A 129,026-nucleotide genomic window follows, 5' to 3' on the forward strand; every position below is an offset into this window, starting at 1 on the left:
GCTTTCTCAGAGAACACTGACGTTCACAACAGAATTAAACAGGAAGTCTCGGCTACAGTTTCAGCTGCCAATGGAATGGACACGCAAGTCTTTTGATGAGAATTTTTGTTTTGTTTTCTTTAACCTTGGCTGAAAGACTAAGGGAGTGGCGCTAAAGCAACTTATTAGAAAAAGTCCGCAGATAAATATTAGACATCTGTGACAGATTACCAGGTTGTGTCTTTAGGCTGATATATCATCTCGTAAAAAAAAAAAAAAAAAAAGTGCAATAAACGTATGCTACTGTAGAAAACGTCACGCGTTATAGTTGGACTTTGTCCGACTTGTGAACTTTTTTTTTTAAAGGATGAAGTGCGATCTGCACATATAACTTTTGACTCCATAAAGAAGAAACATGACTTACGCTTTATCTGCCGGGGTTTGCTCTGCTTCCTCCGGGACATGGTGACTCTTCCTGGGACCAGAAGCCCCGTCGGGTGGACCAGGGTCTTAAAGTCTTCTCGGGTTCTGCTTGATTCGGTTCTATTGCTGGTGGCTGGGTTCCGAGACTAAAAAAACAATCTTCATGACCCGCCTGCACTTCGAGGTCTCCAGCCGACAGCGTCCTACCTGTGGCTCAGTCCCTTCCTCGGCTGTCCTGCTTCCACCTCGCCTCCGCTTGGCCGCTAACGTTAAGTCCTCGTGATTCCGCGTGTATATCAACACTTCTAAATCATTTAATGTTGATTTCCCGTTCGAGTGTCGTCCACCTTTGGCCGCCTGCACCGTCTCTCGGGCTGGCAGCCGCTGTGTCCAACATCCGCACAAAACAGTCCAGGCTGGGTACTACCAAGCAGACGTCTTCGGACCCGCCCCTTTTGTGACGTCACACGTCGCACTTTACTCCTATTGGTTGCAATTTCTCAACCATAATACATTTAAAAAAGAACACATTTATTTAGAATGGCTTATAATATAAGACAGGGGTGTCAAACTCAAATACAGAGTGCGCCAAAATGTAAAACTGAACAAAGCCGCGGGCCAAAGTTGAACAAATTAACCTTTTAATAGGGACCCAAACAAGTTTTGCATTGAATATTGAACAAGCAAGGCTTATACAACTTTAGTGACATGCGAAATTGAGTTTCAAATAATAATTAAAAAATATCAATGGCATATCAAATTAAATAAAAATTGGATGCCTCTTTTCTATTTGCAGCCTTCTGAGGTAAATATCAACATTAACTTTTTCCACAGGCTAATAATAAATTTGGAAAATAAAATAACAATAATGAATGAATCAAACATTCAAGCCTTGAAGTAGCGAGAGAAAGTGCATGAATAAAACGTTAAGTATTGCTCAGTTTGCTACACTGATTTGCTTTAACACTGAATATGGAACAAGCAACGCTTATATACCGTAACTTAATAGTGCAAAATCAACTTTCAAAAAACACACGAAAAAAAATCTATGGTATTTTAAATAAAATGTAGATACAAAATTGAATGCCTCTTTTCTATTTGCAGCCTTCTGAGGTAAATATCAACATTTGGTGGTTGGGGGAGGGGGGGGGGGGGGGGGGGTATATTGTAGCGTCCCGGTTCTGGGTATTTGTTCTGTTGTGTTTATGTTGTGTTATGGTGCGGATGTTCTCCCGGAATGTGTTTGTCATTCTTGTTTGGTGTGGGTTCACAGTGTGGCACATATTTGTAACAGTGTTAAAGTGGTTTATACGGCCACCCTCAGTGTGACCTGTATGGCTGTTGACTAAGTATGTATTGCATTCACTTGTGTGTGTGTAAAGGCCACATATATTATGTGACTGGGCCAGCACAGTGTTCGAATGGAGAAAAAGCAGACGTGACGATAGGTTGTAGAGGACGCTGAAGGCAATGCCTTTAAGGCACACCCCCAATATTGTTGTCCGGGTGGAAATCGAGAGGGTTGGCAAATATGAGTATTAGCGGTGAATGTGGTGTTACAGCGGCACATAATACCGACGGGCCAGCTCTAATGTTAATTTGATATTGCCTCAAGGGCCAAATTAAATTACACAGCGGTTTGGCCCGCGGGCCAGAGTTTGACACCCATGATATAAGCCATAATAATAATCACGATTATCTTGATTGATGTCGTAATCGCGGTTATTACACAATTATGCATTAATTTGAAAACATGAGTATTTATTGTACCACCAAAACTTTAAATATAATTGAAAAAAAAACGGATATAAATTAGTAATGAATAAACCACATCAAGTAAAATAATAATAGTAATAATAACAATACATTTAAATAACAATATCCATCCATCCAATCATTCATTTGTGTCGCTTTGCAATAGCAAAGTCCATCCATCCATCCATTTCCTACCGCTTGTCCCTTTCAGGGTCGCGGAAGGTGCTGGAGCCTATCTCAGCTGCATTCGGGCAGAAGGCGGGGTACACCCTGGACAAGTCGCCACCTCATTGCAGGGCCAACACAGTTAGACAGTAAACATTCACACTCACATTCACACACTACAATAATATTCAGTTTTTCCGTTTTTTTCACCGTCTTTACCTTTTACACTTACTTTACCACCAGAGAATGTGTGCTTTTTCTGTCAAACAAAATGTGATGAAATGTTTGATAATTAAATGCAAAAATCCTCGCATTTATTAGTGCAATACATTTTTGGTGAATTTTGACCAGTATTTTAGATAAAAGCATATTACATTTGTAAATGTATCAATCAGTGCTTTAAGTCAGTGTTTTCCAACCACTGTGCCGCAGCACACTAGTGTGCCGTGAGATATTGTCTAGTGTGCCGTGGGAAATTATGCAACTTCACCTAATTGGTCCAAAAAATATTTTTTGCAAATCAATAATTATAATAATGTGCCGTTGTCTAGTGCCTGTGCTGTGTAGAGCTCGGCAGGGTAACCATGTAATATTTCATATCAGTAGGTGGCAGCAGGTAGTTCATTGCTTTGTGGAAGTCGGAACGCGTCGAGGATGGTTTGTCGTGATCCCAATATACAGAGCAAAGTTAACAAAAACAGAATGCTGGACGACAGCAAAAACTTACAGGGTGTGGAGCGGAGACGGCGTCCACAAAGTACATCCGTACATAACATGACAATCAACAATGTCCCCACAAAGAAGGATAGAGTACGCACAACTGAAATAGTCTTGATTGCGAAAACAAAGCAGGTGCGGGCAATAGCACTAAAAGAGGAAAGCGTGAAGCTGCTACAGGGGAACACCAACAAAACAGGAAAAGTCACCAAAATAACAACGCAAGACAGAAACTAAAGCACTGCACACAGGAAACAACAAAAAACTCAAAATAAGGCACAACAATCTGGTAGAGTTTCTTTTTTTTAACCTTTTCTGCTGGTGGTGTGCCTCCGTATTTTTTGAATGAAAAAAATGTGCTTTGGCTCAAAAAAGGTTGAAAAACACTGGCTTATATTAACGTTTCATTGAATGCACATTCAAGTGTATATTTTATTGGACATGTTTGGCTCATATGATTTAGTTCAGTTCAGTTCAGTTTCAGTTTATTTCGAACATGCATTCGATACAATGTAGTGTGAAGTGAAGTGCATTATATTTATATAGCGCTTTTTCTCTGGTTACTCAAAGCGCTTTACATAGTGAAACCCAATATCTAAGTTACATTTAAACCAGTGTGGGTGGCACTGGGAGCAGGTGGGTAAAGTGTCTTGCCCAAGGACACAACGGCAGTGACTAGGATGGCGGAAGCGGGGATCGAACCTGCAACCCTCAAGTTGCTGGCATGGCCACTCTACCAACCGAGCTATACCGCCCGTAATGCATCACACAATTCCAGTTGTTTCATTACACTAGTGTGCCGTCTGAGATGTAATTTCACCTAATTGGGTTAAAAATATTTTTTGCAAACCAGTAATCATAATCCGCAAATATTGTGCCGTTGTTGAGTGTTGGTGCTGTCTAGAGCAGTGTTTTTCAACCACTGTGTGCCGTGAAATACAGTCTGGTGTGCCGTGGGAGAATATGTTATTTCACCTATTTTGGTTAAAAATATTCTTTGCAAACCAGTAATTATAGTTTGCAAATTATGTGTTGTTGTTGAGTGCAACTTGAGGGTTGCAGGTTCGATCCCCGCTTCCGCCATCCTAGTCACTGCCGTTGTGTCCTTGGGCAGGACACTTTACCCACCTGCTCCCAGTGCCACCCACACTGGTTTAAATGTAACTTAGATATTGAGTTTCACTATGTAAAGCGCTTTGAGTCACTAGAGAAAAAGCGCTATATAAATATAATTCATTTCACTTCATTTCACTTCTGTGCTGTCTAGAGCTCGGCAGAGTAACCGTGTAATACTCTTCCATATCAGTAGGTGGCAGCCGGTAGCTAATTGCTTTGTGGATGTCGGGAACAGCCGGGAACAAAAGGAGAGTGCCCCTAAAAAAGCCATTGAAGCTTAGGGATGTATATGCAGAAAGAAACTAAAACTGAACTGGCTACAAAGTAAACAAAAACAGAATGCTGGACGACAGCAAAGACTTACTGTGGAGCAAAGACGGCGTCCACAAAGTACATCCGCACATGACATGACAATCAACAATGTCCAAACAGAAGGATAAAAACAACTGAAATAGTCTTGATTGCTAAAACAAAGCAGGGAATAGCGCTCAAAGAAAAACATGAAACTGCTACAGGGAAATACCAACAAAAGAGGAAAAGCCACCAAAATAGGAGCGTAAGACAAGAACTAAAACACTACACACAGGAAAACACCAAAAAACTACCAATAAGTCACGGCGTGATGTGACACTTACTTTGAGACAAGCTATAGTGACACAAGCTTGGTTATGGTTTGAATTCATATCCAACAATTGCAACAATTACTTTTTATTGTCTAATGAGTTTCATTTTTTAATGATTTCTGCTGGTGGTGTGCCTCCGGATTTTTTCAATTAAAAAAATGCACCTTGGCTAAAAAACAACAACACTGCATTACAGCACGTCCGAAAAGAAGTAGGAAGAAGCAGAGCTTATTTAATCCCTTTTCATACCATAACAATTTTATCCCATTTCCTTGTTCTCTGTAACAGAACAGTGAACAAATACATAATAAATAAATAATATACCACAGTAAGCATACAAATATTAAATACATAAATAATCTTTGTCTCAATAATTTAAAAAAAAGGTTCAAGATGTTAATCATAATTCTAGTTCTGTGTACTTTGTGAACACTTGTAGTTTGAACAATCTCTTAAACTGAATCATATTGAATGCTGTCTATCTGTGTTGGCCCTGCGATGAGGTGGCGACTTGTCTAGGGTGTACCCCGCCTTCCGCCCGATTGTAGCTGAGATAGGTTCCAGCGCCCCCCCGCGACCCGAAAGGGAATAAGCGGTAGAAAATGGATGGATGGATGGATGAATCATATTGGTGCTTTGTTTGATTTCTTTGCTTAATCCGTTCCATAATTTAATTCCACATACTGATATACTAAAGGTTTTAAGTGTTGTACGAGCATACAAATGTTTTAAATTAGATTTTCCTCTAAGATTATATTTCTCCTCTTTTGTTGTTTATGTTGAACTTTTATGTCAAACAGACACATTTTATTATTATCAGTATTTGCAAGAGGAACACTTTTTGTGCTGATTTGACGTTGATGTACAATAAACACCGATGCAGGATCACCACCACCGACAAAATGTTTCAAGAGCGTATTTGTTACTTTTTTTCAACATTCTTTGCTCCCATCTAGCGGCCAGTATGTTGAAGTCAAATATATAGTATATTTTCCCGCTCGCGGGCTCCCCCTGTATTTTTTAGAGGGAAACTGCACTTTTTGAGGGAATTTTGCTTATCAATCACAATCCTTATGTAAGACAAGCACTGAAGCACACATGTTTTTTTGTTTTTTGTTTTTTTAATGCATTCTAAATAGTAAATGCTGGCAAAAGTTAGCTGATTGGAGTTGCTCTATTCTGCCTTAAAAACACTCAAACACCTCCATCAAAGTTTTATATACAAACTGTCAGTATAAATGTATTGGAGTAACAGGTACATTTATAATAACATTTATTATTTACACATATTGCTCCTTTTTAAGCATAAGGTGGTGCATTAAATTCGCAAACACATCACAACGTTCGCTTTTTTCTTTGACAACATCATGTTGGGAACCCGAGGTATTTAAGACCCCAAGATGCAGGAACCAGGAGAACGACAAGCAGGTAAGAGGATTTTAATATACAAACCCCGTTTCCATATGAGTTGGGAAATTGTGTTAGATGTAAATATAAACGGAATACAATGATTTGCAAATCCTTTTCACCCCATATTCAATTGAATGCACTACAAAGACAAGATATTTGATGTTCAAACTCATAAACTTTTTTTTTTTTTTGCAAATAATAATTAACTTAGAATTTCATGGCTGCAACACGTGCCAAAGTAGTTGGGAAAGGCCATGTTCACCACTGTGTTACATGGCCTTTCCTTTTAACAACACTCAGTAAACGTTTGGGAACTGAGGAGACACATTTTTTAAGCTTCTCAGGTGGAATTCTTTCCCATTCTTGCTTGATGTACAGCATAAGTTGTTCAACAGTCCGGGGTCTCCGTTGTGGTATTTTAGGCTTCATAATGCGCCACACATTTTCAATGGGAGACAGGTCTGGACTACAGGCAGGCCAGTCTAGTACCCGCACTCTTTTACTATGAAGCCCCGTTGATGTAACACGTGGCTTGGCATTGTCTTGCTGAAATAAGCAGGGGCATCCATGGTAAAGTTGCTTGGATGGCAACATATGTTGCTCCAAAACCTGTATGTACCTTTCAGCATTAATGGGGCCTTCACAGATGTGCATGTTACCCATGTCTTGGGCACTAACACACCCCCATACCATCACAGATGCTGGCTTTTCAACTTTGCGCCTATAACAATCCGGATGGTTCTTTTCCTCTTTGGTCCGGAGGACACGACGTCCACAGTTTCCAAAAACAATTTCAAATGTGGACTCGTCAGACCACAGAACACTTTTCCACTTTGTATCAGTCCATTTTAGATGGGCTCAGGCCCAGCGAAGCCGACGGCGTTTCTGGGTGTTGTTGATAAACGGTTTTCGCCTTGCATAGGACAGTTTTAACTTGCACTTACAGATGTAGCGACCAACTGTAGTTACTGACAGTGGGTTTCTGAAGTGTTCCTGAGCCCATGTGGTGATATCCTTTACACACTGATGTCACTTGTTGATGCAGTACAGTCTGAGGGATCGAAGGTCACGGGCTTAGCCGCTTACGTGCAGTGATTTCTCCAGATTCTCTGAACCCTTTGATGATATTACGGACCGTAGATGGTGAAATCCCTAAATTCCTTGCAATAGCTGGCTGAGAAAGGTTTTTCTTAAACTGTTCAACAATTTGCTCTCGCATTTGTTGACAAAGTGGTGACCCTCGCCCCATCCTTGTTTGTGAATGACTGAGCATTTCATGGAATCTACTTTTATACCCAAACATGGCACCCACCTGTTCCCAATTAGCCTGCACACCTGTGGGATGTTCCAAATAAGTGTTTGATGAGCATTCCTCAACTTTATCAGTATTTATTGCCACCTTTCCCAACTTCTTTGTCACGTGTTGCTGGCATTAAATTCTAAAGTTAATGATTATTTGCAAAAAAAAAAAAAAAGTTTATCAGTTTGAACATCAAATGTGTTGTCTTTGTAGCATATTCAACTGAATATGGGTTGAAAAGGATTTTCAAATTATTGTATTCCGTTTATATTTACATCTAACACAATTTCCCAACTCATATGGAAACGGGGTTTGTATTATATAGAGGAGAAGCAGTCATGTATACAACAGAGGTTCTCAAACGATAATCAACCCTCGAGCGCTGAGGAGCATGAGGCGAGGCAGGCATAAATAGCAGCCTGCTGATTAACACCAGGTGTGGCCAGGCTGCCAATCAGCAGCAGGTGAGGGGAAGACAGCGCTCAGGGAGAAAAGTAAGAAGGGGAACAAAAATAAGAGCGCCGACAGGAAACAAACCCCAAAAAAGGAACCACCACCAGAAGTGAGGTGACAGCTCGTCACACATCACTTATTACTCACTGCAGACTTCACGACAGCCAAAAAAAACATAATAAAACATCACTTACTGTACAATATCTGCTCTTACTTGGATGCATAATGTTAGGATGTTTATATATTCCCGTTTAGGTGAAGAATGACTCATAATCCTTGCAAAGAAAAAAGGGGGGTTGAGCAAAGCCTTTTTTCGGGTCTTTTTGCCATTTGCTGGTCTAAGATGCCTGTTAAAGTTGGCCAACTTCTCAGTTTATGTGCACATCATTTTATTATCAAAATGAGAGGCAAAATGTGTAATCTAAAATAAACTTTCTCGAGCTTTAAGGCGAGAAAGCAGCTCGCCAGCTAATGATGTCAATACAAAAACGTTACCCCTCTCTGATCAATGTCCTTATCGTTAGTACTTCTAACATCGCTAATACTTGGTTAATAGACGCAATAGACGCATTGACGTCACGGCTCCCATTGGCTTCATCGTAAGCTGACTTTTATCTATGTTTATTTACAAGTTGGAATGCTTATAAAAAGACATGTGTTCTTGTCTCTCATAAGGATTGTGAATTATAGGAAAAATGCTGTTCCCCTTAAAGTGTGACTTAATTTTATAAGTAAAACAGTTACATAAAGTTTTAAGTCCATTAAGTGTTAACAGTCCTCAAGAAAAGCATTATTTGTGAGGTTTATTTTCTGGTTTGTGTAAACACGGGAGCCTAAGTGAACACTTAAGTATGGATGTCAGACTCAAGGCCAATGGGGCCCGTGAACAGAATTGTGTACTATATGATATTGCAAATATTTTTAAAAATTGGATACTGTAACTTATTGTGTTACTGTTATCCACCAATTGTACATTAAAAATGTAATTATCAAATGCAGAGGCAATTGTGAAATAATACAATTAGTGTTACGAAATAAGACCTGAAAGCACAGAAATAAGCAAAAATAAGAATCGAAAAGCGTGCTCAAAAAGGAGAGGAGAACAAAAGACGCACTCAGTGATTTATATATAAAACACAACCATCGAGAAAATCTGCGTACTGTTAAAGATGGACAGTTTGCCTCGGCATACAAAGTGCAATGGTAGACAAGTTTACCACAACCAGTAATAAAACGCAGGGCAGAGTGATATACAGCGTTCAGTTTTTTCAAAAAAAGAGTCAGGTGCATTCATAAAAAGCAAGTCTCAATAATCTAGCAAAAACAAACAAGTGGTCCGAATCAAGCGTTTCCTAACTCGTAGGGAAAAACAGGATTTTTTGTTTTAAAAAAACATCCCAATTTAATTTTAAGTTTAGCCACAAGTTTTTCAATGTGAGATTTAAAAGACAAGTTCTCATTATTGACAAAGTACTTAAATGTTGTAACCATTTAAACTTCAACCTTATGAGCAGTTAATATTTTTGGAGGGGCTCAATGGCAGTAGTTTACCATTTGAAAATAACACACCTGTTAGGGTTTGAACAAGGAGGTGATCCCAGGATGCAGAGACGGGAGGCGAGGCTGATTTACAAAATGTTAAACAATTTAATGAGTCCAAAAAGTGAAACAAAAAGCGATGGGGCAAAAGTGCACACCATGAATAAACAAACAAAAGCAGGTCCCTCAGTGGTCGGCAGGGGGAAAAGGCCTGGGCGCACTGAGCTCAACAAAAGGTCCAACAAAATCCTCTTCACCTCAGGAAGGCTAGAAAGCAAATACAAAGAGGTGAGGAATTTCAATAATAAGAAGAGACAACATACCAGGCAGGACGAAGTGAATCAGGCACATGCACGTGGAAGGTGCAGGAGACAATAATCGGCAGGGACCAGCTGTCGGTGACGAGCTTATATACTACTGGGTAGAGATTAGTTGCAGGTGTGCCTCGCTGGGGACTAATTGACTGAAGAAAAAACAGACAACAAAAAAGAGAAGGCAGGGAAATGACAAAACGCAACAACCCCCTTAGATTGTTGTGCATTAGGCACTTGTCTCAGCTGAGTCAGCTGGGATTGAACAATATCAAAAGCTAACTGCAGGAGCTCAAAGGTCCGCACAACAGCGAGGGATGAACAATATATGACCGTGTCGTCTGCATAAAAATAGAACGCAGCATCCGACACAATATCACAGGGATTATTTACATAAATGGAAAAGTACAACGGACCCAATATGGAACCCTGCGGTACACCCTTTAATAAAGGAGGAAAGCATTGGGTTCTATCGGACAGGTAGTTAGAAAACCACTTTACAGCATTCTGTGCAGTCTGTCTGCCAGAATGATATGGTCGAACGTATCAAATGCTTTTGACAGGTCAATAAATAGAACTGCACAATATTTTTTGCAATCCAATGCTGTAATAATATAATTCACAACTTTGATAGCAGGGGTTATGGTGCTATGTCTCTTTCTAAAGCCTGATTGATGTTCAGTAAGCAGACCATTGGTGTCTAAGAATTATTTAAAGGCCTACTGAAACTCACTACTACCGACCACGCAGTCTGATAGTTTATACATCAATGATGAAATCTTAACATTGTAACACATGCCAATACGGCCGGGTTAGCTTACTAAAGTGCAATTTTAAATTTCGCGCAAAATATCCTGCTGAAAACGTCTCGGTATGATGACGTCAGCGCGTGACGTCACGGATTGTAGAGGACATTTTGGGACAGCATGGTGGCCAGCTATTAAGTCGTCTGTTTTCATCGCAAAATTCCACAGTATTCTGGACATCTGTGTTGGTGAATCTTTTGCAATTTGTTCAAAGAACAATGGAGACAGCAAAGAAGAAAGCTGTAGGTGGGAAGCGGTGTATTGCGGCCGACTGCAGCAACACAAACACAGCCGGTGTTTCATTGTTTACATTCCTGGAAGATGACAGTCAATCTTTACCATTGGCCTGTAGAGAACTGGGACAACAGAGACTCTTACCAGGAGGACTTTGAGTTGGACGCGCGGACGCAGTACTGTGAGTACGCATGCATCTGCGGCTTCCAAACATTTGATCGCTTGCCCGTACGTGCGTGCCGCTATGTGCATGTCACGTACGTAACTTTGGGTACTTTGGGGAAATATATGTGCTGTATGAACTTTGGGGAGGTGAACGGTACTTTGGGCTGTGGGATTGAGTGTGTTGTGCAGGTGTTTGAGTTGTATTGGCGGGTTATATGGACGGGAGGGGGGAGGTGTTTGTTATGCGGGATTAATTTGTGGCATATTAAATATAAGCCTGGTTGTGTTGTGGCTAATAGAGTATATATATGTCTTGTGTTTATTTACTGTTTTAGTCATTCCCAGCTGAATATCAGGTCCCACCCGCCTCTCACAGCATCTTCCCTATTTGAATCGCTCCCACTGCCCTCTAGTCCTTCACTCTCACTTTCCTCATCCACAAATCTTTCATCCTCGCTCAAATTAATGGGGAAATCGTCGCTTTCTCGGTCCGTGATTGTAAACAATGTGCAGATGTGAGGAGCTCCACAACCTGTGACGTCACGCTACTCGTCTGCTACTTCCGGTACAGGCAAGACTTTTTTATCAGCGACCAAAAGTTGCGAACTTTATCGTCGATGTTCTCTACTAAATCCTTTCAGCAAAAATATGGCAATATCGCGAAATGATCAAGTATGACACATAGAATGGACCTGCTATCCCCGTTTAAATAAGAAAATCGCATTTCAGTAGGCCTTTAAGTTGTTCACTAACAAACTTTTCAAAAGCTTAAGCTACGACACATAACTTAGAAATGGGACTATAGGTATTAACAACTGTGGGATCTCCTCCCTTCAATAACGGTAAAACATAGGCTGATTTCCAAATGTTAGGAATCTCGTTACTGGACAAAGAAAGATAAAAAATTTAGGTAAGAGGTTCTGCAATAAAAACAACGGCTGACTTTGAAAAGAAGGGCTCAAGTTTGTCAGGACCTGCAGATTTACCAGGATCCACTTGTTTTAAGGTTCTCTTGACCTCAAACCCATCCAGAAGAGTAAAACTAAATGTATTAGTTATGAAAGTGTGAAGGGATGGTGACATACAACCCTTCTGAACATTCGGCTGATTTGGACAGAGGTGGGTAGTAACGCGCTACATTTACTCCGTTACATCTACTTGAGTAACTTTTGGGATAAATTGTACTTCTAAGAGTAGTTTTAATGCAACATACTTTTACTTTTACTTAAGTATATTTATAGAGAAGGAACGCTACTTTTACTCCGCTACTTTTATCTACATTCAGCTCGCTACTCGCTACTAATTTTTATCGATCTGTTAATGCACGCTTTAACGTGCCTGCCTTACTGGTGACGTTTCACTTCGTTCCACCAATCAGATGCAGTCACTGGTGACGTTGGACCAATCAAACAGAGCCAGGCGGTCACATGACCTGACTTAAACAAGTTGAAAAACTTATTGGGGTGTTACCATTTAGTGGTCAATTGTACGGAATATGTACTGTACTGTGCAATCTAATAATAAAAGTTCCAATCAATCAATCAAAAGTGTGAAGGAAAAAAGATACTTTTTTTATTTCAACCGTATATCCCGTCAAAAGCCTAAAGACTGACCGCACATGAGGACGTTCCTGTCTTCACAATAAAAGTGCCGCTCCGTCGCGCCTGCGCTTTCAAAATAAGAGTCTCCGAAAGCCAGCGCAAACAAGCTAGCAAGCTACGGAGTTTGCCGCCAATATATTTCTTGTAAAGTGTATAAAAACGAATATGGAAGCTGGACAAATAAGATGCCAAAAACCCACCACTTTCATGTGGTATTAGACAGAAAGGAGGAACTTTTCTTCTCCTCCATTTGAAAACTTGGACGTTATCATCACTACTGTCTGATTACAATCAACGCAAGTCATCAGAATCAGGTAATACACCAACTTATATTCTAGTCTTCATGAAAGAAAGGAATCTATATGTTAAACATGCATGTATATTCATTAAAACACCTTTAACATGTAAACAAAAACAACTAAATAAATAAATATAAATTATATACTGTATATATCAATGTATATATATATATATATATGATATGAGTGTGTATGTTACTCATCAGTTACTCAGTACTTGAGTAGTTTTTTCACAACATACTTTTTACTTTTACTCAAGTAAATATTTGGGTGACTACTCCTTACTTTTACTTGAGTAATAAATCTCTAAAGTAACAGTACTCTTACTTGAGTACAATTTCTGGCTACTCTACCCACCTCTGGATTTGGATGTGGAGATAAGGAGTCAAATAAATAACCAGGTTAAATAAATGTTCAGGGCAGCATGGTGGAAGAGGGGTTAGTGCGTCTGCCTCACAATACGAAGGTCCTGAGTAGTCGTGAGTTCAATCCCGGCCTCGGGATCTTTCTGTGTGGAGTTTGCATGTTCTCCCCGTGACTGTGTGGGTTCCCTCCGGGTACTCCGGCATCCTCCCACCTCCAAAGACATGCACCTGGGGATAGGTTGATTGACAACACTAAATTGGCCCTAGTGTGTGAATGTGAGTGTGAATGTTGTCTGTCTATCTGTGTTGGCCCTGCGATGAGGTGGCGACTTGTCCAGGGTCTACCCCGCCTTCCGCCTGATTGTAGCTGAGATAGGCTCCAGTGCCCCCCGCGCCTCGAAGGGAATAAGCGGTAGAAAATGGATGGATGGAAATAAATGTTCATTAAAACAATTAAGTATGGCTAATTTGTCAGTTAGACTTCATGTGTCTTTCACGATGCAAGTTGTTTGTGGCTTTCTACTGGTGGTTTGCGAAATATAAAACTCAGACTTTGAGAGAAGTAAAGCAATTTCTGCGCTGCCTATTAACATCTAGTGAGCCTAGGATTTGGTATTTCTAGCCTTGGCCCAGGCAGCATCCCTTTCTTTTACTAAACTGGACAGTTCAGGAGAGAACGAAATATTATTTCTACATTTCTCTCTGCATTTACGTAGAGGAGCATGTTTGTTTATAATATTGATAAATCCATCCATCCATCCATCCATCTTCTTCCGCTTATCCGAGGTCGGGTCGCGGGGGCAGCAGCCTAAGCAGGGAAGCCCAGACTTCCCTCTCCCCAGCCACTTCGTCCAGCTCCTCCCGGGGGATCCCGAGGCGTTCCCAGGCCAGCCGGGAGACATAGTCTTCCCAACGTGTCCTGGGTCTTCCTCGTGGCCTCCTACCGGTTGGACGTGCCCTAAACACCTCCCTAGGGAGGCGCTCGGGTGGCATCCTGACCAGATGCCCGAACCACCTCATCTGGCTCCTCTCGATGTGGAGGAGCAGCGGCTTTACTTTGAACTCCCCCGGGATGGCAGAGCTTCTCACCCTATCTCTAAGGGAGAGCCCCGCCACCCGGCGGAGGCAACTCATTTCGGCCGCTTGTACCCGTGATCTTGTCCTTTCGGTCATAACCCAAAGCTCATGACCATAGGTGAGGATGGGAACGTAGATCGACCGGTAAATTGAGAGCTTTGCCTTCCGGCTCAGCTCCTTCTTCACCACAACGGATCGATACAGCGTCCGCATTACTGAAGACGCCGCACCGATCCGCCTGTCGATCTCACGATCCACTCTTCCCTCACTCGTGAACAAGACTCCGAGGTACTTGAACTCCTCCACTTGGGGCAAGATCTCCTCCCCAACCCGGAGATGGCACTCCACCCTTTTGGGGGCGAGAACCATGGACTCGGACTTGGAGGTGCTGATTCTCATCCCATTCGCTTCACACTCGGCTGCGAACCGATCCAGTGAGAGCTGAAGATCCTGGCCAGATGAAGCCATCAGGACCACATCATCTGCAAAAAGCAGAGACCGAATCCTGCAGCCACCAAACCAGATCCCCTCAACGCCTTGACTGCGCCTAGATTGATAAATGCATTTCGAAAATATTTCCAAGCCAACTCAACATCACTAAAAATAGTGATCCTGGACCAATCAGAGAGCCATAAATCTTTTAAAAAAGCTTGCTCACAAAAATGCTTAAAATCATGTTTAAAATAATTTGTGGCCTCAGTTTTGGTAGCTTAGCTTGTCTAACAGTGGTGATAACACAGTGGTCACTCAAATCATTGGCAAAAATACCAATATCAGAATAGAAAGAAGAAGTTTTCTCTGGGCATTTAAGATTTCGGCAGGTTGATTTAAAACCATCAGAGACAGACGGCAGCCAGTCCCAGTTCAGATCCCCAATAAGAAGAATGTCATCAAAATTCAGTGTTGAAAGCTGTCTGTTCAGTGATTGTAGGGCCTCACTGCTTGCTGAGGTGGTCTGTAACAACCAACAATAGTGATAAAATTGTCCTTAAGGAGTTCCACTTAAAGTGCAAGTAATTCAAATTGTTTGCTGCGGTATATAGGCAATAAATGAGCAGCATTAAATATATGTTTTATATATATTACAATTCCGCCAGCTTTTCTAGGATGGTCACAACGAAAGACTTAGACTTAGACTTCCTTTTTATTGTCATTCAAATTTGAACTTTACAGCACAGATAAGAACGAAATTTCGTTACATAAGCTCATGGTAGTGCAGGATAAAAAAGCAATAAGGTGCATATACAAATAAATAAATATATATAAATAATATATAAATACATGTATAAAATAAATAAATATATATAAATATATATAAATAAATAAATAGATTACTGTACAGATGAATATATTGAACTATTTCACATGCGTCCACGTTTATGGATGTATGTTATATTGTCTTTTTTATTCCAGCTAGTTAATCCATTTTGGGGGGAGTTGAGGGGATAATTTAATTATGATGCGTTCAAGAGTCTTACGGCCTGAGGGAAGAAGCTGTTACAGAACCTGGAGGTTCTGCTTCGGAGGCTGCGGAACCTCTTTCTAGAGTCCAGCAGTGAAAACAGTCCTTGGTGGGGGTGGAAGGAGTCTTTGCAGATTTTCTGAGCCCTGGTCAGGCAGCGGCTTTTTGCGATCTCCTGGATAGGAGGATGAGGAGTCCTGATGATCTTTTCTGCCGTCCTCACCACTCTCTGGAGAGACTTCCAGTCTGAGGCATTGCAGGCTCCAGTCCAGACAGAGATGCTGTTGGTCAGCAGGCTCTCTATAGTGCCTCTGTAGAATGTGGTGGGAATGGGGGGAGGGAGCTGTGCTCTTTTTATCCGACGCAAAAAGTGCATGCGCTGCTGAGCTCTTTTTACAAGAGCTCCGGTGTGTAGGGACCAGGTCATATTGTCAGTTATCTGCACCCCCAGGAACTTGGTGCTGCTTAATATCTCCACCGCTGTGCCGTTGATGAAGAGTGGAGCGTGGCTGGACTGGCGCTTCCTGAAGTCAACGATGATCTCCTTGGTCTTGTTGACATTCAGGATCAGGTTGTTGGTTCTGCACCTTATAAAATAAGGTTATAGCCCCTAATTGCGATATCTTTGTCCGTGATAGATTTCTTAAGCCAGGTTTCAGACAAGACAAGTATGTCAGTTTCAGTAGATTTAGCCCAGATCTTCACTAGATCCATTTAGGAAGTTGTCTTCTAACATTTAAATAAATAATGCCAAGCCCAGATCTAGCTTTAAAATCACAAGGGATACTCAAGCACTTAAGAGTTGGACCTGGGTTTGGTTGAACATTACCTGACAATAGGAGCAAAAGAACAATAAAACACATATTTTTCACCAGCATTGATGAAGCTGCTGATTGAATATGCCTAACCCAAGGTCGACTTGCTGGATAAAAACAGAAAGATAACAACCAGTTAAAAAAGATGCGTAAAATAAGGTAAAATCAGTTCTGCAGTAGATAAAATCCAATTAGAACAGTATCTGGAAAAGCCATGTTCGCAGTTAGTGCCTTTTTGATGCACTAAAAGATCGTCATGCTCATTAGAGTCTCCATGGCTCCGTGACGGATGAAGCAAAGCCAAAAGGAGTAAAAAAGTTATGGAGGAAAACAGAACAGGAATATCAGAGTCTATATTTCACCCTGAAGTAGACGATGATGTTGTGTGACATCACGTCTGATCAGGAACTGAATTGGAGCTCGTCCATGTAGCGTAGTGAAAAAACACATCAAAAACAGAACCAGTCGCGGTGCAAGACTGCAGGAGAAACATTTCCCAGCACCAGAACTAGAAGAAAGAAGCGCCTTTCTTTCGGTCAATGCGGTGGCCCCCAGCAGACTCAACGAGAGCAGGAACGCAGGAACAGCTGGTCAAAAGACCAATGAGGATATAGGACACCACAACGGCAGTCGGCTGCAGGTGGATCCACGCGGTGGTCTTCAACAGGTAGGCAAGAGAAGCAGTCCACAACGCCGGACCAAACCAGGGCTCAGGACGCTCGACAGCACTGTAGTAGCCCTTGGCGCCGGATCGACGGACCTGCAAATGGATGGAAAGAACCCAGGACGTAGCAGGTTCTGACCTGGATAGACAGGCCCCTGCTGGCCGCCAGATGCAGCAGCAGCAGCACGTCTTGGTGAGCCAAACACCGTACCCAAAAAGCGTCCTCAATACTCCAGGCAAAATGTTTGTAAAAAACACTAGAAGGACTAAAAAAATTAAAAGACTAAACATAAATCCAATTAAAAGACTTAAAAAACGAACTATATATTACAAACCGCGTTTCCATATGAGTTGGGAAATTGTGTTAGATGTAAATATAAACGGAATACAATGATTTGCAAATCATTTTCAACCCATATTCAGTTGAATATGCTACAAAGACAACATATTTGATGTTCAAACTGATAAACTTTTTTTTTTTGCAAATAATCATTAACTTTAGAATTTGATGCCAGCAACACGTGACAAAGAAGTTGGGAAAGGTGGCAATAAATACTGATAAAGTTGAGGAATGCTCATCAAACACTTATTTGGAACATCCCACAGGTGAACAGGCAAATTGGGAACAGGTGGGTGCCATGATTGGGTATAAAAGTAGATTCCATGAAATGCTCAGTCATTCACAAACAAGGATGGGGCGAGGGTCACCACTTTGTCAACAAATGTGTGAGCAAATTGTTGAACAGTTTAAGAAAAACCTTTCTTGACCAGTTATTGCAAGCAATTTAGGGATTTCACCATCTACAGTCCGTAATATCATCAAAGGTTTCAGAGAATCTGGAGAAATCACTGCACGTACGCAGCTAAGCCTGTGACCTTCGATCCCTTTAGGCTGTATTGCATCAATAAGCGACATCAGTGTGTAAAGGATATCACCACATGGGGTCAGGAACACTTTAGAAACCCACTGTCAGTAACTACAGTTGGTCGCTACATCTGTAAGTGCAAGTTAAAACTATCCTATGCAAGGCGAAAACCGTTTATCAACAACACCCAGAAACGCCTGAGCTTATCTAAGATGGACTGATACAAAGTGGAAAAGTTTTTCTGTGGTCTGACGAGTCCACATTTCAAATTGTTTTTGAAAACATGGACGTCGTGTCCTCCGGACCAAAGAGGAAAAGAACCCTCCTGCTTGTTATAGGCGCAAAGTTGAAAAGCCAGCATCTGTGATGGTATGGGGGTGTATTAGTGCCCAAGACATGGGTAACTTACACATCTGTGAAGGCACCATTAATGCTGAAAGGTACATACAGGTTTTGAAGCAACATATGTTGCCATCCAAGCAATATTACCATGGACGCCACTGCTTATGTCAGCAAGACAATGCCAGGCCACGTGTTACATCAACGTGGCTTCATAGTAAAAGAGTGCGGGTACTAGACTGGCCTGCCTGTAGTCCAGACCTGTCTCCCATTGAAAATGTGTGGCGCATTATGAAGCCTAAAATACCACAACGGAGACCCCCGGACTGTTGAACAACTTAAGCTGTACATCAAGCAAGAATGGGAAATAATTCCACCTGAGAAGCTTAAAAAATGTGTCTCCTCAGTTCCCAAACGTTTACTGAGTGTTGTTAAAAGAAAAGGTGATGTAACAAAGTGGTGGACATGCTCTTTCCCAACTACTTTGGCACGTGTTGCAGCCATGAAATTCTAAGTGAATTATTAATTGCAAAAAAAAAAAAAGTTTATGAGTTTGAACATCAAATATCTTGTCTTTGTAGTGCATTCAATTGAATATGGGTTGAAAAGGATTTGTAAATCATTGTATTCCGTTTATATTTACATCTAACACAATTTCCCAACTCATATGGAAACGGGGTTTGTAAATAAAAAGCTAATGAGACAAACACAACGCTCACGAGCCCATACTTACTGACTGTAAAAAAGTGACGTAATGTCAGACAAGGCAACACAAATCTTCAATGATTACTTACATATTAGGAAAAACAACATTTATATCATGTGCTGTCATTTGTGTCAGTGGAAATGTTCACATTTCAGCTACAAGAAATCCACTTCAACTCGAGAAGACACATTTAAATAAATTGCAGATGTTATTTTATGTTTTACAAATGTATGCCCATACACACGCACACACACGCCTACACACGAGCACACACACACACACACACACACACACACACACACACACACACACACACACACACACACACACACGGGCGCACACAAACCTACACACACACACACACACACACACACACACACACACACACACACACACACACACACTCACACACACACACACCAACTACAGTGGTGGACCTTAGAAACATTAAAAAATATCTACTAAATAAATCAGAAGTTTCTCACAAGTTACTCGATACTTGAGGAGTTTATTTCACGGAATATTAACTCAGTCTTACTCAAGTAATTATTTTGAAGACTACTTTTACTTTTACTCTAAAGTAGCAGTACTCTCACTGTGACGGTTCAAACACCTGCCGCCGTGTGGCGGCAGGTGTTCTGCTGTGCGCTCCTCTGAGCGCAACGCTGGACACGCCCACGGGCGTTCCTCTCCTGCTGATGCAGACTCCATTTCCTTCTTAAGCCAGCGTGTCCTGCGTTCCAGTGCCAGAACGTAGCTACTTGTACCAGTACAGTAAGCCTTACACGTCTCTAGCTTTCCTCGCCTATGTGCTTCTTCGCTCTCTGTGTTTCGCCTCCTCTGTGCTCATCGTGTCTTGTCCTGGGTCGTCATCCTGCAGCTCCGCACCCTTCCCTGGTTTCGAGCTGTGTGTCTCGTCTCCCCGGATTCCCTCTAGACTTCCTGCTGCCTTTCCGGATCTCGACCTCTCGCCTGCCCCCGGACTACGACGCCTCGTTCCAGCCCCTGCCCACTTGCCTGTCCCCGGACCTCCGAGCCTGCCTTGCCCTTTCTTGGACTTCCGCATCTTACTCAACACGCAACTTCAACACTTCCCGGTAACACTCAACATATAATCGCTTCACATAGTCACACCACACGTATTTGGATTAATTACACGCATCATTTTATTGTATTAATAAATACGCTGCAAGCTAAGCGACGTCCCTGTCTCCGTGCCGTCTCCTTCTGTACCGTTACACTCACTTGAGTAAAATTGTTTGCTACTCGATCCACTTCTACTGCATGTGCACCTTAAAGGAAAACTTAGCTATTCTACGCGACAGTGATAAGTTTGACCAGTATTTGTCACTGTCTTTTTATGAGAAAAAACAAAAAATATATTATATCAACTTAAACATAAATATCCTGTTACATATGCAACAGTCCAACCCTGGACAAGCCTACAAGGACTCACACCCGCAACCACACATCTCTGCTGACTCAGAGTCAAGCACGCTAACTCGTCAGCTCAAAGCCCAAAGTACCAATCCACCAACTAGTGGGGTATACTTCTGGTGCACAGCTAATCTATCTGGCATTTCATTGAACAAGTGACTCATGCTACAGGTCAATTACATGTTTTCAACATGCAACACACCTGTTTGTGAGTAAGCCTGGAACCCATCATTGCTTGCTTAAGGAAGTTAATGTTTAACTGAAACCTCCTTGTTTGTTCTCATACGTCTGTTGATCTGCTAATACAACCCCTGGGAAATATGGAATCACCAGACTTGGAGGATGCACATTCAGTTGTTTATATTTGTAGAAAAACAGAACACAAAACTAGTTTCATTTCAACGCCAGAAGTGGTGTACCAGTACTAGTGGTGTGTTGAAGTGTTTTTTGTTCGTTTGTTTTTCATGATTCCATATTATCCACTCAGAAATGAGGTATTCCATATGGTTTTCACTCTGCTTGATCTAAAAATGAAGCTGACTACCACAATTTATTTTCTTGATTTTAATTTTTGCGCTTCTTAAAGCCTGAAAGTGGACTTTTTAAACGACTATAGTTTTGTGTCATGTCTGTTAGCCACTTTTTTCTACGAATTTAAACTATCATGACCCGGTTGCCGGGTCATGTCCTGGTTAGTGTTTAGTTATAGTATTCCTATGTGTATAGTATGTTTTGGTTCCGAGTGCTCCTTTGTTTAGTTTTTGGTTGTGAGGCGCGCAGTGCCCTCTGTGTTGTAACTGGGCCACACCAGTTGCTCACTTCCAATCAGGCACTTTATATACCGGCTCTCGCAGTTCACTCGGTCTGGGAGTTTTGTTTGCTACACACTACAGTGGGGATTACATCTCCTCTCTGGCCTGGGAACGCTTCGGGATTCCCCAGGAGGAAGTCGCTAATATTGCTCTGGAGAGGGAAGTCTGGGGGTCTCTGCTGGAGCTGTTGTCCCCGCGACCCGATTCCGGATAAGCGGTTGAAGATGGATGGATGGACACGCTACAGTTGCGTTTTCTTGATTTTTGCCTCACTTAAAGACTGTCTTGCTGTCGCCAGCCCTCCCTGTGGTTCCGTTGCAGATGCCGCCATTGCCTGCTAGGCCTCCGCCACCTCCTGTAAGGCCGCCATCACCAGCTACTCCAGTGGGTCCGATGCTACCAGCCTCGTCTCCAATGGGTCCAACAGTGCTTCTAGCCTTGCCTCCAGTGGGTTCAACGCTACTTCCAGCTCTGCGGCCAACTTCGTCTCCAGTTCTGCAGCTAGCTTCATCTCCAGTTCATGGACGCCCTCCGCACCATCAGCAACAACGGCCAGGACCTGGGCGTGGATATCCGCAACTACTGAAGCTCCGTTTTGACACAAGCTTGCCTCCTTGTTGGCCACACAGTTCATGGATGCCAGCTGCAGCGGCATTTCACTCGCAGCCGCCACCTGACTCGTCCTCCTATGGCTTTGGGGACACTTGGCCTGTCGACCCGCAACTTCTCCTGCCACCCTCCCGTGACTTTAAACTTGTTTTTTGGTTTGGGACGTTAAGAATCTGCTCTTTATGGACTAGGTACTGTCATTTGCGGAATTGTGTTTAGTTATAGTTTTCTATTTATAGCTTTCTAGTCCTAGTGCTCTTTTATTTACTTTCTGGTTGCGAGGAATTCCACTTGTGCAGCGCTCTCAGTGTAGTAATTGGGCCACACTGGTTGGTTAAGGCCATGTTTACACTAAGTCGTTTAACCCCTTAAAGGAATAATTATTTAGCCTAAGCCTCGTTTCAACCACACGAAACCATTGTTTAAAGGCCTATTGAAACCCACTACTACCGTCCACGCAGTCTGATAGTTTATACATCAATGATGAAATCTTAACATTGCAACACATGCCAATACGGCCGGGTTAGCTTGCTAAAGTGCAATTTTAAATTTTGCGCGAAATATCCTGCTGAAAACGTCTCGGTATGATGATGTCAGCGCGTGACGTCACTGATTTTAGAGGACATTTTGGGACAGCATGGTGGCCAGCTATTAAGTCGCCTGTTTTCATCGCAAAATTCCACAGTATTCTGGACATCTGTGTTGGTGAATCTTTTGCAATTTGTTCAATGAACAATGGAGACAGAAAAGAAGAAAGCTGTAGGTGGGAAGCGGTGTATTGCGGCCGGCTCCAGCAACACAAACACAGCCGGTGTTTCTTTGTTTACATTCCCGGAAGATGACAGTCAAGCTTTACCATTGGCCTGTGGAGAACTGGGACAACAGAGACTCTTACCAGGAGGACTTTGAGTTGGATGCGCCGACGCGGTACCGTGAGTACGCATGCAGCTGCGGCTTCCAAACATTTGCTTGCCCGTACGTGCGTGCAGCTATGTGCATGTTACGTATGTAACTTTGGGGAAATATATGTGCTGTATGAACTTTGGGGAGGTGAACGGTACTTTGGGCTGTGGGATTGAGTGTGTTGTGCAGATGTTTGAGTTGTATTGGCGGGTTGTATGGACGGGAGGGGAGAGGTGTTTGTTATGCGGTATTAATTTGTGACATATTAAATATAAGCCTGGTTGTGTTGTGGCTAATAGAGTATATATATTTCTTGTGTTTATTTACTGTTTTAGTCATTCCCAGCTGAATATCAGGTCCCACCCGCCTCTCACAGCATCTTCCCTATCTGAATCGCTCCCACTGCCCTCTAGTCCTTCACTCTCACTTCACTCGTCCACAAATCTTTCATCCTCGCTCAAATTAATGGGGAAATCGTCGCTTTCTCGGTCCGAATTGCTCTCGCTGCTGGTGGCCATGATTGTAAACAATGTGCGGATGTGAGGAGCTCCACAACCTGTGACGTCACGCTACTCGTCTGCTACTTCCGGTACAGGCAAGGCTTTTTTATCAGTGACCAAAAGTTGCAAACTTTATCGTCGATGTTCTCTACTAAATCCTTTCAGCAAAAATATGGCAATATTGCGAAATGATCAAGTATGACACATAGAATGGACCTGCTATCCCCGTTTGAATAAGAAAATCGCACTTCAGTAGGCCTCTAAGGTCCCCTTCCTCAGACAAATTTTTACACGGGTAAGTGCGCCGTGTATTTCTTGAATCTCCGCCTCTTAGCTTTGTATGGACTCATTGATCGTTTACAAACTGAGTTCGGAGAGGAAGTGACGCCAGAAAGACCGCGCCCACACAGGAAGTGATGCCAGAAAAAACACGCCACAGCCAGCTACATAACAACCGGTGCTAAAAAGATGGAGGCGAGTCATCCAGACATGCCGTGTTTCTCCTTCTTCTACATGTACAGACGCTTGTGGAAATCACACATGAATACCTTAAGAGAATGCGATTGCAGCTATTTGGGATACAGCACCTCTCAGACGGCAAGAGAACTTTCCAATGTCTAGGCCAGCTGTGATTCTACTTACTGAAAAACTTTGTCCCTTCCTCCTGTGGATGTGATACAGGCAGTGTGGGACTACAAATATTGCTTTATGGATGTGACTGTGAAATGGCCAGGCAGCGTGCATGATGCCCGCATCTTCGCTAACTCCGCCATTAGCGCGCAGCTGAAAGATGGAACCATCCCCTCGTGTACCAAACAACTGCTGGAAGATAAAGATCCGGTCCCTGTTTTTCTCTTGGTTGACCCAGCTTGTCCCCTGACGCCATATCTCATGAAAGAATACCCCAACGGCGGAGTCAACCCACAGCAACAATACATTTTCAGCCTCCAAGCACAGGCTGTATTGCAAAAATGGAAAATGAAGGTGAAGGCAAAAGAGTGAGGAGTGTCCTGACCAGATATTTACATCCCTAGATTAGATGTTGTAATTGTTGTAAAATGTTCTTTATCTTTATATCGTGATAGTGCATGTTCTTTCTTTCTTACTTTCTTTCTTTCTTTAGTTTAATTCAAAAAAAAAATTATGGTGATCCCATAACTTTTTCCAAAGGTTGTATTAAATGAACACGTCACTTACATTAGAAGCTATTACATAAAATGACATGTTTTTATTGCTCTTATTTTGACTTGTTGTGTTAATTTATATTGTGCAATGTGGCAGCTATTCTTTATACTTAATGCAGGAGTAACCACATTAATTAAAGAGCACCATCCAGTGAGTGTCACATGACTTTTGGGAGAAGTGTGCCAAAATCAGCACAAAGGAATAAATAATAAACTAACAAACATATGTATACACAGATGTGTGAGAGTTGTTTTCCTCTAGTCTATTGTAATTTAGCAGAAAGTAACATTAGATACAGAGCATTTTTACTCGTGTTGCTTGGACTTGAATGGTCAAAGAACTGTTTTTGACTCTGCGGTCAGAGTACTGTTTGTTCGTCGCAGTTCAAATCGATGGAGAAGCGGTGGTTGTGTATATTTCAGTGAGTGAGTGTAAAAGGTTAAGGTTTGACGTGCATGTGTGTGTGTGTGTGTGTGTGTATGTGTGTGTGTGTGTGAGCATAAATGTAAGGAGCATCAGTCAGCATTCATTCTCTTTTTTGAACCTAATCAGGATGAGATTATTGTTCTCTGTTTATCTGCTTCATCTTGTGGCAGTGACAGCACAGGAAACACAAGGTAAGGTAATAATAATAACCTCAGTGATGCCTCTGTGTTGAATAAGGTTAAATGTAAATATGTTGTAATTATAATAAGTCAGTAAAATATAGAGTGGTAGAGGCCAAATGGTTTTCGATTGTAAGTACACTCAATATGTACCCAATGAGTTTGGAGACATTCTTCAGCAAGTGGGAGTAACTCGAGCTGCCAAACCTTGCGCTTTTAGCGTGAAAGTCACACAATTTTTAATCTTTCTAACACCAAACGCCAACCTTGACATTTCTCACACTTATATTTCCCCATTCACAACTCTATATAATCATAATATAGTGGTACACTTGGCTTATAGATAAACACATGCACCACCATCCAACTTGGATGCTAAGTTAAGTTAAAGTTTAAGTACCAATGATTGTCACGCACACACTAAGTGTGGCAAAATTATTCTCTGCATTTGACCCATCACCCTATGTTGTTTATTCATTGTGATTGTTCCTCCCACCAGTTCCTAATAAATAATACTACTCAAAATAACCCATACTTTCAGATTAGGTACAGGTGTGCATTGTAAAAGTTTGTGTAATAGCAATAAATTAGACTTAGACTTCCTTTTTATTGTCATTCAAATTTGAACTTTACAGCACAGATAAGAACGACATTTCGTTACATAAGCTCATGGTAGTGCAGGATAAAAAAGCAATAAGGTGCATATATAAATAAATAAATAGATAACTGTACAGATAAATATATTGCACTTTTTCACATGCATCCACGTTTATGGATGTATGTTGTATTGTCTCTTTTATTCCAGCGAGTTAATCCATTTTGGGGGGAGTTGAGGGGATAATTTAATTATGATGCAAATTAGTTGAAGTAAGAAAAAAAGTATTAGTAGTTGGAGGTGTAAGCATGGAGGGTTGGTATGATAGAACTGACCTCGTGTGTGTGCGTTCTTAGGGCATATACTAAGATCCAAATAACACACGCTAAACAATATGTGCAAACTGTAAAATTGTGGACATGTGGCGGGTGATCTACAAACCCCGTTTCTATATGAGTTGGGAAATTGTGTTAGATGTAAATATAAACGGAATACAATGATTTGCAAATCATTTTCAAAACATATTCAATTGAATATGCTACAAAGACAACATATTTGATGTTCAAACTGATAAACATTTTTTTTTTGCAAATAATCATTAACTTTAGAATTTGATGGCAGCAACCGGTGACAAAGACGTTGGGAAAGGTGGCAATAAATACTGATAAAGTTGAGGAATGCTCATCAAACACTTATTTGGAACATCCCACAGGTGAACAGGCAAATTGGGAACAGGTGGGTGCCATGATTGGGTATAAAAGTAGATTCCATGAAATGCTCAGTCATTCACAAACAAGGATGGGGCGAGGGTCACCACTTTGTCAACAAATGCGTGAGCAAATTGTTGAACAGTTTAAGAAAAACCTTTCTCAAGCAGCTATTGCAAGGAATTTAGGGATTTCACCATCTACGGTCCGTAATATCATCAAAGGGTTCAGAGAATCTGGAGAAATCACTGCACGTAAGCAGCTAAGCCTGTAACCTTCGATCCCTCAGGCTGTACTGCATCAAAAAGTGACATCAGTGTGTAAAAGATATCACCACATGGGCTCAGGAACACTTTAGAAACCCACTGTCAGTATCTACAGTTGGTCGCTACATCTGTAAGTGCAAGTTAAAACTCTCCTATGCAAGGCAAAAACCGTTTATCAACAACACCCACAAACGCCTTCGGCTTCGCTGGGCCTGAGCTCATCTAAGATGGACTGATACAAAGTGGAAAAGTGTTCTGTGGTCTGACGAGTCCACATTTCAAATTGTTTTTGGAAACTGTGGACGTCGTGTCCTCCGGACCAAAGAGGAAAAGAACCATCCGGATTGTTATAGGCGCAAAGTTGAAAAGCCAGCATCTGTGATGGTATGGGGGTGTATTAGTGCCCAAGACATGGGTAACTTACACATCTGTGAAAGCACCATTAATGCTGAAAGGTACATACAGGTTTTGGAGCACCATAAGTTGCCATCCAAGCAACGTTACCATGGACGCCCCTGCTTATTTCAGCAAGACAATGCCAAGCCACGTGTTACATCAACGTGGCTTCATAGTAAAAGAGTGCGGGTACTAGACTGGCCTGCCTGTAGTCCAGACCTGTCTCCCATTGAAAATGTGTGGCTCATTATGAAGCCTAAAATACCACAACGGAGACCCCCGGACTGTTGAACAACTTAAGCTGTACATCAAGCAAGAATGGGAAAGAATTCCACCTGAGAAGCTTCAAAAATGTGTTATCTCAGTTCCCAAACGTTTACTGAGTGTTGTTAAAAGGAAAGGCCATGTAACACAGTGGTGAACATGCCCTTTCCCAACTACTTTGGTACGTGTTGCAGACATGAAATTCTAAGTTAATTATTATTTGCAAAAAAAAACAAACGTTTATGAGTTTAAACATCAAATATCTTGTGTTTGTAGTGCATTCGATTGAATATGGGTTGAAAAGGATTTGCAAATCATTGTATTCCGTTTATATTTACATCTAACACAATTTCCCAACTCATATGGAAACGGGGTTTGTACTAAGACATGTGCAGTTGAAAAGTGGTGCAGACCGCTTGGTTTAAATGAAGTTTTTGTGTGTACTACTGGCATTATGTGCCCTCCACATTCATGTTATTGTGCTCTCCAACCTGTGAGCGATGTTGTTGAACTAGAGCAGGGGTCGGCAACCCAAAATGTTGAAAGAGCCATATTGGACCAAAAATACAACAAAAAAATCTGTCTGGAGCTGCAAAAAATTTAAAGTCTTATATAAGTGTTATGATGAAGACAGCGCACGATATACGTGTCTATTTTAGCTATATTAGTCTACTATCAAAATGACTATGTGTTGCAGGCTGACGCAAATCTTTGTTGACAAAAATGTTAAAATGTAATATTTATTCTACACATTTTTACAACATTCAAAATCATTAGTAAAATGGAGGCTTCTCAGAGGGTGAGACAACTGGAAATGACTGGTTTAGAAATGCCAAAGGTATAGATGTGTGTGTCCAAGTTAAAAGGAAACGGCAGACTGCCTTCTTCTAATGGATTTATTACAATCTTTGCAAGCTGGGTAATGTTTGCTGTGGTCTGGAACAACATGGTACACAAACAACTATGAGAAATGCAGCCAATATTACATATGTCATGTCTCTGTGATCATGTTTTGTTTTAGTCATGTCCTGTTTGGTTTTGGTCACTTAGTTCCTGCTTTTTCACTCCCTTGTTTTGTTTCCATGGTTACCCATTAGTTTCACCTGTTCCACGTCTGCACTCACACACCTGTCGTTAATCATGTCGGTATTATTTAAGCTTTCAGTTGCCAGGCAGTCTGTCTGGCGACATTACCTTTGCTCACTTCATGCCAAGATTACCCATGCTACCTTTTATTCCAAGCCATTGTTCCATGCACGTTTTTCATGCCACAGTAAGTGTTGTACTTTCATGTTCATAGTTTTTGCCTTTGGGCTAGTCTTTTGTTTTCATTAGCCAAGTTTGTACTTCCGCCCTTGTGCGCGCTTTTCGTTTGTTCCTTTTGTTAGTGTTTAAATAAATATGTCCTTACCTTCACGCCTTGCCCGCTCCAACTTACTTGCATTTCGGGAAAACAAACACCCCATAGTCCACGCCGCTATGACAACATACAGATAATGTGCCATGAAACATGCAAATATAAATTGAATTAAGAGGACTTAAAGGAAATTAAATTAGCTCAAATATACCTACAAACAAAGCATAGTGATGCAATATGTACATACAGCTAGCCTAAATAGCATGTTAGCATCGATTAGCTTGCAGTCATGCACTGACCAAATATGCCTGATTAGCACTTCACACAAGTCAATAACATCAACAAAGTTCACATTTGTGCATTCATGCAAAACATTAAAAGTTTGGTGGACAAAATGAGACAAAAAAGGAGTGGCATAAAACACGTGTTAGAAAAGTCAGAGATAGTTATACATGTTAACAAACTACGGTGAGTTCAAGGACCGCCAAAATGAGTAGGACAAAACGGTGATCGCCAAATACTCGAATCAGTGAAGCATGTTTAATACAAACAGTGTGATTTCTAACAATTAGGGAGGTTTGTGTCATGTTTGTCCTCCTACAGAAACCATGTTAAAACAAAAAAAATATTTTTTTCCCTCATCCTTTTCCATTTTTCATACATTTTTGAAAAAGCCACTAGGGCGGCGCAGCTCTCGAGCCGCAGGTTGCATACCCCCGAACTAGGAGCACACATTTTTAATATGTAATACCATTTGTGCAATACAGAATTGCAATCGATAGACAGCAGAAACTATTTCTAGCGCACTGACAGTGCACTGTGCAGAGTAGCGGTGAATCATCACAACAACAACGCATTCATGCATATGGAATGACCAAATACAAGAACGTGCTTATTGAAAAATGTTCCTTCATATAGAAGATATGTTATAATTACACATTTCCTAAGTGAAAACACAAACGATATTTAATTTATTTTTTAGATCAGACAATAAAACACATCAATTGAATTTGTTTTAATCAGCCCCTTAAGTCAGGGGTCAGCAACCCAAAATGTTGAAAGAGCCATATTAGACCAAAAAATAAATAAAAAATCTCAAAATGACTTTAAAAGTCTTATAATGAAGGCAACATATGATGTAAGTGTCTATATTAGCTATATTAGCCTACTATCAAAATGACTTTAAAAGTCTTATATAAGTCTTATAATGAAGGCAACACATTATGTAAGTGTCAAAATTAGCTATATTAGCCTACTATCAAAATTACTTTAAAAGTCTTATATAAGTGTTATAATGAAGGCAACACATGATGTAAGTGTCTATATTAGCTATATTAGCCTACTATTAAAATGACTTTAAAAGTCTTATATAAGTGTTATAATGAAGGCAACACATGATGTGTCTATATTAGCTATATTAGCCTACTATCAAAATTACTTTAAAAGTATTAAATAAGTGTTATAATGAAGGCAACACATGATGTAAGTGTCTATATTAGCTATATTAGCCTACTATCAAAATTACTTTAAAAGTCTTATATAAGTGTTATAATGAAGGCAACACATGATGTAAGTGTCAATTTTAGCTATATTAGCCTACTATCAAAATTACTTTAAACGTCTTAAATCAGTGTTATAATGAAGGCAACACATGATGTAAGTGTCTATATTAGCTATATTAGCCTACTATCAAAATTACTTTAAAAGTCTTATATAAGTGTTATAATGAAGGCAACACATGATGTAAGTGTCTATATTAGCTACATTAGCCTACTATAAAAATGACTTTAAAAGTCTTATATAAGTGTTATAATGAAGGCAACACATGATGTAAGTGTTTATATTAGCTATATTAGCCTACTATCAAAATGACTTTAAAAGTCTTATATGAGTGTTATAATGAAGGCAACACATGATGTAAGTGTCTATATTAGCTATATTGGCCTACTATCAAAATGACTTTAAACGTCTTAAATCAGTGTTATAATGAAGGCAACACATGATGTAAGTGTCTATATTAGCTATATTAGCCTACTATCAAAATTACTTTAAAAGTCTTGTATAAGTGTTATAATGAAGGCAACACATGATGTACCGGTAAGTGTCTATATTAGCTACATTAGCCTACTATAAAAATTACTTTAAAAGTCTTATATAAGTCTTATAATGAAGGCAACACATGATGTAAGTGTCTATATTAGCTATATTAGCCTACTATCAAAATTACTTTAAAAGTCTTATATAAGTGTTATAGTGAAGGCAACACATGATGTAAGTGTCTATATTAGCTACATTAGCCTACTATGAAAATGACTTTAAAAGTCTTATATAAGTCTTATAATGAAGGCAACACATAATAAATGATAAATGGGTTGTACTTGTATAGCGCTTTTCTACCTTCAAGGTACTCAAAGCGCTTTGACACTACTTCCACATTTACCCATTCACACACACATTCACACACTGATGGAGGGAGCTGCCATGCAAGGCGCTAACCAGCACCCATCAGGAGCAAGGGTGAAGTGTCTTGCTCAGGACACAACGGACATGACGACACATGATGTAAGTGTCTATATTAGCCTACTATCAAAATGACTTTAAAAGTCTTATATAAGTCTTATAATGAAGGCAACACATGATGTAAGTGTCAATATTAGCTATATTAGCCTACTATCAAAGGTTGACGCAAATCTTTGTTGACATAAATGTTGTATTTTAATTTTTATTCTACACATTGTTGCATCTTTGGAAACGGCAGGCTGTCTTCTTCTAATTGATTTATTACAATCTTTTCAAGCTGGGAAATGTTTGCTGTAGTCTGGAACAAAATGCCACACAAACAACTATGAGAAATGCAGCCATTATTACATAAAGATAATGTGTCATGAGACATGCAGATATAAATTAAATACACAGAGGACATAAGCAAAGGAAATTAAATGAGCACAAATATACCTACAAACGAGGCATAATGATGCAATATGTACATGCAGTTAGCACAAATAGCATGTTAGCATCGATTAGCTTGCAGTCATGGATTGACCAAATATGCCTGATAAGCACTCCAGAAAATCAATAAAATCAACAAAGCTCACTTTTGTGCATTCATGTACAGCATAAAACGTTTGGTGGACAAAATGAGACAAAGAAGGAGTGGCATAAAACACGTCTTTCTGTGGCAGCATCTGGGAGAAAGTTGTACATGTACACAAACTACGATGAGTTCAAGGATCGCTGAAATTAGTAGGACAAAACGGTGCTTGCCAAATACTCTCATCAGTGAAGCATGTATAACACAAACAGTGGGATTTCTAACAATTAGGAAGGTTTGTGTCATGTTTGTTCTCCTACAGAAAATATATTAAAACAAAAAATATATTTGCGTTCTGATAATCAGCATTTTTCTGAATAATCACGAAAAACATCACACAAAATAGATTGCGCTCCTTATTCTGCTCATTTAAGAGAAGCAATCCTCTTTAAGCGGATCAGCTTTGCTATCAAGTTTGCACGTGTTTTAGTACAAAAAATCCTTTCGTACATCGAGCCCTTAATGTTCAATCACATTCACATTCAAATACGATATGTGACATTTTATTATGAGCATTTCAGACCAGATTAACTGATTTTTGCATCTTTAGGTGGGAGCATTGACCCAGTGGTCTCACTGACAAATGGCCAAATAAGAGGAGAACTTGTGTCTGTAAAAGGCACAGAGACAAAAGTAAAGCAATTCCTGGGAATCCCCTTTGCCCGCCCTCCAGTCGGTCCCCTGCGCCTGGCGGCTCCCCAAGATCCAGAGCCTTGGGATGGGGAAAGAGATGGCACACGCCAGCCCCCCATGTAAGAGTGAATGACCATGAATTACCTTTTGTATGAAACTAACTACGTCTCGTTGTTTCTTAGGTGTATTCAGGATTCTGAACTGGTCGTAAATGCTTCCAAAGTCATGTCAGTACAGTTCACCCCACCAGAGCTGTCAGAGGACTGCCTGTATCTGAATGTGTACACCCAAGCAGGAGTAAAAAGAGGTGACAAACTACCGGTATGTTTAAAAGAACATACATTCAATATGAATTTACTGTTTATATATATATATCAGTGACGTGCGGTGAGGTTGATGGCTGGTGAGGCACTGACTTCATCACAGTCAGATTTACAAACATATGAACCCTAAAGAGAATCTTATTCACCATTTGATTGGCAGCAGTTAACGGGTTATGTTTAAAAGCTCATACCAGCATTCTTCCCTGCTTGGCACACAGCATCAAGGGTTGGAATTGGGGGTTAAATCACCAAAAATTATTCCCGGGCGCGGCGCCGCTGCTGCCCACTGCTCCCCTCACCTCCCAGGGGGTGATCAAGGGGATGGGTCAAATGCAGAGGACAAATTTCACCACACCTAGTGTGTGTGTGTGACAATCATTGGTACTTTAACTTAACTTTAACTTTACACATACAAACTGTAGCACACAAAAAAGCACATTTAATAAAAAAAAACGTTATTATGGTCTTACCTTTACTTATAAAAGAAGTCCATGCGCAGCTCCTTTTGAACAAAAGCATCGATAACTTGTTTATAGAAGTCTTCCTTATCTTTCTTCCGTTTTAAAAGTCCCTCTGTCTCGATGGAGATCTTCCTTTAATTATTACCTCCTGCTTCGATTGAAAGTCCAGTTTAGAAAACTGTTTTATTTTAGATATGTAATCCTCCATGTTAAAAGTCCAGGCGAGAGGAAAAAATAAACGATCGCTGCTAACTGTTGCTGCTTGTTGTCACTTCTGCAGCCGAGTAGTCGCAAGAATGATCTCTGGGATCACTAGCGCCCTCTACCACCAGGAGGCGGGATTACTGCGAGCCTCACACAATGCGTCTTCGCAGCCGTTTTATGATTGCTCAGCACAAGAAATACGTTACACACATACAGTTCTTGACAAAATACACTGTACATTATATACCTCAGCTAACTAAACTATGGAAATGTATAATATAATTCATATAGCAATACGGTCTCACTGCACAGCAGGCCAGCAGTTAGCCGAGTCATTGCGCAATCCATGGCGAGGCTCAACTGGCTGCTGATCACCGCAAGTCTCTTCTCAGTATTTGAACGGCAAATGTGAAAACTCAGCGATTTGGAATAAAAATAATCTAAAACTGATGAAGATAAATGGAAAATATCTTTATAGTATAATCACTGATACATACAACAATTTAATTATTTCTTTTTCTTTTTACATTTTTTTTCTTTCCATGATGGCACGTGAGGCCCCTCCTCACCTGCCTCCCCTGACTGCACGTCACTGACACACACACATATACGTTAGGTCAGAAAAAACACAGAGGCTATATCATCCCTACAAGCCTGTTTCGCAGGTTTCCCTGCTCCTCGGGGGGATTCCCCTAATCCCCTGACAAGCAGGGAAACCTGCGAAACAGGCTTGTCGGGATGATATAGCCTCTGTGTTTTTTCTGACCTAAAGTATACCAATACCCCGGTATTGAGCACTGTATAACGGATAAACCACAGAAACCTCGACTATATATATACATTTATATATATATATATATATATATATATATATATATATATATATATATATATATATATATATATATATATATAAATAAAGGTATTAAATAAAGGTTTTATTGCTTTTGAGCAATAAAGGGTTGGTATATTGTTACATGTTGCTGCTCTTCCGTCTACACAAGAAACAAACATTATTTTTGATGAGAAAGTTGATGTGCACGTTTGAACACAAGCTCAGAGACACATTTAATTGGCCAAAATGACGCTGGTTGGCCAAAATGTGGGGGGGATTGTGGGAAGGTTGCAAGATTACCCATCATTTGTAGGGATTGATTTAATTAGCGTGAATTAGCACAATTGGGACATCGCAAATTCCTGCAGAGACTGTTAGTCCGTACATCAGACCTGCCAACATGAACACATTCTTCCTGCCCGGCATGCATTTCAGCCTTAAAAACGCTTGTCGGCTTTACTGCTGCAGGTATGCATTTTGTTGCATTTCTACAATGTCTCGCTTCTCCACATGCAGACCTTCTAGCCTGAATAAATCAAACCTGCAAAAGGTAAAGGTGTGATTGATCAGCATGTAAAACATGTCCTGTGTACGACTCATTCAGAGAGCTGCCATCTCAGACTTTGGGTCAACATTTGAAAAAATAATTAGTGTCAATTAGTTCCAACTGCAATAACACTCCCATTCTCTCTTTAATGACCATGGTTTGCTCGCAAGAAAGGCAGCTAACGAGTTAAATAGTCGATTAGAGTTGTGGCTTCTCACTAATTTAACGTCACGTTGTGCACTTAACCCTTACAAACAGCTCTAAAAGCAGTTGTGTCTAAAGCAGAGGTCTTCAACAGGGGTCCACTACTCCCAGGGGTCCGCAAAGGTACTGCAGGGGGGCTGTAAATTAAAAAAATATATTGTGGAGGGGGGCGTGACCTGCGGGCCTACCGCGGAACGGGGGTGTTGCCAGGACCGGCCTCGAAGACAGCGACAGGTGCGTAGATGGCCCAGGTGGGCCTTGTTATCTAATCACCTGTCGCCTTTATTAGCAGCAGCCGTGATGAGACGAGTAGTTGGAGTTGGAGGTGCTGCTGGGCAGACGCAGAAAAGACTTGTTGCTGGGAAGCAAAAGGCTCGCACCTTGAGAACAAAATAAAACAGTGTTATACACTGAATTCCTGGCAGTGTCTGGTGGTTTGAAGAACCCAAAAAAGGGCAAACTCTACATATATGTTTTTATATTTGTCGCCACAATTTTCCCTCAAATGTAAATATCTTTAAATACACATGAACATTGAGCCAACACACTGTCATGAATGTGAATAAATAATTTATAACATGAATAATAATTATATTATCCATGTTAGCATTTAACATAACTAGCGATTAGCGCTCTAGTTGCAAGCTCGTAATTAACGCACTATTTGTCAGCTAGCGATTGGGCACCTTAGTTGTCAGCTAGTGATTACCATGCTAGTTGTCAGCTAGCGATTAGCATACTAGTTGACAGGTAGCGATTAGCATGTTAGTTGTCAGCTAGTGATTAGCATTCTTCTACTTGTCAGCCATTGATTCGCGCACTAGTTTTCAGCTAGCGATTAACGCCCTAGTTGTCACCTAACAATTGTCGCGTTAGTTACCAGCTAGCAGTCAACGCTCTAGTTGCCAGCTAGTAATTAGCACACTAGTTGCCAGTAATTGTTTAGCATGTTAGTAACTTACCAAATAGAAATTAGCACACTAGTTGCCAGCCAGCGACTAGCTTGCTAGTTGCCAGCTAGCGGTTATCCTACTAGTTGACAACTAGTGATTAGCATGTTAGTTGTCAGCTAGTGATTAGCGTTCTTCTAGTTGCCAGCCATTGATTAGCGCACTAGTTTTCAGCTAGCGATTAACACCCTAGTTGTCACCTAACAATTGTCGCATAAGTTGCCAGCTAGCAGTCAATGCTCTAGTTGCCAGCTAGTGATTAGCACACTAGTAGCCGGCTAGAGATTAATGTACCAGTTTCCAGTAATTGTTTAGCATGTTGGTAACTTACCAACTAGTAATTAGCGCACTAGTTGCCAGCCAGTGATTAGCCTGCTAGTTGCCAGCTAGCGGTTATCATACTAGTTGGCAGCTAGGGATTAGCTTGTTAGTTGTCAGCTAGCGATTAGCGTTCTCCTAGTTGCCAACCATTGATTAGTGCACTAGTTTTCAGCTAGCGATTAACGCCCTAGTTGTCGCCTAACAATTGTCGCGTTAGTTGCCAGCCAGCAGTCAATGCTCTAGTTGCCAGCTAGTGATTAGCACACTAGTTGCCAGCTAGCGATTAACGTACCAGTTGCCAGTTATTGTTTAGCATTTTAGTAACTTACCAATTAGTAATTAGCGCACTAGTTGCCAGCCAGCGATTAGCCTGCTAGTTGCCAGCTAGCGATGATCATACTAGTTGACAGCTAGCGATTAGCGTGTTAGTTGTCAGCTAGTGATTAGCGTTCTTCTTGTTGCCAGCCATTGATTTCCGCGCTAGTTTCAGCTAGCGATTAACGCCCTAGTTGTCACCTAACAATTGTCGCGTTAGTTATCAGCTAGGAGTCAACGCTCTAGTTGCCAGCTAGTAATTAGCACACTAGTTGCCAGTAATTGTTTAGCATGTTAGTAACTTACCAAATAGAAATTAGCGCACTAGTTGCCAGCCAGCGATTAGCTTGCTAGTTGCCAGCTAGCGGTTATCCTACTAGTTGACAACTAGCGATTAGCATGTTAGTTGTCAGCTAGTGATTAGCGTTATTCTAGTTGCTAGCCATTGATTAGCGCACTAGTTTTCAGCTAGCGATTAACACCCTAGTTGTCACCTAACAATTGTCGCGTAAGTTGCCAGCTAGCAGTCAATGCTCTAGTTGCCAGCTAGTGATTAGCACACTAGTAGCCGGCTAGAGATTAATGTACCAGTTTCCAGTAATTGTTTAGCATGTTGGTAACTTGCCAACTAGTAATTAGCGCACTAGTTGCCAGCCAGTGATTAGCCTGCTAGTTGCCAGCTAGCGGTCATCATACTAGTTGGCAGCTAGGGATTACCGTGTTAGTTGTCAGCTAGTGATTAGCGTTCTCCTAGTTGCCAACCATTGATTAGTGCACTAGTTTTCAGCTAGCGATTAACGCCCTAGTTGTCGCCTGACAATTGTCGCGTTAGTTGCCAGCCAGCAGTCAATGCTCTAGTTGCCAGCTAGTGATTAGCACACTAGTTGCCAGCTAGCGATTAACGTACCAGTTGCCAGTTATTGTTTAGCATTTTAGTAACTTACCAATTAGTAATTAGCGCACTAGTTGCCAGCCAGCGATTAGCCTGCTAGTTGCCAGCTAGCGATGATCATACTAGTTGACAGCTAGCGATTAGCGTGTTAGTTGTCAGCTAGTGATTAGCGTTCTTCTAGTTTCCAGCCATTGATTTCCGCACTAGTTTTCAGCTAGCGATTATCGCCCTAGTTGTCACCTAACAATTGTCGCGTTAATTGCCAGCTAGCAGTTAACGCTCTAGTTGCCAGCTAGCAATTAGCACACTAGTTGCCAGCTAGCAATTAACGTAACAGTTGCCAGTTATTGTTTAGCATGTTAGTAACTTGCCAACTAGTAATTAGCGCATTAGTTGCCAGCCAGCGATTAGCCTGCTAGTTGCCAGCTAGCGGTTATCATACTAGTTGACAGCTAGCAATTAGCATGTTAGTTGTCAGCTAGTGATTAGTGTTTTTCTAGTTGCCAGCCAGCGATTAGCCTGCTAGTTGCCAGCAAGCAGGTTATCAAACTAGTTGACAGCTAGGGATTAGCGTGTTAGTTGTCAGCTAGTGATTAGCGTTCTTCTAGTTGCCAGCCATTGATTAGCGCACTAGTTTTCAGCTAGCGATTAACACCCTAGTTGTCGGGTTAGTTGCCAGCTAGCAGTCAGTGCTCTAGTTGCCAGCGAGTGATTAGCACACTAGTTTCCAGTTATTGTTTAGCATGTTAGTAACTTGCCAACTAGTAATTAGTGCACTAGTTGCCAGCTAGCGATTAGCACGGTAGTTGCCAGCTAGCTATGAACAGCACAATACTGTTATTATTTGAATATTGTTTGTGTTGCACAATAACAAGGTACCTTCCAGACTGGTTTAATGTAAAATACGGTCATAATTTCATATATAAGTTTGTTTGGGGGTCCTTGGTCTAGAAAATGCTGAAGACCCCTGGTCTAAAGTAAGGCCCAGGGGCATACTGAGAGAGGCGGCTTATTTTTTATTGGCACAGTGTAGAAATGAAATGTAAAAATATATATATTTTTTAATCTAAAGGAAAAATATTGAAAACCACTACTTTAGAGGCTTATTTTATTCTTACTTTCCAACTGATGAGCTTTCACTGTAGTTTTGACACCTTGCCTTGTTAAAATGTCTCCTCTGTGCTCTGTGTTGGTCAGGTAATGGTGTGGCTCCATGGAGGAGGTTTGGCAATAGGTGCTGCATCTCAGTATGATGGAGCTCCATTGGCTGCATATGAAAATATAGTGGTCGTTATTGTTCAATATCGCCTTGGCATTCTAGGATTCCTGGGGTAAGTAACCGTATTGCTTGCCTTATTTGTTCTTAAATAATGGGACTTCTCACAACATCACCAACAAAATGTGCTGCATTCATTATTTATTTTTCTCCAACATTTTTATTTGACAATGTGTCATATTGCCAAATGATAAAGATGTGGTATGAAATACGTATACAATGTTGAATATTGTGCTCTCCTATCTTAGAACTACAAAACCCAAAACCAGTGAAGTTGGCAGGTTGTGTAAATCGTAAATAAAAACAAAATACAATGATTTGCAAATCCTTTTCAACCTATATTCAATCGAATAGACTGCAAAGACAAGACACTTGACGTTCGAACAGGAAAACGTTGTTATTTTTTGCAAATATTAGCTCATTTGGAATTTGTTTCAAAAAAGCTGGCACAAGTGGCAAAAAAAGACTGATAAAGTTGAGGAATGCTCATCAAACACTTATTTGGAACATCCCACAGGTGAACAGGCTAATTGGGAACAGGTGGGTGCCATGATTGGGTATAAAAGCAGCTTCCATGAAATTCTCAGTCATTCACGAACAAGGATGGGGCGAGGGTCACCACTTTGTGAACAAATGCGTGAGCAAATTGTCGGAATAGTTTAAGAACAACATTTCTCAATGAGCTACTGCAAGGAAGTTAAGGATTTCACCATCTACGGTCCATAATATCATCAAAAGGCACAGAGAATCTGGAGAAAGCACTGCACGTAAGCGATGATATTACGGACCTTCGATCCCTCAGGCGGTACTGCACCAAAAAGTACAAAAAACATCAGTGTGTAAAGGATATCCCCACATGGGCTCAGGAACACTTCAGAAAACCACTGTCAGTAACTACAGTTGGTCGCTACATCTGTAAGTGCAAGTTAAAACTCTACTATGCAAATCGAAAGCCATTTATCAACAACACCCAGAGACGCTGCCAGCTTCACTGAGCCCGAGCTCATCAAAGATTAACTGATGCAAAGTGGAAAAGTCCACATTTCAAATTGTTTTTGGAAACTGTGGACGTTGTGTCCTCCGGACCAAAGAGGTAAGGAACCATTGTTCGAGGTGCAAAGTTCTAAAGCCAGCATCTGTGATGGTATGGGGGTGTATTAGTGCCCAAGACATGGGTAACTTACACATCTGTGAAGGCACCATTAATGCTGAAAGGTACATACAGGTTTTGGAGCAACATATGTTGCCATCCAAGCAACGTTATCATGGACGCCCCTGCTTATTTCAGCAAGACAATGCCAAGCCACGTGTTACAACAGTGTGGCTTCATAGTAAAAGAGTGCGGGTACTAGACTGGCCTGCCTGTAGTCCAGACCTGTTTCCCATTGAAAATGTGTGGCGCATTATGAAGCCTAAAATACCACAACGAAGACCCCCGGACTGTTGAACAACTTAAGCTGTACATCAAGCAAAAATGGGAAATAATTCCACCCGAGAAGCTTCAAAAATGTGTTTCCTCAGTTCCCAAACGTTTACTGAGTGTTGTTAAAAGGAAAGGCCATGTAACACAGTGGTAAAAGTGCTTTGTGCCAACTTTTTTGCAATGTGTTGCTGCCATTAAATTCTAAGTTAAAGATTATTTGCAAAAAATATTTGTTTGTCAGTTTGAACATTTAATATCTTGTCTTTTCAGTCTATTCAAATTGAATATAAGTTGAAAAAATTAGCAAATCATTGTTTTTATTGACGAATTACACAACGTGCCAACTTCACTGGTTTTGAGTTTTGTATGTGCTATGAACAAAGTCGTCCTTATTATATGTTGGTGAACTATAGGGCGAGTGTTACCAGGCATGGTTGTTACAGAAATGTACAGTACCTTTCAAGAATCAAAAGCAAAATCAATAGTATCCAGAAATGTCCTATTCTAAAGCACTGGTGACGAACATCTTCGAGGAAACTGGGGTTTCTTGGATCAGCTGGCAGCTCTAAAGTGGGTGCAGGAAAACATAGAGGCCTTTGGCGGCAACCCTCAAGCTGTCACCATCGCCGGAGAATCTGCAGGAGGCATCAGTGCGTCTATCCTGGTAAACGAAAACAAACACTGCCACAGAAAAACATATACATCCTCTTTTCGTTTGATAATTAAAGCTGCTGTATGTCACCTGTTCCAAATTACATATTTTTTAAACCACAAATATAAAACCACCAATGACTAGCATACGTTGCCTATAGTGCTTGAAGAGAACATATTTACCAGTTCAATGTATGTATTTATCACAATTACCAGTTAAACTTTGGGAAAAGGTAGAATGACATAAATTGGCGTTCATGGCTGTCAATCACGACTGTCTCGCGATGACGTGCATGCATACACTTTTCCGAACACTGCTTTTAAAAATGTTGTAATTTTCTTGCATGTGTGTCGTAGGGTTGTACGGTATACCGGTACTAGTATAGTACCGCGATACTAATGAATCATATTCGGTACTATACCGCCTCCAAAAAGCACCGGTCCCCCACTCCCCCGCCGTCGTCACGTCGTGTCATTGCTGGTTCACGAGCAGACGAGCATGTTCGGCAGCGCACAATCACAGAGTACTTACAAGCAGACACAGTGTGTAAAGAGAAAAGGGAGAACGGACGCATTTGTGCTTAAACACTAAAGATAAAGGTGAAGTTATAACACTGAAACAGCCTCAGGAAGAGGTGCTTTAAGACATGATATTACGGACCTTCGATCCCTCAGGCGGTACTGCATCAAAAACCGACATCGGTGTGTAAAGGATATCACCACATGGGCTCAGGAACACTTCAGAAAAACACTATCAGTAACTACAGTTCGTCGCTACATCTGTAAGTGCAAGTTAAAACTCTACTATTGCAAAGCGAAATCCATTTATCAACAACACCCAGAAACGCTGCCGGCTTTGCTGGGCCCGAGCTCATCTAAGATGGACTGATGCAAAGTGTAAAAGTGTTCTGTGGTCTGAGGAGTACACATTTTAAATAGTTTTTGGAAACTGTGGACGTCGTGTCCTCTGGACCAAGGAGGACACGACGTTATAGGCGAAAAAGTTCAAAAGCCAGCATCTGTGATGGTATGGGGGTGTATCAGTGCTCAAGGCATGGGTAACTTACACATCTGTGAAGGCACCATCAGAGGTGGGTAGAGTAACCAGAAATTGTACTCAAGTAAGAGTACTGTTACTTTAGAGATTTATTACTCAAGTAAAAGTAAGGATAGTCACCCAAATATTTACTTGAGTAAAAGTAAAAAGTATGTTGTGAAAAAACTACTCAAGTACTGAGTAACTGATGAGTAACCTGTTCGTTTAATGATGACGGCAACAAATAATGCACAAAAACATAAAAATAGCAATGAGCAAATTCAGAGTCAGGAATATCTCCAAAGCAACTAAAACAATAATATATATTAAATAATAATACATTAACAAAAAAAAATTAAGGCAAATTGAGCCACAATAACTTAACAGCACCATAGGCTCAGTAGGCAGAGATTACAAAGGAAAATAACAAGTTAGCCTTTACGCAAACCATAAACTGATAGGTGTGGGCTGCACCTGAGAACACACTGTGCACTTGATTGATGTTTGTATGCATGTGTGTGTGTGTGTGTGTGTGTGTGTGCCTTTGTCTGTCCCTTTATGAGGCTGCAGTGCGTTAATAAATGTCCCCACACGATGTACATTTGACAGTGATTCATAGCAGGGAAGCTAACATCAGCCTACGGTGACAGCCAAAATATCTACTAACGTTACTTACCGCTATGTGCTTCCTCAAATTTGACGTTGAGTTCATGAGTCATGTGACCGCCTGGCTCTGTTTGATTGGTGAAACGGAGTCAAACGTCACCAGTGACTGTATTTGATTGGTGAAACGCAGGCATGCTATAGATCCTACTTTGAAGGTCTGTCTAACAAACCAAAACAAACAAAGCGTGCATTAACAGATCGATAAAAATCAGTAGCGAGTAGCGAGCTGAATGTAGATAAATGGAGTGGAGTAAAATTAGCGTTTCTTCTCTATAAATATACTCAAGTAAAAGTAAAAGTATGTTGCATTAAAACTACTCTTAGAAGTACAATTTATCCCAAAAGTTACTCAAGTAGAGTAAATGTAGCGCGTTACTACCCACCTCTGGGCACCATTAATGCTGAAATGTACATACAGGTTTTGGAGCAACATATGTTGCCATCCAAGCAACGTTATCATGGACGCCCCTGCTTATTTCAGCAAGACAATGCCAAGCCACATGTTACAACAGCGTGGCTTCATAGTAAAAGAGTGCAGGTACTAGACTGGCCTGCCTGTAGTCCAGACCTGTCTCCCATTGAAAATGTGTGGCGCAATATGAAGCCTAAAACACAACAAGAGAGACACCGGACTGTTGAACAACTTAAACTGTACATCAAGCAAGAATGGGAAATAATTCCACCTGAGAAGCTTCAAAAATGTGTCTCCTCGGTTCCCAAACGTTTACTGAGTGTTGTTAAAAGGAAAGGCCATGTAACACAGTGGTGAAAATGCCCCTGTGACAATTTTTTTGCAATGTGTTGCTGCCATTAAATTTGAAGTTAATGATAATTTGCAAAAAAAAAAATTAAGTTTCTCAGTTGGAACATTAAATATCTTTGCAGTCTATTCAATTGAATATAAGTTGAAAAGGATTTGCAAATCATTGTGTTCTATTTTTATTTACGAATCACACAACGTGCCAACTTTACTGGTTTTGTGTTTTGTATTTTAGGTTCATTTAACAGTGCAAACACATTCCAAATAACTTCTCGTCTTATGCCCTGCAGCGTCTTTTTATGCGGCTCTGTATCGATGCAGCAGGTTTACCTAATGTTGTGACCGGATAATTCTATATAATGTTTATGAAGTTTATTTTCGACTGTGTCCAGAAAAAAAACAGTGTGACATTTGTTTTCAAGATATACAGTATATTTAAACAGACAGTGTTAATTTTCAAAAGATGCATTATGAAACTTTTGGAGACGGTGGGGCGTGGTTTCATATACAATCTAAAACAGCGTTAGGGAACCTATGGCTCTAGAGCCAGATGTGGCTCTTTTGATGACTGCATCTGGCTCTCAGATAAATCCTAGCTGACATTGCTTAACACGATAAGTAATGAATAATTCCGCTGGTAATCACAGTGTTAAAAATAACCATGTATCAACCAGACTACAAAGCCATCAGCAAAACCATACAGCACCAGAAGTCGCATTAATGGTAAGAAGTATTTTATTTATTATTGGTTACCTTCAGAATAACTGTTATTAAAAAGAAAAAGAGACTTATTATACAGTATTTTTCAGAGTATAAGTCGCTCCGGAGTATAAGTCGCACCGGCCGAAAATGCATAATAAAAAGGAAAAAAACATATATAAGTCGCACTGGAGTATAAGTCGCATTTTTGGGGGAAATTTATTTGATAAAACCCAACACCAAGAATAGACATTTGAAAGGCAATTTAAAATAAATAAAGAATAGTGAACAACAGGCTGAATAAGTGTACGTTATATGAGGCATAAATAACCAACTGAGAACGTGCCTGGTATGTTAACGTAACATATTATGGTAAGAGTCATTCAAATAACTATAACATATAGAACATGCTATACGTTTACCAAACAATCTGTCACTCCATCCATCCATCCTTTTTCTACCGCTTATTCCCTTTTGGGGTCGCGGGGGGCGCTGGAGCCTATCTCAGCTACAATCGGGCGGAAGGCGGGGTACACCCTGGACAAGTCGCCACCTCATCGCAGGGCAATCTGTCACTCCTAATCACTAAATCCCATGAAATCTTATACGTCTAGTCTCTTACGTGAATGAGATAAATAATATTATTTGATATTTTACGGTAATGTGTTAATAATTTCACACATACTGTAAGTCGCTCCTGAGTATAAGTCGCACCCCCGTCCAAACTATGAAAAAAACTGCGACTTATAGTCCGAAAAATACGGTACTCTAAAAATGTTGGTCTTACTTAAAAATGCACGCATTTAGTTGTATTCAATGTTTAAGAATATTATATGGCTCTCACGGAAATACATTTTAAAATATTTGGCTTTCATGGCTCTCTCAGCCAAAAAGGTTCCCGACCACTGATCTACGAACCGGAAACTCAGAACGTGGGTTATATATATGACTGTGTAGCAAAATGTACGTAAAATTTACACCAAAGTATATCCCAATAAATATTATCTAGACCAGTGGTTCTCAAACTTTTTTTCACCAAGTACCACCTCAGAAAACACTTGGCTCTCCAAGTAACACCATAATGACCAACATTAAAATACAGTAGCGTAATAGGCCTGAGTATTCATTGTAAACAAGGCATTGGTTTTATTATATAGGTATATTTCATGTTTTTGGCCACTGTAACATTACACACAGTTTGAATATAGGACAATAAAACACTAATCACCTCATTGATTCTTTGGTGTACCGCTAGATGGAGCTTGAGTACCACAGTTTGAGAACCACTGACCGAAAGGAAGTGTTTTAAATGCAGATTAAAATCATCATAGTTCCTCTTCACTTAAAAAAAAGAGCAACAGTAATGTCATCCATAATGTAGCACTTTTAATAAATTATTGACCTTATTTCCCCAGACTCTGTCTCCACAAGCTCAAGGATTGTTTCATAGGGCAATTTTTCAAAGCGGCGTTGCAATGGTTGGAGCCTACACCAGCAGCGCTTCATTGGGACTTGTGAAGGTATTGTAACTTGTTCTTTGTAACGTCAGTTCATAAGGACTTAGTAAGTGTGCGGTGTAAGGTGTAAATCAGGGGTGTCAAACATACGGCCCGTGGTCCGGATCAGGCCAGCGGGATGAGTTTGCTATCTATAAAAATGACCCGAAATTTTTGAATGAAAAAAAACTGCTGTTCTAAATGTGTCCACTAGATGTCGCAATAACAATTATTTGTATCTGTGTAGATGATGCTACATATGTAAAAAAAAAATAAACCACATAAATAACATCCTGTAATTTGATTTTGATATTATTTTATCTTGATAGATTGAAAATTAACACCAATGAGTTGACTAATGAACATTATCACATAATTTATTCAGAAAGTATAAATAACGACAAATAAAGCAACATGTAAGTATATATATATATTTAAAAAAACATTATGATTTGTACATTTTTAGAATGCGCTTGTTCTATTTTTACACAAAGAAAACAATCTGAAGTTGTCTTTATTTTTAAGTTATCGTGCTGTTATTTTACCAGTCCGGCCCACTTGGGAGTAGATTTTTCTCCATGTGGCCCCCGATGTAAAATGAGTTTGACACCCTTGCTGTAAATCATGGTGCAAACCAAAAATCTTGTTGTTGGCGCTGATTCACAATATTTCTATGCAATGCATGAAACAGTCGTGTATGAAATTTACTGTAAATCATGAATCTGAATACAATAAATTAAAATTTAAAGTAATTTGTGGAATTGGAATTCTATTCCCTGTTTGCGACCTCAATTCAAATGTAATTCAAATTCATGGAATTTAATTGGAATTCGGAAGGCATTCTCAATCTAATCCAGAATGTTGCGCAAGCCTGCTCCTTATAAGTAAACATTTGTCATGATCCATGTCCCGGATCATGTATTATGTTCTTTTAGTTTTGGACTTCATAGTTCCCTTTTTTTGTGCACCCTTGTTTGTTTTAGTTACCATGGTTACTTATTATTTCCACCTGCCTCTGATTAGTGTTCGCCCGCTCACCTGCCGCCCGAGCACTTATCAGAGGCATTATTTAAACCTGCCTTGCCCTCCAGTCAGGGCTGGAGTATTCTGTCACGATGAAGAGGTGACGAACCCCAAGATGCAGAGATGACAGGCGGTGTACAAGAAAACATGGTTTTAATGTTCAAAAAAAGGTGAAAACAAAAAGGCGCACAGGGCGAAGGCACAACTTAACGCAGGAAACAAAAGCTAACACTTAGCCTGAACTATGGACATGAAACAAAAAGTCGCTAACTGTGGCATAAATAAACAAAACTTACTTGGCAAGGCACAAGCAGCATGAACTAAGCATGAAATCGTCAGCATGAACTATGGTATCTCCAGAAAACAAGCATGAACAGAGCATTGCATGAAACAGGGAGTCCACATCAGTGACGTGCGGTGAGGTTGATGGCTGGTGAGGTACTGACTTCATCACAGTCAGATTTACAAACATATGAACCCTAAAGAGTATCTTATTCACCATTTGATTGGCAGCAAATAACGGGTTTTGTTTAAAAGCTCATACCAGCATTCTTCCCTGCTTGGCACTCAGCATCAAGGGTTGGAATTGGGGGTTAAATCACCAAAAATTATTCCCGGGGGCGGCGCCGCTGCTGTCCACTGCTCCCCTCACCTCCCAGGGGGTGATCAAGGGGATGGGTCAAATGCAGAGGACAAATTTCTCCACACCTAGTGTGTGTGACAATCATTGGTACTTTAACTTAACTATAACTTTCAATCAATCAATCAATCAATCAATGTTTATTTATATAGCCCTAAATCACAAGTGCCTCAAAGGGCTGCAGAAGCCACAACGACATCCTCGGTACAAAGCCCACATAAGGGCAAGGAAAAACTCACCCCAGTGGGACGTCGATGTGAATGACTATGAGAAACCTTGGAGAGGACCGCATATGTGGGTAACCCCCCCCTCTAGGGGAGACCGAATGCAATGAATGTCGAATGGGTCTGACATAATATTGTGAGAGTCTAGTCCATAGTGGATCCAACATAATTGTAAGAGTCCAGTCCATAGTGGGGCCAGCAGGACACCATCCCGAGCGGAGACGGGTCAGCAGAGCAGAGATGTTCCCAGCCGATGCACAGGCGAGCGGTCCACCCCGGGTCCCGACTCTGGACAGCCAGCACTTCATCCATGGCCACCGGACCTGTGCCCCCCCCCCCCTCCACAAGGAAGAAGGGAGCAGAGGAGAAAAGAAAAGAAACGGCAGATCAACTGGTCTAAAGGGGGGTCTATTTAAAGGCTAGAGTATACAAATGAGTTTTAAGATGGGACTTAAATGCTTCTACTGAGGTAGCATCTCAATTGTTACCGGGAGGACATTCCATAGTACTGGAGCCCGAATAGAAAACGCTCTATAGCCCGCAGACTTTTTTGGGCTCTGGGAATCACTAATAAGCCGGAGTTCTTTGAACGCAGATTTCTTGCCGGGACATATGGTACAATGCAATCGACAAGATAGGACGGAGCTAGACCGTGTAGTATTTTATACGTAAGTAGTAAAACCTTAAAGTCACATCTTAAGTGCACAGGAAGCCAGTGCAGGTGAGCCAGTATAGGCGTAATATGATCAAACTTTCTTGTTCTTGTCAAAAGTCTAGCAGCCGCATTTTGTACCAATTGTAATCTTTTAATGCTAGACATAGGGAGACCCGAAAATAATACGTTACAGTAGTCGAGACGAGACGTAACGAACGCATGAATAATGATCTCAGCGTCGCTAGTGGATAAAATAGAACGAATTTTAGCGATATTACGGAGATGAAAGAAGGCCGTTTTAGTAACACTCTTAATGTGTGTCGAAGATAATACCCAGATTCTTTACTGATTCGCCTTGTGTAATTGTTTGGTTGTCAAATGTTAAGGTGGTATTATTAAATAAATGTCGGTGTTTAGCAGGACCGATAATCAGCATTTCCGTTTTCTTGGCGTTGAGTTGCAAGAAGTTAGCGGACATCCATTGTTTAATTTCATTAAGACACGCCTCCAGTTGACTACAATCCGGCGTGTTGGTCAGCTTTAGGGGCATGTAGAGTTGGGTGTCATCAGCATAACAATGAAAGCTAACACCGCATTTGCGTATGATGTCGCCTAGCGGCAGCATGTAAATACTAAAGAATGCAGGGCCAAGAACCGAACCCTGAGGAACTCCACACGTTACCTTAACATAGTCTGAGGTCACATTATTATCATTAACTTTACACATACAAACTGTAGCACACAAAAAAGCACATTTATTTAAAAAAACTTTATTATGGTCTAACCTTTACTTATAAGTGCGGGAACAGTGGTGTTGGTGTTGGAGGAGTTGTGAATGAATGAAATATGAAATCCGTGCTGCAGTCTGCAGGTGTACCTAATGTTGTGTCCCTGCAGTCGTTCACGGCTCCTCCGGCGCGAGTATTGTTGTTTTTGCACTTTTTGGCTTCTTGTTAAGTGACTTTTTTTGGGTGGATTCGGTCTTGCACGTGGAGGGTTTGGCTGTGGGCTTTGGTTGGTGTGGCGCTCCCGTCGGGGGGTGCATTCTGCGGTGGGAGTGCATTAACCGGCACCAGGAGGCGGGATTACTGCGAACCTTACACAGTGCGTCATCGCAGCAGTTTTATGATTGCTCAGCACAAGAAATACTTTACACCCATACAGTTGTTGACAAAATACACTGTACATTATATACCTCAGCTAACTAAACTATGGAAATGTATAATATAATTCATATAGCAATACGGTCTCACTGCACAGCAGACCAGCAGTTAGCCGAGTCATTGCGCAATCCATGTTGAGGCACAACTGAGTGACGTGCCTCAACTGGCTGCTGTTCACCGCACCGTCTCTTCTCAGTATTTGAACGGCAAATGTGAAAATTCAGCGATTTTGAATAAAAATAATCTAAAACTGGTGAAGTTAAATGGAAAATAACTTTATAGTATAATCACTGAATACATATAACAATTTAATTAATTGTTTTTCTTTTTACATTTTTTTTCTTTCCATGATGGCAGGTGAGGCCCTGCCTTACCTGCCTCCAGTGACCGCACGTCGCTGGTCCACAGCATACAACAAACAATACTCCAGCACTGACTGGAGGGCAAGGCAGGTTTAAATAATGCCTCTGATTAGTGCTCGGGCAGCAGGTGAGCGGGCGAACACTAATCAAAGGCAGGTGGAAATAATAAGTAACCATGGTAACTAAAACAAACAAGGGTGCACAAAAAAAAGGGAACTATGAAGTCCAAAACTAACAGAACATAATACATGATCCGGGACATGGATCATGACAACATTGAGGCATACACATACTGTATATTTATATGCTAAACAATGACAAAATAAATGAATCATCCACTAATACTAATATGTCTCCAAATTGCAGCATGAGGGTACATTTAGTTGTGTTTGTAGTATTTCAAGTCATCTTTTTTTTTGCAAACAGATTGTGGGCAACTTGACTGGGTGTTACGACATCACGTCACAGATACTGGTTCAGTGTTTGAGAGGAAAAAGCAAACAAGAGTTAATTGACGCGACTAAAAAGGTAAAAGGAGTTGAAAGAATGTAAAGATGCTCTGGTATAAGTTTCTGTCGTCCTGTATGTTTTGCTCAGATGAAAATTTACCTTGGAGCCGTGGTCGACGGCGTCTTTCTGACTGATACTGCAGAGGAGCTGCTAAAACGGAAAGAAGTGATGCAGGTGCCGGTGATGATGGGAATAACCAACCATGAGTTTGGATGGATTCTTCCTACGGTCATACATTTTTACTACTTTCCTTGCAAGTATTCAAATGGATGAAATATGTCTTAACACTGATGCCTAACAAATCATTTGAATATCTACACTTTGTGAAATGTGGTTTGCAGAATTTTGTTCTTCCTGGCTGGGAGAACGGTATGACCAGAGAGTCTGTGCTGGTGATGATGAACATGTTCCATCCTGAAGGGGTAAGCTCCAAGAGAATAGTTGATAATGATAACAAAAACAATGACAAAAAAAAAAAAAGCTCAAAAATATTCAATATTGTAATTCACGAACAAAGTTATATCTTTTGAATATGCTTTCTAAATTGCTGTTTTTAAGTACAAACCCTGTTTCCATATGAGTTGGGAAATTGTGTTAGATGTAAATATAAACGGAATACAATGATTTGCAAATCATTTTCAACCCATATTCAGTTGAATGCACTACAAAGACAACATATTTGATGTTCAAACTCATAAACTTTATTTAGTTTTTGCAGATAATAATTAACTTAGAATTTCATGGCTGCAACACGTGCCAAAGTAGTTGGGAAAGGGCATGTTCACCACTGTGTTACATGGCCTTTCCTTTTAACAACACTCAGTAAACGTTTGGGAACTGAGGAGACACATTTTTGAAGCTTCTCAGGTGGAATTCTTTCCCATTTTTGCTTGATGTACAGCTTAAGTTGTTCAACAGTCCGGGGGTCTCCGTTGTGGTATTTTAGGCTTCATAATGCGCCACACATTTTCAATGGGATACAGGTCTGGACTACAGGCAGGCCAGTCTAGTACCCGCACTCTGTTACTACGAAGCCACGTTGATGTAACACGTGGCTTGGGATTGTCTTGCTGAAATAAGCAGGGGCGTCCATGGTAACGTTGCTTGGATGGCAACATATGTTGCTCCAAAACCTGTATGTACCTTTCAGCATTAATGGCGCCTTCACAGATGTGTAAGTTACCCATGTCTTGGGAACTAATGCACCCCCATACCATCACAGATGCTGGCTTTTCAACTTTGCGCCTATAATAATCTGGATGGTTCCTTACCTCTTTGGTCCGGAGGACACGACGTCCACAGTTTCCAAAAACAATTTGAAATGTGGACTCGTCAGACCACAGAACGCTTTTGCACTTTGTATGAGTCCATCTTAGATGAGCTCAGGCCCAGCGAAGCCGACGACGTTTCTGGGTGTTGTTGATAAATGGTTTTCGCCTTGCAGAGGAGAGTTTTAATTTGCACTTACAGATGTAGCGACCAACTGTAGTTACTGACAGTGGGTTTCTGAAGTGTTCCTGAGCCCATGTGGTGATATCCTTTACACACTGATGTGGCTTGTTGATACAGCACAGCCTGAGGGATCAAAGGTCACAGGCTTAGCTGCTTACGTGCAGTGATTTCTTCAGATTCTCTTAACCCTTTGATGATATTACGGACCGTAGATGGTGAAATCCCTAAATTCCTTGCAACAGCTGCTTGAGAAAGGTTTTTCTTAAACCGTTCAACAATTTGCTCACGCACTTGTTGACAAAGTGGTGACCCTCGCCCCATCCTTGTTTGTGAATGACTGAGCATTTCATGGAATCTACTTTTATATCCAATCATAGCACCCACCTGTTCCCAATTTGCCTGTTCACCTGTGGGTTGTTCCAAATAAGTGTTTGATGAGCATTCCTCAACTTTATCAGTATTTATTGCCACCTTTCCCAACTTCTTTGTCACGTGTTGCTGGCAACAAATTCTAAAGTTAATGATTATTTAAAAAAAAAAAAGTTTATCAGTTTGAATATCAAATATGTTGTCTTTGTAGCATATTTAACTGAATATGGGTTGAAAATGATTTGCAAATCATTGTATTCCGTTTATATCTACATCTAACACAATTTCCCAACTCATATGGAAATGGGGTTTGTATATACATATATATAGATAGATATATATGTGCAAATATCACCAGCATTTACCATTTGGTTTAGATGTAAACAAAAAGTCAACAGTACGCCTTTTTATGACAGCAAGATTACCTACCTAATATCCAGCGGGAATTTGGCAAATCGGAAAACAACCTAAGAGCAGTGGTTATATCAGATGATCTTAGGAAAGCTAAATGTTTATATTGCCAGTAAGATTTGTTTTGTGTATACTGTATATGGTATCTGTGTTTAATGTGTGAAGAAAAATAGAACAAATCTAATGCGCCAACATTCTCTCACTGTTTCTGACCTGTAGGCCTCTTCAGCCAACAGCCTTATTGCAGACGAATACCTGAAAACTGCCAAGACTCCAGAAGATATTAGGGACAGATTTACTGAACTTATGGGAGACCTCCTGATGACAATACCTGTCGTAAAGGTGGCAGACTACCACAGAGGTCAGAATATTTTTTAAATACATCATTGCAGTTTTGGGTTGGAATCAGGGCCAGCCCATGGCATAAACACTCTTTGCGGTTGTTTAGTTCCCCAACGACTGAGGGGGAGGGGCAATATGATTGTGGCGATTGTAGCTGATCATTGACTCACCACTTTTATTCAGTGGTGAGTCAGCATGTCCATTGTGATGGTTTTATTTTGCTTGGGCAGCATCGTGGTCACGTCCACTTAAAAGCCCATAGAGATATTTGTTAATTTAGCATTGATTTCAATATATATGGCTGTATTTTTCAAACTAACCTACTATTTGACTTTATATTGTAGCTAAAACTTTTTCTTAAATATATATATTTTTAAAGAACTTTTTTTTTCATACATTTTGCCCCATTTATTGTGTTTTTTGTTGGTCGCATCTCTTATGCACACACTCAGGCACCCATAACCAAAAAAACGAGAAATACAGTAAACCCTCGTTTATCACTGTTAATTGTATATACAAAACTCAAAATCAGTGAAGTTGGCATGTTGTGTAAGTCGTAAATAAAAACAGAATACGATGATTTGTAAATCCTTTTCAACTTATAATCAATTGAATAGACTGCAAGGACAAGACATTTAATGTTCGAACTGAGAAACATTTTTTTTTTTTTTGCAAATAATCATTAACTTAGAATTTAATGGCAGCAGTTCATTGCAAAAAAGTTGGAACTGTGGCATTTTTACCACTGTGTTACATGGCCTTTCCTTTTAACAACACTCAGTAAACGTTTGGGAACTGAGGAGACTAATGTTTGAAGTTTTTCAGGTGGAATTATTTCCCATTCTTGCTTGATGTACAGCTTAAGTTGTTCAACAGTCCGGGGGTCTCCCTTGTGGTATTTTAGGCTTCATAATGCGCCACACATTTTCAATGGGAGACAGTACTGGACTAAAGGCAGGCCAGTCTAGTACACATACTCGTTTACTATGAAGCCACGCTGTTTTAACACGTGGCTTGGCATTGGCTTTGCTGAAATAAGCAGAGGCGTCCATGATAACGTTGCTTGGATGGCAATATATGTTGCGCCAAAACCTGTATGTTCCTTTCAGCATTAATGGTGCCTTCACAGATGTGTGAGTTACCCATGCCTTGGGCACTAATGCTGGCTTTTGAACTTTGCGCCTAGAACAATCCGGATGGTTCTTTTCCTCTTTGGTCCGGAGGACACGATGTCCACAGTTTCCAAAAACAATTTGAAATGTGGACTCGTCAGACCACAGAACACTTTTCCACTTTGCATCAGTCCATTTTAGATGAAGCCGGCGGAATTTCTGGGTGTTGTTGATGGATAACTTTCGCTTTGCATAGTAGAGTTTTAACTTGCACTTACAGATGTAGCAACAAACTGTAGTTACTGACAGTGGTTTTCTGAAGTGTTCCTGAGCCCATGTGGTGATATCCTTTACACACTGATGTCGCTTTTTGATGCAGTATCGCTTGAAGTCCGTAATATCATCGCTTACGTGCAGTGGTTTCTCCAGATTCTCTGAACCCTTTGATGATATTACGGACCGTAGATGGTGAAATCCCTAAATTCCTTGCAATAGCTCGTTGAGAAATGTTATTCTTAAACTGTTGGACAATTTGCTCACGTATTTGTTCACAAAGTGGTGACCCTCGCCCCATCCTTGTTTGTGAATGACTGAGCATTTCATGGAAGCTGCTTTTATACCCAATCATAGCACCCACCTGTTCCCAATTAGCCTGTTCACCTGGAGGATATTCCAAAAAAGTGTTTGATGAGCATTCCTCAACTTTATCAGTCTTTTTTGTCACCTAATCCAGCTTTTTTGAAACATGTTGCAGGCATCAAATTCCAAATGAGCTAATATCTGCAAAAAATAACAAAGTTTTCCAGTTCGAACATTAAATAGCTTGTCTTTGCAGTCTATTCAATTGAATATAGGCTGAAAAGGATTTGCAAATCATTGTATTCTGTTTTTATTTACCATTTACACAACGTGCCAACTTCACTGGTTTTGGGTTTTGTAAATGAATTTCCACGAAGTGAGAATTACGTAGTTAGAGCATTAAAAACTGTCTACAACTTTCTAAATATAGTTTTTAACATTACAAAAGGCCTCTAGGCATGAAATAACACCCACATATTCCCCTTTGCGAGCCGTACACTTCAAGTGCAATGTGGTGAGGGATTACTGTATGACAATACTCACTAGGCTGCAGTCAGACCTGAAATGGGGCCCCAACCAAAATCTTGTTTAGAGCCACAAAAAGCCTAGAGACGAAACTGGTTGGAGTTTCAGTTCGCACCTCTCTGCGTGAAGTGTGCATGTTCTTCCTGCACTTATGTGGGTTTAGGATACCCGAGTTTTTATGCATGTCAGGTTAACTGGAGACTAATACTTGTTTATATTTTCTTGTGTATTGACTGCAGCTGGGATCAAGTAGATCCCAGCTGCAGATCAAGTATGAATGAATAAATGAAGTTTTTTTTATATCTGGAAAAAGGAAAGTTAAGCTAATATGTTTTAAGTCAGTGATTCTCAAACTGTGGTACGTGTCCCACTAGTGCGGGGTCAGCAACCCGTGGCTCTAGAGCCGCATGCGGCTCTTTATCGCCGCCCTAGTGGCTCCCTGGACCTCTTCCAGAGATGTGTGAAAATGGATAAAAGATGAAGAATTTTTTTTTTTGTTTGTTTTAGACTTAGACTTAGACTTAGACTTCCTTTTTATTGTCATTCAAATTTGAACTTTACAGTACAGATAAGAACAACATTTTGTTGCATTAGCTCATGGTAGTGCAGGATAAAAAAGCAATAAGGTGCAGATATAAATAAATAGATTACTGTACAGATAAATATATTGCACTATTGCATATGCATCCAGGTTTATGGATGTATGTTATATTGTCTTTATATTCCAGCGAGTTAATCCATTTAATTATGATGCGTTCAAGAGTCTTACGGCCTGAGGGAAGAAGCTGTTACAGAACCTGGAGGTTCTGCTTCGGAGGCTGCGGAACCTCTTTCTAGAGTCAAGCAGTGAAAACAGTCCTTGTGGGGGTGGGAGGAGTCTCTGCAGATTTTCTGAGCCCTGGTCAGGCAGCGGCTTTTTGCGATCTCATATATTTTCTGTAGGAGAACAAACTTTCCTAATTGTTAGAAATCCCACTGTTTGTGTTACACATGCTTCACTGATGAGAGTATTTGGCCAGCACAGTTTTGTCTTACTAATTTCAGCGATCCTTGAACTCATCGTAGTTTGTTTACATGTATAACTTTCTCCGATGCGGCCACAGAAAGACAAGTTTTATGCCACTCTTTTGTCTCATTTTGTCCACCAAACATTTTATGCTGTGCGTGAATGCACAAAGGTGAGCTTTGTTGATTTTATTGATATGCTGGAGTGCTTATCAGGCATATTTGGTCAATCCATGACTGCAAGCTAATTGATGCTAACATGCTATTTTGGTTAGCTGTATGTACATATTGCATCATTATGCCTCGTTTGTAGGTATATTTGAGCATATTTGATTTCCTTTACTTATGTCCTCTGTGTGTTTAATTTATATTTGCATGTCTCATGACACATTATCTGAATGTAATATTGGCTGCATTTCTCAGAGTTGTTTGTGTGCCATGTTGCTCCAGACCACAGCAAATGTTACCCAGCTTGCAAAGATTGTAATAAATCCATTAGAAGAAAACAGCCTGCCATTTCCTTAAACTTGGACACACACATCTCTACCTTTGGCCATTCTGGGCCAGTAAATTCCAGAAGTTATCTCATCCTGTTACTAATGATTTCCAATGTTGCAAAAATGTGTACAATAAAAATTAAAATGCAACATTTCTGTCAACGAAGATTTGCGTCAGCCTTTGATCGTAGGCAAATATAGCTAATATAGACACTTACTGTACATCATGTGTTGCCTTCATTTAAGCACTTATATAAGGCTTTTAATTTAAGACTCCAGACAGATTTTTTGGGGGTATTTTTGCTCCAATGTGGTTCTTTCAACATTTTGGGTTGCCGACCTCTGCACTAGCGGTACGCCAAAGAATCACTTAATTAAATATTCAAACACAATGTTACTGTTCAAACTGTGTGATGTTACAGAGGCCAACATATTACATATATGTGTTCAATATTGATTGATTGATTGATTGAGACTTTTATTAGTAGATTGCACAGTACAGTACATATTCCGTACAATTGACCACTAAATGGTGACACCCGAATAAGTTTTTCAACTTGTTTAAGTCGGGGTTCACGTTAATCAATTCATGGTATAAATATATACTATCAGCATAAAACAGTCATCACACAAGTTAATCCTCAGAGTATATACATTGAATTATTTACATTATTTACAATCCGGGGGGTGGGATGTGGAGGGGGGAAGGGGGGTTAGGTTTGGTTGATATCAGCACTTCAGTCATCAACAATAATATCATCTGAGAAGTGGACATTGAAACAGTATAGGTCTGACTTCGTAGGATATGTACAGTGAGCAGTGAACATAGTGAGCTTGGAAAGCATAAGAACAAGTATATACATTTGATTATTTATTATATGACCTCTGCCTTGTTTTTAATTAATACTTAGACCTACTGTATTTTAAAGTTGGTCATTATGGTGGTCCTTGGAGAGTCAAGTGTTTTTTCTGAGGTGGTTTGAGAACCACTGCTTTAGGTACCTCTGATGTATACAGACGATGACACTATCCTTTCACCTTGTCAATGCATTTGTTATGGAGTATTCACATTCTTCTTCATGTTTAGATGCGGGTGTTCCAGTTTACATGTATGAGTTTGGATATCGTGCTGACATGTACAAACACACCAGGCCCACTTTTGTGAAGGCAGATCACGGGGATGATGCCACCTTTGTGTTTGGAGGATGTTTCTGGGGTGGAACTGTCCAAATTATTGGTATGTTGGATATTATATATTACTAGTACTGTAAGGCCCCTTTGCTGAGATGAATGAATGAATGAGTGATCTGACATATTTCCAGGCAATTTTACCAAAGAGGATGATAGACAGTGTTTAACCATGATGAAATACTGGGCCAATTTTGTCCGGAGTGGGTGAGTAAGAACTGATACAAAGAGAACTCTATATTATTGCTATTATGATTTGATGCCTTTGATGGTGTTTTCATTATTATTAGGTAATGCCTTAAGGGAATATGGGCACAAAATGTAATACATTTTTGAATTTGCTCCCCAGCTCTCCCAATGGTCCAGGGGTGGTCCCCTGGCCTCGGTACGACAGGCAGAAGCAAGAGTACATGGCCTTCGGCCTGAAACAGTCGGTGAGACAGAAACTGAGGGAGGACAGAGTCCATTTTGCAACAGTCACCCTACCCAAGAAATTGGAAAAGTTAGCGGCCAAAGATGAAAGCAGATGAAAGATGATTTTACGGAATATGTACTGGAAGATGAAAGCAGAAGGCTTGTGTTTATGTACTGATACTCCCAGGGTTGTTTCTTGAAAGACCAGTTTTTACCACTTTTTAGTGGTCTCCATGAGCCTGACAGTCATCTAGTATTTGTTTTCCTGGTGTATATGTTTTAATAATAGCATAAATGTGTAGTCAGATGATAACATAAATAAAGACAAGGGCATTTAAGAGCACGTGTATTTGTCAGTGCTGTGTAATGGCCACTAGAGGGCCCAATTGAATAACTACTTGTGTGAAGTGAGTCAACTTGATAATATACTGTATCCCTACATACACCCATTTTTCTACCGCTTGTCCATTTCGGGGTCGCGGAGGGGGGGGGGGGGGGGGGGGGTGGCGGCCTGGAGCCTATCCCAGCTGCACTCGGGCGGAAAGACAAGTCGCCACCTCATTGCAGGGCCAACAAAGATGGATGAAAAACACAATTAATGTAGTCTTTCAGCGCAATTTCCAAATACATTTTTTTACACCTCACATTAGTGGTTGTAACCTTTAAATACTAATCATGTTCTTCCACGACCGCGCAGCTTAATTTTTTAGAGTAAATTAACTACGGCACAGCTGATTGGTTGAAGTGCTATGTGACGTCAGTGGGGTTCTCCTGCGTCATTGATATTTGCGCATGCGTACTTCGGCTATCGTCCTACCAGCAGCAGAAACAAGAGGAGCAGCCCCCTTTTCCTCCAACAAGACTTCCCACTTGTACGTACATCTCTACCTTATGTCCTATATTTTATATACATATATATATATACTTTACTTCCATACTGACTGTTTGAAAGCAGCGTTTCCGTTTCTTGTCCGTTTATTTGAATGGTTTCAGTTTCAGACCAGCGCCGTGTTGTCAAGGCTTTCTGTCAGTAGTTTTTATTATGAATCGGTTTAAACGGTGTTTGTCTTTATAAAGAAGAGTTATTACTACATTGCGTAAAATGGCTAATTGCTACATTTCGTAAAATGGCGCTTATCATATTTCCTTCAGAAACCCTCCAGGAAATGTCAGGTTTTTTTTTTTTTGTCAACAGCCGTGCGTACAGTTATAACTTTCAATGTTGTCATATGACGTCTCACTTAAGCTGTTTGTATAGTTTTGGTCTTAAAACAGCACTTGTTTACAATTGTTGTCCGGTACTGTGGTTCCTATCAATTTGCTGGTTTGTGTTTGCTCTTATATTTTAGTCAATGGACTAAATCAGTGGTCCCCAAACTACGGCCCGCGGGCCCAATACGGCCCACCAGTGTCCAAAATCCGGCCCGCAGGAAGTCTCACTTTTTTTTCTTTTTTTTTTTTGTCCGACCGCTTCCATGTTAGCTACCTCTCTTTGTTTATAATGTCTATTTTCTGCTGTTACATATACTGTAATACTGTACATCAGGGGTGTCCGACTCATTGTAGGTCAGGGGCCGCATGGCGAGAAATCTGCGCACACACGGGCCTGACTATTAAAATCATTAGACTTAGACTCAGACTGATTGATTGAGACTTTTATTAGTAGGTTGCACAGTGAAGTACATATTCCGTACAATCGACCACCAAATGGTAACACCCGAATAAGTTTTTCAACTTGTCTAAGTCGGGGTCCACTTAAATTGATTCATGATACAGATATATACTATCATCATAATACAGTCATCACACAAGATAATCATCAGGGTGTATACATTGAATTATTTACATTATTTACAATTCGGGGTGTGGAGGGGGGGGGGTTAGGTTTGGTTGTTATCATCAGTCATCAACAATTGAGAACAGAGAAATGGATATTGGAACAGTGAAGGTCTGACTTGGTAGGATATGTACAGCAAGTAGTGGACATAGAGAGAGAGAGATCAGAAGGCATAAGAAAAAGTATCTACATTTGATTATTTACATTTGATTATTAACAATCCGGGGAGGATGTTAGTTTAGGGTTGAAGTTGCGTGAAGGTGTACTTTTATTGCGGTTTTGAAGGAGGATAGAGATGCCCTTTCTTTTATACCCGTTGGGAGCGCATTCCACATTGATGTGGCATAGAAAGAGAATGAGTTAAGACCTTTGTTAGATCGGAATCTGGGTTTAACGTGGTTAGTGGAGCTCCCCCTGGTGTTGTGGTTATGGCGGTCATTTACGTTAAGGAAGTACCGTATTTTTCGGACTATAAGTCGCAGTTTTTTTCATAGTTTGGCCGTGAGTGCGACTTATACTCAGAAGCGACTTATGTGTGAAATTATTGACAACAGTACCGTAAAATATCAAATAATATTATTTATCTCATTCACGTAAGAGACTAGACGTATAATATTTCATGGGATTTAGCGATTAGGAGTGACAGATTGTTTGGTAAACATATAGCATGTTCTATATGTTATAGTTATTTGAATGACTCTTACCATAATATGTTACGTTAACATACCAGACACGTTCTCAGTTGGTTATTTATGCCTCATATAACGTACACTTATTCAGCCTGTTGTTCACTATTCTTTATTTATTTTAAATTGCCTTTCAAATGTCTATTCTTGGTGTTGGATTTTGTCAAATACATTTCCCCAAAAAATGAGACTTATACTCCAGTGCGACTTACATATGTTTTTTTCCTTCTTTATTATGCATTTTTGTCAGGTGCGACTTATACTCCTGTGCGACTTATACTCCGAAAAATACGGTAGTTTGACATGTACTTCGGTATCAGGGAGGTGTAGCGGATTTTATAGGCTAGGCTCAGTGCAAGTTGTTTTACTCACACTTTATGGATCCACAAGGGAAATTGTTCCACACAGTAGGTCTTTTTCAAATGATGGAAACGGTAAGGATGGGAAGGATAATGCAGGTAAAAGGTAGACTAAAAATGTAACATAGTAGCAATATAAAATATTTCATCTAGGTAATATTTAATGGCATTAAAACTAAAAAATAAAGAGAACTTCAAATTGTTTTATTTGTCTTAATTTGGCCAAAAAAAAACCTGACCCAGCAACATTCAGAATAGCTATAAACAGAGCAATTGAGGACACACAAACATGACACGGAACAACAGTATCAATATTTGTAACAATTTCAAAATAGCAGTGATTAAAAATCCCTCATTGATATTATCAGTAAAAACATTAATAAAACAATTAAAAAAAAAAAAAAAGAACAATAGTGTCACAGTGGCTTACACTTGCATCGCATCTCATAAGCTTGACAACACACTGTGTCCAATATTTTCCACAAAGATATAATAAGTCATATTTTGGTTCATTTAAGAGTTAAAACATATTTAAATAATTAATCCCATATTCCAATATATGACTCATTATTATCTAAACTAAATGCAGTTTTTTCTACTGATATCATCTCCATAGCTTGTGTGTACCAGTCAGTATGAGTTGGACTATCAACATCTATCTATCTATCCAACAAACACATTCTGAAAATGTTACAATAAAAGTCTATAAAATAATTCCCGGCAGCGGTAAAGCTCAGATCAGCAGTCCCCAAACTACGGCCCGCCAGCATCCAAAATCCGGCCCGCGGGAAGTCTGAAGTTTTTTGTTTTAATTTGTCCGATCGCTTCTATGTTAGCTACCTCTCTTTGTTTATAATGTCTCTTTTCTGCTGGATCTGCTCTGTATTTTATGCTGCAACTGTTACATATACTGTAATACTGTACATAATTTTAGCTCAGGGGCCACATAGAGGGAAATCTGTGCACACGCAGGGCCGGACTATTAAAATCATGGCATTAAAACTAAAATATAAAGACAACTTTAGATAGTTTTCTTTGTCTTACTATATAAATAAACATTGATTGATTGATTTATTGTCTTTGGCCAAAAATAGAACAAACACATTCTGAAAATATTACAATAAAAGTATAGAAAAAAATACCCGGCAGCGGTAAAGTTTAGATCAGTGGTCCCCAAACTACGGCCTGACAGCATCCAAAATCTGGCCCGTGGGAAGTCTCAAGTTTTTTTTTTTTTAAATGTGTCCTTTCTAATCTATTTTCTACCGCTTGTTACTCTCGGGGTCTCCTAGCCGCTCAGGCAAATCATAATGTCAAAAAATGCATTTTCCCATCAATAACGTGACTTCATCGCGCTCGCATCGCAGTATCGGGCAAGCTTGCAGCAAGTGCGCACTCTTTTAGTCAATTATATATACAGCCGTGGTCAAAAGTTTACATACACATGTAAAGAACATAATGTCATGGCTGTCTTGAATTTCCAATCATTTCTACAACTCTTATTTTGTTGTGATAATTTGGCCGAATGATTGGAGTACATACTTGTTGGTCACAAAAAACATTCATGAAGTTTGGTTCTTTTATGAATTTATTATGGGTCTACTGAAAATGTGACCAAATCTGCTGGGTCAAAAGTATACATACAGCAATGTTAATATTTGGTTACATGTCCCTCGGCAGTGAAACTTGCCGAGGGACATGTAAGCAATTCTGGTTGAATTTTTGACCACTCCTCTTGACAAAATTGGTGCAGTTCAGCTAAATTAGTTGGTTTTCTGACATGGACTTTTTTGTTTCATCTGACATCACATGGACAAAGATAAGACCTTCTGGAGGAAAGAAAGTTCTGTGGTCGGATGAAACAAAAATTGGAACTGTTTGGCCGCAATACTCAGCAATATGTTTGGAGGAGAAAAGTTGAGGCCTTTAATACCCTAGGAACACCATTCCTACTGTCAAGCATGGCGGTGGTAGTATTATGCTCTAGGCCTGTTTTGCTGCCAATGGAACTGGTGCTTTACAGAGAGTAAACGGGACAATGAAAAAGGAGGATTACCTCCAAATTCTTCAGGACAACCTAAAATCATCAGCCCGGAAGTTGGGTCTTGGGCGCAGTTGGGTGTTCCAACAGGACAATGACCCCAAACACATGTCAAAAGTGGTAAAGAAATGGCTAAATCAGGCTAGAATAAGGTTTTAGAATGGCCTTCCCAAAGTCCTGACTTAAACGTGTGGACAATGCTGAAGAAACAAGTCCATGTCAGAAAACCAACAAATTTAGCTGAACTGCACCAATTTTGTCAAGAGGAGTGGTCAACAATTCAACCAGAACCTTGCCAGAAGCTTGTGGATGGCTACCAAAAGCGCCTTATTGCAGTGAAACTTGCCAAGGGACATGTAACCAAATATTAACATTGCTGTATGTATACTTTTGACCCAGCAGATTTGGTCACATTTTCAGTAGACCCATAATAAATTCATTAAAAAAAAAAACTTCATGAATGCTTTTGTGACCAACAAGTAAGTGCTCCAATCACTCTTAGACTTAGACTTAGAAAATCTTTATTGTCCCCGAGGGACAATTTGGTTTGCAGCAGTAGTCATTAAAAAACAAGGTTCAACAGTAAAACAAGGTACAACAGTAAAAAACAAGGTGCAACAGTAAAAATGAAGTACAACAGTAAAAACAAGGTACAACAGTAAAACGAGGTACAACAGTAAAAAACAAGGTGCAACAGTAAAAATGAAGTACAACAGTAAAAACACGGTACAACAGTAAAACAAGGTACAAATACATAAAATACATACAACATACAAACCATCATGAAAGCCACTCGGCCAAATTGTTTTAACCCAAAGCGGCCCCTGAGTTAAAAAGTTTGGACTAAATGATGCTCTCAGTAAAATATGCATGGGTGGATTTAAGATTAAAAAAGATGAGTTTAGCCCAGAAGTGTGATGGATCTTTGGGGGGCTTTGCAAAAAAATGCATGCTTAAAAAAATAAATTAAAATACGGCATCTCAACTTTCATACGATAGTATATATATATATATACGTGATATAAAATGTCAGTATAGGTCGATATTACAGTGATTAGAACGATATATTTTATCATCAAAACATGTTTTGCTGTTTTTGTTGTTCTTGACAAACTCAGGAAAGAAGCTCCTTGACACAGGAGGGCTTTAAAAGAGAGCTGCACTTTTGGAATGTTGCCTGTAATTCACAACGTTTATGAGAGAAAAATACACTGTTTTTTTTTCTTTTCCCTGCATTCTAACCCGTGATTAAACGTAAATAAAAGTCCCCTTACAATGGCGCCAACGGCAGCCATGACGTCATTGCGTCTTTTATGTCTATCTCACCAATATATAATAAGCGCCAACAATACCCCATTAAAATTTTGTGACCTAAGTATTAGCGATATTGTTATTATAAGCGCTAACGTTAAGGACCTACATTTAGCAGCGCATTGATCAGAGAGAGGTAACTTCCTGATGTTTCTGTATGGACATCATGAGCTGGTGAGCTGCTTTTATAGCCTCTGAGCTCGTCAAAGTTCATTCTAAATCATAAATCACGCCCCTTACCTGGATAGTAAAATGATCATAAACTGAGAAGTTGGTACACTTTGACAGCCAACTTCGACCCGTAAATGACAAGAAAGACACAAAAAGACACTTGGTTCCAACCCAATTTTTTCTTTGCGGGGATTATGAGTCATTCTTCATCCAAACGGGAATGTATCCACATTCTAAGAGTGCTGTAGGCTTAGTTTTTTCACCTGTGGCACCAGTGCTACTAAATGGAAAAAAGTAGTAGCACAGAAAATAATAAACTAACCCATACATGGAAATATCCTTTGAAAAAACTTTTGAATTTCCACCATACTTTGATTTAAAATTTTTGGGACTGATGGGGATCCCAAATACACAAAAACAGTAGGGATGTCCGGTAATGGCTTTTTGCCGATATCCGATATTCCGATATTGTCCAACTCTTTAATTACCGATACCGATATCAACCGATACCGATATCAACCGATATATACAGTCGTGGAATTAACACATTATTATGCCTAATTTGGACAACCAGGTATGGTGAAGATAAGGTACTTTTTAAAAAAATTAATAAAATAAGATAAATAAATTAAAAACATTTTCTTGAATAAAAAAGAAAGTAAAACAATATAAAAACAGTTTCATAGAAACTAGTAATTAATGAAAATGAGTAAAAGTAACTGTTAAAGGTTAGTACTATTAGTGGACCAGCAGCACGCACAATCATGTGTGCTTACGGATTGTATCCCTTGCAGACTGTATTGATATATATTGATATATGATGTAGGAACCAGAATATTAATAACAGAAAGAAACAACCCTTTTGTGTGAATGAGTGTGGATGGGGGAGGGAGGTTTTTTGGGTTGGTGCACTAATTGTAAGTGTATCTTGTGTTTTTTATGTTGATTTAATAAAAAAAACAAAAAAAAACGATACCGCTAATAAAAAAAACAATACCGATAATTTCCGATATTACATTTTAACGCATTTATCGGCCGATAATATCGGCAGGCCGATATTATCGGACATCTCTAAAAAACAGGTACCAAAAAGTAAGAAAAGTAAGTTTTGCATAATAGGATTCCAACTTAAAAGGTGTTTTGAGTAAAGAAAAAAGAAAAAACATTGACAATAATATAAGAAAAGTCAAATATAATCTTCAATCTTCTTTAAAAAACAAAAAAACACTTAGCTATGCTCAATTATTCAGCTAACAAAAACACAAAAGAACAACATGTAAAATAAAGTGCCCTGGTTTAAGAGGATATGTTTAAATGTCAGCAGCAACATGAACATAATTGACCTTTAACAATGGTGTTTTTATACATAGACATTATTATAGGACATACACTCAAAGATTTAAGCCAGGAACACGAACATGGATCTGATTACACGCACACAAATTGATATACAGACACACAAATTAATACACGGACACGTGAATTGGATTACAGACGCAAAAATTTAATTATGCATTTGCAAGTAGTTTTACTACATTAATACTTCCATAGTGGTCATCAGACAATGTACACGTTATACATACGTCATCCAATCAAGGCGTGACTTTATGCTTAACTGAGAGCCTTATTTGGTCCACTGAGATCACAAAAAAGGTAATTGTTTTGAAGGAATACAAAATTATGATAATAGCTCCTATCTAATAACACACCTTGGTTAAGGCCATTATCAGAGCTTGCACAGAAGGGATTTTCCTCCTTGTATCTATTGATATTGTAGCTGTTTATTTAGCTATACTGTGTACTATGAGTTTGAGGTTGTTCTTGAATGTTAGCCTATCTTTTGTCTCATTTGTTTCCTGGATACTGTTTTCCACTCAGGATACAATAAAGAAATCACAGTTATATACAGTATATAGTTCAAACCAGATCATTGCATACTGTGGACTGTGTAAAAAGACACAGAAACTTTATTTTCAAGCTTTTTCACAACTTAAATCAGACTAAACCTCTCAGCCTGGTTTCACATTCAGTGCATGAATAAAACCTGAAATTAGATAATCTGGTTCAAATGAATCCACACTAATCCTTTCTGAGATGTCACTTAACTTTAGATTAGATTAACTAGTTCCAGACTACAGAGTCTCAGACTAAGGTAGTCAACAACAATGAAGATCATGTTTTGGAAGATTAAATTCGATTAAGGTAAGGGTCTTCTGAAAATCTGGGATGGATTTTTTCAGTACACATTTCAGCAGTGTGTATGTGTGTAGAACTGGAGTTTGACTCTTATTTAAATGGGTTATACTTGTATAGTGCTTTTCTACCGCCAAGGTACTCAAAGCGCTTTGACGCTATTTACACATTCACACACCGATAGCGGGAGCTGCCCTGCAAGGCTCTAACAACGACCCATCAGGAGCAAGGGTGAAGTGTCTTGCTCAAGGATACAATGAACATGACTAGGATGCCGGAAGCAGGGGATCGAACCAGGAACCCTCATGTTGCCGCTCGACCAACCAAACCACACCGTCCTAATCTACAATGGCAAAAGGAAAAGAAAATTGTTCAAAAAGCAAAGCAGAATGAAACTTTTAAATCAAATGCTTTTAAAGTATCCCATTATTGAAAACAAACTTTAAGAGTCAACTACAGAAAACAAAATAAGAAATGTATTAACTGCAATTTTGCCTGAGTAAAACTCATATACCTTAGTGGTTAACATGTTGGCTGCACAATTTGGAGTTTCAATCAAGCAATCGAAGTTCATTTAGCCCCAAAGGGCTGCACAATTCACAACGACAACTCCTGATCTAAACCCGCATCTAGGCAAGGAAAAACTCAAAAACCCAGAATGGGGAAAAAGAAGAAACCTTTGGATGATGTAGGCACCCCACTTCTGGGTGACCGGCAGTAATGGATGCGATGTGGGTACAGTTATTGAATTATTCATAATCCTTCCAGTGGACTGGACTCTCACATTTTGAAGGTTCAAATCTCCATTAGCATTTTAATCTTGCCAATAATTCCAAAAATAAACTCCATACTTATATTCTGATTAACCACATCAGGGAACTTGATGTAATCGTTTCACAGTTCACAATTTGCTTTGCAGACTTTGTGCACACTTTTACAAACTGTTGATTCACTCACACCACATAAATCCACTGTTTCAACATGAACGTTTCCATATGACACAAATCTCAATGTGATAAATAAGTAAGGAAAGATGTAGAGGTGTTTCCCTCAAACAAAGGATTTCAGTTGCTTTGTCTTTGGACGTACAAAGATGGTCTCAAATCTGTATCATCAAATTTATAGAGGTTACTTTTGTTTTAGCATCATTTAGGTAATTAAGGTAATCCATCTTTATCATGCACCCCATCAAATACAGCCTTACTTTTAAATTAAACCTGCATCTGTACAGGTTTAACTTAAGTCTTGATTTTTGTCATGAATTAGCTCTAGCCTCCCTTTTTAAAAAGAAGATTATTTAACTCGAACTAGGACAAGTCTGAGACTATTTTAATCAATGTCTAAAAACACCTTTCAGTTAATCCTGGTTTACAATGTTTTTTAGTCTAGAACAGTGGTTCTTAACCTTGTTGGAGGTACCGAACCCCACCGGTTTCGTATGCGCATTCACCGAACCCTTCTTTAGTGAAAAATTAAATGTTTTTTTTTTTTCAAATTCAAGAAAAAGTTAATATGTTTTTTTTACTGGTGCTCAAAATGAACCATGCATGAACATCACCTTGTTCAAAGAACAAAACCAACACAGTGCATGAACTCACAACAAATTACACACCTGAAGAACAGTGTGACTTCTGCTGTTGCCGTATCCGTAATACGATGATAGGGAGAAGTTTTTATTTACATGATGAGTCGGGTGTGTCTTGACCTCCGCGGCGGAGGCTCCACCGAACCCCTGAGGCCGACTCACCGAACCCCTAGGGTTCGATCAAACCCAGGTTAAGAACCACTGGTCTAGAATTAGAGCTTAATCCCTGAATAGGAAACCGGTCACTCGCATTTTGGTCATTTAGGATTACCAAAATGATTTATATTTACTGTACACTGCAATGAGTAGAGAGAGAGTTTATTTTAAATATTTTTCTATTGCTTACTTCAAAGTCAAATGTATTCAGTAGCATTGCCTTCAAACTTTATGACTTGGGTCAAGTGTTTTAGGCACACTTTCACACGCATCTCACAATAGATAGCTGGAATTTGCCCATTCTTGCTGAATAAGTTTAGTCTGATTTAATTTCAGATTTTGAGAAAAACATTTGTCTATTTTATTCAGTTCAAGATAGAGATATGTTTTTCAAGAAATGGTCAAAGCATTAGTATTGCCCAATTGTCCTATTCGATTATATTTATCCTTGGGTCTTTTGCAAGGCAATACTATATATAAATCTAGTTGTTTATTCACATTTTTATTTGACCTTTTACTGCCCTCATTAATCTTTTTTGACTGTGGTTGTTTTAAGAATACAGCTTTACTTAGTTTCATAACGCATATTTAGTACTCACAGGCCACACCATTTCATAGACCTGCGCAAAATAACAAGGCTCAGTTTTGACTGACACTGTCAGAGAGGTCTAAATTTAACAGTGTGTTTGTTATTCTCCAGTAGTTCTGATTGCTGATGTGTAAAATTCAAGTATCAAACAAAAAACGGTTTTAAATATTCTGTACTTGTCCTACAGCATTTTTGAAAATGAGTATGTTTTGTACAGTGTATCAATCAATCAAAGTGTATTTACTGTATATATCCCTTAATCACAAATGCCTCAAAGGGCTGCACAAACCACAACAACATCTGATTTCACATTTGGGCAAGAAAAAACTCAATCCAATGGGAACAATGAGAAACCTTGGAAGGGACGGCAGATGTGGGGACCAACGTTCCCTCTAAGGTGCGCGCCTGTACAATTGCGCACTGCTCAAGCGTCCTCTGCGCACGGCAAATCTATGCCACGCACAAAATCAAATAAAAAAATAAGCGCATAACAATTTTCGACACACGAACACGACAGAGAAAACAGTTTTCGTCATCATTGTTCAAATATTGTAACGTCTGTCGAGACGCTTTGAGGACATGAATTCCATCGATCACTTTACTGAGCAAAACTCTTTATTGTCGGCCATAAACACATCACCAAAACATTAGTAAAAAAATGATATCTAGCAAAACTAGTCATTGTCTGCAGTACAAACCAGACCAAAACGAACTTTGTTATCTCAACAGCAGCCGCTCGCTCTTTCTCACTTGCGCCAACACATGCACATATGGCACTTAGCCAGTGATGCGTTTATAGCCACACAAAAAGTCGGACAATTCCAACACCACACATAAAGTGCCATTCCAGGTCGTTACACTATGATTTACCAATCAAATGTGTGCTTATTCTAGTGTCATTTATTAGGAATCTTAATTTATAAATATTAATCATGAAATGTTAGTATATTAAATAAATACTAATAAAAATATATTTTTTACCAACAGGAAGTTGCAGGAATGTACACATGATCCCCTGCTTACATCTCATTGTGCAACATGTGAATGTTTTAATGGGAACTAAATGCACTGTCTGAAAGGGATACCAATTATTTCCAAAGCAGGACCTCCACCCAGACAAACAATACAAGTACACAGTTCATGAAAAACAATATTTTTTGTTATTTTCATTGTAAGTGGGCCTAAACTCTTATATTAGAAATGGAAATGACTGCTGTCATTTGATTATAATAATAAGAGAATGTTGTCTGTCTATCTGTGTTGGCCCTGCGATGAGGTGGGGACTTGTCCAGGGTGTACCCCGCCTTCCGCCCGAATGCAGCTGATATAGGCTCCAGCGACCCCGAAAGGGACAAGCGGTAGAAAATGGATGGATGGATGGAGATTGAACTTGTTATTTAGTCAGGTTTGGGACAGGTGTGCTGCTGGTGTAGCCACAGTGTGCACGTCTGATGTTGCTCACATGGGCTCCACTGAATGCTCAGGGAGTTTTTGCGTTTGCTCACACACATGAAAAATTAGAGGGAACATTGGACTGGGGACCCCTATCCCCTCACACTCCCCCTGGGTGACCGATGCAATGGATGCCGAGTGGATACGGTTAATAATGTGAGAGTCCAGTCCATAGAGGGGGTAGGCAGGAGGGATCCTTTTGTATGTAGACAGGTCGGAGCACCGAGACGTCACCGACTGATGCATAGAGGAGTGGTCCACCCTGGGTCCCAACTTTTTAATGTGAGAGTCCAGTCCATAAGGAGGCCAGCGGGGGATCCTCTTGTATGCAGGCAAGTCAGCATCGCAGAGACTTTACCAACTGATGCACAGAGGAGTGGTCCACCCTGTGTCTCGACTTGGAACAGCTAGCGAATCCTCCATGGAAACTGATTTGTGGACACCTGATAATTATGGGGGACGCACTGCATCCTGTCAGTAAGATAGGAGTTAAACCAAGAAAAAGCTAAGCCTGGCTTACCAATAAATGTTTTGATGCGTTCTAATAGAATATTATGTGTAGTTGTCCACCTCAACAAAATACTTTCAATTATAATGGTAAACGTTCGGCAAAACTTATCAATAATACTTTGTAAAGCTGACTTTTTTGATACAGAAATTATAATTGATTCTAGTTATGGTGCAGGTGTACCCTATGCTTCATGTTGCATGGAATTAATAAGACTTAACTACAGAAAATTACACTTTCCTCTTGGTGCTTAGTAGTCAAATTTAGTGGGGGGTTTTGCCCGTGGTGATACAGCCCATCATTGGTCAACCTCAACTACACCTTTCTTATCCACAGTCAGCCACTTCTGATTGTCACACTTGTATCGTGTAGTAGGTGATGCTGTTAAGTTGTCACACCCTGCGATTGCAGTGCTGGTCTGAACAGAATTGTATACATATGATAATGTTTGATATTATCTATTATAGTCAGAAATATTAGTCAGACATAAGCAGTAATAGCTGATATAAAAAAAGTGTGCATGTATATTTTGTGAAAACCTCTGTTTTTGTTCTCAATTCTTAAACTACCTTGGAAGTGCACCACAAAACACATATACAGTAGTCCCTAAATGATGACTACAAAGTCCAATAGCATGAAAAAAATTTCTTGCATGTCATTTGTAATATAAGACAACTGTCAAAGCACATACCAGGTTTAAAGAGTTCATATGCTGTCCAAATTACTGTTTGTCATGGGAGCTTGTTTATTTTGTGCTATAAAAGGTCAACGGGGAGACCCTCAAAGGCCTCACCTTTTGAAAACAGAACCAGACATAGCCTGGCCGGTAATATAATACACCCCGCACATGTATACTGCACCACAACAGGTAGTTTGATTCTAATTACTGAATTCCAGTTACTGCACAAAGTGAAACATATAATTCATATGTTGTACTTTTGAATACACTAAAGGTGTCCTAATGATTAATCTATCCAACCCATTGGCGTAAAACTCATTTCAGCTCAGGGGCCACATGAAGGAAAACATATTGGGCCTAAGTGGGCCAATCTGGTAAAATCATGGCATGGTAACTTAAAAACAAAAACAACTTCAGATTGTTTTCCTTGTTTGAAAATGTACTAATTATGTTTTTTTCTTTTTTTATGCTTACATGTCGCGGTTAATAGTATTCTATCTTAATTTCTCGTTATTTATACTTTCTGAGTAAATGATGTGATAATGTTCATCATAATAATAGGTGGGACTGAGTCTGGCAGAGTTTTAAAATGCTTCCATTGGTGTTAATTTTTATTCTATCGGAAAATGAAATTAATAATAATAATATCCTAATCAAATTACAGTATGTTATTATTTTAATTTACTAATTGTCCTCAAGTGTACAGCTCTGGTAATTGGTATATTCGCACCCACCTGCACAAATGTACTTCAAAATGTAACAATCAAAATAAATATGACTTTTCTTTTTGTTTACTAGGGCATTTATTTCTAATATGCATTAGTTTGACCATTTAAAATCAACAATAATAAAAAGAAGATGCTTGGAAATAGCATAAAAATGCCCCAAAAACTTGTAAAAACGCGATTCATAGCGTTACTTTTTGGTGTAACCATCATGAGCGTTCTGTTCAGGTATATTTCTTTTATATTTTGATAAATCATCATAAATAGGTATTGATCAATCTTTAAGCTGTGTGTATTTGATTTCAGTTTTCTTTTGACATCTTATTTAGAATTGTAGTTGAAACTTTTACAACCTTGTGTTGCGCTCATGATGGCGTAACCAAACTAGATTATTTTGAATATTTATTCCCTTTTTTTACATTTAGTATATTTAAATATACTGTGTTTTATGCTTTTTTTCTTTTTGGAACATGTACTATACATATAATACAATAAAGTCCCATATAAAATTATGTTTCTAGCAATACTTTAATTTTGCCTTTGAAAGTAACACTCCAATGTCCATTAGTGGAGCTGTACACTCAACTAATGTACTAACATGTGGTTTATTCTGTACATATGTAGCATCATCTACAACAAAACTTGTGAGTTTGGACTCATTTCATTAATCACACATGAAGTTAGAAGGGGATACACATTATTTCAGCATATTAATGTGCACCCAGAAAATGTGTCTGAAGTACAACACAAAATGTTCTAATTATCAAAAGCATTTTTATAGGAGGGGTTTGAAATCCATCCATCCCATCCATCTTCTTCCGTTTATCCGAGGTCGGGTCGCGGGGGCAGCAGCCTAAGCAGGGAAGCCCAGACTTCCCTCTCCCCAGCCACTTCGTCCAGCTCCTCCCGCCCGAGGCGTTCCCAGGCCAGCCGGGAGACATAGTCTTCCCAACGTGTCCTGGGTCTTCCCCGTGGCCTCCTACCGGTCGGACGTGCCCTAAACACCTCTCGAGGGAGGCGATCGGGTGGCATCCTGACCAGATGCCCGAACCACCTCATCTGGCTCCTCTCGATGTGGAGGAGCAGCGGCTTTACTTTGAGCTCCCCCCGGATGACAGAGCTTCTCTAAGGGAGAGCCCTGCCACCCGGCGGAGGAAACTCATTTCGGCCGCTTGTACCCGTGATCTTGTCCCTTCGGTCATAACCCAAAGCTCATGACCATAGGTGAGGATGGGAACGTAGATCGACCGGTAAATTGAGAGCTTTGCCTTCCGGCTCAGCTCCTTCTTCACCACAACGGATCGATACAGCGTCCGCATTACTGAAGATGCCGCACCGATCCGCCTGTCGATCTCACGATCCACTCTTCCCCCACTCGTGAACAAGACTCCGAGGTACTTGAACTCCTCCACTTGGGGCAGGGTCTCCTCCCCAACCCGGAGATGGCACTCCACCCTTTTCCGGGCGAGAACCATGGACTCGGAATTGGAGGTGCTGATTCTCATCCCAGTCGCTTCACACTCGGCTCGGGGTTTGAAATGTCACAGGTTAATTTACCAACAACATATTTGAAAATCAAGGCATGAACGTAACAATCCACATTTTGTATCATTAATACCACTAATAAGCACCGTAAGTACGTACTGTTGCTTTTCCTGTCTTAACATGGCACAAAGCTTCGCCCTCTCTGAAGTTATGTTCACTCTCCCTGCAGGGGATTCAAAGAATTGCTATTGCGACAACCAGTAGACACATTCAGAACAGCAGTTTCTTTCATTCAAAAATGTCAGCTCATTTTTGTTATACTTAGCAAATTCAGACCCGCGGGCCGTACGTTTGACACACTTGATCTAACCTATCTCTCCTATCAGAAGAGAAAGCTTGCAGGAAATATAACTTTGATCTACAGCATACAATGTGTTAGCTATTGAGCACGAACAAATGGATTGTGGCATACAGGCTGCAACCCACATCCTGTTAGTACTTATTGCTTCTACTTTATGATTATGACATAGCACGTTGTTTGCAGTGAAATATAATCTCTAGCAGAGGAATTGATGAAATGGTTAGTTACCAAGACAAACAAATGTATATGGAACACATTCATGTCTTTTTAGTAATGCAAATGCATGTACTGTTTTGTATCAGTCTGTGCCATATTTAGTTACTTGTTGCTGTTGTGAACACATGAGCATTCTGCTAATAACGTTTTGCTCAAAGCAAAGTAATAATTAAAGCTTACAACAGTTGTTCTCATGTTTTCTTTTTTTTTTTTACAGATGTATGAGTGCAGTCAAGACAAGGGAAACCTCATGCCACCTGTTCTGCAGCCACATGCTTGTTCCTGTGGAGCACTGAATACCTCCTTCTAAGACTAAGGAGCCAACTTGGAGTCTTTGGCAATGGACAACCTAATAGACTTCAACATGTCATCTGAGGCTACACTGAGAGACAACCCTTCGAGCCATTCAGACATTTTCTCCGCAGAGCCACTGTCCTCGAGGTTGGCTCTGCAGCCCTCACTCCCTGAACCCATGGCCCCCACCAAGTCCAGCTCCCATCACCATTACAAAGATGAGGATGGAAATGTGAGCGATGCAACAGAGTCCGCAGACAGTGAGAATGACATGGACCCGGCCTCAACCGTGTGGGAACTAAGACGCTCGTCATCGTCATCCTCTCATAGTGCTGAGGACAATGATGCTGAAGCAGTCGAGAGAAGGGAGTTCATGAAGACGTATGTGGAGAAAGTGTTTCATGGAAGGTAAGACAGAAGTTATTAGCTCTGTTGAGCATACACGGACCATTCTACAGAATTGCTTCAAAGTGAGGTTGGAAATAGTTTCAAATTTTGTAAGTTTTATTCCCCAAATTGTGTCCCTAGATCAGTGGTTCTTAACCTTGTTGGAGGTACCAAACCCCACCAGTGTCATATGCACATTCACCGAACCCTTCTTTAGTAAAAAATAAAATGTTTTATTTTTTTTTTGTTCAAATTCAAGACAAAGTTATATGTTTTTTTACTAGTGCACAAAATGAACCGTGCATGAACATCACTTTGTTCAAAGAACAAAACCAACACAGTGCATGAACTCACAACAAATTACACACTTGCAAATCAGATGGAAAATTAGAGGGAACATTGTTTGGGAGTATCCATAGTACTTAGACTTAGACTTCCTTTTTATTGTCATTCAAATGTTAACTTTACAGTACAGATACGCCGATAGGGAGAAGTTTTTATTTACACGATTGATTGATTGAATTAAACTTGTATTAGTAGATTGCACAGTACAGTACATATTCCGTACAATTGACCACTAAATATTAACACCCGGATAAGTTTTTCAACTTGTTTAATTAAGTCTAGGTCCACACTAATCAATTCATGAGTCTGGTGCGTTTTGACCGCTGCGACGGAGGCTCTGCCGAACCCCTGAGGCCGACTCACCGAACCCCTAAGGTTCGATCGAACCCAGGTTAAGAACCACTGCCCTAGATATATTGTGAAATACCTAAAGTACACATTTCTAAAAAAAGAACAGTCAACTTTTATTTTGTATTTTCAGAATGTTTGGGAATGGTTTTCCTCTCCCCAAAGTTGTCACTACCGAAATATATTTAATTACAAATAAAAAAATAATATAATCTTGTGAGGATTATGTTTACTTCCCTTGTGTAAAGATTATTTTTAGAAAAAAAAAAGACTTTTTTTGTAATAAAATCCAAAAAACATAATTTTTCAACAAATATTCTTTCTTCAATTTATAAAATTCTTTAAATTGAAGTCCAATCGTTTTTTCTAAAATGTAAAGTTAGTGATAGTTAATGATTTATGAAATTGAACATATATTTAATCACACACCATTCACACACTAGGGCTAATTTTAGTGTAATTAGGATTACATTTTAGTTGATAACTCAATTGGTACTTTCTTTTTTTGTTAAACCCTAGGGCCTGATTTTTCTAAAGGTTAACGTGCACTAAAACATGTGCAAACCTGATAGCACATGCTAAGCTGATCTACTAAAGGTGTGCAAAGTGGATTGTGTCTGTTACATGAGCAGAATAAGGTGGACCATCCATTTTGTGTCTCTGTCTTCATTTATATGCAAAATATATGCTGATCATCAAAACACCTACAATACTGGGAGGAGAAAAAGCTAATTTAATAATTTATCATGCACAGTGTGATTTATCAACACTCATCACTGTTTTGCAAGCACTACAGGTAAAAGCCAGTAAATTAGAATATTTTGAAAAACTTGATTTATTTCAGTAATTGCATTCAAAAGGTGTAACTTGTACATTATATTTATTCATTGCACACAGACTGATGCATTCAAATGTTTATTTCATTTAATTTTGATGATTTGAAGTGGCAACAAATGAAAATCCAAAATTCCGTGTGTCACAAAATTAGAATATTACTTAAGGCTAATACAAAAAAGGGATTTTTAGAAATGTTGGCCAACTGAAAAGTATGAAAATGAAAAATATGAGCATGTACAATACTCAATACTCGGTTGGAGCTCCTTTTGCCTCAATTACTGCGTTAATGCGGCGTGGCATGGAGTCGATGAGTTTCTGGCACTGCTCAGGTGTTATGAGAGCCCAGGTTGCTCTGATAGTGGCCTTCAACTCTTCTGCGTTTTTGGGTCTGGCATTCTGCATCTTCCTTTTCACAATACCCCACAGATTTTCTATGGGGCTAAGGTCAGGGGAGTTGGCGGGCCAATTTAGAACAGAAATACCATGGTCCGTAAACCAGGCACGGGTAGATTTTGCGCTGTGTGCAGGCGCCAAGTCCTGTTGGAACTTGAAATCTCCAGCAGATGACATGGCACCCCAAACCATCACCCAACCATGCAAATTTTGCATTTCCTTTGGAAATCGAGGTCCCAGAGTCTGGAGGAAGACAGGAGAGGCACAGGATCCACGTTGCCTGAAGTCTAGTGTAAAGTTTCCACCATCAGTGATGGTTTGGGGTGCCATGTCATCTGCTGGTGTCGGTCCACTCTGTTTCCTGAGATCCAGGGTCAACGCAGCCGTCTACCAGCAAGTTTTAGAGCACTTCATGCTTCCTGCTGCTGACCTGCTCTATGGAGATGGAGATTTCAAGTTCCAACAGGACTTGGCGCCTGCACACAGCGCAAAATCTACCCGTGCCTGGTTTATGGACCATGGTATTTCTGTTCTAAATTGGCCCGCCAACTCCCCTGACCTTAGCCCCATAGAAAATCTGTGGGGTATTGTGAAAAGGAAGATGCAGAATGCCAGACCCAAAAACGCAGAAGAGTTGAAGGCCACTATCAGAGCAACCTGGGCTCTCATAACACCTGAGCAGTGCCAGAAACTCATCGACTCCATGCCACGCCGCATTAACGCAGTAATTGAGGCAAAAGGAGCTCCAACCAAGTATTGAGTATTGTACATGCTCATATTTTTCATTTTCATACTTTTCAGTTGGCCAACATTTCTAAAAATCCCTTTTTTGTATTAGCCTTAAGTAATATTCTAATTTTGTGACAAACGGAATTTTGGATTTTCATTTGTTGCCACTTCAAATCATCAAAATTAAATGAAATAAACATTTGAATGCATCAGTCTGTGTGCAATGAATAAATATAATGTACAAGTTACACCTTTTGAATGCAATTACTGAAATAAATCAAGTTTTTCAAAATATTCTAATTTACTGGCTTTTACCTGTATTTGGCGTTTTATTTAGCATGTGTCGGAAGGACATACAAACTGACAGTTACACAAACGGCTGCAGGATAAGTGCTTATTAGACATACCGTCTATTCAGCAATTTAAATCTATAATTTTATTGCTGCTGGATGACTTAAAGCCCCACTTAAGAACTTTTACGTTTTGGTTGATTTTGGCGGCACCAAAGAGGTAGTGTTTTGCCAGAACCCATACTTGCCAACCCTCCCGGATTTTCCGGGAGACTCCGGTGGCAGAGGGGTTAGTGCATCTGCCTCACAATACGAAGGTCCTGAGTAGTCTTGGGTTCAATCCCGGGCTCGGGATCTTTCTGTGTGGAGTTTGCATGTTCTCCCCGTGACTGCGTGGGTTCCCTCCGGGTACTCCGGCTTCCTCCCACCTCCAAAGACATGCACCTGGGGATAAGTTGATTGGCAACACTAAATTGGCCCTAGTGTGTGAATGTTGTCTGTCTATCTGTGTTGGCCCTGCGATGAGGTGGCGACTTGTCCAGGGTGTACCCCGCCTTCCGCCCGATTGTAGCTGAGATAGGCTCCAGCGCCCCCCGCGACCCCAAAGGGAATAAGCGGTAGAAAATGGATGGATGGATGGACTCCTGAAATTCAGCACCTCTCCCGAAAACCTCCCGGAAGAAATTTTCTCCCGAAAATCTCCCGGAATTCAGCCGCAGCTGGATGCCACGCCCCCTCCAGCTCCATGCAGACCTGAGTCCAGTGTGCGCACACAAGGAGACGAAGCAGAAGAACGAGACCATAGTCTAAGAGCGCAGGGGAGACACTTCTCCAGGGCCGATGTATGCTCGGGGCAACACCTTTCACTTTACCCAGCAGTGGGTCTCCACAGCGGACGACTTAAGGGTGAATGATGAGTCCAGCGATTAGTTGCAAATCTTGCTTTATTGATTGCTTGCACACAGCCAATCCAACACAAAACCAACTAGTCCCTCCCCGCACTCACGCTATGCTCCCTCACATGCTGTCACCTATTAAAGGGCCACACACACATACTCTACTCTCATAACACACAGTACAGTTAGTAGAACAACTGTGTTTTCATTACTGTGTATTTGATAGGTGCCATTGCCCACCAGTCGATCGCAAAGGTAGTATCGGTAGATCGCATTACATTAAAAAAATTGTATTGCATTGTACTTTCAAGTACAACAATGAGTAGATGAGTGTTATGTGTGTGTATATGTGTAAATAAATGAACACTGAAATTCAAGTATTTCTTTTATTTATATATATATAATAAAATAAATATATAGCTAGAATTCACTGAAAGTCAAGTATTTCATACATATATATATATATATATATATACATATATGAATAATATACTCCAGTTGGTGAATTCTAGCTGTAAATATACTCCTCCCCTCTTAACCACGCCCCCCGCCCCAACCACGCCCCGCCCCACCCCGACCACGCCCCCTCCCCCACCTCCTGAAATCGGAGGTCTCAAGGTTGGCAAGTATGCCAGAAGAAGACCACATTTCTTGTGATGACTAGCGCATAGAGCAGGGGTGCTCAATGCGTCGATCGCGATCTACCAGTCGATCGCAAAGGTAGTATCGGTAGATCGCATTACATTAAAAAAATCAATCAATCAATCAATAAAAATTTGCATTACATTAAAAAAATTGGACACCAGCCTATCATCCATCCCGTCTTTTGATTGATAAACAGGGCAGCCAGTCAGATGACATCTTCGTTTTTCTGACACTTAGGTCACTGCGCATGCGCAAACAACGGCGCTCAGTGCAGCAAAGCAAACGAGCTTGTCTGCGAGTTACCGCCAATTTTCAGCCCTCGGTTTTTTTCTCTTAAGGGTATAAAAATGAGTGGGGGAGCTGGACCAAGTAAGAAGACAAAAACTTATCACTTTCATACGGAATGGGAGGAGGACTTTTTTTTCCCACGATGACATTTTCGAAGTGCGTTTGCCTCATCTGCCAATCTGCCATCACAATACCAAAGAAGGGAAATGTGGAGCGGCATTTTCGGACTATTCATGGAAAATATGACACCGACTTCCCGCTGAAAAGCGAGCTGAGAAAGAGAAAGGTGAAGGAACTGAAATCCCAGTTGTCCGGACAGCAGTCATTTTTCACACAACAAACTTCAAAAGCGAAAGTCGCCACAGAAGCATCATTCCGGGTGAGTCACATCATCGTTAATAACAAGAAGTCCTTCCAAGACGGAGAGATGGTAAAGGAGGCATTCGTTGAAGCAGCTGACTCATTGTTCCGAGGCTTTAAAAATAAGGCAGAAATATTATCTTCGATCAAAGCTCTCCAGCTGTCAAGATGTACAGTTACACGGCGCTGTGAAGCCATGGCTGAGGATTTAACCCAGCAACTTTGGACGGACATCGGAGATTGCGAGTGTTTCTCACTGCAGTTGGACGAATCTACGGACGTGTGTGACACAGCCCAGATGTGCATTTCCATTCGTATGGTGTTTAGTGATATCACTACAAAAGAAGAGCTATTAACTTTACTGCCCATGAAAGAACAGACGCGAGGAGAGGACATATTTCAGTCGTTTAAAAACTTTATGGAGAAAACTCAGCTCCCAGTGTACAAACTGATGTCTATCACCACGGATGGAGCTCCCGCAATGGTTGGCCGCTTGAATGGATTTATTGCGAAGTGCAGGCAGGACGATGATTTCCCGGACTTCCTAAATTACCATTGCATAATCCACCAACAAGCGTTATGCGCTAAAATGCTCAACATGAAGGAGATCATGGATGTTGCAATGAAGATCGCCTGTTCTATTCGCGCCAGATCTCTTCAAAGACGGTTATTTCGTGCACATCTGGAGAAGGCTGACTGCGACCACTCTGAGTTGTTGCTGCACACTGACGTGAGATGGCTTTGTCGAGGGAAATTCCTGCAAAGATTTCGAAAGCTCTGTCCAGAGATTAAGGAGTTTTTCCGTGTAGCAGCTGGACATGCAGAATACACGCAACTAAATGACGGTCAGTGGCTGTTAGACTTGGCATTTTTAACCGATCTGACCAACATTTTGAATGATCTTAATCTAGAACTGCAAGGAAAAGACAAAACAGTGATCAATATGATCAGCTCAGTTAATGCTTTCAAACAAAAGATGAAGCATCTCTCCTCAAAGCTGCAGCGCCATGATTTGGCAAACTTCCAGAACCTGGCGTCAAAGCTGGAGATGCAAGGGAAGGCCTGTGTGCAACTTGACAGTGCACGCTACACAGAGCAGATTGACAATTGTCTGTCAGAGTTTGACAAACGCTTTCAAGACTTTTCTTTGCTCGAGCCAGTCGCTACATTCATGTGCTATCCTTTTCGGGAAGATGCTGAGGTTGATTCACTCGCATCAAAAATTGCAACACTATTTCACCTGAACTCTTCTGGAGTGGAAGATGAGATTTTGACACTGCAAGCCGACATTGAGCTGAAGTTCAGAGCTCATGGACAGTTCTGGAACTTACTCACAGAGGTAAAGTACCCCAACATCAGGAAATGTGCTACCTCCTTGACTGCATTATTCGGCTCCACTTATTTATGTGAGTCAGCCTTTTCCCACATGAAGATCATTAAGTCCAAGTACCATAACTGATGAACATTTGGAAGTGTACTTGAGGCTGGCTGTCAGCAGCTGCTGTCTGGACTATGCATCCCTGACTGATTCAATTCAGTGCAAGTCATCAGAGTAAACTCGGGTAATGACAAAAAATGTACATAGTTAATTGTGTTGTGTTGTGCAATATTGGCTCATGCGGTTATGCATGTACATCAACATACATTGTAGATATAAAGAATCCTCAATATATTTAGAAATAAATATATGTTTTGCATTTTTGTAGTAGGTACATCATTTTGACTTGATAATTTTATAAGTAGCTTGCATGCTGAAAAAGTGTGAGCACCCCTGATTCTTGTATTATCATTAAACACCTTTAATTTATTAACAATATTAACTATATGTGTTAAACATGCTTGCATTATCATTAAACACCTTTAACTTGTTAACAAAAACATATATTTCATAAATAAGTAAATATAAATTATATATATGAATGAGGTAGATCCCCACGACTTGATCAATTGAAAAGTAGCTCGCTTGCAGAAAAAGTGTGAGCACCCATGGCATAGAGCGTCATACTGACATAATGTTCACTGTAATATTGGCACAAATATTACGTCTCTAATGGCTATGCTGATGTTAAATAGCAACCACAATCAAGAAAAGATCTTGAATTGCGCTACATACATGATGCTACTACCAAGAATGTATCGGGATGGATGCAGGTCTAAAGCAAAGAAAGACCGGCGGGAGATTTTTTTCGGAGGAAGTAGCAGTGAAGTAGTAGAATGCCCCATATAGCAGGACTATTCAACTAAATTGTCTTAAGGCCGGGGGCTGGACTTCTCCCTTCACTAGTATTGTTATTTTGAAAACCAGCAGCCTCTCTAGTGAACATTAGTTTTTGATCTATTTCTTTTGTCAGAGTAACACATTTCAGAAAAATGTTTCCTGTTATACAAAACACAATTATCCAATGCTGTGGAATGCTGTCCTTTCAGGATGTTAAAATGATCTTCCGATGTGTTTACAGTGGTCCAAGTTCCTCTACACAACGTTAGCGCTCTAGTGTTTATAGGAATTTGTTGTAAAAATGGTTTGAATTGAACTCGAGAGGCATGTCTGGTGTGGTGTCATTTCCAGGCCGGGTTTAGCCCCTGTACCACCTGTTTATTTGCCCTAATATACAATATATGCAAGGTTAGTCAGTTGGCAAGTTCAATCTTTAATATGATTTATCGCTGCTGTATGTTAAAACTACACAACCAATTTACACTTTAAAGAGCGCAGAATCATGTGGACCAATAAAGTACCCATTACTTACAGTATTGTATGAATGTTGCTGTTATGGTCCACCTGCATTGGGCCATCTGGAAAAATGACTAGGGATGGTTTGATCTGATGCTCGGGAACGGTCCTTGACAGTCCACTAACGATACGGTCCAAATTTATCGAACAAAATGTAGGAAAACATTTTTAGGGATGTGAAACTCACATCTCACGGTTCGAATCGATTCTGACCATTAGATTCAGAATTGTTTCGTGGTTCAACACAAGGCTCAATTTAAATCGATTCCCTCAATACCTTATTTGGTTAAAAATTATAATAAAACCTTTTCAAAACAGACTAGAGGTCATAAACGCTTCTCTCGGCTGCTGATGATGACGTATACACTAGGGGTGTGGGAAAAAATCAATTCAAAATCGAATCGCGATTCTCACGTTGTGCGATTCAGAATCGATTCTCATTTTTAAAAAATCGATTTTTTCTTTAAAATGTATTTTTTTATTTTTTTATTTTTTTTTAATTAATCAATCCAACAAAACAATACACACCAATACCATAACAATGCAATCCAATTCCAAAACCAAACCTGACCCAGCAACACTCAGAACTGCAATAAACAGAGCAATTGAGAGGAGACACAAACACGACACAGAACAAAACAAAAGTAGTGAAACAAAAATGAATATTATCAACAACAGTATCAATATTAGTTACAATTTCAACATAGCAGTGATTAAAAATCCTTCATTGACATTATCATTAGACATTTATAAAAAAGAAAAAAAAAGAACAATAGTGTCGCAGTGGCTTACACTCGCATCGCCTCTTATAAGCTTGACAACACACTGTGTCCAATATTTTTACAAATATAAAATAAGTCATATTTTGGTTCATTTAATAGTTAAAACAAATTTACATTATTGCAATCAGTTGATAAAACATTGTCCTTTACAATTATAAAAGCTTTTTACAAAAATCTACTACTCTGCTTGCATGACAGCAGACTGGGGTAGATCCTGCTGAAATCCTATGTATTGAATGAATAGAGAATCCTTTTGAATCGGGAACATATCGTTTTTGAATCGAGAATCGCGTTGAATCGAAAAAAATCGATTTTGAATCGAATTGTGACCCCAAGAATCGATATTGAATCGAATCGTGGGACACCCAAAAATTTGAGCCCTAGTATACACCCAGGGACGCAAGGATGGCCTAAAAAATGTCCTTTTAAAAATAGATTCTTAAAAGAATTTCAACTTTTTTTAATCGATTTTTGAAAATTATAAATCAATTTACAATCGTAATTAAAAAAAAAAAATCGCAATTCAAACTTTAATTTTGTGAATTTTTTTGAGCACCCAACATGGCCGATCCAAAAGCCCAAACCATCACATTAATGGTCAAGATTGCACAACGTGCATTAAACAGAGATGCAGCGGCTGCAACTCGAAGAAGATAAACGTAAAACAGCTGAGTACAATTTGTGCGACACCACAAATTTGATAAAACATTTGCAAAAGTATCATGGTAGGAAGTATGCAGAGTTTTTACACACACCTATTGCTGAACTAAAGATAAGCCACAACAAGTCAGGAGTCCACTGGCAGTCACACCAACTACGTTTCTTTGTGGTCCTTCAACAATGTGGACCGTGGAGAGCAAAAGGGCTCTTCAGCACAGCCTCCATTTTTATCTATGAAAGCAGAATGACAGATGACATCTTTCTGAAGAATAATCAGCCCCTCATGTTGAAGTGATTGAATGTACTATTTTAGTGTCTTAAGAGGCCAGGTACAGTTTTCCATTGTATATTTTCAAGTGGGTATGCTATTTATGTCAAATTATTATTATTCAAGTTCTGGTTAACATTGCGACTCGTTTTGTGCCATTGATTTTTAGGCCACATTGAGTATCTCAATATACACACAAATTATAACTCACTGTCTTGTTCCCTATTCCCCTATTTGTTTTAAGACTTGGTTTAAATTTTTGCACACTTTATTTATTTTAGTGCAGGGTTTGCGGCAGTGGTTATTGCTCTAAAAGTGGAAGGGAAGCTCAGCTTCCCTTATTATGTCAAACAATTAAAGGCCTACTGAAATGCGATTTTCTTATTTAAACGGGGATAGCAGGTCCATTTTATGTGTCATACTTGATCATTTCGCGATATTGCCATATTTTTGCTGACAGGATTTAGTAGAGAACATTGACGATAAAGTTCGCAACTTTTGGTCGCTGATAAAAAAGCCTTGCCTGTACCGGAAGTAGCAGACGAGTAGCGTGACGTCACAGGTTGTGGAGCTCCTCACATCTGCACATTGTTTACAATCATGGCCACCAGCAGCGAGAGCGATTCGGACCGAGAAAGCGACGATTTCCCCATTAATTTGAGCGAGGATGAAAGATTCGTGGATGAGGAAAGTGAGAGTAAAGGACTAGAGGGCAGTGGGAGCGATTCAGACAGGGAAGATGTTGTGAGAGGCGGGTGGGACCTGATATTCAGCTGGGAATGACTAACACAGTAAATAAACACAAGACATATATATACTCTATTAGCCACAACACAACCAGGCTTATATCTAATATGCCACAAATTAATACCGCATAACAAACACCTCCCCCCTCCCGTCCATATAACCCGCCAATACAACTCAAACACCTGCACAACACACTCCATCCCACAGCCCAAAGTACCGTTCACCTCCCCAAAGTTCATACAGCACATATATTTCCCCAAAGTCCCCAAAGTTACATACGTGACATGCACATAGCGGCACGGACGTACGGGCAATCGATCAAATGTTTGGAAGCCGCAGCTGCATGTGTACTCACGGTACCGTGTCTGCGTATCCAACTCAAAGTCCTCCTGGTAAGAGTCTCTGTTGTCCCAGTTCTCCACAGGCCAATGGTAAAGCTTGACTGTCATCTTCCGGGAATGTAAACAATGAAACACCGGCTGTGTTTGTGTTGCTGCAGTCGGGCGCAATACACCTCTTCCCACCTACAGCTTTCTTCTTTGCTGTCTCCATTGTTCATTGAACAAATTGCAAAAGATTCACCAACACAGATGTCCAGAATACTGTGGAATTTTGCGATGAAAACAGACGACTTAATAGCTGGCCACCATGCTGTCCCAAAATGTCCTCTACAATCCGTGACGTCACGCGCTGACGTCATCATACCGAGACGTTTTCAGCAGGATATTTCGCGCGAAATTTAAAATTGCACTTTAGTAAGCCGTATTGGCATGTGTTGCAATGTTAAGATTTCATCATTGATATATAAATTATCAGACTGCGTGGTCGGTAGTAGTGGGTTTCAGTAGGCTTTTAAGTGGTTAAATATATACATTTGTGTTTACATTTATTCATTAAATATACGCTAGAATGTGTTCAACTCTTGTTTAGAATCAGCTACTTTCAGGACAGCTTCTCATTCATTGTCATACTTGCCAACCCTCCCGAATTTTCCGGAAGACTCCCGAATTTCAGTGCCTCTCCCGAAAATCTCCCGGGACAACCATTCTCCCGAATTACTCCCGATTTCCAGCCGGACAACAGGCACGCCCCCTCCAGGTCCGTGCAGACCTGAGTGAGGACAGCCTGTCGTCACGTCCGCTTGGCCAACCAAAAAGTAACCACAGAACACTATACCGTATAGTGTTCTGTGGTTACGTATAGTGTTCTGTGGTTACTTTTTGGTTGGCCAACGGTTTACGTTGTATTGCGCACCCTGACGGCAAGTGTGGGAGTCGGTTCTGAAGTATGAAGAGACGTAACTTCAACACCTCGCCTGGTTATTGACTCCAACCCAGAATATTACACTGCCCATACCTATGCTCCTTCAAAGGCTGTGCTACTGGCTGCAAAGCATTGCACTTTCAAATACAACAATGAGTAGAGAGGAGTGTTATGTGTGTGTATATGTGTAAATAAATGAACACTGAAATTCAAGTATTTATTTTATTTATATGTTTTTATATTATAAAATACATATATATAGCTAGAATTCACTGAAAGTCAAGTATTTATTTTATGTATATATATATATATATATATATATATATATAAATATATATATATATATATATATATATATATATATATATATACATACATATAAGAAATACTTGAATTTCAGTGAATTCTAGCTATAAATATACTCCTCCCCCCTTAACCCCGCCCACCTTACCCGCACACCCCCCACCCCCCCAAATCTCCCGAATTCGGAGGTCTCAAGGTTGGCAAGTATGTTCATTGCGGTAGCAGTCCAGTGCATTTTTCAACTTTCATTCCGTTGATCTGAGTTGATATGTAGAGTTTTACAATATTTTCCAGTGATGTTTTATTAGTAAAATATAGAATCTTTATATTTGTTATCTGTTATTGAAGACTCTACTTGTGTTTAGAAAGGAGCTGAAAAAAATCTGTGTCTTTAAAATTCTAATAAAAAACAGAAGAAAACGTATTCCATAACTTTGTCATGTCTTGGGCAATTTAATTTCTTTCTTTAGGAGAGCAAAATATTGTAGTTTGAACATGTTTTTATAAATGTCTGTATTAAGTCAAAAGTATAAGCATACAAATACTTTAGTAGTATAACAAGAATGGAGAAGAGGGTTGGCGTCTGTATTAGGAGACATACAACGTTGCAGTATGGAACATGAAAAAGTGATAATGAACCATCCTTTCTTTTTAGACATAGTGCATTCTAAAATGATAGTATAGTGCAGGGGTTCTTAACTTTTTTTGATCTCGGGGCCCAACTTTTCCACTACAGAGGGGCACAGGGCCTACTCAAATATTAACACTGAATTAGTAATTTTATGATTAATTTTAATCCAATACAATAATTATTTCTAACTTACTTACAGTTGAATAGTATAAACCTTGTCAAATGATATGAAACAATTTGTTAAAGCAGAACTGCACTTTTTGGGGAATTTTGCCTATCGTTCACAATTTTTGTGAGAGACAAGAAGACAAAAGGTTTTGGGTTTTTTTGCATTCTAATTTGTAATAATAGGTTTGTTGTAGGTGGCTAACAATGCAGGTAATGTGAGCAATCCTTCCTGCCTCTAACTCACTTTAAGAAATGCCAAAAATACAGTATTTAACCTGTATAATAACCAAGCTGTAACGACATTGTTATTGTATGAGCGAACACAGAGGAACTCGTTTTGTAGCGTAGTAACACATTGCCTTGCAACAGCATGCTGCAGCATTAGCCATGAGCTAGCTTTTACATCAGCAGCTGAATGGCTTTTAAAGTTAAAGTACCAATGATTGTCTCACACACACACTTGAGTTTGTAATGCACAACACAGTCTGTACTGACTGAAAAACATGAATAGTCATTACAGTGTCTGCAAAGTATTATTTCATATTTTGTTTCTACACAGCTAGCTCGATAGTGTATGTACTGTAGTTGTAATAACAAGCATGAAGTGCTGCATGTATCATGATCAATATTATAGTGAGTCACTCGATGGATAGGGGACATTTTTTACGGTTTAGTTTCGGTAAGCATTCCATTTATGTCGGTATAGCTTGGCTCCAAATTCCGCATTTGCAACGACAAACGTTTCAGCCTCTCTTCGTGCCCGCTTCTAAAAGCAGTAGTCCATCCTTCGTGTATACAGCTTCATAAAGATAAGATTGTGAATCCTCATTAGTCCAAAAATAGTCATCTTTGTTGTCTGTTACCAAGTCTGCCATGATTAGAACGCACTCGCTTTTGTATCCGGAAGTAGGGACACACATTTGTTGCCAGAAGTCAAGTGCGCTGCTATGGAAACGGAAATAAATGGGTTAAGGAAAGAAGTTCCAGTAATGCATAAAATGACCAAAATATGATAAATATTGTACATATTACATATTGTTATCAAGGTTATATATACTTGCAGCGTGTATATAAAATGTTGATGGAGGAATTTTAAGTTATTTTAAAGGGCTTTGAAAACTACAATGGTTACTACATTATCCATCCATTCATCCATTTTCTACCGCTTGTCCCTTTTTGGGTTCGCAAGGGGTGCTGGGGCCTATCTCAGCTGCATTTGGGCGGAAGTCGGGGTACACCCTGGACAAGTCGCCACCTCATCGCAGGGCCAACACAGATAGACAGACAACATTCACACTCACATTCACACACTTGGGCCAATTTAGTGTTGCCAATCAACCTATCCCCTACATATAACTACATTATCATCTTTTTAAAATCCTAAAAAAATAAAGATGTGTGATCTTGTCTCTCATAATGACTGTGAAAATCCAAAAAAGTGCAGTTCCCCTTTAAACACAAAGATTAATATTTCTTTAACACATAATCCTTAGGCTTAAGTCAGGCTGATTACAAAAATAAGTACTAACCAAATATACTGCATAAGAAAAGACTCTAAAATGAAAGAAAAAATGTACAAACAATTACGCAGTCTTAAAATAAATTATAAATAAACTAATAATGAATAATAATGATAATAATAATATATGCTTCTTAAATAAACTGTCAAAAAAATTTACGTGCAAATGAAAATACCGCTTCACCACTTTATTCATTATTTTTACGCTTAAGAAAATTATTTAAAGCTCCAGACTTCTGTTTGTTTGAGATTGTCATGACTGGCATAAGTGGTGGAAAAGTGTATTACAACTGAGTACCACAATGGGCCCTGGCCCTATGGTTATGAAACACTGGTTTAGTGTATGTATTTAATGTGGATACATTTAGCTAGATACACTTGTAATTTGATAAATACTAAATGGTCGCTTAATGTTTTATAGTAGATTTATGTGTGCATTGTTACATTGGTTAATGGTTTATTGATGATTAACGGCTGCACAATATTTCCACAGGCAGGATTTGGACCAAGAAGAGAAATCTCGTTTTGGAGAGCTGTGCAGCGGCGAAAACGGGAAAGGCAGAGAGTGGTTTGCTAAATTTGTCAGTGCACAGGTGAACTATATAATTATGATGAATAATACTTGTTGTATTGTGCGTTGTGTATGATGACTGACTAAAATACTATTACTGCTACAAACCGCCTTCTCACATAGTTTTCCCTGCTTTGTCTCAGCGCTGCCAATCTAAATGTGTGAGTGAAGGCACCTTCTACAGACTGGTCCAGTCTTTTGCTGTCGTATTGTTTGAGTACGTTTCATTACATTTATTTCTATGTGTACCATTTTTAGCACTGGGAATATTTGAATAAAACACATGAATCAACAAAACAAAGAAACATGGATGCAACATTATTGCTGTGGTTAAATTGTTATTTTGGGTCTGTTTGTTTTCAGATGTCACCAAATGGATGACTACAGCCCAGCCAAAAACCTAATGACTATGTGCTTTACATACTACTATATAGGTAAATGCTTCAGTTGTTTGATTTTCCAGTGAATCCTCACTTTAAAGTAAAAATAATTGAATAAAAATGTTCAATTACAGGTATTCTATTAGTATTAATCATCCTTTTTAAATCATTTATTTTTTATAGGAAAGTCCCAGCCGTCTCCTGCAGAGCTCTTTGACCGTGGTGGTCCACCTGCTGGTCAGGACTCGTACCTAAACAAGGCCAACTCCTGGCTGTCTGATAAGAAAGACGCTGCTGAGCGACTCCTCAAAAACTCATCGAAGACTGACGTCAAAGGCTTTTTTGGAGGCCTTGAAAGCAAGTTGAGAAACTCAGTGACTCCGAAGACCGAGTGAGCAAATGCATTTTCTTCTTTAAGTCTATTGCATGAACTTATTGTTTGATATCTAATGTGTCCTTTCTTGGCTGCATCCATTCTAGGGATGGTGAAAGTCAATTTAAGACAAAATCTAATTTATCAGGTAAAGGCCATAACGCGTACGTTGTCTATTTCATTAAAGGATTTCTTTCTTCCTGCTCCATTGATCATTATTTCAACATGACATTTGACAACACATAACAAATACAATATTCTCATCTTAGTGTCTGAGGTTCCAGAGGAAACCAAAGGAGAAAAGGTGTACTTGTACACCCACCTGAAGCAGCAACCCATCTGGTATTTATTGTCCTTAAACCATGTTTAGCAGATGTATTATTTTCGCAACGTGTGTATATATTTCTGTCTGTAGATATTGATGGTTTTGATCCTGCTATTACTATTCAAAGCCCTTGACTTGCAATTTTTCAACAAAACGCTGGGGGCAGTGTTTGTTTTTTTGAGCAACCACAACTCTCGTTAAGTAGCTATTTAGCGTTCTGTGTTGTAGGAGTTAACAATTTCAAAACCCAAAACCAGTGAAGTTGGCACGTTGTGTAATTCGTAAATAAAAACAGAATGCGATGATTTGCAAATCCTTTTCAATTTATATTCAATTGAAGACAAGATATTTTATGTTCGAACTGAGAAATATATTTTTTTTTGCAAATAATCATTAACTTAGAATTTAATGGCAGCAACATGTTGCAAAAAAGTTGGCACAAGGGCATTTTTACCACTGTGTTAATGGCCTTTGCTTTAAACAACACTCAGTAAACGCTTGGGAACTGAGGAGACCAATTTTTTAAGCTTTTTAGGTGGAATTATTTCCCATTCTTGCTTGATGTACAGCTTAAGTTGTTCAACAGTCTGGGGTCTTCGTTGTCGTATTTTAGGCTTCATAATGTGCCACACATTTTCAATGGGAGACAGGTCTGGACTACGGCATGCCAGTCTAGTACCCGCACTCTTTTTATTACAAAGCCACGCTGTTGTAACACGTAGCTTGGCATTGTCTTGCTGAAATAAGCAGGGGCGTCCATGATAACATTGCTTGGATGGCAACATATGTTGCTCCAAAACCTGTATGTACCTTTCAGCATAAATGGTGCCTTCACAGATGATATTTGCAAAAAATAACAACGTTTTCCAGTTCGAACATTAAGTATCTTGTCTTTGCCGTCTATTCAATTGAATATAGGTTGAAAAGGATTAGCAAATCATCGCATTTTGTTTTTATTTACGATTTGGGGTTTGAACATCCACTGAGATTATTGTTGGAACTGCAACTAATCGATGTGGAACACCAGCCACTTTTATTGTACAGTAGATTCCAACAATTCGCTGGAGTTACGGTCTCTGACCATCCACTAAAAGCGAAAATCAGACAATTTGACACATGATTCACTCTTACACCTCCAAATCACCCTGCTACCTTTATTTATGTAGTGACAGAAGTTAACAAGCTAAGTGCACACACCACGTGTAGGCCCCAAGTATGACTCACATTCCTATTAACATTTTTTAAATGATAAAATGTACTGTATAGGTACTCACCACTAATGCATGAAATTGATGGTGGATAGGGCTGTGGGCGGGGGGGGGGATTGACTACAGCAGCCCGTGCCACAGCTAGCAAGTAGCAACAATGGCTCGCCACACACAGCTGTGCCACCTAACACAATGTCATGGCTCCGTCATCCACATTGCTTGCCTGTTTATGTCAGGGTGTGTTGGTGACGAACTCCAAGATGCAGAGATGACGGCAGGCATTGAGCGAGAAAACATGATTTAATACTATAGCAAAAAAACAAACAAAAGGGAACAAACAAAAGGCGCGCACAAGGCGTAGAACAAACTTGGCTATAAACTAAAATAGCACAGAGGCTAACTGTGGACAAGAAACAAAAACACTTACTGTGACACGAAGGAACTAGGACATGAACAGAGTGAAACAAAAGTAGACAGAGCTACAACGACAAGTATTAAGACAGGTAGTGGTGACAATGACAATGACAATAATCCAGCAGTGACTGGAGGGTAGGGCAGGTATAAATAGCAGCTGGCTGATTGACACCAGGTGTGGCCAGGTGCCAATCAGCCACAGCTGAGCGGACACAGCACTCAGGGAGACAAACAGGAAACAGAACCAAAACAAGAGCGCTGACAGGAAATACTACACACAGAGGAAAAACTAAAACACAACCAAACTGTCAAGGGCAAGCCTGACAGTAGCCCCCCTTCCCAAAACGGATACCAGACGTTCTAGAAAATCCCCCCACCGCCCCCCCCCCAAAAAAAGTCCAAAGTCACGGAAGGGTGGAGGGAGGACAAGAAGGTGGGCCACCAGGCCAAGTGTCCCCGCAACCAGCGGGGAAGAGTTAGGTGGCGACGGCGAGTTGAACGCCGCCGCAATTGGCGAGGCGGCTCGTCCGCCGGTGTGGGAGTACCCACCGAAGACGATGGTGGCGCCCTCTGCTGGCCCACCGGAGACGATGATGGTGGCGCCCTCTGCTGGCCCACCGGAGAGGATGATGGTGGCGCCCTCTGCTGGCCCACCGGAGAGAATGATGGTGGCGCCCTCTGCTGCTGGCCCACCGGAGACGAGGATGGTGGCGCCCTCTGTTGCTGGCCCACCAGAGACGAGGATGGTGGCGCCCTCTGCTGCTGGCCCACCGGAGACGAGGATGGTGGCGCCCTCTGCTGCTGGCCCACCGGAGACGAGGATGGTGGCGCCCTCTGCTGCTGGCCCACCGGAGACGAGGATGGTGGCGCCCTCCGCTGCTGGCCCACCAGAGACGATGGTGGCGCCCTCTGCTGCTGGCCCACCGGAGACGATGGTGGCGCCGTCTGTTTCAGACCCACCGGAGATGATGGCGGCGTCTGTTTCAGACCCACCGGACTGCATGGTGGCGGCGTCTGTTTCAGACCCACCGGACTGCATGGTGGCGGCGTCTGTTTCAGACCCACCGGACTGCATGGTGGCGGCGTCTGCTGGCCCACCGGAGTGCATGGTGGCATCTGTTGCAGACCCACTGGGGTGGGAAGTAGCTGTGCCTCCCCAGCTGCACAGCTACTCATAGCCCCCCCCCTGGGGACGGATCCCAGACGTCACCAGATAGGCCCACAGACGACAGGGGTGGGTGGGAGAGGGCTTGGAATGAGGCCGAACTTTTCTTTAATTTAGCCATTAATTCCTAAGCCTTGTTAAGCCTCTCCGCCATGGACATCTCTGCGAGGTTCGAATTTGGCTGGATTATTATGTCAGGGTGTGTTGGTGACGAACCCCAAGATGCAGAGATGACGGCAGGCATTGAGCGAGAAAACATGATTTAATACTATAGCAAAAAAAAAAAAAAAAGGGAACAAACAAAAGGCGCGCACAAGGCGGAGAACAAACTTGGCTATAAACTAAAATAGCACAGAGGCTAACTGTGGACAAGAAACAAAAACACTTACTGTGACACGAAGGAACTAGGATATGAGCAGAGTGAAACAAAAGTAGACAGAGCTACAACGACAAGTATTAAGACAGGTAGTGGTGACAATGACAATGACAATAATCCAGCAGTGACTTTAGGGTAGGGCAGGTATAAATAGCAGCTGGCTGATTGACACCAGGTGTGGCCAAGTGCCAATCAGCCACAGCTGAGGGGACACAGCACTCAGGGAGACAAACAGGAAACAGAACCAAAACAAGAGCGCTGACAGGAAATACTACACACAGAGGAAAAACTAAAACACAACCAAACTGTCAGGGGCAAGCCTGACAGTTTAGTTCCAGTTATGTTCACCTCGTTGCTAGTTTTAAGGCCAGATTTTGGGACATAGTGTTGTGCAGCAACACACACAACAAGCATCCGCCATCTCGGACTGACAAGCACGTTATTACAGTGTATGGAGCTACTTAATGTATGCTGCAACAACAACAAAACAGTTTATGATGTATTACATATTTTTATTTATTATCGGCTTAGAGTGAATGAGATGTGTTTAGTGTAAAAAAAACTGCTGATTTTTGAAGGGAAAAAAGTCTCACTTTTTTTTTTATAAATCGGGAATATGCGGGGATTTACTGTACATGTTACTCTAAAACTGCTCATATTTATATCATAATCATATAACTCAGTCTACTCATACCGTATTGTATATGTATATATATAAAAACCCCGTTTCCATATGAGTTGGGAAATTGGGTTGGATGTAAATATAAACGGAATACAATGATTTGCAAATCTTTTTCAACCCATATTCAATTGAATGCACTACAAAGACAAGATATTTGATGATCAAACTCATAAACTTTTTTTTTTTTTGCAAATAATAATTAACTTGGAATTTAATTTCTGCAACATGTGCCAAAGTAGTTGGGAAAGGGCATGTTCACCACTGTGTTACATGGCCTTTTTCTTTTTAACAACACTCAGTAAACGTTTGGGAACTGAGGAGACACATTTTTTAAGCTCCTCAGGTGGAATTATTTCCCATTCTTGCTTGATGTACAGCTTAAGTTGTTCAACAGTCCGGGGTCTCTGTGGACTCGTCAGACCACAGAACACTTTTTCACTTTGTATCAGTCCATCTTCGATGAGCTCAGGCCCAGCGAAGCCGACGGCGTTTCTGGGTGTTTTCGCCTTGCATAGGAGAGTTTTAACTTGCACTTACAGATGTAGCGACCAACTGTAGTTACTGACAGTGGGTTTCTGAAGTGTTCCTGAGCCCATGTGGTGATATCCTTTACACACTGATGTCGCTTGTTGATGCAGTACAGCCTGAGGGATCGAAGCTGCTTACGTGCAGTGATTTCTCCAGATTCTCTGAACCCTTTGATGATATTACGGACCGTAGATGGTGAAATCCCTAAATTCCTTGAAATAGCTGGTTGAGAAAGGTTTTTCTTAAACTGTTCAACAATTTGCTCACGCATTTGTTGACAAAGTGGTGACCCTCGCCCCATCCTTGTTTGTGAATGACTGAGCATTTCATGGAATCTACTTTTATACCCAATCATGGCACCCAGCTGTTCCCAATTAGCCTGTTCACCTGTGGGATTCTCCAAATAAGTGTTTGATGAGCATTTCTCAACTTTATCAGTATTTATTGCCACCTTTCCCAACTTCTTTGTCACGTGTTACTGGCATCAAATTCTAAAGTTAATGATTATTTGCAAAAAAAAAATGTTTATCAGTTTGAACATCAAATATGTTGTCTTTGTAACATCCATCCATCCATTTTCTACCGCTTATTCCCTTTTTGGGGTCGCGGGGGGCGCTGGACCTATCTCAGCTACAATCGGGCGGAAGGCGGGGTAGTCTTTGTAACATATTCAACTGAATATGGTTTGAAAATGATTTGCAAATCATTGTATTCCGTTTATATTTACATCTAACACAATTTCCCAACTCATATGGAAACAGGGTTTGTATATATATATATATATATATATATATATGTATATATATATATATATATATATATTTATATATATATATATATATATATATAAAAATATATACAAACACACACACAGTCGGGACCACGGCCAAATTTTTTCAACCCGATGAGGCCCCCGTGTTAAAAAGTTTGGGGACTCCTGGTCTATATGGTGGTACTTGGAGAAAAAAGTTTCAGAACCACTGTCCTAATTGTTGCAGAAAACCTGGCCCTAAGAAAAGTAAAAAAATATATATTACAAATACCGATCGAAACACTTGTTTGACTCATGTGTTTCATATTTGTTTGACCTGTCAGGCACACATTGCGATTCTGGAATGCTGCATTCTTTGATGCAGTTCATTGCGAGAGGAACAAAAGGTCACCAACTACAAGGTGAGTCTAGAATTCTTGTTCTAGGAATCCATTGGGCACCTGTGGAACAAATGACCTTATTGTTGATCGTGGTTCCTCAAATAATCTAACATTGAATGTTTTGTAAAAAATATTAGAACAATTTAATACACAGGCGTGCGCTTTAATGTGTGGGGGCGAAGTTTTTTCTTCTTTCTTCGGTTGCCTCTCTTTCTGCATGTCGACTTTAACCCTTTGTTTTCTTGTGCTGCATAGCAGGGGAACGCAAGATGAAGACAAAGATAAAAGGTCTGTCTTCCCTTTTGTCTGCTGCCCTCAAATCAACCTAGGGAAAAAGAAGGGCAAGAGGTTTAAAAAAAAAAAAAACCTGCTTCTGTCGTGGTTGTCTTGTGTTGCAGCATGGCTAGCTGTGATTTCTAACTATTTTTTTTAATTAAAGGATTTTTGGTTGATTTAACCCACGGGTGTCCAAAAGCACCACCTGATTTTGAGTAGCTCACCAAATGTTCAAAGAACATTTGCTGCAACTTTAATATTTTTAAACTGTTCATTATGCCTCTATTTAATGACAAATTACCACAAAATATGAAAAAGACCATAACCTGTTTGAGTAGGGATCTGCTTTGTAGAAGTACATTTGAAATGTTGCCAGTCATGTAAATAAAACACAAATAGTTCACCTCGTCCTTTTTGTCAGTGTAGCTCTTATATAGTGATGAAAATTGGAGGTCCCTGATTTGTGTTTTCAGAGCTTTTTTTTGTGGAATGGTGTTGATTTGCACAGAGCTTACTTTTTTTTTTTACTACTATAAATTAGATTAGATTAGTAAAGTGAGCTTTCGTCCAATAATTTCAAAGTGTCTTTATTTTAAATATAAATAGTTGTTGTAGATTTTGATGAATACCATTTGTCTCTGTGGCTTATTTGTTATCATTTTAAGGGAGAGCAATGCATTTTTATCTTCTACCATGTACACTATATTGCCAAAAGTATTTGGCAACCTGCCTTGACTCACATATGAACTTGCAGTGCCATCCCATTCCTAATCCATAGGGTTCAATATGATGTCGGTCCACCTTTTGCAGCTATTACAGCTTCAACTCTTCTGGGAAGGCTGTCCACAAGTAGGGATGTGTTTATAGGAATTTTCGACCATTCTTCCAAAGGCGCATTGGTGAGGTCACACACTGATGTTGGTGGAGAAGGCCTGGCTCTCAGTCGCCGTTCTAATTCATCCCAAAGGTGTTCTATCGGGTTCAGGTCAGGACTCTGTGCAGTCCAGTCAAATTCATCCACACCAGACTCTGTCATCCATGTCTTTATGGACCTTGCTTTGTGCACTGGTGCACAGTCATGTTGGAAGAGGAAAGGGCTCGCTCCAAACTGTTCCCACAAGGTTGGGAGCATGGAATTGTCCAAAAGGTTTTGGTATCCTGGAGCATTCAAAGTTCCTTTAACTGGAACTAAGGGGCCAAGCCCAACTCCTGAAAAACAACCTCACACCCTAATTTCTCCTGCACCAAATTTCACACTCGGCACAATGCAGTCCGAAATGTAGCGTTCTCCTGGCAACCTCCAAACCTAGACTCGTCTATCAGATTGCCAGATGGAAAAGCGTGATTCATCACTCTAGAGAACGCGTCTTCACTGCTCTAAAGTCCAGTGGCAACGTGCTTTACACCACTGCATCCGACGCTTTGCATTGGACTTGGTGATGTATGGCTTAGATGCAGCTGCTCGGCCATTGAAACCCATTCCATTAAGCTCTCTACGTACTGTACGTGGGTTAATTGGAAGGCCACATGAAGTTTGGAGCTCTGTAGCAACTGACAGTACAAAGACTTTCTGCCCAATGCACTTCAGCATCCACTGACCCCTTTCTGTCAGTTTACGTGGCCTACCACTTTGTGGCTGAGTTGCTGTTGTTCCCAAATTCTTCCATTTTCTTATAATAAAGCCCACAGTTGACTTTGGAATATTTAGGAGCGAGGACATTTCACGACTGGATTTGTTGCACAGGTGGCATCCTATGACAGTTCTATGTTGGAAATCACTGAGCTGAGAGCGGCCCATTCTTTCACAAATGTTTGTGGAAACAGTCTTCATGCCTAAGTGCTTGATTTTATACACCTGTGGCTGGGCCAAGTGATTAGGACACCTGATTCTCATCATTTGGATGGGTGGCCAAATACTTTTGGCAATATAGTGTATATTGGTTTCAATGCGAGAGAGGTTGAGGCAGTGTCAGTGCCTTTAATCCAGTGGTTTGCAATCTGTGGCTCTTTTATCCCTGTGTTGTGCCTCCAGCTAGTTTATGCTTCTGTTTACTGCCGTCACAACTCTGTCCTTGGAGGCACTGTCATGAGTCATTCAAAGTTCTGCACGAGCCATTCAATACTATGGGAGCAGTGTTTTCTGGTGAGAAACCATGACTCTTTACTTGTCATGATGTAGCTTGTTTGCTTCCTTTGTTGCCAATAAACAATTGTAACTAGAGAGGGGTTGAGTGTTATTGGAACTGATGCTGTGTTACAATACTTGAATTGCAAACAAAGAAGGCATTTTTGCAAAGGTGGGCAGTATGCCTCATGATTGAATCACATCAACAAAGGATAGGTACTAAAAGACAACCAATTACAGCCTTTGCCACGCCGCTGCCATGCAAGGTTAGACTGTATTTTAGGCTTAAGTCACGCTCCACAAGGGGATTTGTAAGGGGACGACAGAGCTTGCCTTGATACAGCAGCATAAACAAATTACAGATAGAAAAGAGCAAAAGTACAGTAGCATGGAAATACCTAGTAAAGGAGAAACATGGAAGAAAATGAGATGTGTGACAACCAGTGTTAGGCATAATGTTGTGTTACTAACACACACACAACTTTAACTACCCCTGGGAAATATTTAACAACAATTCAATGAAATGATAATCATGTAATCCCACAATACCCTATTTGTGGACAAGGAGAGATGCAGCCACCAAAGTACATTTAATCCCTGTATGAACTAGGGTTCTACGGTATACCTGTACGAATATAGTACCGTGATACTAATTAATCATATTCTGTACTATATCGCCTCTGAAAAGTACCGGTCCGCCACCCCCCCTGCGACCCCTGTCGTCGTCACCTTGTGTCATTGCTGGTTTACGGGCAGACGAGCATGTTTGGCAGCGCATAATCACAGAGTACTTACAAGCAGACACAGTGTGTAGACAGAAAGGGGAGAACAGACGCATTTCGGCTTAAAAACTAACGATAAAGGTGAAGTTATAACACTGAAACGGCCACCAGAAGAGGTGCTTTAAGACATGGCTAGCTACCTAGCTAGCAGCTAACGTCCAGCCGCAGTCGGCAGTGTTTTAGCTACTTCTAAATCACTAATCCTCGCCTCCATAGCAACAAATAAAGTGAGTTTCTTACAAGTATCATCCCTGCAGGACGATGAATAGCTAAACATGCTTCACTACACACCGTAGCTCACCGGCGTCAAAATGTAAACAAACGCCATGGGTGGATCTACACCTGACATCCACTGTAATGATACCAAGTACTGGAGCGTATCTATTCGATACTACTATGATTACGTCAATATTTTTTGGCATCACAGCATCTTCTTTTGTTTTTTTAAAATGTATATCATGTTTATAAACTCAGGAAATATGTCCCTGGACACATGACCAATGTATGATCCTGTAACTACTTGGTATCGGATTGATACCCTGTAAAGCATCCAAACAACAAAATAATAAATGACTATTACATTATAACAGAAGTGTAGATAGAACATGTTAAAAGTGAAAGTAAGCTGATATTAACAGTAAATGAACAAGTAGATTAATAATTCATTTTCTACCACTTGTCCTTAATAATGTTGACGAAATGATAGAACGGAAAATGACACAATATGTTACTGCATACGTCAGCAGGTAAATTAGGAGTCTTTGTTTGCTTACTTACTAATAAAAGACAAATTGTCTTGTATGTTCACTATTTTATTTAAGGACAAACTTGCAATAAGAAACATATGTTTAATGTACCCTAAGATTTTTGGTTAAAATAAAGCCAATAGGGCAATTTTTTGTGGTCGCCTTTATTTAGAAAAGTATCGAAAAGTGCCGAAAAGTATCAAAATAATTTTGGTACCGGTACTAAAATATTGGTATCGGGACAACACTAGTATAAACTTTAATTCATTACTTTTCAAAGTAGTTTACCTAACAGTGGTGACAACACAACAGGTCATAAAACAAAGATCCAGAATAGCAACATGAAAATACGGTGGGGAAAAAAGAACAAGACAGGAACGTGACCATACGTTAAATGAAACTGTTAATGTAGCAGTAACTTCCATATAGTGATCAAATACGTATTGTGGCTCCAAGCGGGTTTTGATATAGTAGAAACCGTCCCAAAAGGCTCTTTTGGTGCAAAAAGGTTGCCGACCCCTGCTCTAGTCTAAATATCCTTACAATCACATTGCATGCTATGTGTGAGAGTTTCTGCACCCATATTGTAAATTAGCCAGAGATCGCTCTTGGCAAAGAAGATGCACATGTGCCGGTAAATAAATTTACATTCAGGAACAGCTGAGACATTGTTTTGCAACTGAATCCACAGGGCCACTGCACCAGCAAAGAGTCTGACTATGAGACTAAGGATCTCAACTCGGTGCTTAAGGGTACCTTTGACCAGTGTTTTTCAACCACTGTGCCATGGCAAACTAGTGTGCCGTGAGATACAGTCTGGTGTGCTGCGGTAGATGTTCTAATTTCACCTATTTGGGTTAAAAATGTTTTTTGCAAACCAGTAATTATAGTCTGCAAATGATGTGTTGTTGTTGAGTGTTGGTGCTGTCTAGAGCTCGGCAGAGTAACCGTGTAATACTCTTCCATGTCAGTAGGTGGCAGCCGGTAGCTAATTGTTTTGTAGATGTCGGAAACAGCGGTAGGCAGTGTGCAGGTAAAAAGGTGTCTAATGCTTAAACCAAAAATAAACAAAAGGTGAGTGCCCCTAAGAAAAGGCATTGAAGCTTAGGGATGGCAATGCAGAACGAAACTAAAACTGAACTGGCTACAAAGTAAACAAAAACACAATGCTGGACGACAGCAAAGACTTACTGTGGAGCAAAGATGGCATCCACAATGTACGTCTGAACATGACAAGACAATCAACAATGTACCCACAAAGAAAGATAAAAACAACTGAAATATTCTTGATTGCTAAAACAAAGTAGATGCGGGAAATATCGCTCAAAGATAGACATGAAACTGCTAAAGGAAAATACCAGAAAAAGAGAAAAAGCCACCAAAATAGGAGCGCAAGACAAGAACTAAAACACTACACATAGGAAAATAGCAAAAAACTCAAAATGAGTCACGGCGTGCTGTGACAGGTGGTGACAGTACACCTACTTTGAGACAAGAGCTATATTGATGGTTATGGTTTAAAGTCATATCCAACAATTGCGACAACGACTTTTTACTGTCAACTGAGTTTCGTTTTTTAGTGATTTCTGCTGGTGATGTTCCTCCGGATTTTTTCAACGCAAAAAAAGTGCCTTGGCTCAAAAAGGTTGAAAAACACTGCCTTAGATGAGCATGTGGAGGCCAGTGTGGTCCGTCAATCCACTTTGGGGAACGTCACTGCCACCCCTGGAGGCATGTTGCAGGCAGCAGGACATTCAAAAATGTCACGTCGTCAGTGTAAACCTGCTCGTGACAAGAACTGGGAGGAAACGGCAAATGTGCTAATTCAGATGTTCTCTTACATATGCCGAATGGGATTTTACTAGGAACACAGGCCCCTTGTGGACTTTGGCCCCTCAGTGTTGCTGACATAGTAAACATGTTTTCTGGAGGTAATTTGTTGGGCTGTATCAATGCTCCATACTGAGCAAATAGTAGCAGCACCCATGCTGCTGGGATATTTCCCTACTCTTGCCCTCTACACCTGTGCTCCCCCCCACTCTTGATGCTGTGCAGGGAGATAACCGCAAATAATTGATGGTACAAGTCAGCCAGAGAAGATTACATTTGATCTCCGAGGTTTTGATATCAGGTTGATATCCTAGAAGTGTAATAGCCTTGGAGTCATACTTTGATGATTCCGTTTTCTACGGATTTACTGTTGAGCAGTGTATTTTAAGAGATACAGTTGGGTAGGCTTTGTTGACAAAACTTGCTGTGTGTTGGTACAATACCTTAAAAATGTATGTACCAGTAAATATTGACACATTAGCTATACAGTAGTATGCCAGATGCATACTCTAGGACAGAGCTGGGCAAATATTTTGACTCGGGGGGTCACATTGAGAGAAGAAAATGTTTCTGTGGGGGCCAATGTGTATGTCTGTATGAATTATATATACACATTTATTTGTAAAAATCTGCTGTACAGTATGTGTGTTGGGGTCCCTTTTTTTCAGGAACACTAATACCAAAAGTCACAATGAGTTCTAAAAACATTATGACAGACCATCTCTAAAAACGAAATGGAAATTTACAGTTTTTTACTGAAGGGACACCCAAAATGTACATTAAAATAAAGAAAGTGGGATTTACAATATTAACTATGAACAATAAAACACTGAATATTAACAACATATGAACGTCACTCCTCTTTTGTGTCACACCGCGGTGAGGGATGTCTTGTCTTTTTTTTTCTGTCTTGTGATTTGCATGTTTTAGTTTGAAAAGTAACTCTCCTCTCGTTTCAGGTCATTTGCCCTTCCTTTTGTGTCATCAGTCTTACGTCATCCCTGTTCCCTGATTGTTTCCACCTGTTCCCTATGACCCTCATGTGTCTTATAAGCCCACTCCTCCCTTTGTTCTGTGCCAGATTGTCTCGTGTATTCGTGCCTCGCTAGGTTCCATGTCCATGCCTTGCCTTGCCTTGCCTCGTCTTGTGTTTCTGTTCCTTGATCCTGAATCCCTTCGTTGCTATTTTGAGTTTTCCTTTCTTCCTCCTCAGCAGAGTGAATTTTTGTTATTTAGTTTATTAAGCCGAAGTGGTGAGTTATCAGTTTTTTTTCATTCTTTCCTCAAATTTTTGAGTGACAATTTTTGTTCAACTTTATTACATTAGATAAGTGTAGAATTTTTCATAGACGTTGTTTCTTCCTCCTGTTGGAGCGTTTTTTTGTGTTAATACATTTTATAGCATATACGGCGCCAATTATAGTTTGTCTTTGCTTTTGTGTTTTCCTCCGTTCGGAGTGATTTTCGGTTGTTTCTATTTTTTGGAACCATTTTCGCCGACTAGTTTTTTGGTTAATATAGATATTGGAATTCCTTGACTTTGGAGGTGAAAGGAAGCTGTCAAAATAAAAGCCTGTCGAAGTTCCCTACTCTGCATCTGAGTCCTATCCTTTTTACCAAGCTTGACATTTTACTTCTCAGACCAGCTCCTCCATAGTTATGTATCTTTTACAATCAAGCAAAACACAACAAAAATGTATCAAACAGCAAAATATGAATGAAATGTGTAATAAACACCTACAATATGATATATTATCACTTTTATGCAGAACTTTTTTGTAAAAATCTGCTTCCGCATCTGTTTCTGACATACGCATTTTGAGCTGGCTGCTCTGAAAACAAACCCCGCCCACTCTGCTTTGTTCCTCGTCTGAGCTGCTGTGACGTAGATTACCGTAATAACTCCCATAACACCCAAAAGACTGACGGTCATTTAAAAACAGCACTGCACATCACAATGGCGGTTTTGATGTTAAAGGTCTAAAAAAATTATGTAGAACGTCCAGCGAGCCGGATTAAAAATCTTAATGGGCCGCATGTGGCCCACGGGCCGTATTTTGCCCAGGTCTACTCTAGTATAATGTGACAATTATCAGTAGTTTCCGTTACCAAATTTGGAGATGTTACAATCGCCACGTAGACTCGGAAATGCTAATATGGAGCATGTATATGGAATATCCAATGCGAATTAGCATCGAGCTATGACATTTTGATAAACTGGATCTTTAATTTTAAACGCTTTTATATCAGGCATGCTTGTTTTGTTGGCACGAAAAAACTGCAACATTACCTATAGGCATACTTGCCAACCTTGAGACCTCCGAATTCGGGAGATGGGGGGGTTGAGGTAGGGGGGTTGGGGGTGACGGGTTTGAGGTGGGCGGGGTTGGGGGGGTGGGGTTTGGTGGTAGCGGGGGTGAATAGTGTAGCGCCCCGGAAGAGTTAGTGCTGCAAGGGGTTCTGGGTATTTGTTCTGTTGTGTTTATGTTGTGTTACGGTGCGGATGTTCTCCCGAAATGTGTTTGTCATTCTTGTTTGGTGTGGGTTCACAGTGTGGCGCATAATTGTAACAGTGTTAAAGTTGTTTATACGGCCACCCTCAGTGTGACCTGTATGGCTGTTGCATTCACTTGTGTGTGTGTAAAAGCTGCATATATTATGTGAATGGGCCGACACGCTGTTAGTATGTAGGAAAAGCGGACGTGACGACAGGTTGTAGAGGACGCTAAAGGCAGTGTCTTTAAGGCACGCCCCCGATATTGTTGGAAATCAGAAGAAATTCGGGAGAACGGTTGCCCTGGGAGAATTTCGGGAGGGGCACTAAAATTCGGAAGTCTCCCTGGAAAATCGGGAGGGTTGCCAAGTATGCCTATGGCCAGCCTGCTATATGAATACGCTCGTTTGCCCGCCAAGTGTTTGTGTGTGTATGAAAGTGGACTGAATGAGTAATGGGTTTTCACTTCTCACTGTAAGGCGTGTTGAATGCAGGGTCGTTGGAACCAGGGGGACATCTCCTCCCCAATATTGCAGAAAGACGCATTTGTCCCACCCAAAAAATATACCGTGGAAGCAAGGCCGGTTCTAGGCAGGCATATATGAGGGGGCATTCAGAAATATGGAAGAGGCATTATGCTACAGCAGTTTTTACCTGTGCTAATACAGTATCAACATTGTTTTCTTAATTAGATGTGGTTGTTCGCTACAGTGTGTGTCCAACTCTAACCTGGAGAAGTGGATTGCACTTTGTCAGGCCTCGACCTTCACACCTGTACAATTGGGTGTCCCACTCGAAGACTTAGCTCCTGATGGTAGCTCTTAAGGTCACTGAGGTACGCAGCCCCCTGACCACAATAAGGAGGCAATCCCTCAGGGAGGAAACTAAAAAAAAAAAAACAGAATTAAAGTAAAAATAAAGTATCCTTCATCCACTTATCAATCATCACAACATTTATCTTAACTTGATGGCCTAATTATTAAATGTATTTTAACCTTAAGTAAGACTTCACACATAATATTTACAACATAGAAAAATACAGTCCTCTGATGAAAAATACAAAATATTATCCTTAAAATAGTTTATCATGAGGTCAGCTGATTCATGCCTCAAAGTTTCTGTATTCTAATCTCCACTCATTTACACAGAGAAACTCAACAGCACTGCCCACACTCCATAGTAGTGTTTTTTTTCAAGTACCGACTAACTAACCAGGATTCATCAGTTCCCCCTGTTCTTTTAAATTCTATCCATTTCATTGTGTTCTCTGAGCAGTAAGCATGTAGACACCTGCTGCGTGAGGAAGTTCACATTGACACAAACAATGGTAGCCTACATATTTGTTTAAACAGGAAGCAGCAAATACACACAGCTTTAATTTACAGTACTGTAGATGTCATGTTTACTTGGGTGTGATATCATGTGCGATACAAAAAGTCCTGCAGCACGTTTACTTGTGTGTGATATCATGTGCAATACAAGCAGTCCTGCAGCGTGTTTACTTGTGTGTGATATCATGCACGATACAAGCAGTCCTGCCGCATGTTTACTTTTGTGACATCATGTGCGATACAAGAAGTCCTGCTTGCGTGTCTATTCATGTGTGATGTCATGAGCGATACAAGCAGTCCTGCTGCATGTTTACTCGTGTGTGATATCATGTGCGATACAAGCAGTCCTGCAGCGCGTTTACTTGTGTGTGGTATTATGTGTGATACAAGCAGTCCTGCGGCATGTTTACTTGTGTGTGATATCATGTGCGGTCCAAAAAGTCCTGCAGCGTGTTTACTTGTGTGTAATATTATGTGCGATACAATCAGTCCTGCAGCATGTTTACTCATGTGTGATGTGATATGCGATACAATCAGTCCTGCAGTACGTTTACTTGTGTGTGATATCATGCATGATACAAGCAGTCCTGCCGCATGTTTACTTTTGTGACATCATGTGCAATACAAGAAGTCCTGCTTGCGTGTCTATTCATGTGTGATGTCATGAGCGATACAAGCAGTCCTGCTGCATGCTTACTTGTGTGTGATATCATGTGCGATACAAGCAGTCCTGCAGCGGGTTTACTTGTGTGTGATATTATGTGTGATACAAGCAGTCCTGCAGCATGTTTACTTGTGTGTGATATCATGTGCGGTCCAAAAAGTCCTGCAGCGTGTTTACTTGTGTGTAATATTATGTGCGATACAAGCAGTCCTGCAGCATGTTTACTCATGTGTGATATCATGTGCGATGCAATCAGTCCTGCAGCATGTTTACTTGTGTGTGATATCATGCGCGATACAAGCAGTCCTGCAGCATGTTTACTTGTGTGTGACATCATGTGCGATACAAGAAGTCCTGCTTGCGTGTCTATTCATGTGTGATGTCATGAGCGATACAACCAGTCCTGCTGCATGCTTACTTGTGTGTGATATCATGTGCGATGTAATCAGTCCTGCAGCGTGTTGACTTGTGTGTGATATCATGTGCGATACAAGCAGTCCTGCAGCGTGTTTACTTGTGTTTGGTGTCATGTGCGATACAACCTGTCCTGTAGCGTGTTTACTTGTGTGTGATATCATGTGCGATACAAGCAGTCCTGCAGCGTGTTTACTTGTGTGTGATATCATGTGCGATACAATCAGTCCTGTAGCGTGTTTACTTGTGTTTGGTGTCATGTGCGATACAACCAGTCCTTTAGCGTGTTTACTTGTGTGTGATATCATGTGCGATACAAGCAGTCCTGCAGCCTGTTTACTTGTGGAAAGCTGGACAGCCAGTTAACATCTAAATGTCTTCCAATTAGCATACCACTTCTTCTATTTTGCTCATTTACAAAAGGTGAATATGCTACGCTATAGGCCAGGGGTGCTCAATACGTCGATCGCGATCTACCAGTCGATCGCAAAGGTAGTATTGGCAGCAGTATTGGTAGCATTACATTATTTAAAAAAAATAAAAAAAAATTTTTTTTTTGTTTGTTTTGTTTTGTGTGTCCTGTCCAGCTTCTCAGGCAAATCATATAGTTGATGTGGATGCCCATTTCGGCTGTTCAGATTTACTTTACAAAAGAGAAGTGTAGGATACTTCTCTTGTTGCCTTATTTGTATTTGACTTTATTAAATGTATTTATATTATCATTTGGTGCAGCCGGGCCGGAGCAGGAGGGGATAGAAAGAGAAAAAAAAGAAGACAGAGGGGGAAATTGTGGGGACAAGAGGGGGATTAGACAGAGAGACAAAAACAACAACAGCAAATAACAACAACAACAACAACAACAATAGAGCAACATCAGCAAATACGACATGTACAAATATGATGGTAAAAGTAATAGCAAATAAGCAGTTAGCGAAAAATAAAAAATAATACAGAAATGACAATGAGCATTATTACACTACAAATGATCAATACAAATACCAATAGAAATAGCGCTATTGATAATGAACAATACCAATAATTTACCTTTATTATCAACAATACAGTTGTTCAAATGCAACAATACATATACGTAATGATAACTTGAGATACGAAAGAATGCAGAAAAATGAAAGGGGAGAAAGAGAAGCAACCTACATTAACCTTGTAGATTGTTATAGTCACAATAGGTTAAGCTTTATCAGTGTGCCGTGTGTTACACCCAGTTTACCCTAGGGCAGGGGTGCTCATTACGTCGATCGCGAGCTACCGGTCGATCTCGGAGGGTGTGTCAGTCGATCACCAGCCAGGCATTAAAAAAATAGTCCTAAAAATTAGCGATCATAAATCTTCACAATGACGTCATTTTCGTCACTTGATTGACATTCACGGCACCCGAGGGTCTTCTGAGATGACGCTGGCTGCTGCCAGCTCATTAAAATTACCGACTGGAAGGCGAGAAACACTTTATTTCAACAGACTCTGGCGCCGTACCTGTCGTCAAAACTCCAAAGACCGACTGCACAGTTGCACAGTTGCGCTAACAAAATAGGAGTCTCAGAAAGCTGGCGTGCACAAGCTAGCAAGCTACGGAGTTTGCCGACAATGTATTTCTTGTAAAGTGTATACAAAGGAGTACGGAAGCTGGATAAATAAGATGCCAAAAAGCAACCACTTCCATGTGGTATTGGACAGAAAGGAGGACTTTTTTTCTCTTCCATTCAAAAATGCGGACGTTATGAGCACCACTGTCTGATTCCTATCAATGCAAGTCATCACAATCAGGTAATACACCAACTTATATTCTTGTCTTCATGAAAGAAAGGAATCTATATGTGTTAAACATGCTTGTATTATCTTTAAACACCTTTAACTTATTAACAATATTAACTATATGTGTTAAACATGCTTGTATTATCTTTAAACACCTTTAACTTGTTAACAATATTAACTATATGTATTAAACATTCTTGTATTATCATTAAACACCTTTAATTTTTTAACAATATTAACTATGTGTTAAACATGCTTGTATTATCATTAAACACCTTTAACTTTTTAACAATATTAACTATATGTATTTAACATGCTTGTATTATCATTAAACACCTTTAATTTTTTAACAATATTAACTATATGAGTTAAACATGCTTTTATTATCTTTAAACACCTTTAATTTATTAACAATATTAACTATATGTGTTAAACATGCTTGCATTATCATTAAACACCTCTAACTTGTTAACAAAAACATATATTTCATAAATAAGTAAATATAAATGATATATATGAATGAGGTAGATCCCCACGACTTGATCAATTGAAAAGTAGCTCGCCTGCAGAAAAAGTGTGAGCACCCCTGCTATAGGCAATTTGGAGATAGCAGCTATACAACAGCTATGGACACAATAGCACACAAGCTATACATAAGTAACAATCATAGAACAATAAAAAAGCACATTTATCAATATAAACAAGTATCAAATAATTGTAGTTGCATATTACTTACACGTACAAAGTCTCAAAGGCAGAAGCGTATTAGAAAGTATTCGGGAACAAACGTGTCCGCATCCTTCAACTTACTTTCATGAGCTTACTTTAACAATTTTTCGTGATCACTAGGTGTCGCCAAAAACAATTGCCACTTTCCTTCAACTTGAAGACAGCATAAATCCACTCCAGACGTTAATAACAAATAGGTTAGTGTTTTTCATACCTACCATTGTTCTCTGTTTGACTCATTTCCCTTGGTCAAACCTTTTCTAACATTCCACACTACTAAATGATATAAATACTTATGATTCCTGCTGTTATCGGATCGTAGTAATATCGGTATCGTATCAAAAGTGAAAACGTTTGGGACACACTCAACACTCACACAATCAACAGACACTGTTTGGGGAACATTGTGTATGGATGTGGGTGTGCATGCCTGCGTCCCCCCCTCCCCCAACGTTGAACGCGTTCCTACGCCCCTGTTTGAATGTCTAGAAAAGCGCTACATACATCTATTCCAATATTAATATTCTTAAAGGCCTACTGAAACCCACTACTACCGACCACGCAGTCTGATAGTTTATACATCAATGATGAAATCTTAACATTGCAACACATGCCAATACGGCCGGGTTAGCTTACTAAAGTGCAATTTTAAATTTTGCGCGAAATATCCTGCTGAAAACGTCTCGGTATGATGACGACTGCACGTGACGTCACGGATTGTAGAGGACATTTTGGGACAGCATGGTGGCCAGCTATTAAGTCGTCTGTTTTCATCGCAAAATTCCACAGTATTCTAGACATCTGTGTTGGTGAATCTTTTGCAATTTGTTCAATGAACAATGGAGACAGCAAAGAAGAAAGCTGTAGGTGGGAAGCGGTGTATTGCGGCCGACTGCAGCAACACAAACACAGCCGGTGTTTCATTGTTTACATTCCCAGAAGATGACAGTCAAGCTTTACCATTGGCCTGTGGAGAACTGGGACAACAGAGACTCTTACCAGGAGGACTTTGAGTTGGATGCGCAGACACGGTACCGTGAATACGCATGCAGATGCGGCTTCCAAACATTTGATCGCTTGCCCGTACGTGCGTGCCGCTATGTGCATGTCACGTACGTAACTTTGGGGACTTTGGGGAAATATATGTGCTGTATGAACTTTGGGCTGTGGGATTGAGTGTGTTGTGCAGGTGTTTGAGTTGTATTGGCGGGTTATATGTACGGGAGTGGGAGGTGTTTGTTATGCGGGATTAATTTGTGGCATATTAAATACAAGCCCGGTTGTGTTGTGGCTAATAGAGTATATATATGTCTTGTGTTTATTTACTGTTTTAGTCATTCCCAGCTGAATATCAGGTCCCACCCGCCTCTCACAGCATCTTCTCTATCTGAATCGCTCCCACTGCCCTCTAGTCCTTCACTCTCACTTTCCTCATCCACAAATCTTTCATCCTCGCTCAAATTAATGGGGAAATCGTCGCTTTCTCGGTCCGAATCGCTCTCGCTGCTGGTGGCCATGATTGTAAACAATGTGCGGATGTGAGGAGCTCCACAACCTGTGACGTCACGCTACTCGTCTGCTACTTCCGGTACAGGCAAAGCTTTTTTATCAGCGACCAAAAGTTGCGAACTTTATCGTCGATGTTCTCTACTAAATCCTTTCAGCAAAAATATGGCAATATCGCGAAATGATCAAGTATGAATGGACCTGCTATCCCCGTTTAAATAAGAAAATCACATTTCAGTAGGCCTTTAAGTGCTCGAGTCGGTGACGTCACATGCAACAAATGATGAAATTATGATTAGTTTTTTTCCTTATTTGCCTGCTTAACGCACACATGTATTATGAAAACCCGTAATTATACCAGGATTACTAAGAATTAGGGATGTCAAAAATAATGAGTTAGCTCTTGTGATTAAGCATAAAAAATAGCAAATTATCGCATTAATTATTTCTAATCGCAGATTAATCACCTAATTTATTTGACTGTACATTGTAAACTATGTAGTGTTACCAAAAAGGTGTGTGTTGTTAGACACTCAGTAATCAGGTCATTGCATACATCTGTGCAAAGATGAGTGAGGGGACTCAGATCGGTGTGCTCGCTGGTTAATTTCACATCAAAATACACCCCGGTGGAACTTAAGATAAAACTCTCACCAAGTTTTGAGCAAATGAATGTCGTGCATTGGATGACATTCTGACAATAACATTGCATTTTTGTCGAAATGTTGGCACTTTGTTCAATTTGACTTAAAATATGCAAGTGAGCAATAACCTGATCATGATTCATCCAAATTCAGAAGTGTGACTAATCTGATTTTTAAAACATCATTTGACAGCTAAGGATGTATACTTCCATCAGTTGAAGTTAGTACATAGAGACATTACCTATACGGATTTAGTTTTATTACTTTAGTTCTACAGTTCTATTGTCCTATGTTTGCTTTGTTATTAGGGACCGCAATGTCCCTTTAGGACAGAGGACCCTATTGTATTTCGTGTGTTTTATTATTATTATTCCGCCGCCTCTTTGAGCTGTAATTTGACCCCCTTAACATGCTTCAAAACTCACCATATTTGACACACACATCAGGACTGGTGAAAATTGCCATCTAATAAAAAAACCTAGCCCCAAAACTTAAAAATGCGCTCTAGCGCCCCCTAGGAAAAAAACAACAGACAAAACTGCTTGTATCTTCCAGTAGGAATGTCGTAGCGACATGAAACAAAAACCTCTATGTAGGTCTCACTTAGACCTAGATTTCATACATTGACATCCTTCAGCTAAAAACAACAGGAAGGTGGCAACTCCCCCTTCAAAACAAATGTTTTGTAAAAACAGTCACTTTTGCCTCTTTGAGCTGTAACTTCACCCCCTTAACATGCTTCAGAAGTCACCAAACTGGACACACACATCAGGACTGGCAAAAATTGCGATCTAATAAAAAAAGCAAAACCCCAAAACTCAAAATTGCGCTCTAGCGCCCCCTAGGAAGAAAACACAGACACAACTGCTCCTAGGAAGAAAACTCAGACAAAACTGCCTGTAACTTCAAGTAGGAATGTCGTAGAGACCCATCCATCCATCCATTTTCTACCGCTTAGTCCCTTCGGGGTCGCGGGGGGCGCTGGAGCCTATCTCAGCTACAATCGGGCGGAAGGCGGTGTACACCCGGGACAAGTCGCCACCTCATCGCAGGGCCAACACAGATAGACAGACAACATCCACACTCACATTCACACACTAGGGCCAATTTATTGTTGCCAATCAACCTATCCCCAGGTGCATGTCTTTGTAGAGACATGAAACAAAAACATCTAAGTAGGTCTCACTTAGACCTACATTTCATACACTGACAACCCCCAGCAAAAATCAACAGGAAGTTTGCAATCCCCCTTCAAAAAAAAAAGTTTTATTATTATTATACCGCCGCCTTTTTGAGCTGTAATTTGACCCTCTTAACATGCTTCAAAACTCGCCATATTTAACACACACATCAGGACTGGCAAAAATTGCCATCTAATAAAAAACCTAACCCCAAAACTTAAAAATGCGCTCTAGCGCCCCCTAGGAAAAAAACACAGACAAAACTGCCTGTAACTTCCAGTAGGAATGCCGTAGTGACATGAAACAAAAACCTCTATGTAGGTCTCACTTAGACCTAGATTTCATACATTGACATCCTTCAGCTAAAATCAACAGGAAGTTGGCAACTCCCCCTTCAAAACAAATGTTTTGTAAAAACAGTCACTTTTGCCTCTTTGAGCTGTAATTTGACCCTCTTAACATGCTTCAAAACTCACCAAACGGGACACACACATCAGGACTGGCAAAAATTGGGATCTAATAAAAAAACCCAACCCCAAAACTCAAAATTGCGCTCTAGCGCCCTCTAGGAAGAAAACACAGACACAACTGCTCCTAGGAAGAAAACTCTGACAAATCTGCCTGTAACTTCCAGTAGGAATGTCTTAGAGACATGAAACAAAAACCTCTATGTAGGTCTCACTTAGACCTACATTTCATATATTGACAACCCCCAGCAAAAATCAACAGGAAGTTTGCAATTCCCCCTTCAAAAAACCGGTCACCTTTTTTCAAACATTATCTTCTCTGAGCGTGTTTGTCGTGTCGGCATCAAACTAGCACAGGAGAGAGATTGAATCCCTCTGATTAAAATTTGACCAAAGAGTTTTAATTTCTGCTCCGGTTTGGATTTTATGTGCCGTCAAAGTCGGTCCCGTCCATCGCTGCTTTCAGCTTTAATTTACTGTTGTTTTGTCTGATTTGCAACTTTTTAACATGCTACCTGTTTAATGTTTGTGAATGTGAATTAGTCATTTGTTGTCTTTTTCATTTGCTGTCAAATTGATCAGGTACAAGAGTGGGTGTCTTTGAAATGTTTTCCAACCCACAAAACATCTATGCAACAAGTTAAATTGAAAGCTGTTGTTTATTTTTGAAGCAGATGTTTGTTTGACATCCACTCCTGGTTGGTCTTTTTGGAGAAGTCATGGTATATGTCAAAATCAAACGCAAACAATTCTTTTTTTGTTTTTCTGTCAACAGGGAGAGGTGGTGTCACATGACCCAGCAGGAAAGGGACGACCGCTCCAAAATGGATGAAAACATTGCTTTTGGCCAGCTGGGGTAAAGTAGACTACCACTTTATTTAGTATGGGGTTGACAAGTAAAACAGGAACATTGGGCTTTTTGATACAGTGTCATATCAGTTCTTCAGTAAACTTTGCTGTGCGGTAAATGCCACACCTTGGATCTACATCACTTTTTTTATTCAGTCACACTGGTACAGAAAAGGTGACAGACAGTGTCTGTGGCCAAGATCACCAGTGGTGCCTCTAGCAGAAATATATATAACACTAACATACTAAATGTATGAAGCAGCATTGATGCCTGCAGTTGTTCAAAAAGGAGTACCTACTCAGAGATAGGTTAATAATTATAATATATATTATATATACATTGTATAATATATACAGTATATACAAACCCCGTTTCCATATGAGTTGGGAAATTGTGTAAGATGTAAATATAAACGGAATACAATGATTTGCAAATCATTTTCAACCCATATTCAGTTGAATATGCTACAAAGACAACATATTTGATGTTCAAACTGATAAACGTTTTTTTTTTGCAAATAATCATTAACTTTAGAATTTGATGCCAGCAACACGTGACAAAGAAGTTGGGAAAGGTGGCAATAAATACTGATAAAGTTAAGGAATGCTCATCAAACACTTATTTCGAACATCCCACAGGTGAACAGGTAAATTGGGAACAGGTGGGTGCCATGATTGGGTATAAAAGTAGATTCCATGAAATGCTCAGTCATTCACAAACAAGGATGGGGCGAGGGTCACCACTTTGTCAACAAATGCGTGAGCAAATTGTTGAGCAGTTTAGGAAAAACCTTTCTCAACCAGCTATTGCAAGGAATTTAGGGATTTCACCATCTACGGTCCGTAATATCATCAAAGGGTTCAGAGAATCTGGAGAAATCACTGCACGTAAGCAGCTAAGCCCGTGACCTTCGATCGATCCCTCAGGCTGTACTGCATCAACAAGCGACATCAGTGTGTAAAGGATATCACCACATGGGCTCAGGAACACTTCAGAAACCCACTGTTAGTAACTACAGTTGGTCGCTACATCTGTAAGTGCAAGTTAAAACTCTCCTATGCAAGGCGAAAACCGTTTATCAACAACACCCAGAAACGCCGTCAGCTTTGCTGGGCCTGAGCTCATCTAAAATGGACTGATACAAAGTGGAAATGTATTCTGTGGTCTGACGAGTCCACATTTTAAATTGTTTTTGGAAACTGTGGACGTCGTGTCCTCCGGACCAAAGAGGAAAAGAACCATCCGGATTGTTATAGGCGCAAAGTTAAAAAGCCAGCATCTGTGATGGTATGGGGGTGTATTAGTGCCTAAGACATGGGTAACTTACACATCTGTGAAGGCGCCATTAATGCTGAAAGGTACATACAGGTTTTGGAGCAACATATGTTGCCATCCAAGCAACGTTACCATGGACGCCCCTTCTTATTTCAACAAGACAATGCCAAGCCACGTGTTACATCAACGTGGCTTCATAGTAAAAGAGTGCGGGTACTAGACTGGCCTGCCTGTAGTCCAGATCTGTCTCCCATTGAAAATGTGTGGCGCATTATGAAGCCTAAAATACCACAACGGAGACCCCCCGACTGTTGAACAACTTAAGCTGTACATCAAGCAAGAATGGGAAAGAATTCCACCTGAGAAGCTTAAAAAATGTGTCTCCTCAGTTCCCAAACGTTTACTGAGTGTTGTTAAAAGAAAAGGTGATGTAACACAGTGGTGAACATGCCCTTTCCCAACTACTTTGGCACGTGTTGCAGCCATGAAATTCTAAGTTAATTATTCTTTGCAAAAAAAAAATAAAGTTTATGAGTTTGAACATCAAATATCTTGTCTTTGTAGTGCATTCAATTGAATATGGGTTGAAAATGATTTGCAAATCATTGTATTCCGTTTATATTTACATCTAACACAATTTCCCAACTCATATAGAAACAGGGTTTGTATACGGGACGCAAAGAAAGTATTGTTGGCAGGTTTTGGATGCATTTTTTGGAGGGATGTAGAAGCCGAAGGGATAGCTCCAATTATCTGCATTGCAAGCTCCCTAAAACGAGACGATTATTACAAATTAGAATGCTTTAAAACATGTTCTTGTCGCTCGTAAAGATTGTGGATGGATTGCAGTTCCCCTTTAGGGTATTATTTACAGTATAATATATTCCGTATTTATTTGTTTAATATACAAAATCAATCTGTTTACTTATTTATTGCACATTTTGTATTATTTTCTTTCTCTTGTAAAAAAAAAGAAGAGGTGAACAAATAGAAAGTAAACAGACCGTAATTGCTGAGGTTTGCAGTTTAAATAAGCTATGCTTCTTACTGCTGCTTTTTAGTCGGGTTGAATAGTGCACGTGTAAACATGTAATGTTGCTTAGTACAACACTGTTAAGCGTATTTAAAATAAACAAAATGTTACATTTGAACGTTGAACAACATAGTTTTAGATAGCTAACAAATTGTTCCTTTTAAATCACTTTTGAGAAAAGAATCTCAAATCAACTTGTGTTTTTAATTGATATTTTGTTCTCTTTTGGGTATTAGAATATTTTCAAATAACAAGTTTGCTTTTTTCACATGTAAATTATACGTAGACTGTGCCTCATAAATAAAGTACAGTGACGTATCTATTCCTTAAGCTATTTATTTTATTATATGGTGTAAACTTAAGTAAATAAGTAAATGGAGTAAACTTATGAATGGGTTTGTTTTTGCAGGACGTTTACTCACAACATGCTGGCATTTGGGCTCAGTAAAAAACTGTGCAAAGATTTTCTGAAGAAGCAGGCTGTCATTGGAAACCTGAACAAAGGTAAAAACATATTTTTTGTGACATTTAACACTTGTTCTTAATTTTAGCAAACTGTAGAGTTTCCACAAGGGGGAGTTATCAGACATCTTATGACTACACATCAACTATTAATTTCACTTAATGTTATTTTTCGAGGGGCAAAAAAATGGACGTGGGTATTTTGAATGCTCTTTAGAGCTATAAACATACTTTACGTCTGACATATCCACACTTTTATAATAACACTGCAAACAACCAAAAGTGGCAGATACTGAATGATTGTTTTAAACAGTTTTTCCCCTGCTGGAGCTGAATACTAATATCTCATTTGTGTGTGGTTGATCTTTGCAGAGCAGTACAAGTTGTTAACTGACCACATTGAGAAGATGGCGACAGAGTGAGGGTGAGGACAGCGTGTCGAATTTCATGGTCTCCAGCCTGAGCATGAGCCGACTCAAATCAATGTCACGTGACCAATTGAAATACAACACACATCACTGCAGGGGGGTCCTCGTTTGACGAAATCCTGTGTTATGAATTTCCCTGTTTACCAACGCACTTTCTTGCATTATTAAAATACCATACAAAAAGGAAAATAACTAGTTCCGGGCGCGTGGTGGAAGAGGATGTACACGGAGTAAATGCGTAGTCGTGCTTGCTAAAGGACAAAGGTTGAGAAAGGACAATGTCACTTTTGTTCTTTTTGATTGACCTTTTGACTTCAATCTCCAGCATGAGGCAGACCCTTCTGGGGGCAGTGTGTTTAAAAAAAAAAAGGAACGTCATTTTTTTTTTTTTTTTTTAGATAGGATTACACACTATTGACTCTTAGATGACTCATAATTCATCACAGGTTGTTACTTGCTTGCATAAATTAAATTAACTTAAAAAAGACCCTAATATTTGGACACAGATGCAATTTTAGCGTCAGAATGTCACGCAGGAACATTTTTTAAATGTTTTACGTGAATATATGCTCAAAACTTGACCAAACTTGATAACAGTTCTATCTAAAGTGAAATTTGCCAGTTGGTACACCAGTCGGAGTCGGACGTATGCATTGACCTGGTCACTGACCGTATAACAACACACACCTTTCAGGTAACCATGTTAAGGTAAAGGAGCATCTAAGCTCAAACTAAAATGGTGTGATTTAATTTGCGTAATTACATGATTAATGCAAGATTTTTTTTTTTTGTGATTAATCACAAGTTGTTATTTTTGACAGCCCTAGAAATCAGACATGCTTGGTTTAAAGTTAAAGTTAAAGTACCAATGATTGTCACACACTAGGTGTGGTGAAATTCTTCCTCTGCATTTGACCCATCCCCTTGTTCACCCCCTGGGAGGTGAGGGGAGCAGTAGGCAGCAGCAGTGCCGAGCCCAGGAATCATTTTTGGTGATTTAACCCCCAATTCCAACCCTTGATGCTGAGTGCCAAGCAGGGAGGTAATGGGTCCCATTGTTATAGTCTTTGGTATGACTCGGCCGGGGTTTGAACTCACAACCTACCGATCTCAGGGCGGACACTCTAACCACTAGACTACTGAGTAGGTAAGCCAGAAAAATGCCACAACCATCATAAAGTATCTTTGGACATGTGAAAGGAACTTCTATTATAAAATAGTGTAGTGGACTCATTTTTGAGACTTCCTCAAATAAACCCGTCTCTCCGACCAAGTAAGCAAGACAACCACAGGGGAAAAAGTAAGGAGTTGGCCTGCCTTTTTTTTTTAAATCACTATTTAATTCAGTTCTTGTATATAATCTTTTTATTACAATGTTTCAAATGTGCTTTAATTATTCTGCCTAGTGTGACTGAGTTAGTCGTAGGACTGGAACTCGTTCGTAGCGTGAGGACCACCTGTACAGTCAACTGTGCCAAAGTTGTAGCAAAGCTCAGTAGTGCTCTGATACACACATCATCATACTTCATGTGTAAACTCACTGCTTTGCAAAGTGGAAAGAATTTGTCTGCTGTATAAAAAAAAAAAACATACCTGCAACGGCTAAGCTCACCATAGACTAGAACCATGCGCAGTATGCAGTGAAATAACGTTTTTACCTGCTCAAGAAATGACTGATTATCTTTATCCCCTCTCTGTGTACGACACTGTACATCTTCTGTGTACTTTAAAGAGAAGACTGTACGTTTCATTTTAAGTAGCATTTAAAATGGGGAAAGGTTTAATCTGCAAACCAACCTCAATGCTTAAGAATAGACACATTTAGAAGATTGAAACTTGATTAATACTATTCGGTATCAATACTGATGGAGGAAAATAAGGGTCTCATTACAGTATTTACTTCTTGACTCGTGACTGTTGGCAACAGCAGGAGATAATTGTGTTTGAGAAGAGACTGATGACGAAGTGGAGTACAAAACTGTCGAGGACAGATCCTGCCCTACATTATTTTAATTTTTATTTAGAGCGGTACTGAGCAGCCGGTAGAGATGTATGCCGTACCACTTTCCAACTTTACACATTTTTTTAACCTGTGTTAACAATTCATCTCGTGGGATCACAAATACATTAGAGCAGGGGTGCCGAAAGTGGGGCCCGTGGGCCAAATTTGGCCCGTTGAGTCATTTTGTTTGGCCCGCCAAAGGATGGGGACTTTATTAAATTTATCTTTAGGTTATTTTGTGTTTCACACTTACAAACCCCGTTTCCATATGAGTTGGGAAATTGTGTTAGATGTAAATATAAACGGAATACAATGATTTGCAAATCCTTTTCAACCCATATTCAATTGAATGCACTACAAAGACAAGATATTTGATGTTCAAACTCAAACTTTATTTTGTTTTGGCAAATTATAATTAACTTAGAATTTCATGGCTGCAACACGTGCCAAAGTAGTTGGGAAAGGGCATGTTCACCACTGTTTTACATGGCCTTTCCTTTTAACAACACTCAGTAAACCTTTGGGAACTGAGGAGACACATTTTTTAAGCTTCTCAGGTGGAATTCTTTCCCATTCTAGCTTGATGTACAGCTTAAGTTGTTCAACAGTCCGGGGGTCTCCGTTGTGGTATTTTAGGCTTCATAATGCGCCACACATTTTCAATGGGAGACAGGTCTGGACTACAGGCAGGCCAGTCTAGTACCCGCACTCTTTTACTATAAAGCCACGTTGATGTAATACGTGGCTTGGCATTGTCTTGCTGAAATAAGCAGGGGCGTCCATGGTAACGTTGCTTGGATGGCACCATATGTTGCTCCAAAACCTGTATGTACCTTTCAGCATTAATGGTGCCTTCACAGATGTGTAAGTTACCCATGTCTTGGGCACTAATACACCCCCATACCATCACAGATGCTGGCTTTTCAACTTTGCGCCGATAACAATCCGGATGGTTCTTTTCCTCTTTGGTCCGGAGGACACAACGTCCACAGTTTCCAAAAACAATTTGAAATGTGGACTCGTCAGACCACAGAACACGTTTCCACTTTGTATCAGTCCATCTTAGATGAGCTCAGGCCCAGCGAAGCCGACGGCATTTCTGGGTGTTGTTGATAAATGGTTTTCGCCTTGCATAGGAGAGTTTTAACTTGTACTTACAGATGTAGCGACCAACTGTAGTTACTGACAGTGGGTTTCTGAAGTGTTCCTGAGCCCATGTGGTGATATCCTTTACACACTGATGTCGCTTGTTGATGCAGTACAGCCTGAGGGATCAAAGGTCACGGGCTTAGCTGCTTACGTGCAGTGATTTCTCCAGATTCTCTGAACCCTTTGATGATATTACGGACCGGAGATGGTGAAATCCCTAAATTCCTTGCAATAGCTGGTTGAGAAAGGTTTTTCTTAAACTGTTCAACAATTTGCTCACGCTTTTGTTGACAAAGTGGTGACCCTCGCCCCATCCTTGTTTGTGAATGACTGAGCATTTCATGGAATCTACTATTATACCCAATCATGGCACCCAAATGTTCCCAATTTGCCTGTTCACCTGTGGGATGTTCCAAATAAGTGTTTGATGAGCATTCCTCAACTTTATCAGTATTTATTGCCGCCTTTCCCAACTTCTTTGTCACGTGTTGCTGGCATCAAATTCTAAAGTTAATGATTATTTGCAAAAAAAAAAATGTTTATGAGTTTGAACATCATAAATGTTGTCTTTGTAGCATATTCAACTGAATATGGGTTGAAAATGATTTGCAAATCATTGTATTCCGTTTATATTTACATCTAACACAATTTTCCAACTCATATGGAAACGGGGTTTGTAAAATTCGGGGTTTTCTGATCCAATATTGATGTAGGTTATCTGTGTGACATCAGCAAAAGAAGCAAATATCGGATGATATCAGCTTAAGTTAAAATCGCCAATAAAAGCGCTTCAATACAAGCACTCTTGCAGTGCGTTAAGTTGTGTAAAGCTTGACAGCCAGCTCACATCTACAGTAAATGTCCTCCAAATAGCACACAAGTTAAGTCTTTTCTTGGTAGTTTAGTCAAGTCATTTACAAAAAGTAAACATGATAGTCTTTACTGTCATGTCAGCTACTGGGAGCCAGCCGCTACACAACAGCTAAACACACGATAGCACACAAGCTAAACATCCCTAAAACGTGTCCTTAATTGAACAATATTGCACTCTAAAATACTACATTTGTCAACATAAACAAGTATCAAATAATTATAGTTTATAATGCGTACAAATACAGACTCCAAGCGCATTAAAGTACCAATGATTGTCACACACACACTAGGTGTGGCAAAATTATTCTCTGCATTTGACCCATAACCCTTGATCACCCCCTGGGAGGTGAGGGGAGGAGTGGGCAGCAGCGGTGGCCGCGCCCGGGAATCATTTTTGGTGATTTAACCCCCAATTCCAACCCTTGATGCTGAGTGCCAAGCAGGAAGGTAATGGGTCCCATTTTTTATAGTCTTTGGTATGACTCAGCCGGGGTTTGAACTCACAACCTACCGATCTCAGGGCGGACACTTTAACCACTAGGCCATTGAAGTAGAGATGTAGTAACAAGTGTGTCCGCATCATTGAACTTGCTACGTAATGATCTTAACTTAATGAATTAGCACTCCACTTCAAATTAAAGATTAATAATAAATAGTATAATGTTTTTCATACCTAACTTCGTTCTCTGTTTGACTAATTTCACCAAACATTCTTCATCCTGTTGGTATTCTATCGGCTCAATATCGGTATCGGTCAATACTTAAAGGGGAGCTGCACTATTTTGGGAATTTTGCCTATCGTTCACAATCTTTTTGAAAGACATGATGACGGATGGATTTTTTTTAATGCATTCTAAATATTAAATAATTTTTAATAAAGGTCCGCTTAAAGCGGCGCCAATGGGAGTTCCACTATTTTGCCCATAAAATCCAATAAATAACCATTCAAAAACCGCCAACAATACTCTATTTACATTTCGTGCCTTGAATATTAACCAAGTATGAAAAATGTGTTTATTGTAGCAAGGTGGTCTGCACTGGAAGCACTGGTCAGTGAGAGGAGGATATTTTGCACAACATGTGTTTTTGAAGGCCAGTTGCAAACCATTTCAAAGCTGATGTAATTGAGAATACTGTAAGGCTCCATTACGCTACAGCCGCCCCTTCTGATGGCGCTTTGGTCCTGTTGAACTGAAATTTTGCAATTATTTGCCAAAATGCTAGGGGCGGTGCAGAAGATGTTTGTTTTAAAGAAGGGCGCTCTCACAGGACTAAAAACCGCTGACAAATCACAGCTCGTATCCCCGTTAGATTTCTTTTGGAGGTGAACATCAAGCTCCACCAGACTTTTGGAGCCATGACGCTGTAGCCTAATGAAGGCTTTAATAAGGAGCATTTTCACAGTCTTGATAAAGCTTTTGTATACGCATATACAGTCGTGGTCAAAAGTTTACATACACTTGTAAAGAACATAATGTCATGGCTGTGTTGAGTTTCCAATCATTTCTACAACTCTTATTTTTTTGTGATAGAGTGACTGGAGCACATACTTCATGAAGTGTGGTTATTTTATGAATTTATTATGGGTCTACTGAAAATGTGACGAAATCTGCTGGGTCAAAAGTATACTGAACTTTCCTTCAGAATCAAATCAAATCAACTTTATTTATAAAGCACATTTAAAATTTACCACAGGGGTAGCCAAAGTGCTGTACAATGGGCAGGTTAAAAGATAATACGAGAACCGAGCAAACACAACACAACACAAACAGAGCACGATAAAAAATAAATAAATAAAATAAATAGAACATATGGACATCGGGGGCGGTACCTCTGGATTGGCAGACCGGGGTGGTGGTTCCTCTCTTTAAGAAGGGGAACCGGAGGGTGTGTTCCAACTATCGTGGGATCACACTCCTCAGCCTTCCCGGTAAGGTCTATTCAGGTGTACTGGAGAGGAGGCTACGCCGGATAGTCGAACCTCGGATTCAGGAGGAACAGTGTGGTTTTCGTCCTGGTTGTGGAACTGTGGACCAGCTCTATACTCTCGGCAGGGTCCTTGAGGGTGCATGGGAGTTTGCCCAACCAGTCTACATGTGCTTTGTGGACTTGGAGAAGGCATTCGACCGTGTACCCCGGGAAGTCCTGTGGGGAGTGCTCAGAGAGTATGGGGTAACGGACTGTCTGATTGTGGCGGTCCGCTCCCTGTACGATCAGTGTCAGAGCTTGGTCCGCATTGCCGGCAGTAAGTCGGACACGTTTCAAGTGAGGGTTGGACTCCGCCAAGGCTGCCCTTTGTCACCGATTCTGTTCATAACTTTTATGGACAGAATTTCTAGGCGCAGTCAAGGCGTTGAGGGGATCCGGTTTGGTGGCTGCAGGATTAGGTCTCTGCTTTTTGCAGATGATGTGGTCCTGATGGCTTCATCTGGCCAGGATCTTCAGTTCTCACTGGATCGGTTCGCAGCCGAGTGTGAAGCGACTGGGATGAGAATCAGCACCTCCAAGTCCGAGTCCATGGTTCTCGCCCGGAAAAGGGTGGAGTGCCATCTCCGGGTTGGGGAGGAGACCCTGCCCCAAGTGGAGGAGTTCAAGTACCTAGGAGTCTTGTTCACGAGTGAGGGAAGAGTGGATCGTGAGATCGACAGGCGGATCGGTGCGGCATCTTCAGTAATGCGGACGCTGTATCGATCTGTTGTGGTGAAGAAGGAGCTGAGCCGGAAGGCAAAGCTCTCAATGTACCGGTCGATCTACGTTCCCATCCTCACCTATGGTCATGAGCTTTGGGTTATGACCGAAAGGACAAGATCACGGGTACAGGCGGCCGAAATTAGTTTCCTCCGCTGGGTGGCGGGGCTCTCCCTTAGAGATAGGGTGAGAAGCTCTTCCATCCGGGGGGAGCTCAAAGTAAAGCCACTGCTCCTCCACATCGAGAGGAGCCAGATGAGGTGGTTCGGGCATCTGGTCAGGATGCCACCCGAACGCCTCCCTCGGGAGGTGTTTAGGGCACGTCCGACCGGTAGGAGGCCACAGGGAAGACCCAGGACACGTTGGGAAGACTATGTCTCCCGGCTGGCCTGGGAACGCCTCGGGATCCCCCGGGAAGAGCTGGACGAAGTGGCTGGGGAGAGGAAAGTCTGGGCTTCCCTGCTTAGGCTGCTGCCCCCGCGACCCGACCTCGAATAAGCGGAAGAAGGTGGATGGATGGAGAACATAAAAACAGGTTCACAGCAGGTGTATTATGGGGCGCCATAGCAGGATGGATATCACTCAGTGTTAAAAGCCATGGAATAAAAGTATGTTTTTAAGAGATATTTAAAAACAGGAAGAGAGGAGGCCTGTCTAACACTCAGAGGGAGGTCGTTCCAGAGCTTGGGAGCAGCAGCGGCGAAAGCTCTGTCACCCCTAAGCTTCAGCCTTGTGTCAGGGACCGTCAGTAGCAGCTGATTGGCTGATCTTAGGGATTGGGTGGGGCAGTAAGGCTGAAGGAGGTCGGAGAGATATGTTGGAGTGAGGTTGTTTAGACATTTAAAAACAAATAGAAGGAGTTTAAAATTGATTCGGTAACGCACAGGGAGCCAGTGAAGGGACGCTACTATAGGGGTGATGTGCTCACGTCTGCGGGTCTGTGTTAGCAGAAGGTCTTATTTTTGTCCATGTGATGTCAGATGAAACAAAAATGTAGCTGTTTGGCCACAATACCCAACAATATGTTTGGAGGAGAAAATGTGAGGCCTTTAATCACAGGAACACCATTCCTACCACCAAGCATGGTGGTGGTAGTATTATGCTCTGGGCCTGTTTTGCTGCCAATGGAACTGGTGCTTTCCAGAGAGTAAATTGGACAATGGAAAAGGAGGATTACCTCCAAATTCTTCAGGACAACCTAAAATCCTCAGCTTGGAGGTTGGGTCTTGGGTGCAGTTGGGTGTTCCAACAGGACAATAACCCCAAACACATGTCAAAAGTGGTAAAGGAATGGCTAGAATTAAGGTTTTAGAATGGCCTTCCCAAAGTCCTGACTTATGCTGAAGAAACAAGTCCATGTCAGGAAACCCAACACATTTAGCTGAATTGCACCAATTTTGTCAAGAGGAGTGGTCAAAAACTTAACCAGAAGCTTGTGGATGGCTACCAAAAGCGCCTTATTGCAGTGAAACTTGCCAAGGGACATGTAACCAAATATTAACATTGCTGTATGTATACTTTTGACCCAGCAGATTTGGTCACATTTTCAGTAGACCCATAATAAATTCATAAAAGAACCAAACTTCATGAATGTTTTTTGTGACCAACAAGTATGTGCTCCAATCACTCTATCACAAAAAAACAAGAGTTGTAGAAATGATTGGAAACTCAACACAGCCATGACATTGTGTTCTTTACAAGTGTATGTAAACTTTTGACCACGACTGTACTAATGCTCCATGAGGAATATTAACGTCTATTTGTGGGTATATGACCCCTGAACTACCATCTCTCATGTACGCGATTCTTTTAAATGTTTTATATGTGCCATGTTTCAATATACTGTGACATATCTTTACAACTGGCTGTGCTCTACATGTCGTACACAATATTCTTCTTGCCAGATTGCACTCTTTTATTTTCTTTGATTCCCCCTTTAATGTTATTGTATACCGTATTTTTCGGACTATAAGTCGCAGTTTTTTTCATAGTTTGGTCGGGCTCCAGTGCGACTTATATATGTTTTTTTCCTTCTTTATTATGCATTTTCGGCAGGTGCGACTTATACTCCGGTGCGACTTATACTCCGAAAAATACGGTATTTCCCTCCATGTAAGTAGAAGTTTTTGTTTATTTCTGGTGTAAGATTGACTTCACTCTAAAGCAACTTTATGGTATTTTGTCCCTACAACCAGTTTGCCCTTAATCACATTACTGGTGTCTTGATTTATGAAGCATTTATCAATATATTGTAAAGTTGGCTAATTCTTGCTTCAGAAATCTCCCCAGGTTCCTCCCTAATAATAATGCCTTTGTTCTTATGTATCACACTTAAATGTTGTTTGAATGAATCATTTGTAGGGCTGTTTAGAAGTTTGTGATGCATAAGACTGCATAATGCTTCAAGGTCAGCAAAATATCCATTTCCAAATCAAAGGTAATACATGAAGGTGTTAAAATGGCGCTAGTAAAGACTTTCAACTGACTGACTGTAACACATCCTGAAGTAATTTATTCATTCAGACCTGTTTTATTGTTGAATGTTTTCATTTGCATGGACATCAAGATGCTGTAATAAAATGAATACGCTGAGTTTTGTCAACACTTTGTTGTTGTTGAAGGTCATGCACTCTAAAATATAATAGTAACAAATGTATTAGACACCAAAACATACGTTTTAATTCCACATGCAGTATCTACAAAACCCCAAACCAGTGAAGTTGGCACGGTGTGTAAATGGTAAATAAACACAGAATACAATGATTTGCAAATCCTTTTCAACTTATATTCAATTGAATAGACTGCAAAGACAAGATATTTAATGTTCGAATTGAGAAACAATTTTTTTTTGGCAAATAATCATTAACTTAGAATTGAATGGCAGCAACACATTGCAAAAAAGTTGGCACATGGGCATTTTTACCACTGTGTTACATGGCCTTTCCTTTTAACAACACTCAGTAAGCGTTTGGGAACTGAGGAGACACATTTTTGAAGCTTCTCAGGTGGAATTATTTCCCATTCTTGCTTGACGTACAGCTTAAGTTGTTCAACAGTCCGGGGGTCTCCGCTGTGGTATTTTAGGCTTCATAATGCGCCACACATTTTCAATGGGACACAGGTCTAGACTACAGGCAGGCCTGTCTAGTACATGCACTCTTTTACTATGAAGCCACGTTGATGTAACACGTGGCTTGGCATTGTCTTGCTGAAATAAGCAGGGGCGTCCATGATAACGTTGCTTGGATGGCAACCTATGTTGCTCCAAAACCTGCATGTACCTTTCAGCATTAATGGCGCCTTCACAGATGTGTAAGTTACCCATGTCTTGGGCACTAATACACCCCCATACCATCACAGATGCTGGCTTTTGAATTTTGCGCCTATAACAATCCGGATGTTTTTTTTCCTCTTTGTTCCGGAGGACACGACGTCCACAGTTTCCAAAAATAATTTGAAATGTGGACTCGTCAGACCACAGAACACTTTTACACTTTGCGTCAGGGTGTTGTTGATAAATGGCTTTCGCTTTGCATAGTAGAGTTTTAACTTGCACTTACAGATGTAGCGATGAACTGTAGTTACTGACAGTGGTTTTCTGAAGTGTTCCTAAGCCCATGTGGTGATATCCTTTACACACTGACGTCGCTTTTTGATGCAGTACCGCCTCAGGGATCGAAGGTCACGAGCCTTGCCACTTGCGTGCAGTGATTTCTTTAAATTCTCTGATCCTTTTGATGATATTACGGACCGTAGATGGTGAAATCCCTAAATTCCTTGCAATAGCTCGTTGAGAAATGTTGTTCTTAAACTGTTCGACAATTTGCTCACGCATTTGTTGACGAAGTGGTGACCCTCGCCCCATCCTTGTTTGTGAATGACTGAGCATTTCACGGAAACTGCTTTTATACCCAATCATGGCACCCACCTGTTCCCAATTAGCCTGTTCACCTGTGGGATGTTCCAAATAAGTGTTTGATGAGCATTCCTCAACTTTCTCAGTCTTTTTTGCCACTTGTGCCAGCTTTTTTGAAACATGTTGCAGGCATCAAATTACAAATGAGCTAATATTTGCAAAAAATAAGAAAGGTTTCCAGTTTGAACATTAAATATCTTGTCTTTGCAGTCTATTCAATTGAATATAAGTTGAAAAGGATTTGCAAATCATTGTATTCCGTTTTTATTTACGATTCACACATCGTGGCAACTTCACTGGTTTTGGGTTTTGTAATAAGCGAGTACACCATTCAAAAATAAGCAATCTATTCAGTACTGTAAATCTCAAGAACAGTACGATAGAAATGGGACTAAATATAACTTCGTCACTTGCGTTGCCAGATGTTTAGCCAATAAAGTTGTGTGTGGATAGTAAAGCTGTACTAGTTCCCGTAATGATTTAGTTTATTTCAGACTTGCTGAGCCAAATTAAAATAAAATGACATTTGCACAATTCAACAAGCCTAAAAAAAGAAGTAGAAAGAATCCGAGCTTATTAAATCGTACCCCTTTGCCAAGCCTGAGCAATTATTGTCAGTTCACTTCCTGTTGCCCTTCATCAAATAACGTGTGCTTACTATTTAACATTGAAGGAAACAAAAATAACAAAATATACACTATATTGCCAAAAGTATTTGGCCACACATCCAATAGATCAGAAGCAGGTGTCCTAATCACAGGTGTATACAATCAAGCACTTAGGCATGGAGACTGTTTCTACAAACATTTGTGAAAAAATGGGCCGCTCTCAGTGATTTCCAGCGTGGAGCTGTCTTAGGATGCAACCTGTGCAACAAATCCAGTCCTGAAATGTCC

The 129,026-nt window shown here is 40.2% G+C and overlaps 3 protein-coding genes across 6 annotated transcripts in view; 2 read left to right on the forward strand and 1 right to left on the reverse strand.

The window, feature by feature from the left end:
- Nucleotides 1-817, reverse strand: part of zfpm1 (zinc finger protein, FOG family member 1) — a 247,512-nt gene extending 246,695 nt beyond the window's left edge. The window contains exons 1-2 of one of the 2 annotated variants that reach the window (XM_061969767.2): nucleotides 610-817; nucleotides 404-548 (exon numbers count right to left, since the gene is read on the reverse strand). In XM_061969767.2, the coding sequence (XP_061825751.2) occupies nucleotides 404-443 (40 nt within the window). In that variant the 5' untranslated portion in view covers nucleotides 444-548; nucleotides 610-817. Of the gene's footprint in view, nucleotides 1-403 lie in introns of both variants that reach the window. The other variant, XM_061969768.2, reaches the window with a different exon arrangement.
- A 24,273-nt stretch (nucleotides 818-25,090) lies between these two features.
- Nucleotides 25,091-58,418, forward strand: ces3 (carboxylesterase 3). Its single transcript, XM_061969766.2, has 13 exons — nucleotides 25,091-25,253; nucleotides 32,468-32,669; nucleotides 32,733-32,871; nucleotides 38,800-38,933; nucleotides 40,812-40,965; nucleotides 45,529-45,633; nucleotides 50,103-50,204; nucleotides 50,274-50,414; nucleotides 50,528-50,608; nucleotides 52,638-52,779; nucleotides 57,566-57,715; nucleotides 57,801-57,873; nucleotides 58,016-58,418. Exons 1-13 carry the CDS (start codon nucleotides 25,190-25,192, stop codon nucleotides 58,194-58,196), a joined length of 1,668 nt encoding a protein of 555 aa, XP_061825750.1. The 5' UTR covers nucleotides 25,091-25,189; the 3' UTR covers nucleotides 58,197-58,418.
- Nucleotides 58,419-58,824: 406 nt separating this feature from the next.
- On the forward strand, nucleotides 58,825-120,665 carry kiaa0513 (KIAA0513 ortholog). 3 transcript variants are annotated; one of them, XM_061969761.2, is made up of 13 exons: nucleotides 58,825-58,952; nucleotides 74,652-75,136; nucleotides 89,815-89,914; nucleotides 90,036-90,109; nucleotides 90,256-90,326; nucleotides 90,456-90,663; nucleotides 90,753-90,793; nucleotides 90,915-90,987; nucleotides 96,439-96,516; nucleotides 96,751-96,783; nucleotides 114,230-114,310; nucleotides 117,022-117,116; nucleotides 117,447-120,665. In XM_061969761.2, the coding sequence occupies exons 2-13, from the start codon at nucleotides 74,775-74,777 to the stop codon at nucleotides 117,494-117,496; spliced, it is 1,266 nt and encodes a 421-aa protein (XP_061825745.2). In that variant the 5' UTR covers nucleotides 58,825-58,952; nucleotides 74,652-74,774; the 3' UTR covers nucleotides 117,497-120,665. The 3 variants fall into 3 exon arrangements, with proteins under 3 accessions (XP_061825745.2, XP_061825746.2, XP_061825747.2); XM_061969762.2 differs by having other exon boundaries at nucleotides 96,754-96,783; XM_061969763.2 differs by lacking the exon at nucleotides 96,751-96,783.
- The last annotated feature ends 8,361 nt before the right edge of the window (nucleotides 120,666-129,026 follow it).

The sequence above is a fragment of the Nerophis lumbriciformis genome, linkage group LG10, assembly GCF_033978685.3.
Source record: "Nerophis lumbriciformis linkage group LG10, RoL_Nlum_v2.1, whole genome shotgun sequence".
Lineage (NCBI taxonomy): Eukaryota > Metazoa > Chordata > Actinopteri > Syngnathiformes > Syngnathidae > Nerophis > Nerophis lumbriciformis.

Bases quoted from the DNA above. Each gene is read 5' to 3' on its own strand.
- ces3 (XM_061969766.2), top strand. From the start codon at position 25,190: ATGAGATTATTGTTCTCTGTTTATCTGCTTCATCTTGTGGCAGTGACA. The intron at 25,254-32,467 runs GTAAGGTAATAA...TTGCATCTTTAG, and splicing joins GACAGCACAGGAAACACAAG to GTGGGAGCATTGACCCAGTG. The intron at 45,634-50,102 runs GTATTGTAACTT...TTTTGCAAACAG, and splicing joins CTTCATTGGGACTTGTGAAG to ATTGTGGGCAACTTGACTGG.
- kiaa0513 (XM_061969761.2), top strand. From the start codon at position 74,775: ATGGACAACCTAATAGACTTCAACATGTCATCTGAGGCTACACTGAGA. The intron at 90,988-96,438 runs GTATTTATTGTC...TTGACCTGTCAG, and splicing joins CTGAAGCAGCAACCCATCTG to GCACACATTGCGATTCTGGA. The intron at 96,784-114,229 runs GTCTGTCTTCCC...TTCTGTCAACAG, and splicing joins GATGAAGACAAAGATAAAAG to GGAGAGGTGGTGTCACATGA.